We start from the raw sequence: 121,896 nt of genomic DNA, 5'->3' as shown, positions 1-121,896 counted from the left end.
TAATCGTCTTAAATACCTATGCACAAGTTTAAATGTCATTAAGCTGTTTCCTTATTGATCTTATGGTCTGTTTGGAGGAAGAATAAGAGGATCCAGGACCAAAGCAAACTTTATTATTCCCGTTTTTTTGGCCTTTCATAGTACCAAGTTATGGAAAGGATCATCCTATAAATTCGAATCACACTAGGGGTCTCCAAACAGGTAATATTTAGTGTATTACCTTCAGTAAAAACAGCATGACTAAAGATTTTTAATTATTCCCTCTGCCTCAGCACGCTGTGGAACACATTATAACCAATAACCGTGTATTATGTGAAAACTGCCATCTTTATTCAGCAAACCAATCTTTTAAAGCACATGCATCTGTACTGCAGGAATGTGCAGGGAAAAACACCCTAGATCTTCATTTAAAAAAAAGGGATGCAAATTTTAAATTTGCAGCTGCATCTCCCCTGTCAGAAAATGATCCCCTACAATTTCCTAATAGCAGCTAAAATGCCAAGAGGAAAATACTTGCCAACCTTTGGGTGTGCTTGTTCTCCAGTGACAGAGTCCGGATTTGCAGACTTGCAGACAGGGACCTTGGATACGAGGGGAAAAAAGTTTGTGGGTAGGGTTCAGCCTACAATGCGGTTTGTGTTGCGTGCAGGAGGTTTCTTGCAATATCAGTATCACAAACTGAAATTGCTTACAACTTCCCCTGCCTTTCCAACTTTGATGTTTTGGGGTTTTTCCCTTGGACATCGTTTTAGCTGTGTATATCCCACATCTCGTTGTGGCCGTCACTCGGAGAGAAGAATGCTGGGTCTTTATTGTACCACTTACAGTACCGCCTTCGCTGTGGGAACTGTCATTGCAACAAAAGGTCTGAAGGATTGGAAAGGAAACATGCAGTCATTCTGCCCAGTTATGAAAATTGCTATGAATGCAAATTACCTCTAGCTTTGTAGAAAGCATTTTCTGTTGAACACCAATAGTGCCTTCAGTAGTGAAAGGCGTATCAAGTTATTCGCATGGGAAAGCTGGTATAAGGGGAGGTCTTGATTTATTACGTTCAGTATCGCTTTTGGGTTTTAACCTTAAACTAAGAAAGAAATCCATGGAAATATGTTCGAAACTTTAAGTGACCTACTCACAACATGCTTTAGATTTGTTAAAAGATTTGCAAACCTTTTGATGAGTTTCATCTACTTTCCAGATGTCATCGTAGAAACAAATGTAATATTACCATTTGCTATAAAAACTTCCTGCAGCTCTATTAACAAGTTTCCCATGATGTAATTAGAAAGAAGGTGCACTGTTTTCTTTGGCATCCATGGATACAATGCTGTGCATACTTATACCGCTCTAAACCCAGGGCAACTCAGTTCATTTTAATGAAGTTATTTTGGATTTAGTTCATATGAAATTTGGCTATACCTTTATCTATGGCTGGATATCTCCCCTGAGGGGCAAATACAACAGAAGTTGTACATTTTCTTTAGATTTCGTGGAGGAAGACACTATTCTCAATATCAAGGGGAGTTGCTAGGATTCTGACCAAGGTAAATGCTGTAAAATCTTTTAGGTCCAGATTTGGGTAGGTTTTCAGATGTGTCCATAACTTGCTTGAATAAGCAAGTGCTGAAGTCAGGGCCTTCAAGCCTCTCCTCTACGCCTCTTATTTCTCTCTGTTTGCTAATCTGTTATGAGAGGTTTTCATGGTTGAGCACTATTTTGGAGTCTGATGCCACATTTCTATCATAAAACAATTATCTCCTTCTCATTTGAGCCTTCCAAATTGTCTGGTAGTAACGAGGTTGGTGCTAGTGCCAGTTTCTCTGTACCATTGCTGCAGGTGGATGACTTTGGACTGTGATACCAAACACAGGCACGTTCATTACTGTTTCTCACAAAACACAAAAACTGCTTTGGACTTGGAATTTGCATATCATTTCTCATCCAGAGAAGCCTGCACACAAATGTCCTTCCCATAAGGCATTGTTGCCTTCTTTCTTTTTCTCCATATGAATAACAAACAAGAAGAAAGGGAACTAGAAGGGGGGGGAAATTAAATTTTAATGGAAACACATTTCATCGTTTGTTTTCTGCTTGCCATAAAACATTAACATAGTAAACAAATTGATCTTTGCTCTTAAATTCTTTAATAACATACAGTATTTTGAGTTTTGTCATGGCTAAGGTATGGTTAAACCACGTAGTCTTGCTGGTCGCATTCAAACCTCTATTGTCACAGTTCTTTGACATCAAACTACATTTTTAAAAAGGAAAGTTGTGTGTAACCCACTTCTGTTCATCGACACCTTCGTTAAAAGGTTGCCCTATTTTGGGGATGTTTCAGTAAATTAGTGGTAATGGCGTTTTCTGACAAAAACTGCTTTTTCCTGGGACATAGTTCAAAGTCCATGCATTTCTGTGGTCAGCCCCTGCTTTGTGCCGTACAGTACCTTTCTGAATGCTGCACCCCCACACGAGCAAAGCTTTTATAGGATGCTCTGAAATGTTATATTCTAGACAGCTCATCCAATAGTCGGACTGTTACCATGGTGTTACTTACAATAGCTGACAGAGCTATTTGAAATAGGAGTATGAAAAAAAAAAAAAAAGAGAAAGTGTCACTTTGGTCCACTTTTCAGAGTGGTTGGTGTTATAATATATAACCCTTTTTTTTTCTTTCTTAACGCAGTGTAGTTCACAATAATTTAAAATACTCTATAGACATTTAAACGATATACAATAATATAACTTAATTGGATTCCTCAATTGTACTTAACAAATACTATTCTAATATATTTACAGTATCTAGTACCATAAGACTGTGCATTACCGTGCTTGGGAGCTTTATTTGCTTCCTGTCAAGAATGTAGTGAAAGTACAGTATATCACTATTATTCAACAATACCCATGAATCAAAGGGACTTTAAATTACATGGAGCGACTCAAGCATTTCTGGGGGCCCCTGTTGACTTCTGTGGAGTTGCGCTCGTTCACGCCAAGGCTGAGTTTGAATTTCTAGCTGGTAGTTAGAAACCAACAGCAGCAATGAAAAAAATATGAGCTTTTCGATTTTGGATCGCTCTGTGGGAGACTCATCAAAGGGGTCTGATTTTCAGAGAGTAAGTGCTTGGGGTCAGAGAGGCAGGTCCTCGCGACTGTTCAAACGAAGGTCCCCAGGTGATTAGTTACTTTTGATAATACAGGTCCATAAATTACAGAGGTAATCCTGGCTCATTCACGTATTCAGCCATGAGAGCTGGCGGAGCAGTACCTCCACCAGCCCCTTGCCCCAGGAGCACTGTGCGGTGTGGGAAGTGCTCCATGTCTGGTGGGGAGGGCTCATGGCTGTGCAACCGCTCAAGAGAAGTAATAAAATGAAACAAAAGCTAGAAATGCAAATAAGCAGGCGTTAGGAAATTTTTAATCCAAGTTTTCGGAAAATCAGGTAGGGACCCTTGCTGCAAGCAAACATTTATGTGATTAAATGTGCGGTGTTAAAAGTGAGCATGTATCTTAGGGTTAAAATCACTGGATTTTACAGTAGAAAAATATATGAGGATTTTTAAAAAATCTCTCGTAGGGAAAAGGTGTGTGAATTAGACTTGTGTGCTGGTGTAAAAAGTCTTTCTTCTTTCTTAACATTCATGTATTTACCAGGGGGTACGTTATTGCCAACCTTAGAATAACAACGACGCATACTAACCCGAATTTTAGCTTTTTTATGCTCATGAAGCCACCACAGCTCTCAGGTTGCAGCAGCCTAGAGCTCAGCTAACGTATTTTCATTAACTTCTCAGTTCATACTGAGAAGTTACATAAAACTATTGGTAATAGCAACTTTCAACCGTTAAAGGCAAAATGCAATGCTTGGAAGATCCTGCCAGTGCATCTGACGGCAAAGCAAAACCTTTGATATTTGTCGAAGCGTGTCTTTGTGTCCTAAAACTCCCTACGAGGAGCTGAGGGCAGGTGCTCCACACCTTAAGCCTGAGTCTAAAAAGAGTCATTCTTATTCAGGAGGCAAGTGGGAAAAGTCTTTATCAAGCATTTGTAACCACAGTTTCGCGTGATCTTTTTGTTCAGTTCTGGTAATTGCTTAAGGCCTACAGTAATTGAACTCTCTAATAGTGGAGTGACAACAGATCAGTAGCATTGAAGAACTTAGGGAGAACCAAATACAAAAATCATAACGTCAGAGTTCCAATAAGTTTACATTTAGTACAGAATTAAGACATAGCTACCCGTTAGTGCTTAGAATTTTTTGATACTATTAAAAACATAAATAATTATTTTTAATGTTCATTCAAAGAGTTCCAGTGTCACTGGCAGCTGATGTACTTTTGCGAACTTTATTTTTTCCAAACTGATAGTGGAGTATTTCCGCCACAGATTTTGTCTCCCTACCAGTTGTTTTCTCTCTACCTGCTTTCTTAGAAATTTAGGTTTTTGCAGCCAGACTGCTGTGTTCTAGTCAGTGAAGGTTTCACTTCCTTCAAAAAAAAAAAGTCTTGGTTTGCACAGGGCTTGGTGGTTTTGTTGTTGTATAATAAGAGAAAGTGTCTTTTTCTTTTAAATTTCATGGGAGCTGCAATGCAATCAGCTTCTCTGATATGTATAACTTAAAACACTTACGAGGAGAACTCTGCAACACCCAGATTGTAGTTTAAAAAAAAAAAAAAAAAAAAGAGAGAGAGGGAAAGTTTCATGTGGTTGTCAACATCACCTTAATCCTGTTGCCCTTGTTTCCAAAGCAGTTACAACAGCCAGCCAGCCAAAATGCACCATCCTTAGAAGTGTAAGTAGTGGGGAGGGAGTGGTTGTCGTGGTGTTGGTTGGGGTATTTTTTCCAAAGAAGATTAGATGTGCAAAATGATGCTGTCGTCGTTTGTTGTACTCCACTGTCTTCACTCGTGGTGATTTGTTCTGTTCATTTGCACGTGATGCCGTTATTTGCAGGTGAACACCTCTGTCCTCTCGCTACACGTGTTGCACTTCACAAAGCAGCACCAGTGGAATTTGCAATTACACTGCCACACCTTGGTGTACTGGTGCGTGTTGTACCCTCTTCCACAGCACATCATGTCGCACCCATCCGCATTGGGAGAGGTGCGGTTGCAGAGTCGTCCCTGGGTACCGACGCTCCCCGTGGAAGCATCTTCCTCACAGTAGTTGGGTGACTTTTCGATATACACTAAATCCGTTTCCATGGGTTTCTGGTAACTCTTAATCTGCTTGATCTTCAGGAAGGTTGGCTGTCTTAGTCTACTGGCTCGTACCACCTCCACTTGCACTGCAGCGTTGTATTTCTCTTTCAAAATATATCCAATCTCTCTGAATTTAGGCAGCGTGGTCCAGCAGGTCTTAGTTGTACAGGAACCTGAAACTCCGTGACACTTGCACTCCAATTTCATTCTCTCTTCGAGAACCTATGTGTACAGACATTTGCATATTGTTACTGCGGGAAAACGGTATTGCAAACTGGCCTAAATCTCAGTCTGTTTAGTTCATACGCACGTTCATTACTACTGGTTGAAATTTTTCAAAGGCATGCTTATAAATCTTCTCACCTGCCAGCGGAATGCTCAGAACATATTTTGTTTTACATGGCGCCTGGTCAGTAGCGCAGTGTTTGCAATTTAATAGAAAAGATTTGCATTCTGTTTCCAAATATTGGAGAACATTTACTGAAATTTCAGAAGACGTGTCTTTAGAGACAAGGTAATCCATGGGATTCCAGTGACTTAAAAAAAATAATTCGAGCCATTGTCGTTTTGAAAACAGGAAAAAAAAAAGTTTTAAAAAAATTTTTTAAGATTCAGCATATTTAAGCTTAATTGCCTCAAGTAACGTTCAAGGAATGTTTAAAAAATTTTCACCGGCTTTAATATCACAGAACTATATGTACTGTGTGGCTGAATAGGCATTCGTGTTCACTGCATAATTAAAAATTTTGCCGGTACCGGCAGTGGCAATACCAGCATAACTCTTCACTATTTGGCTCACAGAGCATACGATCCCCTTTAGAAGCAGCACTCTGCAGCATCTAGCCCAAATATCAAGCAAACGTTCGTTCAGCCACATATACCTTTTTTGCACCAAAGCAACGATTGCGCAACACTAGAGGATTATAAAACCCAGTGAAGGGTCCTGCTCAGCTGCCAGCCAGAGAGAAGTGAGAGTATTTATTATTGCTATTGCTAAAGGAGATTAATCTAGAGGAGGTTAATCCAGTGTCAGATGGTCCCTAGAAGGGACCCAAGCACTGGCGGGTGCTTGGGCTCACGCTCCACTCCCGACCTCCCGCCTCCGCTGCAGCCAAGATGCTCGACTGCTGGCACATCCCTCCTTCCCCGGACGCGGGGCTACGCCCGGGGGAACGGCAAGCAGATGCCCGTGTGCACGGCAGAGGGGAAACCGGTCTCACGGAAGCGCCTCTGTTTTTCTGCCCTCGTGCTACCACTTAAGCCTGACCACAATTACACCCACAGTCACCATTAGCTTAAGAAAATCAAGCCTTAAGAACAAAGCAAAGCGATCTTTCCCCTTCGCAATGGGATGCTAACAAAGAAATACGAGCTACCGAGCTTGTCCTAAAGCATTACTGATGCTGCAGACCATCTCCTGTAGTGGTTTCATTGCAGATCCCAGAACATGACTGAAATGGGCAAAGGATAAAAGGGCCGAAATCTGAGTACAATGGCATAATGAAGTAGAAGGGAAGTAAAAAATGCTTACTGCTTAAGAAACTGGCCTTAAAATAAAAGCTGTACAGATCTGGTTATCCCTGCAAATAGAGGGCACCCTCCTGAGTTGTTTGAGTTTCACTTAAATTGTATGTTTTGTTTTTTCCCAGATTTCTGGGGTTTCAATATTAAAGAGAATATTTGGTTTTGATTCTCCCTTGCCAACATACAGTAGCAAGTACAAGTTAGCTGAGCATCCTAGTCAAAAATACCTTAGACCTTCTGGAAACACAGGCTTTTCCCAGGTCAAGGTCAAGTTAGCCTTTCAGAGGCAGAAAGGGTGATTTCCAGGAAGGTTTACTGGGTTAGGCAAGAAGCTCCTATAGCTGCAACTACTCTAAAAAGAACAGCAGCAAGGCTGTGATGAGCACTGGAACAGCCTCTGCTCTCCAACAAGCTGTATCACTTTCCTACCTTCCCTACGGAAAAAAGAGAAGCCAGAAAACTTGCCACCTTCTGCTGCAGCAGCAGCAGCAGCATCTCAGTGGCAGTGAGTAGAGGAATGCCGTGGGAAATATTCCAGGGCCTTTCAGGATTCCTCTGTCTCTACTTCGTGCCTGTGCAGAAGGATGGGATTTTTGAAAGACCCCCAAACAAGATTCAAATCCTATTCCACAAATCTGGGTTGAAATAATCTATTGGTATTTAGATGTGCATGTAGATATGTAGAAAAGTGCTAATAAATTTTGCTTGATATTGCTGAAGTGTGGGGTGGGGTTTTTTAAACCACCCTGTTTCTACATCTCTCAACAATGCATCAACAAGCAGTTGCAGCCACAAGGACTGTAGCAAAATCCGTGACAAAAGGTGGCTGGAGACAACCTCTTCTATGCCTTCACCAAAGAGCACTACGATCCAAGGACTTCCAGGAAAGCGTTACCAAATGGGATGGGTCTGCCACACCTGATTGATTCGTGCTCCTTTTTCTCCCTAAGTAGTAAACCTTGGCGAAGCGCAGGTTTGTGGTTTAATACGTGTTTTGTCAGGTTCTGCACGTGTTTGTGGTGCCGGTTTTTCAGTTTGAAAAGGCCACGTCAGTAACTTGCTCAGAGAGCGGGAGGGGGTGAAGCTTGTGAGGCACCTTTGCCTTGTGTGGGGGCTCGACACTCTGGACACCGTCCCAAGGATCCTCCATCTCTCTGATGGACGTGCTTCCCTGATACAACTAAAAGTGTCATTATTCCTGAAAAAAACCAAGATGTCACCCATTCTGGTGTTCTAGGTGGTACCTTTGTATATGTATATGTATATTTATATATGGATGTGTGTGCCTATCTATGTTTGCCTGGGTGTGTTTGCCTTTGGGTGAGACGCTGCCATTTAAATACAGCACTGCCTGACACCCTCTGTAGTGCAATCTCCAGCAACTTTATCTCAGGTCTCGATTTCTTTTTTTGTTGTTGTCTTCATGAAGGTCCAGTTTTTGTGAGTCATTTTGCTGTACAGAAATCTGACTTCACTGCTATACTTTTTCAGAGGTTCCCACTGTTTATGATCGTGGAAGAACTTGCAAATGAAAGCCACGCAGGCTCAAAAAAGCAGAAGTTTCGAAAAGTATTAATTCCTGATCCTGAAGCCAACCTCTCAGGTTTTTTTATTTTTTTGGAGGCTTCTCTCATGAATGTGGAATGCTTGGGGTTACAACACTGAGCACAGGCCCAATCATCAGGTAGTTAAATTCCTGAATGCTATAATTTGTGTGCCCACAGTCAGCTGTGGGTATAAAATTGTGCCCAAAAACTTGGAGGTCAGGGAATACAAGGCCCAAACTAAGCAGATTCTAAGCAAGATTTTTTTTTTTTTTTCCTTCTTTCCACCCAGATGCTGCGGAGCTTTCCTCTTTGCTGACAAGCCGGCACGCTCCGGCTTTCCCAGAGGTATGTCTATCTGCGTGGTACATCTCGAGCAGCTTCCCACTTGCCAGCAAGGTGCCACTGGACCTGGCAAAGTTTACAGGATTTGACCCTGTTCGCCCAATGCTGTGAATGAAGAGCGACTCACGTTTTTCTTCCTAAGTGTCCCTCCAGCTCACTTTTCCTCGGCAAAATTCCCGTCAAAGCTTTGACCCTGAGCCTTAAAGGTACTTATTTACTCAGTCTAATACACTGTGCCAAGCTAGGTGCCTGATTAAAGATTGAAAATCATTAGCTTGTACGACCCACTCTCTCAGCAGTTTCATTTGTCATGTATGTCAGTGCCTCCTATCTAATCTTGAATGGTTTACAGCAAGATCTACCTCTGAGAGCAAATTCCCATCGTTGGACTGCGCTGCCTCAGACTAATCGTAGGAACATTCCTTAGGTCCCTTTTCCACATACAGGCCCACTCCCACCCCGGTATGGTCTTGCCAAGTAAAATCTTCTAACTACTGCTACTTTGTTAAATGAATTGTGAAATATAATGTTAAAGCTTTCTTATCCCACATATTTTTATACCTATATAAATCATACACTGAAAATGCAATTTGAGGGTTGTCCGTTGCCAGTTAAGTAGAAAAAGACTTGCGAAGACTGAAATAAAACAAAATGATACGCATGAAAAGAAATTAATCTTTTCAAGTTCCATATCTAGACCCAACTGCATAGCATCAGATACAGTTTCTGTACATATTAAAAATCCTATCTGGATAAAATATGTAAAAACAATAGTAACATTTTGTGTGTGTTTGTTTTGGCTTGCCTTTTCTGGTTTGTGTTTTCCTTAGTGGAAATGCACATTTTTGGACCAGATGTTGAATGTAACAAAATCCCTATTACTTTTCGAGTGCAGTATCAAAAAGAAATAGAAGACTTTAGGAGTTTCCCCCCATCAAATATGCAAGTGATCAACTTTTTGGGGGGGTAATACCAGTTCCAAAAGAGGTGGATTCTGGTCATAAGATGTCACCACCCCTTTGATACTTGAGCAGCTGCAGCCACGAGAGCTGATGGCTTGCCGACGACGCGCGGACAATGCCGAACCTAAGTCTGAGTGCAGCCTGGGGTCCACCACTGCTGTCAAAATGCTGATCCCATGCACCCATCTGGGAAACAAAGTTGGGTTTGCTTGGGTTTGGCTTTTTAACTTAGCTAGCCAGGGGTGTAACTAACATTAGTAGGGTGCAATGCTACTCCTCTAATACGAGTGTCCTGGAAATATTCTTCACTAATAGCAGATCATGAAGGCCAAAATTGAGCACTTCATGTCATGTCTCCTCAGGTTGTGCCCAGCACCGTGAAGAGAAGACAGGGAGCCAGCAGGAGAGGAATGTGGGTGCTTCAGACGCATACTTTTCTTTCTGCTCCTCCGTGAGGCTGCTCCATCGAGCATCAAAACAGGGTTTATACCCTGTGGGATGGGAGATGAGGAACTGGATTACTCTGCTTACTCCTTTTCTTGTCACATCCCTTTTTTTCTTATTGTTTAGTTTGATGGGAGCAGGGAGCCTCTGCTTTGCAGCGGGTACTATCCAGCCACGGCGCGAGATGGCTTTTCCGTGGCACTGGCCGATGCTCAGCAGGACTGGGGACCCTCTGACGTACCAAGAGGCATCGATTCACCTCCTCCTACCCTTCACCTGTCTCTCTAGGCAAGGCACCCACCCTTGTAGTATACCCACTGAATGCACTAAAAAAACTGAAGGAGGCCCACTGCTCTCTTTACCTAAATTCTCCTCTTGGCTAGCAGGAAAATAAGCTTGGGATTTGGAGACCTGCTGCTCATCAGATGAAAGTCCCTACCACTGTGGGGATGGGCTATAGACCCTTACCCATCTGTGCCTCTTCCCTACCTTCTAGAAAAACAGAGAATAACTTCTAAGTTTGAGCAATAAACTGCTGCAATTGGTTAAAACTTTCTGAAATTTATTTTTACAGTGTAGTGTTGCAAAAAGAAAAAAAAAAACTTGAGAAGCACCTTTTAAATCATTCCCAAAATGAGTGCAATTGCAGTATTTTACTGTCATTTCTATGGAATTTGCTATCAAGCTTGAAGGTAAAATTTTAAATATCATCTTAAAGGGGTGAAAACATTACATTACTGTTTTTATTCTGTCAAGCAATATAGAGATGTCAGGGCGGGTTTTTTTTTTTGGGGGGGTGGGGGGACAGGGTGCAGTAACATTTTACCAGATGGATGATACGTGTCTTGCATACATTGCAAGGTATGCATGGGCATGCACATTTCTAGAATAAAACCATTTAGCAAGTCCTAAAATATTTGGCTATTTCCCCCTCTAATTTTAAAGCAAAATGTTCAAAAAGTAAGATAGTACCAGATGTAGCTTCTGGCAGTCAATATTAAGGGTGTGTTTCTGGAAGAAAAAAATAGGCTAGTAAATCCAGCCCAACTGGAAGCAGGAGAACTATCCTCATGAGATTTCGAGCCAAAGCTTGCATATTCAGGACATATGGATAAGCACTAGTTATCCATCCAACCCACCCAAGCTGTAACACCAAACTTTTTGAAATTGGATTTATATCTGTCTGCAAATCAATTTAAGTGGGAAAGCGGAAAGTACGCCGTCAAGCACAACTATCAAACGCTTTTCTTTCAGTGTTCTCTCAAGGGATGTGCAGTGAAATAGGTTGTCTCTTTCAGAGAAAGAAACTTTCAGCAAATGATGGACTCAGGGCTGTAAAACCTGGAAAGTCACATTCTTTAAATTGCTGAAATGACTTAGGACACAAAGTGGCATTTTGAAAAATATTTTAGGCTTATAGGAGCATCAAATTAGTCGGCTTTCACTTTTGAAACTGGGATTCAGCCTCCACTACGACTTTGGAACATTTCGTCCAGAGTCTTTTTCTGGGGTTTTTCTTCTAACCTTTATGTCCTGTTAGGTGACAGTGAAGGCAGTTTGCAACATATTAGGGCATGCTGTGTGTCTTGCAGAAGTGAGCTTATTAGTTTAAATATTTCATGTGAAGTGAGCTAACACTTTCTTACACATTTTATGCACAGACAACACATAAATATCTATAAATATACATAATTATGTACACACTTGGCCCGCCTACATATACATATATGTGTGTGTACGTGTGTATAAATATACATATATATATATATAATGTGAATGGTGACCAACCAATCACCTCATTAGCTGTTCTACCGCCAAAGCATGTCAGCAAAAATCCCTTCCCAGTACCACAGTCCTGTGGCGCCAGGAACTGTGAGAACGAGCCACGGCTTAGATGGAAATGTTGTCCCAAGTAATTGACTAATCTCTCCTGAAGAGAGTCTGAATTTTTTTTTTTTTTTTTGTCCCCATACTCTTATTGTTTGAAATGTAAAATAAGATGTTGTCATCTTCCAGGCATTCCAAAAAAACAACAAGAAAACCCCATCGACATTACAAAGGCCTAAATATTGGGCTGGTACCAGGCTGAATTGCTGGCAGCCAGTGTGATGGGCGTGTTTCTGGAAGGGAAAGAAATAGGCCAGCTTTTTCTCCACATAACCACAGTCATTGTCTATCGTAAGAGCCTAATTGATTGATAAACTGTTAGAAACATTTCTTTTCTTCTTTTTGGTAAAAGCTGTGATCTGCTACCAATTTGTCAGCTTGTTCTTTTAACTCCCCCCCTTGAAAACAAACAAACAGAAAAACCCATTTTTGTAATTGAGATTCCCCATGAGAGCCGGTCATTGTTTTGAAGCTTTCAACAAAAAGTTAAGATTAATGGCGTGCGTTCCCAGATGTTACGCTTTCTAAGTTCATTTATCCCAGAATAAAGATACTTGTTTCTAAAAATACATGGTAGAAAGCTGTCTCATAAAACAGCATCAAAGCTTACTTGGTTTTACTGGTATTTAATTTTTCATTGCTCTATCAAAATTTTGCCCACAGGTCTCTCTGTAATCATTCAGATTTGCAACAAACCATTCTTTCGGTAAGATTTGCATTAGACTTACACTAGTCTTCCTTTGGGGGCTTGTTTTCATTTATCAAACTTGTACTTTCCATCCTGAGTCATAGCGGCCATCTAAAACATGGTGGTGAAGTTAGCTACTTCGCTCTTTTACACAGCACGATGCTGTTTTGCCGCAAAGCATAAATCTTCCATCGGTAGCGTCTCATGTCACTGGGAATCGCTAAGCATTTATTTCTTCCTAATGGCACCAATGGCAAGCTTATTATTTTGTCACTGGTGCTATTTGTTACAGATTTACTAGAAACTTCACAAATTTGACATTAGCTGAAATAGTTCTTAGAAATGCAATGCAGAGCAATTAAGGGATGCAATGTGGGGCAACTGGGGGCTTCATTCTTTCTGGAGTCATCAGAAATTCCCTGAAAAGCCTAAATATCGTCTGTTTTCAAGGAGGTACCAAAGTGTTGCGCTGAGCATCTCAGCTGTGCCCCCAGAACTATTTCCCGCCATCTGTTTGCAAATTTTGTGCAATTATTTATAGACCGTGCTGTTTTTTCCTTAAAGAGAAATCCCTCAGGACTCTATTTTTAACAACAGTGAAATACCAGCGGGCTGGCTTTTGAGAACATCCCTGTGAGAGCAAAACATCGTCGTCACTGCTATAGTTACAAACGCCTCTAACTCTCAGGCGTGTCTGGGACAAGTGCTGGGAGAGATTAAGGATGGGCAAAATTCCTGCCCCAGGACATGAAAAATTCCATGCGATGGTATAAAAGAGCACCCAAATAATTGCTCTGGGGGCAAAACTGCTGGTCAGAGTCCTGGATAATGGTCCTAGCAATGATCTTCTGGGCACCTGGTAGAGGTCTAGTGAGGTCATCAGAGGTCTTCCACTGACTTCACAGCAAGTTGGAAATAACAGTAGGGGGGAGTGGGAGTTCTTTGCATCCTTTTTTCCTCATCTCTTAGGAGGCTCTGGGATTTAAAGAGAAGACTAAAATGAAGATAGCAGATTTATTGGCTAAATATTGTTGTTACCTAACTCAAAAAGCCGATTCAGTGTGAACTAAGCCAGTACTCAATAAGAATTGTGAGCCTTACCATTATAGATTTAAACGTGAGAGGGGTTTTAATAGTGAAAGCTCCATGAAATATAAGACCTTGGGAAATGGACCAATGTTCACATAATCAAGTTGTTGGATTTTTTTCCCTGCACCAGTTTGGATAAGATTGAACTGGAACTAAGAAATATTTTAGTGGTTGGCAGAATCTCTGTAGGAAGCTACAAAAACATGTAATTCCTTTACTGTCTCAGCATTCCCACCCCACAGTTGTAAAGATTATTTGAGAACTTCTGAAGCAGCAGGGAGGTAAAAAATAAAAATAACCTGAGTTGCCTATGGTCTCCTTCTTACCTTTTATTCCTGTTCAAAAAGAGGGGAAAATACCCTTAGTTTGGTCCTTAATAACAGTAGTCATGAACCAGAAGCTTGGCTCCAAACTGTTTCCAAATTTTAAGACATGTCAGATTCACATCAGCAGGATGGTAGTGACAGAGTCTTACTCAGAAATGTACGAGCTTTTCCCAGTTGTGTCGTGAGATGTTGGAAGGGGAAAGGAGGAAGATGAAGGTTCAGTGTTGTGCTTCAACCAGTGCCAAGACATGAATGCAGTGTGAGACATAACTTGATTGTGAATAAGGACCCTGTGGAGTATGTCAGAATAACACCCACACATAAGCAAAATCTTCTTGTTTTCAGATTTTGTGTTAGGCTAAAAATCCAATCCAGGTTTACCCAGGACCCCTAAAACTGCCAAATTTCAGGTGGGTGTAGGTCAGATTTCAAATTTGTGTGGATTCTCAGGAGGGACTTGTGATTTCATGTTGAAATTGCACAAAACTCTGTGGCTGCTTTCGTAAAGGTCCAACCCAAAAAACAAAGCAAGTATATCCTAGTTTCCAGAGTTTTGTTCTAACCTAAAGTTTCAGTCAGTCTCAAATTCATAATGTCTAATTTATACAAATAGCAGATGATCTCAGATGAACCAAAATCACTAAGTATTACATACTGTCCAACTTTGCATATTCATTTCATGGGAATGTATGTCATAACACCAACATTATTTCTAAACATGGCCCCCAAACCATCTTTTATATGAGCACATTCCTCAGGATTTGATGGATTGTACTTAAAAACAAAAAGCTGCACCAAATCCTTAGCTTTTGAAAGCAATATGATGCATTAATGATTACAATGAAAATATATGGGTATAAATAACTACTGAAAACTGCCAACAACAAAAACGTGTGGGAATTCCAAAATACTATTTATGAAAAAGGGTACTTGGGGAAAAAAACCCTATATTGTCGGTATTTACATGCCTTTTTACTCCTATCTCAAAAGAACAAAAGTGAGCGTTATCATTTGTTTTGCAAGAACATTTGCAGAAAATTATGTTTTTAGAAATGTTAAAAGAAATACATTTGCACGAATGCTGCTAGCAGAAATATTTATAAAAACACACACTTCTTTGGTTTGCTTATGTCCCCCTGCCTATGAAATTCTGATGAAGAGTAAAAATATAATTTGCTTAATAAGAATCAGCAATGTGGTCTAGTGGTTACTGGACTATATTTAGAAGTGGGGGACCTGGGATCAGTGCCTGCCTCAGATATGGAGCCGCCTTCTGTCCTTGGGCAAGGGACTTTGCTCTTCTCCATCTATGCACCCGCTTTTGCTCTTTTGTCCCTCTTTCACATCTAGTCTGTAACATGTTCAAAACAGGACATGCATCAACATCTCCATGGGGGTGGCACAGTGCCCCCTACAGAGGGTCGCCAGTTTAATCAGGGATCATAATGCATCTAGCGGTAATAAATGCTCCCTTGCAAGTCTAACATGTGGCTTCCATCTTCTTCTGCATCCAAATGCAATGCATGACACCAAGGTGAAATGCCCAAAGAAGTGATCAGACCTGGATCTTCCAGGCTGCAATACAGCAGTGTGAGGTATTCTGACCCCCTAACCGAGTAAGCTTTGGGAAAAAAAGATTGTGCTGCTCTTAGGGATGCCTTTCTACCTGGCTCTTCAGTCAGCTGCCTCCTTCACATCTGGAGAGCTCAGTATAAAGTATCAATCTAGTATTGTGCATTAATCCAGTATCAAGCCTCTCTGTACACTTGAGATTATGCCCCATAACTGGTCTCTTTTACCAATTTGAATTTATGCAATACTTTCATCCCAATGGATAACTGTTCGTACACCACCTTCAGTTTCAGTGCGCAACCAACTGCAATACCCAGGAGGTTTTCTTGCATGGCCTGGGTATGTCATGGTTTCAGCTGGGATAGAGTTAACTTTCTTACTAGCAGCTGTTATAGAGCTATATTTTGGACTAGGGATGGGAATAGTGTGATAGTGCACTGGTGGTTTTGGTTGTTGCTAAGCAGCCAAGGGCTTTTCTGCTCCTCACACTACACCACCAGCAAGTAGGCTGTGGGGGGGCACAGGAAGTTGGGAGCCCAACTGACCAAGGTGATATTCCATGCCATATGACATCATGCTCAGTATATAAAGCTGGGAGAAGAAGAAGGAAGAGGGGAATGTCGCAATTATGGCATTTGTCTTCCCAAGTAACCATTACACATGATGGAGCCCTGCTTTCCTGGAGATGGCTGAACACCTGCCTGCCCATGGGAAGCGGCGAAAGAATTTCTTATTTTGCTTTGCTTGTGTGCATGGCTTTTGCTCTACCTATTAAACTGTCTTTATCTCAACCCTTGAGTTTTCCCTCCCTTTTACTCTTCTGATTCTCTCCCCCATCACAACTGGGGGGAGTGAGCAAGTGGCTCTGTGGTTCTAGCTGCCAGCTGGGGTTAAAGCACAACAGTGCTAATAAGCATCCTCCAAAACACAGGTAGTGAGAAAATAGTACTGCTTCTGTCACCACCAACTTAACCATCTCTGCCCAGCTCAGCAGCCAGTGTTTGGTGTAGGACTGAAAGCGCACACAAAGTAAGGGAGAAAATTTCAGTCTAACCTTGGGGTCTAGATGGGGAGGAGTGATATATTGGAGTCTTCTGCAACACTGGAGGGTAGAACCAGCAATTTTTTTACCTGGGTGAAAATACTTTGAAGCATATAGTAAAATCTTTCCTGAGGTAGGTACGTATTATGCAGAAAGATTTATTATACTTTTTAAAGGGCGACCTTTGAGAGCTATGAGGAATATTATTCAATGGACATAGCTCCATGATGTGTATTGTTTCCATTGCAAACAACTACTCAGTCATGGTTGTAGACATGAAACTCTTTCTTCTTCCAAAGTGATGTTTATGCAGCCATTTGTAGCCCACCAGTGCGAAATGGACAATTGTGCCTTTGCTATGAAGTGTGTATTTCATTACAGCTGTGGTCAAAGAGGTGTTTTGATTTTGGATGGAGTAAATAGCTGCAAGTGCTGTGGGAGTTCAGCAGTGCAGACACTCAGTCCTGTCCCATCACAAGCCTCGACATCTCTTGCTAGGTTTTTGCAAAGGAGATGAAAAATGCCAAACATGTTATGCCAAACAGCTCCAACAAAGTCCTCTCTGTTATCAGTGGGACTGGAAAGAAGGCTTAGGAAGCAGAAGCATTTAGGGGAGCATCTATAGTACGTGGCCAGCTCTGAATAAAAAGAAACAGCAACAAAATGTAAACATTAGATGCCATCAGGTAACTGGATGTGGGTGTGGGATAACAGCAGAGGGGTAAGTTCTCGGGGTATGCCTCCTGCCACCAAGCCAGCCTCCCCCCGTCCTCCAGCACACACGTTACCCCATCCCTCGTCCTTTCTGGAATACCTTTCTTCCAGCCTCATTGTTGTGCAAGTTCATCAGCCTCCGTGCATTCTTTTTGATTTCTCGGGCATCAACAAACCTCCGGGAGAACTCAATGCCGTATCTGATATCCGCAGAGCAGCCTCCCCACTTCCAGCCCTCCTCCTGGTTGTAGTAGCCCTGTTTCTCTCGGTCACAGCCACAATTGCTGAGGTTGCCCTGGCTGCAGGCGGCCGTGACAGCGTGTGCAACCCCGGCAGCAGTAATGGCATAGGTGAACGCAGCTTCCCTGCTTCCTGTGGAGAGAAGCCAAAAGCTGGTGGGTTGGCAGAAAGGCAGCGCTTACTAAAGAAAGTACAGACATTATCTACAGCAACGGTGTCAGGCAGGAATGCGAGGAGGGCGTTACTTCTGGTGGGTAATTCTCATTCTTACAGAATTACATACATGTTTAAAATGCTTGGCTCAACTGGGGCATATTACCCCAGGTAAGCACCGGCCATATGACAGTCCATCTAACCCCCTTTGCCAAAGGGCAATTTGGCAATGAGTCTGGACAGTGGTGAGGTGAGGCAATACGATTGTTTTCACACTGTCTAGTCAGGTTTGCAAGCTGAATTTTATCTATATCAGATGGTTAATAAGTGAGTCACTGGCGGCAGTGCTCCCTGGAAAACATTGGTTACCTCTAACCATTGGCACTGCATAGAAACAGAAAAGCATTCAGGCAACTTAAGAAATACCAGACCCTTTCGGATGTGCAAGAGTGCTAGGACACAAATGGGGAAGATTATTAATCCACCTTTATAAACACTCCAGTAGCACCCATTAGTGATGCTGGATGTAAAGTATTGGAAGAGAGACCTGTAGAGACAAGAGCCAGGAAGGCTTTGCTTTCTTTCAAGGTAAGGTAGAGACTACCCCTTTCCTTTGCTGACTTCTCTTGCGTATTAGTTTTGCTGTAACTACTCTCTTCCGCTCTCACTCTGACTCAAACCTCTGCATTACCTCAGCTATTGAGCATACGACGGGTATGGAAGTGCTGTGGGAGCATTGTTTCCCCTCCAGAACAAGTGAGATACTGTCATAGAAGCACAGTCTTCTTTAGAAAAAAAGTCCTTTTAGAAAAAAAGCTTTTTTGTTTTTCTACGATGACACTAGTTGACAAGGTTCCTCATTCCCGGTTCCCTGTTATAGCTGAGGATATGGAGAGAGACAAATAGACCCCCCTTTCTTCACTAGGCACTGTTTGGCTGAGTTGCCTGTGGGATGCACATACGCAAGGAGATACAGAGGCAGAACGACCGAAAGGGATGCTACAGCCCATTCATGCTCTCACGTGATATCACACTCTGTCACTGACTTAAGGTAGGGCTGAATCATGGCCCATGGTGTTTTGCAGTTCTTATTTATAATGTTTCCCTACAAGTTCCCTTCTCAGCACTATCCTTATTTTCTTCTGTGTGTTTATCTGGTGATAAACAGACAATCTTGTACTACCACAGCCAAAGAATAACTGTAAAGAATTTGCAGAAAGTTGTTGAAATGCTTTAATGACCACACACAGAGCTTTAACATCGTTAATGGATTTGGGAAGGAAAAAAAAAGAAGAAATTTTCCAGAGGAGAAAAAAACAAAACAAAGACAAAACAAAACAAAACAAAGACAAAAAAACCCAAACCAAAACAAAACAATACAAAACAAAAACTTAGGAGCTATTTTAATTTTTTTTTTTTATTTTAGGATTCACAGATATGGTAACTATTCTGGAATTATCAGTGCACAGTGTGGGGGGTTTTATGGTTTTTATTTCTTATTTTCATAGATAGCTTCCTGAAAAGTTACACCGCTGCCGGATATGAGAAAGATCCTACAAGAAACAATCGTAAACTGGTTTTTGGCACCATTTACTGGTTTCTCCAAAGCAATAAAAAAAGAGAATTAAGGTAAGAGAAAAATAAAAGGGTACTGTGTTCTTCAGGTACCAACAAGGTTAAACTGACTTGTGTATTATTTGAGTAAATTGTGCAACAGAAGGACTGACTTTGCTTTCAGACACAGAAGTGTTTTGTAGGGATGTACTATGTGTGCAGTCTGGTTCGGTGGTTCCCAAACCGTGGTCCGCAGAACACTGGTGGTCCAGGAGGCCACGGCAAAGGGTTCACAGCTAATCCACAGAGCCATATTAAACACTGTTTTTAATAGTGTTTTCAATTAAAAGTTTGATGATAATGATGCCTGGTGGTCCGCAAGAAATTCTGAGGGTTGATAGCAATCCAAAAAAGTTTGGGAACCTCTGTTCTAGTTCCTAGTGTGTTCTCTAAAAACGCATATCGACATTCACTCTCTTCTTCACCCGTCTGCTGAAGTCAAAGCCAAGACCTGTGTTTTCAAAGGTATCCTGTTGACTGTCAGGATTTCTTTCTTCGTCCGCTTTCAAAGAAAAAAATAATAATCTGTTCTTACTGTATAGATTGAAAGATTGTAAATATGACATGTAATCGAAACTACATATTCCTTCCTTTTCAGGGTGAGAGTAAATGAGAATGCAAAACCAGACCCAGGAAATTTTTTGAGCTCAGACACCTTTGAAACACATGTAGAAACACTTATAAACAAGCAGAAACATATTCCAGTCAGGGAGCAGACCAGCTGTGAGCTACAGCTTAGTAGATTTACTCAGAGATTAACCAGAGAGAGGTTGCTTATGTTTTATTTTTAAGCTCAATGTATTCCACGTGTATCCAGAGTAGAAAGTAAGCCATTTTACCATGGCCACTTGTGTCTGTGACCTGTCCGTGAGTTTTCACACGGCGCTTCCCTTGATCAGTCTTGTAAAACTAAAGAATATCCTGTCTTTATCTGCATTTCGCTTTCCCTGATTCCCATTCCACCCTGATTACCTTCAGGAACAGAGGAAAACATCCTTCCTTCACCCACTTGAGAACTATAGCAGTGACAGAATTATCTCAAGTCATGGGATAATACCAAATGGAAAACATATTGACTCTCTGAAGAGATTACTCTTCTGTTTCAATGCTGTTCTAAAATAAGAAGGGCTCAGAAATAAGATCCGGCTTGAAAATCAGATTCCTTTTGCAAGTTAAGTTGTCCTGCTAAGAATTAAAGCTTTTGACTTTAGTTTTTTTTGACTAGAGGATGTTCCAAAACTTTCCTTGAACTTCAGCATAAGCATTACCTCAGCAGTTCTCTAAAGTCCTAGGATCAGTAGAGTCTATCAGAAAATGCTGATGGGGGAGGGAGGGGAACCTCTGCGCTCAAATAGTGCCTCTGCTGTACACAAAGCTTTCCATTAGCATGTCATCGCTTGGAATCTGTTCTAAGCAAGTCTTTGTTAGGCAGCTAAAAATATTTAAGTAATGATTGCTGTGATACCTGAATGGAGAACAATAATCTCATTTTATGGAATTTTCTGAGATTTCAAAAATATTCTTGTTCGGCAATGAAACAGAGACAAGTCTTTCCAGCGATATTCATGAAACGGAGAAAGATTATAAATAGCAGAAGATTTGGGATTTGACCCAACTTTGAAGCTAGATTCTTCTTTTTCCAGTGAATATCCTGGTCACCTAGTTATTTGGCACCATATATGCTCACGATCTGTGTCTCAGAAGAAAAATTCTTGTTCGACTTTTTAGTGTTTTCTGTCATGTAGACCTGTATAATCGTTTTGAGGCTTTATTTTGGCGGAAAAGACACTTTTTTGTGCAACCCTTGGATTCACCCATTTTCCCCTTAGAAATGCCTGCGTCAATGATGGCAGTTTTCTGATTTAATTCCCAAAACACAGAACGAATGGTTTCATGAGTAACGTGAATGTCACTCTGTCTGATCTGATAACTGCCTGATCTAATAACCCCAATAAGAGACCACCATCAGTACTAACTGAAATGAAGCTTATGTCTTTGGTGAAGGTGCTGAAGGTCACTTCTCACAATCTGCCAGGCCGTGAGAGAAGTCTTCCTTGTGGTCTGCTGGTCTGAGTTACTGCCATTTGCTTCAGTTCATTTGCATTCTAACTGAGGGCTGTATTTTAAAAGCGCTCTAGTACCCAGCAATGCAGGCAGTTGCTGCTCAGACGGACAGATACTGGAACATTGCTTCCTAAAAGGCGTGATTTCTGGCAGATAGGGTGAGAGGAGCCTATTTATCTGTTGTTGGAGTTGTGGAGCAGCCTATACTTTACCCCTAACTTAGATGTCATCTCTGTCTAAGTTTTAGACTGCGAACTAAGCACTAAACTTAGTACAGTCTGATGTGAAAATTATTGCAAGTTCCATAATTTCTGTAGGTTACTACATTCGAGCATGCACACATTCAGCAGCGTATTTTCAGCATGTACCCACAATCAGCTGAAAATCATATATGCTAAATATATTTTTTGGTCATTCAGCTGTGAGTGCAGGGTTAATGATTGAAGTATTTCATAGTTATTAGCAAGGCATCTATTTTTATGGGTAGCTAGATGAGAATATTACTAGTCTACACATCATTCTGAAATGTCTAATGTCAGCAGCTAGATGAATAAGAGTGCCACTGAATGTCAGCCGCTAGAACTGTAATGTAACTTGAAGTATTAAGTTGTAGAATCTACACTGTTTAGCCAGTAATTTGCTAAATCTTGGATCAACAATGATAGAGAAAAAATACTACACGCTGCTGTTAAACAAAACAAATTCCTCATGTACTTACACCATCTGTAGACACCAGATTGATTATACGACACAATACAATATATATCAGTGGTGAGAAGAAATGAACCACAGCAGAAGTTTGATTTTTTTTGCCAAAATTATTCTTTTCAACAAGTCTTCTTTCGCATGGGCAAAAGACAATAGATACATCTAGATGAGTAAACAAAATCTCAGACAACAGTACCCCAAGTAGGGCTGGATGAAGACTTTCACAGACAAGTTTAGTTCCTTTGTAATTTTGTATTTTATTCAGCACTCTCATTAGCAATTCTCAAAGAGAATAGTACAGGCTCTTCTCTTTGGGTTCGATCCAAAGGTAGTACAAGTCAGTGAGAGTTTTCTCACTGTCTGGAGCAGATCCTTTCTCTATTTGCATTTTCAGTGTAACTAATGTGGGGCTTCTTCGTTTATAATCTATAAGCAGGGATAGGTTTAATTTCTCTATCCCTCTAATTTAGTGTAGTGGTGCTGCATATCAGAGCTATCATAGAATCACAGAATCATTATGGTTGGAAGAGACCTTTAAGATCATTGAGTCAAGCAGTTAACCTAATACTGCCAAGTCCACCACTAAGCCATGTCCCTAAGGACTACATCTACACTGTCTTTTAAATACCACCAGGGATGGTGCCTCAACCACTTCCCTGGGCAGCCTGTTCCTATGCTTGATAACCCTTTCTGTGAAACTTTTTTTCCTAATATCCATCCTAAACCTCCCTTGGCACAACTTGAGGCCATTTCCTATTGTCCTACTGCCTGTTACTTGGGAGAAGAGACTGACCCCATCTCTCTACAACCTCCTTTCAGGTAGCTGTAGAGAGCGATAAGGTCTCCCCTCAGCCTCCTTTCCTCCAGATTAAACAACCCGGGTTCTCTCAGCCGATCCTCATAAGACTTGTTCTCCAGACCCCTCACCAGCTTTGTTGCCCTTCTCTGAACACACTCCAGTACCTCAAAGTCTCTCCTGTAGTGAGGGGTCCTAAACTGAACACAGTACTCGAGGTGCAGGCTCACAGTGCTGAGGGGGATGATCACTTCCCTAGTCCTGCTGGCCACACTATTTCTGATACAGGCCAGGATGCTATTGGCGTTCTTTGGCTACTTGGGCACGCTGCCGGCTCATATTCAGCCAGCTGTCGACCAACACCCCCAGGAGCTTTTCCACCAGGCAGCTTTCCAGCCACTCTTCCCCAGGCCTGTAGTGTTGCTATTGACCACTGAAATCAGACTGTACAAGCAGAAAAAACACCACAGAAAAGCAGGGCTGGCAGGAACCTCAGGAGGGTCTCTAGTCCTTCCCTCAACCCTAACATAGGCTAGTAACACAGGTGTCCTTCACAACAGCTTTTTATTTATCCTGTCCTTAAAGATCTTCAGGGGTGGGCATTCCACAGTGTATTCTAGTGCCTCAGGACCCCTTTTGGTACACGTTTTACTAATAGTAGCCTGAAACTATTTTTCTGAACTCAAACCCACTGCTTCTTTCTGTACAGATGCTAAGGACCGATTGCTCCCTTCTAGCAGCAGTCTTTAAATATTTAAAGACTTCCACGCCTTTCCAGATGTGTTCCATTGTCAGTCCTTGCAGAGCAATTTCAGGAGCTGTGATCATTCCCTGTGCTCTCCTCCAGATCTCCCAACGGACTGGCCTTGTGGTGTGGTGCCGGCGATGCGATAGGGAGCCGCAGCTGAGGCCTTGCCTGCTGGGGGCTAGAGCAGAAGGAGCACTTCATATGTCTCACATGCTACACTCCTGTTTACTCATGCCAGCATGGTGTTTTCACAGCAGCAGGACATTTTTGACTCTTACTCAGTTTGCAGCTGAGTCTTCTCTGCAGCTGCTATCACACCAGATGTTTCCCATCTTGCATTTGTGTAGCTGATTATTCCCATGTATAGAACCCCATGTATTTGCCTTTCTGATTTGCCTCCTCTTTCTTCATTTTATTTTCCTTTTTCTTCTTTTCTGGACCATTTCTCCACGATCATTTTCAATTTTGACCCAAACTTCCTCTGGCATCCTTACAGTCCCTCCCAGCCTGACATCATTTTTAAATTCAACATGCACAGCTTATTCCCTTTGTCAAGTCAAGAGTGTAATACTGACTGGTACCAGATCCAGCACAGATCACAAAGGAAACCCAGTTAGTACATCCTTCCATTTTTATAGCTACCCTCCACGTACCATTTCCAGAAGTATGTAACCATTTGGTTAGCTTTTCCTTAGTTTTTCTATGAGAATGTCTTCTAAAACAGTGTCAAAAGCTTCACTTAAGTCCAAGATATATGGTATAAACTGCTGCTTCTCTGCCTCTGAGGCCCTGGGTGGCAAAATAAGGAAATTAGATTGGTTTAACATGATTTGTTCTTGACAGATCCTTGTTGACTGTTACTCATCTCCTTGTTCTCAGTTATGAGCTTACAAATGGGGTTTTGTTCCCATATTTTTTCATTTACTGAAGTTAAGCTGATTGGTCCTGTAATTCCTTTCTTTTTTTCTTTCAGACAAAGGAAATACATTTGTCTTTTCAACTCTTAATTGGAGTTCTCCACAACTTTTCAGCACTAGTGGATGTCAGGACTAATGGGTCTAACATGACGTCATTAAATGTTCTGAGATGAGGGACAGCTAACTGGAAAGCATTCAACCTGGACAATCCAATGCTGAGATGGTATTCCTCTGTCGATGATATTAGTTCTGTAACCATCTGCTTGCTCACCATTGACCTTTTTAGTGAAAGCTGAAGTGAGAACTGCTTGGCCTTCTTGACGTTATTCTTGGCTTACACTCTCCTCAGGGGTCCACTCAACTGAGTAGTGGACTGGGTTTTTTCCTTCATCTTCCACTCATTGACAAAGTACTGACTGAATGATTAGTGTGTAGCCTGTTGTCAAAAAACAGATATAGTCATCTGTGGTCATGAGGTTCTTCTTGTAGCACCTGTGCTCAGAAAGGCTCCAGAGTGATGAACCTGGTGCAGGTCGAATATCTGTTACTTTCTGGTCAAATCTGATGGAGTCTTCCAGTAGTCACATTGGGTAATGTTCTCTTTACACTATGTATTTGTTTCCCATTTCCTCTCTAAAATCTTTTTTTTCCTGCCACAGTCTGATCAAAATAGCCTTAATTTTGCTTTATCTAGATAAAGCTAGAGCAGGAGTTGCACGTGGTTTCAACACCTTCTTCCTAGACTGCTCATGATGTCTATTTCCGATTACACACGGTTGGGATGGAGAACATTGCAGATTTCAAAGCCGAGAATGTGTAGTGCTATGACATAATGGTTTATTTACCGATTCTTCTCTTATTCAGCGTTTTTCATCTCTAGACTCCCACTAAGTTTTTGTAGTTGGAGATGCCAGAAATTTGGCCATCAGTCTGGAATCACTCTGTCAACTGGATTGTTTTCTGTTGCTCATGCGGGTTTGTCAAATTTTCTTTTAGAATGGGCTGTGCATGAGCCAGACTTATTTCACACTTGCCTTTTTGCAGCTCCTTGCTGTCACTGTTTATATACTTTTGAAAGCATGTCTATTAAAAAGCTATTTGCTATGCCTCTGCTTTTCACATTTTTTCAAGCATTTTTCCAATTTCATGGTTATTTTCTAAAGACTTGGTGGTAATTTTCACAGTGGTTTCTGTAATGAGGCTTCTAACAATTTACAGGGCTTTTTTATTTAATTTAGCCCCTAAAGATATTCAGTTAACTACTGGCAACCGTTAACAATAGTCAGCATTTCTCTTCCAAAGTGAGCATAATTCTGTTGTGTTTTTGACTGTCTTTTGGCAGCATGTCCCTTGGTGGAATTTTCTGGGACAGCTCCTGTCAGGTTAGTAAGTTGGCTGTGACCTTTGAGTGGACGTTTAGAGATGCCCACAGAAATATGACATTTTTGGTGTCTCCCCTGTAAAACTGTATTTGTTGTAGCAAGTATTTCTTACTAACTCGGCCCTAACAAACAATCTGTATCTCATTCTGACAGCAAATGGGGAAATTAAGTTTTGATCCCAAAGCCCCACTGCTTGATTTTGTCAGGGTTTAATCAGAACATGGTGCTAAGCACTCAGTTAAAGAATGCACAAGAGCATGGCTTGAGAAATACACAGTGCACAAAGCATGAGGGGGTAGTTCCCAGATACAGTGTACCATTGAGAAAAGCCTGTGCAGTGTCACAGACGGCTGTGTTTTCACAATGCTACTGCTCATACTGTCAAAGTAGTATGTGGGAAGCAATAGCTGGAGCAGAGAGATCGTCTCCTGCCTGTGCTCTCTTCTGGACCTACTGACGTCCCATTGTGGGGACTTAATGATTCCCTGCTGAATGTTTGGCGCTTTTTCTTTTCAATGATGACTAGTGGTTTGATATATTGTAATATGTGAAAGCTCAGACGGAGCCATCTTGCAGCATACTGGGATTTTTTAAAAGTTCTTTGCACCCCTTGTTGGAAAGCATGGACTCCTGAAGGCATCTCAGAGAGACTAAGTCCTAAAGTATGCTAACGTCCTTAAATTAAATGGGGCTATAAGGAACCAGATGTCGTATTCTATTCTATTCTATTCTATTCTATTCTATTCTATTCTATTCTATTCTATTCTAATCTAATTCAACCGCGTCAATCTATTAACAATAACAGTTCTTATGTGTAGGATCTGCCAATACATTATGGTCTCTTTTATTTAAGGTCATTTCACAGGGAAAAATAAAAACAATATTTAAGAAAAAGGGAAGGGAAGCTACAGTATGTGGGCACATATTTTTCTTATTTTAGATTTGCTCTTGATAGTGCTCTTGCACTGCAGTATGGCCTGTTAAAGGTTTCTGAGATACCTATGTGGTGCTCACCGAGGGAAATGTCCTGTACCAATATAAGAAATAGAAAATATGCTTACTATATCATAAAAAAAAAAACAACAACCAAAACCCCCCAAAAAACCCAAAACAGCAGAAAACAAACCTCCACTCTGAACCTGTCAGGGAAATGTAGGACAATATTACCACATTTTTAAAGTAAATTTGTTTTCAAGTCAACTTGATGCTCAATTTAGTAGGATACAACAGCAGGGTAGGTTGCTACCAAATCGTTTTAGTCACTAAGATTTTCACGTATGTGGATTGTATAGGCTTGAGCCTTTAGTGAGTGAATCAGGTAAGAATGGTTATTCTCCTGGGCTGTCAATAGAGAATCCTTCCAACCTAAATTATTCTATGATTCTGCGATTATGTTTGACTTTGCTATGGACCCAGTTTCACAAATACTCTGTCATCCCTACTACCACGCTCAGGAATATTAAGAAGTAATCACCTTGCCGAATCAGACCTTCTCAGTGGACTCTCTGCTGGATCAGTATTTTAATTAACTTGTTTCAATCATTTCAGTGGCCTCACGCAAATATACTGTGTTGAAGAACACCTCTTTAGAAATAAATCTGCACTTCCATTTGCATGAAGTCATCTTTTCCTGTATTATCTTATGTCACTTCTAACCTAGATAACAAATCCCTGAGGGCAGTGGTCATGTCTGTATTCTTTTATAAATCACTGTGCACACCTGTGCTTTGCTGTAGAAACATGTTAAATAATAACACCTTTTAAAGGGTTCACTGAATTATGAGTAGTTGTAAGCACTAAGCTCCTATACCTGGGCATGCCAGAGTGTCTGAGGGTGGGTATCTGTGGGTGCGAACGTCTGTGTATGTTGCAGATGAAATTTCAGCTCTTGCTTCAGAATTTCTTGAGGCGAGTTAGTTAAATCATGAACGTTCCCTCAATATATTGTGCAGAGCTTATTAGTGGGCCAGGGCCACTTTGCCATAATTATCAAATTACAGATATACTACGTGATACACACCTGAAATTGGTGTTACACACAAATCTTTGTGTCTGTGCACAAAGGTAGTCCTTGCCTGAAGAAGCTGTGTCTTTCAGCTGGAGAGGGCAACAGAAGAGAGACACTATTATCTTTCTTGCACAAGGCACGAGGAGATTAAGGCATTTATCCCTAAGGGAGAAGGACCTATAAGAGAACAAGCTGTCATCTTCTTGGATTCTCTTTGTGGGGAGGCCACAGAGGAATTTACATGTAGACTTCTCAACTGACAACTGAAACACAAACTCAACCCTGTTTTCAGGGAGGATGTCTGTGCAGCTGCACGGTGGGACAGGAGAGCTCCAGGAAAGAAGCAGCAGCCCCTGGGACTGGGGCTTCTTTGCTCTGCACTTCCACATACTGATGTAGCATAGTATTGAACTGGTTGTGGCTACTGCCAGAGCCATAAAGGGATTTGGACAAAGAATTGTTCAGCATCACCCCACCTGCCAGTACACGGCACTTAGAGTCCTCTCCTAACATTCTGCGCTCACACCTCCTCACACGCCATACCTGCATAGCATTAGATCCACATCCTTCCTTTACTTTTGATTTGAAAAAAACAAACTAATTTAAGCGTCTTGCCAGAATTTTTGCTGAGATTGCATTTGCTTCTGTTTCAGAGAGATGCTAAATATTTTCATGTCCCCATTTGGAGTCGATAACATTTCTTGATACTAGTAAAACATGTGCAACTTTAAGCAGGGCCTTAACAGCTGGCTTCTTCTGTTTGTCAGCATAGACTTTTTTTCTTGTACTCGCTTCTTACGTTAGCCAACACAGTTGTTTGATATACATACGTATTAATCTAGAAATCCCCTTTTGGAAACACATAGAAAGCAAGAGCAGTAGCAAGCAAGCCTAGCCCAAGACATTTTGCAGGTACGAGGCACTGTATTCAGATTAGATGCCAATGTTTACAGTATACAAAATTAATTAAATCTATAGGGCAATAGCTAGACACTTAGAGCTAAATCTGCAAAGGGATTTTGGCTCTAAAGCCTGTCTTTAAGATGTTCCGCCACCGAGTATTTTCCATGTGGCCGGGATAGGAATCCAGCCTTACCGAGCACTGAGAGAGTTAGACACCAAAAAAGCAAGAGTTCCAGAAGCTATCAAGCTGCATGGGGAAGCCCCAAAACTGAGAGTAGAACATGCAAAGAAAGGGAGAGAGTCTAAACTTATCCCATCAGAGAGTTAAGCCAGATTTCCCTGCACAGTGAGCCTTTCCAAATCTGCTGGCAGCAGGCATCTAAGTGTAATTGCTGAGGGTATACGGTGGTTTTAGTAAAGGAGACCCCACCCTTAAACCATTCTACTATCAGTCCTTATCCTGTTTTATATTCTGACTGGGGAAAAAGATTTCATTACATTAAAAGCCAGAAGATTATTTTGTTTGTTTCACTGATTAGGATAAAGATATTTTACTGAACACAATATAACTTCTAGTGTATTTTTCTAATTTTTTTTTTCAGAGTATCATTTAATTTGATTCTATCAGGTACAGAATTAGGATGATTTTATATAAAATAAAGTACTAATTCTGCTTACTCATGACATATGTAAAATAAGGTTTATGAGGAGCAGCAGTATCTTTAATTAAACTGAATTGCATGCACTAGGCGTCTTACTTGGTATAGACAGGAGGTAATAAATAAATATTTATTTAAAGTATTTGTCAGATTTCCAACCTGAATCCAGAGAAATATCATAAAATGGCATAATGATCTGTCACATTGTATTTTTCACTGCAACAGCAATGGAAGAGGAGTATTAAGTCAAATAACTACGAAATAATGACAACTAGAAATACCTCGATTTACACACCCTTTTGTGGTAACAGCAATGAATATGGAGGAAGTACTGCCCAACCTCAGAAACGATGACAGCCAGGCTGGGGTCTCTGAAAAGCATTTTAGACTGCTGGTCATGGAGAAACAGCTCCTGTGTGCCTGGGATAACACTTTCCAGGCACAGAATTTGTTATGCTTTCAGCCTGTCCAGAGAATCTGCTCTTCAAGGTGGCCTCAAGATATTCTTCAAAACAGTATAGACATAGACAAAAGACTATTTCCTATGCTTGACAAAAAAGGAAAAATAATTTGTATCAAATAGTGTACTAGAATGTTGCCTTTTTCTGTAAAATCCTGCACAGGGACATAGCAGAGAGGTTCTCTTTGCATTTGCTGGGAAATGCTGTTGGATTGTCTCCTGGAGGGTAATTCTGAACATTGTTCACTAAGATTGTCCTACAAATCTATGACTCACATAAATTCCTGGCATGGTTTCTGATGCCTGGAAGGACACCTTAGAGGACCAACTCCATATGTCAAATTTCACAAGCAAGTCTATAAGGTGAGCGCTATCGCTGGTGACTCACCACTCATCCTTTAGGTGTGAGGGCTTTAATGAGTTTCTCTGGTACGTTCTTGACAAGGTGGGGTTTGATAGGTGAGATGCAATGGCTCTTGATGTGGCTGTTTAGGATGTTACCACTCCCTTGATATCTCCCATGGTAGCAGAAGGACTGTGCATCATTGGCTTTAACTTACAGTCCAGCCCAAACCAGCCCTTCCTTGGCAGCTGCAGCGGAGAGGCTGGGTTTGCAGATCATCAGTAAGAGCCTGTGTTCTGCTTTCCTAATTCCACTGCAGAGATCACATCTTCCAGACATAGGGCAAACAGCCGGGCAGTAACCCTGTAAGTCACTGGCATCCCCTGTCAGAGCTCAGATTTTGTGGAAAGCAAATGAGAAAGTTATGGTGAAAGGGCTGGGTTGAAAGTTGCTTTCGAGTTTGCTTAAATATTTTCCAAATGCTCTTGCACGTCTTGTGTGGCTGCATTCACATTTCTGATGCATTTTTCTTGCCTTACAGTCTTTCTGGGAGGAGAGCTAGGTTCAAGTAATGATGTCTACCCTTCTTGGTGTTTAAAGGGTCTTTGCCTGGTAGTCAAGTTTGTAACCCCAGTGAACAAGACACAGCACAAATCACACATATGAAAGAGATTTAAAAGAGTAAAGAGCTCAGAGGGTTTTGGATAAATACACAAAGTTTAGATTCTGGTCCAAACCTCTCTGGTTTGCAAAATGAGTCTGGAAGCATCACAAGAGCAAAGTCTTTTTTTTCAGCTCCGGAGTTTCTGGTCCTGATAGGAGTTGGGAAGTGACAAGATTCACATAAACAAGGAAGAATTATATGAGTCTTCTCAGGACTCATGAAAGTTACTGAATCGCTGCGTAATCTGAACCTGTCCAGCTAACCCTACCAGTCAGATTGCCTTATCTAGTAGGCTAGTGGTTGTTATTTATTTGTGTTTTGCCAAGCTTGTGTTTTGCCAGGTACTGAGCAAGCTCACCCTAGGATGCTGATCCAAACCTGCAAGAGTTTGATGAAAGGGTGGATGCCAGCCCTGTGAGTTAGCTGCCCTTTCAGCTGAAAAAACTAAGTGTTATGAGGATAAAAAGATCAAATTTCTAGCCCACAAAGAGCTTCCATTTTTTTAAGTGCGATACCCTAGAGCTAAAGGATGAGTTTAAAACAAAGACCAGAAGCAAAATCTGTAGGTTTCTAAGGTACTCCAGCTTCAGACCAGGATCCAGGCTTTGGGACCAGGAAAGGAGGGACAAGTCTCTTTCTGCAGTACAAATACAAGAGCATTTGTATGGGTATTATTTGAGATGGGTATTAACACCAGTCTTCAAGACGCTGCTTACGTAAACTTACATTTAAAAAAAGCTAGCAAGTGTCTCTACTGCAAATCCACCATTAAAATGAGATATGGGTCTCATCAAATAATCTCTTGAGCCCCCTGCTTTGTAGCAGCCCATTTCCAGATCTGAACTTTGAAGCTGACCCCTGTCTTTGCGATGGGCCAAACCAAAAGCCAGATCTGAACACCACTGAACTCTGGGAAAGTTCAAATCTATCGTTTGTGGTTCAGGTTGAGCTCTAATTAAAACAGACCAGTTAGAAAGGCAAATGTCTTGAAACCAAAACAAAACAACTGTTTCACGTGAAAAGCCTTGGATTAGGCTATATGGTACCAAGTAGTGTTTTTGTCTGTCACATGATGTCATGCTCCTCTGGCTAACACAAACTGACAACACACACATGCTGCTGTATGTGATATTCCATGCACATGCTTTGAATTTAATTTTGAGCAGGACACAGTATTCACGGAAACACTTCACGCTGTGCAAAAACCCATCAGCAATCTTACTGCCGCTCAGATTTGACAGTACTTTGCCACCTTTCAAACTTTCCATGTCTATCCCTGGTAGCACAGTAGTCCAGTGTCTTTTAAAAATCAGTTTCTTGCCTTCTTTGAGCGAAGCTTATGCCTCATTATGTCAGCAGTATGTGGAATATTTCCACTAATCCCTGAAAACAAACAAGAAAGTGGCGCTGCAGAAACTTTGGTTGTGTAAGAGGGCAGGGAAATCCCAGCTAACTCTCCTGCTAAGAGCTTCTGTTTATACTGTAGTTAATACTACAGTGTCTGTAATAAAGCAACATGGTTGATCAATGGACAAGGGAAAAGAAAACAAAAGGGAAGGGAACTTGGTTTCAGCATTACCGAACTGCCAAAGTAAAAGAAAAAGGGGCTCAGCAAGGAGAAAAAGAAAGGGAAGGAGGGAAAAAGTGTTGAAGCCCCACCGTGGGTGTCAGGATGTCACTGTGCACCAGTAGCTAGAAAAAGAGGGCCTTGGACAGGAAGATTTACTCAAAGAATCACAGAACACATACAGTAGGCATACAGTAAGTAGCTCTCCCTGTGGGCTTTATTCTGTCTCTTTTATGTTACATGTAAGTTCTGAACATGTAAGTATGTTCTCTTTGAGAAATTTGAGTTTGGGCTCTTTGTAGACAACTGCCTAAAGTTTCCAAACTTCCCTCTTATGCGAAGTCATCTAATAACCTTACCAGACCTATTCTACTGAGATTTTTCAGTATGGTCTTTTTTTCAGGCCTGGACTCACTTTCTAGTAGAACAAATCCCTCTATGACATTTCTGTCCTTTGCTTCCTGTTTGGTTAAGACGACCTTAATGGCAACCATTCTTGTTTGAGGATCCCAGAGTACTTCACAAATGTTTAAGTGGATGTTAGTCCACATTAATTAAGCCTTTCAGTTCCCCACTGAAATTAGTCATCTTTATTCTCCAGACAGTGAGGTATGAAGTGACTTGCCCAAGGTCACAAGAAAAGTATATGGCACAGCTGGGAACAGAATCCAAATGCGTTATCTCCTGGTCCATGCTTTAACCATAAAATGATAGTTCTCACATTGAACTAGGAGCCACAGGGTATGTGAAAAATGACAGGAAGGGAATTGTATTGAGCTTTTTGAGGTGACACCATCCTCTCAGCTTGGACAAAGAGAACGAAAAATTATTTTATCTATTCAGAATGCGTACTTCCCAGGTTAAAGAATATGCAAATATTTTCACTCATTGCTCAGAGGAAATTTTTAGTTCAGATATTCCTTTACTAGTCAAGTTGTAATTAGAAGAACAACCTTTCTAATTAATCATTCTGTAGCAATATATTAAATTCTATTTACAGCATCCTTTAAAATATACCAAAAAAATAAAAACAGTAAAAGACACATCAATGCAAACGAATGACTCACAATATTTTCTTCTGCATCAATTTTGTAATGTTCATGAAAGAGTCTTGCCAGGAAGCTACATATTACTTTAGAATATTCTTTAAAGCAAGAAGAGTAGAATGGGAAGAGAGAACTATTCGTGTCCTACACTTGGTAATGTATTGTTTTACAGAAAATCTAGTAAAGAATCCCATGGTCTTGTGACATTCTGAGAAATATGGCAGAAAATATATGCTTCTCAACTTGTGCTAATCTCTCTGAGTGTGGAGTACCACAAGTGCTTAGGAATGAGAAGCAGTTAGAGAATAAAACCCACTTCTCTCTTTAGGAAAGTTCACCACCTTTGCTATGCAGTTAATAAAATACCCCATGTGTTTTCTCCTGGGATACTGGCATTGGCAGCTTTCCAAAGTACTGACTTAGACATCAAGACTGTCCTTCAGAAAGGCCCTGACCTGAACCTTCTCCCAGCTACCTACCATTAACAGCCAGAACTAGCCCAACTTAATGAAACAGCAACACACAGATTCTCTGTGCTGACCATTTCTGATTTTGGAGCCACTCATTGGCATTTGCCATTACCAATTTTTCCGGCCCCTGGCCCATCTCTTTCTTTTCTTCTCCCTTTACATGCATTTGTAGATCTGCTACGCACTTTCCCACTTCCCCACATCCCTAGCCAAGCAGTTGAAAGGCTTCCATCACAGAGATTGAAAACATACTCCATATTAAATGTAACAGAATAGCGTGACCAGCAGGTCCATGTTTCAAACACATTCATTTCAATCACAGCTGAGAATAAACAGCAGGGGAAGCAACTTGATGGGTTGCTGGAGGCTGTGGCTACCCTTTCTTGTGGAACATGTCTCTGTCACTTGCTAAATAGGTGCACCATCTGGTGGCAATTTTGGACTCCCACTTGTTCTTAAATTTCCAAATAGCAGTGGCGGAGTTACGCCTGTGGTTGCAGCATCTTTTTTTGCCAGTATCTGTCTGAAAGTCATCAGCTAAGACAACTTTTCACGTCTGCTATGTGGGGCAAGCAGGTAAATTAGAGGATCACACGGTCCCCTAAGAAACATACATGGAGAGGAGGAAAAAATTCACAGACAAGTCAAAATTAGACATTAACAGGCTTGATACCTAATACCTAAGTCTACGCTCCCAGGATAGTCAACAGGGACCTCCAGACAGTCATACAGTCAAATTAAAATCCAAATCGCCCTCTGGAAGTGCTTGTCTCTTCTTTGACCATACAAGGAATACAGGCTGACTAGGTTCCTATCTTAGATATCTCATGCAAATGCCTGGAGCTATGCAGTATGAAACTGGGCCAAACGGAAGAAGTGAGGAAGGGTCTCCCCATTTTTCTGCCTTTGTTTTCCGAAGCCCTCTAGTTCAGCAACAGAGACAGAAACCACAGCTACCTCTTGTGCCATTCCCCTCAGGAACTGCAAGGTTGCATTGACCATGTCAGATGGGACATTGCGTGGACACCTCTTCTGAACAAGGATGGGTGGAGGCTGAATCAGACAAAAAACAGGTTTCCATGTTGTCCTTAAGAAATGAGTGAACATGTATAAATAAATCATGATCCATGAGTAAACTTTGTTCGTTTTAGCAACTTGAATAGAGCTTTCCAGCATGCAGCAGTTCAGTCGATGTCTGTTGAGCTTCTAGAGATAGAAATGTGTTCTCCCAGTGCACCAGTGAGCTTTCTGGGGTGAGAGCAATATACTTAAAGACTCCTCAGCCATCCGAGCCCACCTTTTACACTGACACTGGTTAAGTGTTGGGAATCATCTTTTTGTCACAGTCCCAGAAATCAGAGGTTGAACCTCTACAGTGGAGAGAGCATTATAGATTGCAATAGATTACACTTGTGGATAAAAGTCCTCTGCTGGATCCACTTAAATCCTAAGGCCAAATCTGATCAAAATTAGATAGGTGTGACACTTTTTACTAGCTGAAGGACCCATTGTCAGCTTGATCTTGCATGCTGGCTTCCACAAGTACTTCTGTATTCTGCAAACCACTTGGGCATGCATTTAAAGTGAAACACTTTCGAACCCTCGTTTACTTTAATAGGACTTAAGCAGTGGATTTAAAGTTAAGCACATACTGGGTAAACAGAGTACAACTAAAGTTGTTAGACAATTTTAATCTGAAAGAATAGCTATCCAAGCACTACTGTGCTAGATTCGTTTTTTCAAGCATCCAAATATAGATACTACAGTCCTCTTTCTTGCTTGCTTTCATTTTAATTTGACTCTTCTATCAGCAACAGTAATATTAAACTTCACAGTTATGGACATATAATATGTCAGTAAGAAATAAACTACAGTCACGGATAATTTAATCCAATGCTAAAAAGTCATGCATGATACTCAAGAAGGAAATTTTATCAATTAGATAATAAGATATTTGTCAGACATAATATTTTGGAATATGCCAGGCACTTCATTAGAAAAAGAAATTGCTTGTGACTAGAGGCAGGACAGCAAATTGCATGGATCTGCGATCTAAGCCTGAATACTAAAACATTTGTTTGCAAACCAAAATGTACACATCGACAAATGCTGTGTTTTTTGTGATGTTTGTAAATGCCCCTCTGTGCACTTCAGGCTTTCCAATTTAGAAACAGATGGTTTACCAAACAGGACGTATCCCAAAGAACAGAGGAGAAAAGGGAGGGATGCTGCTACATATGTAACTCTGAAGCCTAATGTTATGTTTAGCCTGTCCTGCCTGATGTAGAGGTTGAACGAGATGACCAAACCTATCATCTGTAATTCTAGGGAAGAGATTTTGACAACATAGTTAACCGCAGTAGTAAAGCTCAAGGAATCTCCAAAGTCATTAGAACCCCAAGTTATTACAGCGTCGCATACCGGCAGGTTAGCTGCTGTCCCGCGCTACCTGTCGTCTTACGTAAAGAACTTTCCTTGCCGCGGCAAGATTTGACAGTACTTGCCTGTTTGCAAAGTTGCTCGGCACTTTAAAATTCAGATGTTGTATAGTTGATTTCCATTTAACTAATGAGGTTTTAGCTGAATCCCTGCTATGAAATTCAGCTCCAATTTAAACTTCTGCTTGTACCCAAAACCCAGGAGCCTTTTAGTGGCTGTAAAATCCTGGCTCTGGTGAAAGCAGTGGCAAAATTTCTACTGACGGCAATAGGAGCAGAATTTGGCCCCTATCATTTTGAATTAAGCCCAGCACTACTTTATTTAACTTTAAATGCTATTTGCCTTCCTGTTTTAAGCATGCATTACGTTGTAAGCCATTGACCAATAGGACTGGGACACTGGAAGTAACTAATTGAGTCAGCATGCTATGAATCATTTGCAGCCAGCAATTTTATTCCAAACTGACATGAAAAAATGACATTAAAGGAACATTAACGTTCCAAGTGAGGCACTTGGAAGTAAGGACATGCCAAACTTAATGTTGCTATGCAAAGTTAGCCCTGTTGTGTCCAAATTATGGTACAGTATTCAATTAAAAAATAGCCTAGAATTTGCACGTTATCTTTTCCACAGGACCTCTGACTCACTCATCCCAAGGGAGACCAGTAAAGTAACATGGAAAATTTTATCCTGAGTAGCTAAAGACAGAGTTAAAAGCAAGAGAAAAGGAGGATTTTTGTTCTGGCCAATGCTGAGCAAGAGATGAAGAGTTACAGGTCATTACAGGCTCTGCCTGTAAAGCCACATTATACATAATAGTACCCTTTTCCACTACTGCTAATTACATATTTATTAAAGTGATCGCATAATGCCAAAAACCATAAGTACCCGCCCCTTACCCATAGGTGTCCATACCCACACCTAAATGGAGCTATTCCATTTAATAAAAAACAGGTCCATTTAGGTTTGAACCATTGAAACAAAGTATTAAACTGCATCCCCTCATCAGTCTGTTGTTTTCTGAGAGCGTAATGGCCTTTTTTTAACCTGAGGCATAAGGTCACAGGAAGGCAGTGTGTCATGCTACTTGATGTCTCCAGTTGAGCTGTGTGATGTGTTAGGGAGCCATATAGCTTAGAACGCAAACGGAAGCACGTGAGAGCAGAGCTCATGCGCTACAGAGACTTGAGTCTCCCCAGTTACAGTTCCCTGCATCAATTTGCATCAATGCGCTTAACCAATTTAAAACTAAGTGCACCAGCAAACCAAAATGGAGTTGTTCAGAGTCAGGCATATCAGTGTATTCGCCTTTGAAAACGTCTACAGAAAAACATCTGTTCCAAGAAAATCTTAATTTTTCTATGTAAAAATGGAATGAAACATAAGTTTAAAAACTTAGCACTTCTCTCAGGATGGAAATTCCAGATTTCATTTGGGTCAACATCTACCATTTCTCATCCAGCTGCAGGCCATGCAGGGTTCATGAAGTAATTGTATTAACATATTAGCGCTATGTTTAGAATAAGGATGTCTGCCTTTTAAAGCAAGCGTGCTGCCAAAGAGGTAAATATTTAAATGGCAACATTAACATTTTGATTTAAGAACATTATACTTTTCTTCAAAATCATGACCCTTGAAGGAGAAAAAAAACCCACACGATTGAGCTATACTTGAACTAGACAGTAGTACATTACAAAAAGACCAGGGTGTAGAGAATACAAATTGGGGAATATAAAAATCTGTCTGTTCATGGTTGGAAATGATTATATATGTTACAGCTTATATATGCTAGGCATTTCTTTTGTAGGAACACAAAGAAAAAAGAGGTGCGGATGATAAAATTAATGTAGCAAAGCAGTCAAACAAAATTTATTACTGTCAACTCAAAATTTACAAATGGTACTGTCCATTCACATTTATCTTTTCATCTATGATTTGCAGTGTGTTTTGAAAACATTAATTAAGCCTCACCAGATCATTATGAGGCTCTGGCATCTAAAGAAATTTTTAAAGCACGGAGAAATTATCGCACAGAAACTTTCGAACTAATTCACTAACCTGGAAATCCTCCACCCTCTCAAAATAGGCTGTTTCTTTAATACAACAGTACTTCCTTAGCATAGAAAGATACCTTTATTTTTCTAAAAACCTCCAAGTGACAGAAACCTACTAAAACGAAGAAGAGTCTGAACATACCACTCTCACAATAGGCTGTCTCCTCAGTTAAAATAATATAAATTCTTAGCACAGTAGTTGTTTCATAACTTTTTTACCAGTTCTTCCCAACCTCAGCTGCTGCCAGCTGGGAGGTTTATTTTCTTATTCTGGTTTGGGTTACTCTCTTGCTTTGCTACTTGTGATAGTAAAAAGCTTATCCACCCTTCTACAGCCAGAAAGTATGAACTGTTTGAATCATTTCTTTAATTTCCTCCAAAGATAATAATGCAAACTAAAATAGACCTCTCACTTACTTTACCTTATAACAACTAGATTATCACAGCTTTTTCCCCACTGTTAAGCTTTCCATCAAAATGAATTGGACTGGAAAAACTGTCCTTGCAGGGTGGTTTGCGTACCTTGTGGTACTTACCTTACTACTTGCAGAGTAACTAATAGAAGTGCAAGGGTCCTTAGGTGGAGTAGCCCAGTTTTCCTGCAGCATGACCTTTCTACCTTTGTCAGGCAACTTGTGGGATAGTCACTGACATAATCTTTCTGCAATAATATATATTTAAGAAGCTAGAATAAATATACTGGATATCCTTAAGGTTAAGGATATTTTTGTTTCTCCTTCCAGCAACAACACTTCTAGTTGTGAAAAGAAATGCGCTGTTTGAGACATTTTAAGAGAAGGCTTTGCAATGAGAGTTTGCAGTTTGATAAATCTGTCCTGCAAAATCAGCACATTGAGGACATCCTCAGATTTCGGGTTTTTTTCTCTCTTTACCAGCTGGCTCTGCCTGCCTGCCTATCATTTATCCAGCTGGTATGGGTACGCTATGCATGTCTTGTTGTGTTTGTTGTTTTTTTTTTAATTCAGCTTAATAATGAGAAAATTCTCTCTCTAAATAAGCCAAGAATTATAAATCTTGTTATACATCATGGTGCTTAAAAACTATCGTTGCATAAGCCACAGCTCATTAAATTTGCCATGGTATTTATAGCATCTACTTGTTTTGCTAAATCACACTTGCAAATGCAACGGCTCCACATGACATTTTGTGAAATGGACATCAGCAGTCACTCCAAGGTAGCCATGTGAGTGATAAAGTCCTGGTTTGTATTGCTCCTATGTGTTCTTCCGGAAGTCGCACACAGTCCTGGTACAGATTTCAGATGATTGAATGCATCCTGTGCACCTCTCTCCTGGCATCCCAGGCAGCCTGCTGCACTAGGAGTTGAAAGCTGATGCCAACCCCTGAGAAGCCACCTCTCACACTAGAGTGCTTTTTACCATATCCTAGCACCAACGCAGACATCCAGCTCAAATTACTGAAAGCAAGTTTCTTTCTAATCAGTTGCTTGAATGCTCAAAGGACACTGTTGTCTGGGACCATGCCATATGACAGCAACAAAAAACCAGAAATTTTTCCACGTTAGGTCCAAAAGCCACTGTGCAATTGAGGTTCACAATAACTGACAAATGCCTAAACCAATCATTGCACCTACTGCTATGACAAAGATAATTACTGCCTTTCTGTCGGTGAAGTGTGTACCCTGCTCTGTATCATATTTAAAATAATCTAATTCCAACTCATTTTCCCCCTCCAAATTGTTTCCAGCTGTACGATTCCTTTCTTTCCCCCATATTGTTTTTATTGGATATAACGCAAGTCGGTAAAGATAGATTTTCCCATAATAAACACACAGATGTTAGAATAATAAACATACAGTCAACCTGATATATGAATATTACTAAGCATTAATAAATATATAACTAACAACATAAATTGATTAAAAAATTGGAAAATGAGAACATAAAGTAACAGAGAAAGAAATGGCAGGAGGAAAGAAAGGGAAAAAGTGAGATAGAAATGTACTTTAGGCAAACTATCTGGATTCATTTATGGTTCCCTTTATTGATTTGCTGATAGCATTAAAGCACAAGTATGGTTGTAAAGCATTCCTAAGAATGCCGCCTGTCTTCATGTATTGGAAGTTTTCTGCTCATACTGAAAGTCAGGCTTTCCAAGTTGGCCAACTCATACCATACTAGACATTACTGTGCTAGATTAATGTATCTGCTTGGACGCAAATTTCCATTTTTGGAGAATAATGAGCCTCTCTACTCCTCCCATTTTTGGTAGGAAGTTTTTATGAACATTTGGCATCTCGGTTAAACCACCATCATACCCCAGAATAAAAATGACTGGATTCATATGTGAGTCTGAATCCAAATTTAATTAAGTCTATATATGGCCTGAATCAAGAATAATTTACTGACTGACACCCCCTCAGCATGTATGATAAGATGCCAACCATTTCTCCATGACGCCATCACTTACATATCTTTCATGCCCGATTCCTACTTTCTTTCAGGCCTGCAGCTAAAACGCTGGGATCCAATGTGGACTTAGTTACCTGTTTTCGGTGCAAATACAGAAAGAATCACTTTTTTTATAAGTATCTTTCCTTCAGAAGGTGTTCTCCTCCCTTTCTTAATCTTCTGTTTGAAATTATGCAGTCTTCTTAAGCAGTTTAGGTGTGCAAATGTATGAGTGCGTGCTTGTATATAACAGCGACATTCAACTTTATTTTCTGACCGTGTTTCTCAAAATAAATTGTAAAGTCTTCTTCACCTGTGAGTTAATAAAATCCATGCACAGATCTTGGTAGTCTTTAAAACTGTAGCTTCTCACCTATCCCTCCCCCTTTCTGCCTGGAGAGTGGACCAAAAGTTGAGTGAATGCATGGCAACAGAAAGCTTCTTAAGAAGGTGTTCTTCTCCTAAACTTCCCGCAGCAAACAGGGCTTTAACCTCACTTCAGATGCACCCTTTCAACATGCCAGAAATCTACAGATCAATACAAAAGGTCAGAGATCTTTTTAAAAAACTTCAGAACTCCTCTGGGGTTTGCCCATTTATCGATTCTTCCCTGCCAGGTGGCCAGTTCAATGATTTGCCAAATCACTGTATCGATGACACAGCCAAATGAATACTACCACATCATGAGTCTGACAAAGGAGACATCTACAGATGTAACTTATAGAGGTACCCACATGATAGATTGCTCCAACCACCATTTGGGGTAATAGAGACCAGTCCTTACTGCTGGAGCTCTTTTGCATCAATAACCTGATAGACTATACTTTTCCAGATCAGGGTCTTTGCCCTCAAAAAATTCAAAGGACAATTATCTTTCATCAGTGGTTATCCATAATGAACACTGGTATATCATTGACCAATTAATTTGTGAATCCATTTGTTAAAGAGATAATCTTTAAGGAGGTAGTTTGTTAAAGAGGCTTACAGCAAGAGGAATAAGTGGAGAGTGCAAAAGACGACTTCATGTGAGAAGCTGGGGATGGGTGCAGGAAGGTGACAAATACAAGTATGTAGAGGGACAGGATGAGTAAAATGAGTGTAGTAGTGACTTTTCTTTGGGGATGGCATGACTATGGAAAAGTTCCCAGTTATAAATACACCCAAAAAAAAATCTATACACAATGCTTGGCTAATTCATCCCATGCTACATCCTTTGTTCATGCTACTAATTTGGATCCCTCTGTCGCTTTTTATCTCTAGCTGCTATAAATCTTTCACACCAACATGAATGCCCCATGCCTAATATAATTTCTACAGTTGTTATTCTGTCCCCATGCCTAATATAATTTCTACAGTTGTTATTCTGTCCTCTGAACTATTTCAATTGTCTTTAATACAGACTCCCATGTATTATATAGGTAGTACAGACCTCAGTCACTGAAGTACCTCTTTGAAAAAAATAGCTCAGCATTGATGCAGCTTAGCTAACTTACTGGCGATTCCCCTGGCATAGTATAATTCCCAGAAGTCACCAGAGTGGACATTTGCTCCTGTGTCATGCCTTCTGGATGCTGCTTGGTTGTGGCTGGAAGGCATGCATAGTTGGAGCGTAATGGCACCCAAGAGGTGGTGTTGTCCACAGTTGCACAGCTGTTGGAGAAACCTCATGTTGGGTGAGTCTGGGGGTTTGCTTTGAATGGAGGGAGGGAAGTGTCACATCAGGATACGAGTGAGAATAACCATAAATCTGCACTCGTCAATGCTAGTGGTATAGCCTTGGTCCAGCGGCTAAAGATCAGGCCCTCTCTTTCCCATGCAGATAGAGAGCGCTTAATATCACGCTATCATAGCTTACTCGCCCTCTCCACCCTATGACCTGAATAACTTGCCTTGATTGTTCATCTCCCTAGGCAGTTCTGGGAGGAAGCTAGATGGGTTTTCCTTTGAGGTGAAGTGAAAAACATGCCTGTCTTTTTTAGTCTTAATCCTTTCTTCAGTCTGTTCAGGCAGAACCAAATGTCTGGTTTAGTGTTTCTGTATGTGTCAGACAGGGACGTGTTTTGTTACACACGTGAATATTTATGCTTACAAGTGTTTTGTACCTTTAAGTGGTTTTCTTTTTCAAGTTTTGTCCTTTTTTGACATTTTTCCCCCCTCACTAGTGTAATAACACCACTTCCTAAACCCTGTCCTTTTCCTAGATACTGACCACATCATCTCTGGGTGCTACTTCACTAATAAAACAAATAAAGACCTGTGGATTATGAGATCCTTTATAGACCTGCATGGAACTCATCTGGCTGAGCTGGCAGGGGTCATGTAAACCTTCTCCATCCGTTACAGTTTGTGTGGTTTCACACCCAACAAATGTCAAAGCAGAACTCAGCTGCGACTGCCAAGTTTCATCTGTGTTTAGGTTAAGCCATAAAAGAACCCACCAAATTCCACATCAGCCATTTCAGAGTTGCAGGAAACCACCCAGGTTCGGTGAAGAGGTCAAGAATCTGGTGAATATTTTGGCAAATACGGCCTGAACAGTGGCTCAAGAAAATCCTGGTTTTTTCAAACTTTGTGTAGTCTGACCAACCTGGTAGCTGGTCCATCCTGTTGCTAACAATTTTTGTTCCCTGTAGCTCTTATTTTCTATAGAAACCTTCAGAATGAAAGCACAGGCCCAACTTGTAGTCCTCTTTATGCATTTGGACTGCACTCACTTGCAAGTTTTGTGAGGATGAAAGGAGTCTCTCTGGTGAAGAGGATTATTACTCAAGAGTACAAGGACAGAGCTGATGAGGTGCCACAAGATTCTCAGCTTGAAGAGGCGAGCAGAAGTGGTGAAAGCCTTTTCACCAGGAAGCTTAGTGATGACACCAACTCTGCTACTACCCTCCCGACTGTCCTCTTCAAGGACGTAAGTGATCTCACGGAAGTTAAGAGGACTTACTTGTCTAAGGGTCAGAGCATGGCTGCAGGATTTGGCAGATCAAGACAACGTAGCATGGAGAAGTACAAGGGTGGCATGCTTGGCAGCTGTATATCTTCTGGCAGTAACATCATTTTGGAAATAAACTTAAGACAAAAAAGCATAAGACTAACCAAGGAGGACCAGACCTGTGCTTCTAATAGTCAAGACAAGCGACCAGATGTTTTTCTGGTTCATTTGAAGTTGATGGTTGGTAAAAGTCAAATGTTAGGTTATCTCCTGTGTATGTTGTCTTGAGAATGTTTAATCCCTTCCACTTAACAATCTTTTTAGGAAAGAGAAGTTAGACGAGCAGTGTTATCTGAACAGAATTAGAAATATCTCAGGACAAATGTGGGAAGAGACACTGATGAGCAAATTCCTCACTACCAACTTTTCAGTATATGTTCAGCTCACAGAATATAGCAGATTCTCTGTGGGTGTAAGTCAGTTCCCCTGATGCCAATGGATTTATTCAATTACAACATTTTACAGCTGGACCACAGTGCCCTCAAAAAGCCCAGACCTAAGCCAGACTCTCAGACTTGCATGTTCTTTAAAAAAATAGTCAGTTCCATCGCTGACTTAAGCGTAGCTCAGGTTTTGGCATTCATTTCAGAATGGTGTTGGAAAAAAAAAGCAAAGCCTTGATCTCCAGTAACAGCCAAAGCACCATGTAAGTCATTTCCTTTTTGCACAGATGGGATGAAATGTTATGCCTTTTTTTTAACATAGTTTTAATGAGATCTTATGTCTGTCCACACTCAGTTGTGTTGGAGGCACAAGACTCACCCGAACCACTGAAATAAAGAAAGAGGTATCACCAAAAGAAGAATTGGAAACAAGAAGAACAGGGTACAACCCCACTGAGAAACTGGATGGTATCACTCTGAATGCCCTTGTGAGAGCCACACATTACAAAACGTTATCCCAACACTTAGTAAACAGTATGGAGGATGGTAAGTGGGCAGCCCTTGGGGGAGAGAGGAAAGGTCAAGAACAGGCTAAGGATACTCAGCTGGGTGATGAGGAAAATAATGATCTCAGTGCTGGAAAAAAATTGCATAACCTCTCCTATGAAATAATATCAAACACAGGGTAAATGGAAAGTGATCAATTTAACTTTTGCCAGCTAACAGTTTGTCAGGCCAAGGTCTTGTATTATTTTCTTTGAACAGGTTTCCTGCCTCAAATCACTTGCAGTATTTTCTTTACAGTATGATAGCAACACTAAAATGGATACGTATCACTGCCATATATTGGAAGGGCAGTGTCATATGCACTGTACTTCCATCAGTTAATTGGGATTCTCCCATTACTTAAGCTTTTGGAAGTCTGCAGAGGGATTTTTTTGGAGATGATTTTAGTTCCCTTTTGATTGGCCGTAATATGCACCACAGTTATCACGGAAACCTCTAACAGGACAACAATCAAAAATATTTTTTCACAGGGTGTGATAACTGTGTCCTTGGATGCCTGTGCAGGCATCTGGGTCCTTGGTGGGTATGAAGTTGCACAGATATGAATGACTTCATCTAGAGATCACTAGAGATCTCCTGTCTCTTGACAGTTACTTTTCAATGAGTGAAAACACACAGACCACAGTTGTTCTGGGAGCATCGCTGCTGTGCTCCGGCAGGCAAATACCAGAGGCAAAATCCTTTGCAGGACTGCAGTCAGAAAGCTAAAAGAAAACCAGCCCCAACATAACACTTCAGCACCATATTAGAGACACCCTTACCTACTCGAAGCTCTTGTCCAAAGACTGTTTTCTCTCCCAGTGCGGAGCAGTTCCACCTCCCGTACCGAAACTGGTACTGGCACTCATTGATTCCCATTTGTGCCCCTTCCCCGATCACAATGATGGCATCAGGGCGGCTCTGGCAGATTGCTCGCTGCCGAGGGGCCAGGCCTGGGATTTTGTTGCAGATGATATTAGCTCCTAAAGCCACCACGGATGACAAAGCTCTGAAGAAAAAAAGCAGAAAGACAGGTTATAACCAATGTGAGGTCATTGATGGTTTTTGCCATGTGCTGCCGTGTAGTAGGCAAGGTGCTGGGCAAAAGGGGAAGGGTTGGAAGTTGGGTTCCTATAATTATGCCAACTTATCCCAACCTCTCTGGTCTGGCAAAAGAGGTTGGAAATCTTGCGGTAATTCCTGATCTGATTTGTGACAGAAACAACAAAGAAATGGAATTTTGGCACTTTTGCTTTCAGTCCTACACAAAGCCATCAACCAATGAGATGTGTAAAGCAAGACATATTTAAAAGCAAAAAATAGTGCTAATTGATTGTCCGTGAATCTCTGAAACTCATGTCTGCCTTGAATGGCTTACGTAGAGTTAGGTTCAGCGTTTTAGTTACTGCAGCCGGTTCATCCATCCCTCATTTGAAACTGTTAAGCACAATTTAGAGAATGACTTGACTCCACCAACCCTCTTGCCCATAATAACACACAGGGTATTGAGTGATTAATGAAAGTTCACCAGCATAACTGTGCTTTTAGACCTGGCAAATATCATGGAGCACATAGGAGTGATCCTTAATATGTGTCACCCAGACTAGAAACATTTGTAGTTCTCTTTCTTCAAGTATATTTTCAGAATTCATTATAAAGTTTGCGTATAACTTGCACCTGCCATATGTTTTCACTTTAGAGTATTTATTTTTCATTTTTCAGCTCACTTTTCAACATCTTTACAGGCTCATTTTTCAACCTCTTTACAGGCTACATTCTAGGTGGTAATATTTTGAAAAAAATAAGACAACATGTGTACACCTTCAGTCATACCTCAGGTCGCATCTACCAAGTACCATCCAGTCCCATGCCAGGATGCTTCACCTGGCTCTGGACAAGTCAGCAGGAGCAAAGAGAGCAGTATAGCTACGTTAGCAAAACAGGCCTGGCTCAGCAGGGTGTGATGGACCCTGAGACAGCTATGCAACCAAAGCCTGGAAAAGCCCCTGCCACGCTGCCCATGCGGCTGTCCTGCTCCTCCGCTCTCCTCTCCCTCTCCCCTCTTTCGCTTGTCCCAGCCTGGTATTGGATCATGCGGGTAATTTCATTTTCCTATCAAATGCAGTTGTTGACCGCCTCTGTAACGTAAAGATGCTTGCCCAGATCATGCTGCAGCACCTTGGGTTTAAGTGGAGCTTCACAGTAACAGAAGTCATGATATATAAACAGGTTAGTAACAGAATACAGACTAACTTCCCCGTTACCTTCCTTTCCATCCTGAACGCTGAGTTAAGCCTTTCTTCTTAGCGCTAAAAATTTCCCGCTGGAAATGCTCTTTTTGGAAAATGCTGACTAAACAAAGTAGCAGAATTTTATAGGAATTTATCAACTTGATCTCAAAGGTAACTGCAAAATTACATAAATGTTGCATTTCAACGAAATCAGAGTGTTTCATTTTGCCATTTCAATAAACTACAGTAAAGCCAGAGCAAAAAGGGTGAAACGGAGAACTCTTCCCTGGCCAAAATGAAATACCACTTTTACTATGGAATGGAAATTCCGTGATGATTCACTCCGCCTTTAATAGGTATTTGTGCATCTTTTCCAAAGTTAACAATCCATGAGAAATTCGCCAATTGTGTTTTTTTATTTACGGCTTGGTGGGGGGGAGGTGTTATGGATATAGTTTGTATGGCAGTACAAACACAGAGCATGCATGCCATGTGGCGCTGCCTATTAAACAAAAATAAGAACAAAATGTAGTTGCAGCTCTGACCACTCACGGTGTTTGGAGCAGGAGCACTCGGACCTGTAGCTTTAATTCGTGTTCCTCTGGGTACTGAGCAACAAAGCTGGAGCATCAGCTGGAACCAGTGAGTCCCCAAGAGTCATGAAGGTTTTGAGCTAAGGTTTTTGTTTCTGGCCGACTTCTACTTAAGCAACTGAATAAAAAATTTAAATTAAGATATCTTTAAATCAGCACTTTCCAGGAGATATGATAATCTTCAAATAAAACATTATGAGTTTGATGTAGAGATAGCAAGATTCGCTGACCTTTACAATGGTGCTTTATATATTAACTTACAGTTTCAAGCGTTAATGACAATCACAGGGGAAAGTATCAATATTTAATTTTTTGAAAATCATAGTACAGAAAAGAAAAAGTGTTTAGTTTCATAGCTCATGGAGCTTTTATCTCTCTGATTTCAGCGACTTTTCACATCAAGTAGGGTGTACATCCTGAAAATGTTGCAGTAAAACACAAAGAAAACTATTTTTCCTTTATAGCTGAAGTGTTGTATTCAGAACCATACTCTTTGATGACCATAAAACGCCAGGACCCTTTCCCAAATCATATTAGGATCCAGGTCTGGCCCTTCCATGCTTTCAAAGTTACAACAAGGGACAGGTATCTTGTACAATGTGTGTAACCTGAAGATGCCGGGGGGGCAGGGGGCTCTGCTTTTACAGCTTAGTCCCAGTTCTTCTCCCCAAGGGAGGCTGAAGGCAACCCAGGTTGGCGACTCGCTCTCTGCCATGGCTCACAGGCAGCAGGTCATCTGAGGAAAGGGTGAACTTCTGCAGCTGTTCTTGAGAGCAGAGCAACAGCCAGGGCTCCCTGGCAGCAACAGCTGCCCAGCTGAGCATACGCAGTGGTTCTCCGGGTGCCTCTCAGGCTGTGTCCCGTCTTTACCCCATCCCTTCCACCCGGCTTTCACAGTTCTCTGGGACAGAGCAGATGCCCAAGCACCCTTGCCCAAGCATCCTGCAAGACCTCCCTGTCTGGTAACCCATTTCCCTTGCAGCAGGAGCTGCTTCAGACACTGACCCTTCTAGGAAAACCTAGTCCTGAAGGAATCTGGGGCTGGGTCCTAAGAAACAGACAAGCATTCAAAATTTAAATTGATGCTCAACACACGTGCACAGGACGTGCAGCTCTGGTCCCCTGGCTGCCCAACGGTCATTGTCTTACTGAGGCGACCAACTTACTGACAAAAATTATATATGAAAATTATTTGTATATGATACAAATTTTTTTTACAATTAAAAAATGAAAAATACTGATAAAAGCTGAGAGATAACTTTCTGACGTAATTCTTTTAAGAGTACTGAGCACCCACAGTTTCCACTGTTTTCCCAAGTTGAGCAGCAAAAACTTATGACTTTTAAAACAAAGGAAAGCAAGGAAGAGTTGGCTACGGTATCTACCCCACGTATAATTTTTAGTTTATTTGCTTCCTCCGTACACATTGCTACTGTCTCACAATTAGATTAAAGAGTGTATTCGTTGGACTCCCATTGGTTTTGGAGAAGGCCTTGGTCAAAGTATTTTAATACAGTGCATCAGTTTATTCATCCAGAAAATAAGAATGATCATATCTGCCTCAGAAGGTATTGTGAGGATACGATTATTATCACGTGTTTGTAAAGTGCTTTAAGATATTCCTCATTAAAAGAATTAAACTGCAATTATTGGGGGTGGATGGGTCTTAGTTTTTTTATTATTACTTCCAGGGACTTCCCCCTCTCTGGCCTGAACTTACCAGCATATTCCCTCAGACTTGTTTAGCCTACTTTTAAATTGTTGCTCTAATTTCAGTGCCAAAAGAAATGCTGAATCATGAAACTGAGGTTTTGGAAAACTTTATTTATATTAAAGAAATGCACCGAACAGCATTTCAAGATTCCTCTCCGCCCTTTCTTGCAGTGTCCCTCAGTTTGTGCGTCCATCACACATTTAGGAGGGTTGTGCCGTGCTCCTGCCCCTTGGCAGGTTGAAGGCTACATTTTTATTTTTTTTCTAGATGGAGAATGTCTTGCTTTATAACTGTCAAAAGGCAGATCCCCCCCTGCCACATTTTGGCATCTTCTCCCATCTAGTCTTTCTCTGCGGTGCAAACCCCCTTGAGTCTTATCAGAAGGAAATCCTGAGTGCAGCATTTTGTTAAGATTCCTGGTGCAGTTTACAGTAATTGTAACCACCCCACACCACCACAGCCGCACACGCTTTGGAGTTTTATGTTGGGTCATCCACATGGGTTATCCAATTAAACATCATTCACATGGGCTATCCAACTAAACGGTGTTACTGGAATAATGTCATATTTCCTAAGAAATTAATGGTAGTGGCTGGCATATGGAGAGTCTTTACCTTTCGTCATCACTTAGTCATTAATCCAAGGGAACACCAGCACTGAAATAAGCAGTAGTTACAAAGAGTTACATCCAAAGATTAAAAAAAAAAAAGGTTATCTGAATCTGGGCTTGGATAGGACCTTGCAGTTCAAATTTACATCAAACTAAACCTGAGGAGCGACGTTTTGGAGGGCTTGGTTTCTGCATCAGAGTCCTGAAATGTCAAGTTTCTCATTCTTTGAAAGAATAACTGTGACTGCAGTCATAGCAAGCAACAGTTCATGGCAGTGGGAGACAAGTTTCAGATGCTTTTCTGAAATACTGCTTGTTTAATTATGCAGAGACAGATAACTACTGTCGCAAAAAAATGAAAATTCTGCCTCAAAATGTATTTCCTATTATGGCTGCGTCTGGTACCTAAACAACTACAGCTTTCCTTTTCACAGAGGTACGTGGAAAAATTGAAAGATCACAACCATGAAAATTATTATATATTCCAAGCAATTCATAAAAGTAAAGGTCTTTGGAAACACTTCAGAAATTAAACACTGAGGCCTAAAATCATGTGAGTTTTAAGAACATAAAATTTAGTGCAGTGTTGCTTGTCAGAAGAAAAATTTACTCCTCATTCATAATTTGCTTTCCTGAGTCTGTATTTTAGATTTGTAAATGTAGGTATTTGCTTAACTTGAGCACATCAGTCATTTCATTGATTTCAAATGTTATTATGTTCTTGCAACTTGAGATGAGTTTCACGTATAGGAAGGTCATCGCTTGAACTGTAGTTTATAGAGAGTCTTAGAGTCTTCCCACAAGTGGAAAACATATAAATATAATATAAATCCACATAAAGGATAGTTGTACAACCACATGTGTTACATGAGGAAAATCCTAATTTTTACTATTGTTAGAAGAATCTGAATTTTTACCAAAATGATGAAATAGAACTGGCTATGTATAGATAAACAGCAGTAACTAACCAGTCTTCAGAGTTGTTCCCCAGCTACAAGCACAGATGCCTACTGAGGTTTCTCCAAAGAGTTTAAAATTCGGTTCCGACAAATATATAACAAAAGGAGATGTAAGACAGAGGGATTAAACCAACAACACATTTCATACAGATAAAGCACTTAACCAAGTTGATTTTAATCTTTTTGATTTAAAAAAAAAAAAAAAATATTTGCCCTAAAAATTCTTCTCTGTCAATCCTTTCTCCCTGGGCAAATAACGTTTTGTTGCAGGCCAAGGGTGGTTTCGGGAGCTATACCTTCTCCTCTGACACCCTCCCTCATTTGTATTCCTGGCTGCACAGCAGCACAGCGCACATTTCCTCCCGAGCTGCCAAGCCAGCCTCACTGCAACCCCTCTGAATAGGCGCCCGGAGGGTCACCGTGAGCTCACCCCTATTCCTGCTGCTCGATATTCACCTGAAGCTGCTGTTGGGCAGGGGGTTCATTTTCAGCAGGGAATGAGGGGATTTAGCCACGCGAATCCCATTAACAGCAGAGGAGCCGCACGGCTTAAACCTCGGCGCACTGTACCGAAAACTTACCCTACCATCTCTGATAAAAATCCCCATAATGGATTCTTTGTTTAGAAGGAACCACCGAGATATTTTGTGGTGACACTGCGACTCATCTGAAACACTACACCACTACTGAATGGTTTACTTAATTAAGAATTCCTAAGTAAATATTTTGAGTGTGCATCAGTTGCCGAAATTGGCAGGAGCGTCCCGGGCTCTGAATGCCATCTGCATATGTTTAGGCTTTCAATTTTGTTTTCCACCGCTGGCTTTGGGAAATCATTGTTCGGCGCATGTGTTATTGAAATGGAAATCAAAGAGGGCTGTGTGGTACGCTCATCTCTGCTGGAGCTCCAAGCTGAGCCTTCGGACGTGGGGGCCAGGGACAGCAACACGTTTACTCCCAAAAAACAAAAGGCATAGATTTCTCTGAGGAGGTCACCCCAAAAAAAACAAAGCCGGCTAGATTATATAGTGTGATTGCTGGCATGGTCAAGAATGAAAGTGGTGGGATATCTAAGCTTCAGGGATGACTCACGCAAGGGCAGAGCGTGCCTCAGGCTAAACGCCTGCTTTAGAGAGGAATCGATGGGGGAAACATCAGCAAAGCCTTGGATTCACACCCTCCCCTTCCTGCCAGCTGGGAGGCACAGGACAGCTGCTATGAAGCTGGCAGCAAATGATTAGGCTTCAGGAGGAAGCAGGGGAGACCTTGCCTTGCGGAGAGATGTCCCCAGGTCACAGCGCCTGTGTGGCAGTGTCCTGCATGCTGCCCCTAGGACCCACACTCACGGGCTGCACCACAGCAGCAAGCACGGGCTCTGACCAAGGGGTCTCCTCAGGGCCCACGGGGTTTTGTGTCCGTGCAGATGACTCTTTTATGCAATCTCTGTTGTTGTGGCATTTACCCCACTAGTTCTGTAGGGCATACCAAAGAAAAGCTTACACCGAGTACCAGAAGCAGCAGTGCAGGCGTGAATGTTATGAGCCAAAATGGAGATGGTAAAAGCCCCGTGAGTCAGCAGAGCACCCCTCTCTACAAGAAGGGTTTGTACCTTGCACTGTCCTTTTGGTTGCTGCACAAAACCATAGGATTAACAGTGGTCCTGAGCCCAAATTGTAGGATAGCTGGGGAGTGGTACTCGCTTTGGCCTACAGGAGAGATGGGGAGGGACTCGTAAAATAAGGGAGTGTAGCGATAGGACAAGGGGTAATGGTTTTAAACTGAAAGAGGGGAGATTTTGATTAGATATCAGGAAGAAATTCTTTACTGTGTGGATAGTGAGACACTGGAACAGGTTGCCCAGAGAAGCTGTGGATGCCCCATCCCTGGAAGTGTTCAAGGCCAGGCTGGATGGGGCTTTGAGCAGCCTGGTCTAGTGGGAGGTGTCCCTGCCCATGGCAGGGGGCTTGGAACCAGGTGATCTTTAAGGTCCCTTCCAACCCAAACCATTCTGTGATTCTTAATGCAAGAAGCTCCATCTGAAGGCCCAGGAGCATCATTTAAATATCATTACAGCAGGGTGGGAGGACTGGGAGAGGTTCGAGACAAAATTTTACTCTCCTACTCACCAGCTGTCAATCACCATCAGTGCTTGGTATCGGCCTTGAGCTAATCCTTGCTGCTCATGCCAGAGCAAGAGAAAGCAAAAGCATCTATGACTCAGGAGTATTTCTGGCATGATGTCTCCTGAGAATTATCCCCAAAAATGGCAATCCAATATGATTGTAAGTTGATCCATATCTTATTTAGTGTATGACTGATCCACTGCAATAATTTTTATTAATATTTAAGTGAGGCAACACTTGGTATGTAACAGCAGGATATCTTGAAGACCTGTTAAATCTCTAGTTTACCTTTACTGAAATTTTTCACACCAAGGGAAGACTCGTGGAAAACAGAAATGCCTCACACGCCTCATATGTCCTATTGTATAAAGCACACTGGCAAATTGGACATTTAAATTTACATTGCACACTTACTTTCTTGCAGCAGGCATTCTGAATTTACATGTCAAAGTACTATATAACAAGCCTTTTCTTTCTTGTCTCCACTCACATTATTCTAAGGGCATCTTGCTATATGGTGGAAAACATTCACGTCTTGTACATATAAAAATCAATAAAAGTAAAATAGGATGTTAAAATATCTGAAGTGTGGGAAATGTCAATTCCAAAGCAATTTGGGTTTCAAGAAGCGTTTGGTTTGCTAAACCAGAGTAAAGTGATAGGCTTTAGCAAGCTGTGGCCTGTGTTGGAAGCTGCAGGAAGGCGACAGCTCTCCTGGCATGCATGGGGCAATTTGTGAAAGGCTGGAATATTCCTGCTTTGGGCTTGCCAGTGATGAAGGTGGTGACACGTGGCATAACTGAACTTAGCTGAGTAAGTTTAATGAAAAATGGTGTTGATATAAAATAATTCGATTCTTTTGAAAACCCAGGACTATATCAAATTTAGAAATCAAACTGAAACACTTGTGTTTCATACAATTTTTTTCTTATAGCTATATAAACACTGTTAACAGGACCTACCATTTCAGTTCTGCAAGCATACTTCTGTTATGCCCTGCAAAGTACCGAGCAACTTCTACCATCAGTAACAAAAATGTCCGTTCCTGAATGCCAAGACACTTGGTGAGCACTTGCAGTTGGTATTGATGTCCAGCACTATTATTTGTCTTCGACCTCATTTCTGTTTTCCCTTAGCACTAGAAAGAGTCATGCTGATATCTGACAGAAAGTTAGAGAGTTGTTTGCTGAAGAGCGATCCACCACAGTGGAAAGCAAAATGACCTTGCAGAATAACTGTGGTGGGATATTGCAGTTCCCCTGTGGGGGAATACAACTTTGAAATACCAAAATAGCTGGAAGAGATAAGCCGCAGATTTTTGATGTCTACACAAAAACAATTCAATGTTACGGAGAAATAAATATTTCACACTTAAAGTTGTAAAATGCATGCTTTTGTTATGTTTTTCATATATCAAATAAGAATGAATAAATTCTCTCCATAACATATGCATAGATGCACCAAGTGCAAGGTCCTGCACCTGGGTCACGGCAATCCCAGGCACAAATACAGGCTGGGCGGAGAATGGATTGATCGCAGCCCTGAAGAGAAGAACTTGGGGGTGTTGGTGGATGAGAAGTTTAACATGAGCTGGTAATGTGTGCACTTGTAGCCCAGAAAGCCAACCACATTCTGGGCTGCATCAAAAGAAGCACGGCCAGCCGGTCAAGGGAGGTGATTCTGCCCCTCTGCTCTGCTCTGGTGAGACCCCACCTGGAGTACTGCATCCAGCTCTGGGGAAACCAACATAAGAAGGACATGGACCTGTTGGAACAGGTCCAGAGGAGGGCCACAAAGATGATCAGAGGGCTGGAGCACCTCTCCTATGAAGACAGACTTACAGAGTTGGGGTTGTTCAGCCTGGAGAAGAGAAGACTCCAGGGAGACCTTATAGCGGCCTTCCAGTACCTAAAGGGGGCCTACAGGAAAGATGGGGAGGAACTCTATCAGGGAATGGAGCGATAGGATGAGGGGTAACAGTTTTAAACTGAAAGAGGGGAAATCTAGATTAGATATTAGGAAGAAATTCTTTACTGTGAGGGTGGTGAGGCACTGGAACAAGTTGCCCAGAGGAGTTGTGGATGCCACTTCCCTGGAAGTGTTCAAGGTCAGGTTGGATGGGGCTTCGAGTAATCTGGTCTAGTGGGAGGTGTCCCTGCCCATGGCAGGGGGGATTGGAACTAGATGACTTCCAAAATCCCTTCCAACTCTAACCATTCTACGATTCTGTGTGGGCATTTTCCAAACTTTATTCCAAGCCTTAATAGCCATAACTGGAGTGACATTTTGGCTTCGTCCAAAGTTTAGCAGACTGCTCTCCCCTGTGAAAAGGTTAAAAGGGGAAGAGGAAGATTAAGTCCTTCAGGCAAAGTCTAAGATTTGGGAAGACCTGCTAAATTTGTGAGATCTGATGGAAGTGTGTCACAGTCATGGTGTGGCCCTGAAACTATGGTAGAACAGTTCTTGTGCACAGAAGCATATATTCCTTGGTTAGCTTGCTGTACAATGTCTTTCAGTTAATAGCAAGTATGCATTTGTGGGTTTAAAAACTTAAAGATGGACTGTTGGTGGAATCTATTTTAAAATACATCCTTTGTTATATTTTTCATTTAAGTATATGATATATGTTAATCTTTTGGCTTTGCTTGGACGGGACTTCCATGGATGTGGTACAAAAATTGAAAGAGGAAAGCATGTAATAGTGGGCCCACGGGAAAGGAAGATACCTGCTTCCCAAAAGGAAATCATCTGGATTTATTGCTGTGGTGGTTCAGGTAGGAACTCATTTTTGTTAGCTAATATCTGGGCAGTCAATGAGAAAAAATTCAGAAAACTTACTAATGAGCCATTCTGTTGTAAAATTTAATCTTCTGTGTTAATTTTAAGACTACACTGCAATGGCTGCTAATCATGAGGATGAAAGCATGTATGTGGCTTTAAGCTACACCTGAAAACTGATAAAAAACAGTCTCAGAGGTCCTTTTAAGTGAAGAAGGTGGAAAGACCATATTGACCCCACACACAATGTGCAATTTGGACTAAATGACCACTGGAGGTTGCTATTTGTGCACAGATATATGACCACAAATCAAGCTGTCTGACTGGTCTTGGCTTAGCAGTAGAAGAAAAAAAAAATAAATTTACTTTGTCGGTGACATTGCATTTTTATATACTGAATCCACCAATATACTCTGAGTCATGATTTATTTTTTCTTTTCTCATCGCATTTTTCATGGTGGTAAATCTGCTAAGGCCATGAGATATCAGGATGTGAAATTAAATAACATAGAATCATCATGGAATCATAGAATACCAGGTTGGAAGGAACCTCAAGGGTCATCTGGTCCAACCTTTCTTGGCAAAAAAAAATTTGCATCTGCAAACAGAATTAAAACCATAAAAAACATAGGCTTGATGCTGTCAGGGTTACTTACTGGCTTGTTTCTACACCTGGAATGGGTGCATTGCTCAAACCAGTGGCAGCGTTTGTTGTTCCCATCTGTTCTAATTGTCCCGCTTAAGGCAAGACTGCTGTCTGCCAACACAGAGGATGAAGAGCGTAAGGTCTTCTCTTGATTTTTCTCTACAATTGATGAAGCTTTGGGATGACACACCACCAGGGGAAGGACAGCCTCTCCTGAGCAGGTATGCAGGAGGTAAGGAAGTGAGTGTGACAACTGGGCGCATACTTGGCACTGCCCAAGTGTACCAGGCAGTTCATTGGCTCCTTGACATACTCCCAAATTGGTTGCAGAGCCTTGAGCCCTAGATGTTTTCCTCCTCAATGGCCTGCTTTCACCTTTCCCTCAAATTACACGAGTTGGTGTACACTCATTTATAGTGACCTCACTTGCATTGTTTCCAAGACGTGGGAAAAACTGGGAAAGAAACACAAAGTCCCAGAAGCAGAAACCACTGACCTCTCCAGGTCTGGCGTGAAGGCAGCTATTCTTTGCCCTTTTTTGGAGCAACTAATTACATCACAGTTTGTCCCACGTGCTCTACTTTTGGAATCAAGATATTTTGCCTTTTCTAATATTTTTCTATTGATTTAGAGACTCGCATCCATTCTGTGGGTAGTACTATCATGTTGCTACCAGTGTGCAGAATGCCATGTCACATTACTCAGTGGCAGGTCGGCACATCCAGAAAGAAAGTCCACAGAAAATTACACAGGCACAAGCTACTGGAAGCAGCAGAGCAACACCTGTTCAGTTTTAGGTGACCTGGCAGATACAGCCTCCCTCCTGGCCTTGGTGTTGGAGATGGAGTTGCACAGCCAGCCCGCCTTGCAGACCAAGGGTACTTCTGCACCATCACCCGGTGGCAAGCTCAGCCTCATGCAGACACATCCAGACCAGCTTTGGGTGACCTGTTAGAAGTTGCAGTGTAACCACCGTAGACCTGAGACGAGCAAGGGCTGATTGCCTGGGTGCTTGTCCGGTTCCTGGGACAGGTTTGGCAACCAGGAGGTTGTGCTATAGCTAGACTAGTAGCTTTAAATGAGCTCACTAGGCTGTCTGCGACGTGGGCATGCTCCTCAAACAGAGATGCCCTGAAAGTTCCCTTCAGCCTGCACAGCTCAGGTGAGATTTTGCAAAGCCTTGATTTAAGGACCGGCGTATTAAATACCAGAGATCTATCACAGATTTCAATATGCTAGATACATAGTTGACACCCTTCGTGCTTTCCTAGTCATGTAGTCCTATTTGCTTCAGCAGGAAAATTTGCTATTAAGCTGCAAATCACACTAAGGAAATGTATCAGAATACATCCCTGCATAAAGACTTCATAGTAAACACCAGAGCCCAAAATTAATCGAAGATGTAGAAGCCTTGCACTGAGGTAGATACTTAAGAAATACAGATTGCAGAAACCCTGCAGTTGGTAGATTTTAATACTTCTAATAAATATTTGTCTAAAAATAAAATAAATTAAAAATGCAGCCTATTTTTAAACAAATACCTGAATTGCCCTTGTAAAAATATTTTTTTTAATAGCCTATTAGTGCATTAACTAATCTTGCATTTCCCCTTCTGAGTCTATTTGGCGACATTTATTTCCCAGTAACAAAATTATTTGCAGCCTTTCTGCACCATCACAACTAACTGTAAGCAAAACTGCTTGCCATTTTTACGGAGCGGGTCTGTATTCCTTGCACCCAGCAAAACTCCCATTGGCTCTTGATAATCATGCAAAGAGAAATTCTGATCCGTCAGATAGATAACTTATGCTTAACTTCCTTACATGAATTATCTCATTCAAGTTGCAAGGCAGTTTGTGTACATGAGGTTATTCAGGTTAGTAAGAGAACAAAAGAGGGTTCGGTTGCGAATACCCTACGAGACGCATCAGATCTTCGGATCTGTTCCCAGAACTTGAGCAACACGATAAAATAGCTGCAATCTGAGAAGGCCTTGAAGGTAAAAAAAAAAAAAGGAGGGAACCCCCCAGAAACTGTAGAATATAAAAAATATATCTCCTATGCAGATTTCCAAATGTTCAAAATGTTATTGTATTCAGCGTGTGGGCTTTCTGTGAACAGAAACACTGTGTTTTATAATCTGAACTGTCAACACTGGTGCAAAACAATGTAACACCCAACAGAGCTATCCATGACTTTCTAAGGTTTCTTTCATCTGCTTATTTCAAAATTTTAATTTCGAGTGATGTAAGAGCCATGGTAAACCACACAGTAACTTTTCTAGTTCCCCAGCTTGTTGAGCTTATTCCAGGTGCTCAGAAGGATTAGCAAAAGCCATTTTGAGTTGTTTTTCCAGAGGGAGTTTCTAAATTTGGTAGGCAGCCATAAAAATCATGCATCTGTGTTATTATCCCAGTAGCCCGTGTTGGGTGTGTCCCTGGCTTTTTGCAAATCGCTATAAGCTTGTGAAAGCAGCTGGATGAAATACTTGTCCTTCTAAAATCTTCTCTCAAAAGATCACACACACACACTGGCAATCATACCTATGCAAGCATTTACCTGCATTTTTGTTATGGTGTATATTGACCCCAATTAAGCTTCTTCCTGCCTTCAAACTGAAGATGCTGTTGGCTATGGGCATCTTGCATGCTTTCCCCCTCCTGTTCTCTTTCTAAATCTAGTAATTCGAAGACGTCCCTTTATGGCCATGTAATCCAAAGAATGAGCATATTTAAAGAGGTAAGCAATAATAAACGTTTGGGATTCACAGCTGAGCCAGCAGAGGTGGTACTAAAACAGCTACATAAAAATGAAGTATAGGAAATCTATAGGGTATATAGGCAGATGGTCAGCACACGGAGCGTCAGTCAGCGAGCACCCAGCACAGGTTAAGCGTGGCTTAACAGCTACATCTGACTCACACCCTAGTTTTCATCTTCTGCCAGCCTCACATGCTTAGATAAATCTTCCTTCACTGCTAACAAATACTTACTCTGTTTTTTTTCCCAATTCTGTCACTCTTGCCACTGTTTTTTTTAACTTTTACCCTTAAGCACACTAGAAATTGATAGAGAAGTGTAACTTTTCTGTCTGAATTACATTTAACCATTCCAGAGGAGAAAAACTTAAACTAACGATATCATCATGGACTATAATTCAGTCTTGAAACTATTAAATTTTCCTAAAAGCCTACAAATTAAATATCATTAAGCCCTATGGCACTTACCCACTACTCAGAAAGTGAGCTTAGTTAAAAAGGGTTGTGATTGTAGCCAAGAATAGTCATGGGCGTGCTCTAAGATGTGAAATCTGCAACCTGCATTCTTAGTTTCTCCCAGTGGGTACCCAAATGATGCGATACGCCTTTGCATATGGTGTTAAGCCAGCCCTGGCAAAACAAAGCACACGCTTATCTTTAAGTGTACCAGCAGAACACATGCATCTAAGGATCTATAAGCACATGCCAAAGCACTCTGTTGGACGCACAGCAGTGTGCAGAGCTGGCCTCTGGATGCTTACATTGAAAGGCTCCCGTTAGGATATTACAAGACCACAAACGCTGGTTTGAGACTGAATGAGCTGCATTCCCCAGAGAGGGTCTTGCGAGGAAGCACTGTGGTAACCACTTTTGTCTGAATGGGGATGGGAAGTCACAGTATTAACAGCAGAAGGGAATAAATAGGACAGAAAGCAACCTTAAGGAGACAGTAGTCCACCCACCTTCCCTAAGGCAGGATCAGCTATGCACTTCTCACCCCTGACAGATACTTAGTACTATTTATAAAAACACTCTAACTTAATTTTCCCTAAATTCCAACTCTTCAGTGCTCCTTCTTTAATGCCCTATGGAAACAGAATATTTTGTCCCCAGAGGTCTTGCACCATCTTTTACATTTTTTATAAATCTTCTGCAGCGCAAAACAGTCCTTATCCAACTTTTCCTCTCAGGCATGACACCTCGGATCATTTCTATTGCTCTCTTCAATGCCCCCTCCCACTGGTCCATGTTTTTCTGCACAAGAAGCTGCTAAACTGAATATGGCTAGCACTGAAGGAAATACACTCCCCTCTCCTCCTCACAGGGATACAGTAAAAAGATAACTGGTTTTGCTGTCCCACACATTAAGTGCCATTCTGGATGCTGCCTGCTACCCACTGATCCTGGGCTTAGCTCTAATTCGGGAGATACCCCAGCGCAGCTGTCATCAGTGGGTATCTTCTATATCATGCTCTTACCCTTCCTTGCTCACCAACATTACGTCCCAAAACAAACCCCACAAGTGTCCCTCCTTCCTTCATACCACAGTCTGAAAAGGCACGTAGCAGCAAAGGCAGGACTGCTGCTCCTCTCGGGTTTGGTCCAGCGGAGAGATGCCCTATACAGGGGGGATGACCGACTCTACTGACTTAATTAAGGACCAGAGACCTCAGGCCATCTGCAATACTGAGGCTCCCTGACAGCCTGTGTTAGATCAACCACCACGCTCTGGGATAGCTGTAGGCGAAGGGGAATGAGCTGATCTGAGAAATCATTGGTTTCATATTGAGAGTGAAACTTAATATATAGAGGATATCAAAACCAATACTGGCTCAACACTGAGGCCTTCCTTTGTATCCTTCATAGCAGTATAGGAGCAAAAGGAAGCAAAACACTGTAAATCTGAAAATAGGTACACATGGAGGGAGGAGAGAAACAGAGTTGAGACCTGAAGTAAAGTGACTATTTAGTCCTCATTTTAGAGTGAGTTTCCATTGCTTCTGACTTCTTCAGTTCCTGCATGGATTCAGCGTTAAGACTGTCTTGGCCTGCAAAAATATTTTGACTCCTTGAACTTGTGTCTCACCCCATCATTAGTAGAACAGGAGCAGTTGTGCAATTAGCGTCCAGTTATCAGTACTCCTTTGATTTGTAAATAAGGGGAGATGCAGCATCTGACTTGGAAAACACGGGGCAGATGGAGGGAAAGTACGGTAAAAAGTGTAGAAACAGAGTTTAAATAGATTATGCTTGATATTTACATTAAAGCTTTTAGTATCTGAGACAGGGTAAACTCTGCAAGTAAAAGTATCCTCACTAAATTCTTAAAATACAAGAAGGTCACGTTTTAAAAGCATATATTTAAGCAGTGTTAGAAATATTGCATGTATTGGCTCCCACAGATACACAGTCTGAACAAATCTAAACCAAGTTTTGGTGCAGTATTGAGTAGAATTACAGCAGAGAAAACTAGTTTCCCAGTAAGCGATAGTATGCTTGAGGTGTTTTGGTTTCATTGCATTTCTGAGAATCGGAACAACTGCGCAGGAGAATTTCTCTAACCAGAGGTCTGTGAACTGGTTAAGAGAAATTTGGTGGTGTCAAGCTTTAGGCTGGTCTGGCCACTAAACGAATGACAAATGTTCTCTACTAATCCCTCCCTCCCCAGAAGGGGAAGGGAGAGAGAATAAGGGAGGGAGACTTAACAGGTTGAAAGAAAGACTAAAACAGCTTTAATGAAATATTAGCAATAATAAGAAAATATAATAATATTAATAAGAAAATAATGAACTATATAAAAAAAAGATATATAAAATCAATATCAAGCTCCCAGGATGATGATCATGTCAGTGGCAAGCACTGAGAAAGTCCCAGACTGGACTCGGCAGCAGACAGGAACTGGATTCAGGAACGTGTGGGTTGGGATCAAAGGCAGAAGAACAGGGTCCTCCTCAGACACTGGCCATTGAAGACAAAGACGCTGACCCCTTTGATCCATCAGCTTTTATACTGACCATGATGCAGATGGAATGGAACACCCTCTTGGTCAGTTTTGGGTCACCTGTCCTGCCCGCTCCTCCCTGCAGGTGCGACCCCTCTACGCTCCTCCGCTTCTGACCCACCAACGGGGCACATAAAGTGAGCTGACCCTGGGTGTTATAGGAATAGTGCAGCCAGTTGGAATAGGCTTAACTGAAAAGTAAAATTACTGGAAAGGAAAACTGGATTTATTCTATCTCAAACCAGGACAGGTGGCATCACTTCCAGCCCTTCGGGGTCATCCTCTCACATCTCAAAACAAAGTCAAAGAAGTTTTTGTTGTAAGGACTGGAATGTGTTGGTGAAGTGTCTTTCAGTTGCAGGCTGAAATGCAGTCTCTCTTTGTTACATTTCTAGGCCAGTCTGTATGTCAAGGGGCCCTAGGAACTAAGATTAAGAGTCCAAATCATTATATGCTTTTGAATTTGCTATAACTCATGGATTTTCTATGGAATGTAGTATAAAACTTTCTGTCCAATACTACTTTACATAAACAGCTCTAGAATTGAGCCAGCATTTACATTTTTTTATTCAACTTCTGAGCATTTCATCCTAGTAAAAATCAAAGAGCTGAATTTTATTGGATTACTATTGCGTTATTCCATCAAAGTGAATCCTTAAACTCCAGTTTCTCTAGCTCACACACAACGGACTTGTACCATATCCCAGCTTGGCCTATACGATCCAGGATGAAAGTTTACTGCCATGGCAGAACAAACGTGTAGCATGGGAAAGACACCACTGTAATAAAAAATTACATGGAAGCTGAAAGCCCAAAGTAACTTTGAGAGCTGAGGTTTGGTTTCTTTGGATCTCTAATCCCCAGAATGGCTCAATTTTTTTGTCCAAATTGTTCACCCAGGTCTAATGACCATTGAACAGTCTAGCAGGCACTACACATGAGATAGGATTAGGAGGTCATGGGTTCAGTCTGTAAGTAGGACCACTCACCCCTGTCACAAATCTACTCAGTTGACAGACAATTCTCTGTGATGAGTTGGCCACCCATTTGGAGGGTCAACAGAAATCTCGCTTATTTTGAAAATTTGACCATGAGACACAAACTGCCTTTCTGTGTGGGGAAGCCCACCCCACAGATGCCCAGAAAAAAAAAAAAAATCACAGTTCATGCTGTTAAAAATCCATCCTCCCAAGGCTCTTCCTGTGGTGGCTAGTGTTTTCCAAGCTGAGTGCTTTTAATCTGACTTCTGGTGTGTTCTAAAAAATACTTACAGAATGCTGTAATAATCTCTATTTTAAGGGAACAACTAGTTGCAGTAGGTGAACACCATACATATTTGTTCAGTAACTTTAATAAAGAGAATGTTTTGAATGCTTTCACAAAAAAAAAAGGTATTATAAAATAATATTTCAATGACATGTCTTAAAGTGTACTTTAGACCTCTCTTAAGCATCTTGTTTGTTAAGCTTCAAAACATCCTGTCACCCAGAAACAAAAAAAAAAACCACAGCATTCTTCTGTCTTACAGAAGTACAAGGGTAAGAAAATCGACCCTTTGGGGTTTTTTGTTTAGTGTTTGGAAAACTATAGCTTCATGAAGGATCTGATAACTAGCCCAGATGGTGCATGATCCTGATAATACAATCCAAACATCACAAACCAACTCCCCAAAGCTAACAAGAATCAGCAACTTTGTTGTAGAATAAAACAATGCAATCTCATGCTAGCCCAAAATCCAGTTCCTCTGGAGATACCCAATGCCTAATTCACAGTGAAAATAGCTGGTGATAGATGGTGACGCATGTCCTACAGCTTGATGTTGCCTCCCAGAGATGAAACAGAGGGCTTGGTCTCTTGTGGTGTTAAAAATCCTCTGGCATTTTTTGGAGTCAGAGCACTGATGGAAAATCACGTAATTATACTTGCCTGTGTAAAATTCCTATAAGTATTAACTATATATTGTATTCTCCTCTTTCTGTTTAAACAGTCCTTCTGCATTTGGTCTGCACAACAACTATCCTAGCTCTTTTCTGGTAAAGCTGGGGGCAAGAAAGCTGCTGATTACTTGAGTAAATGTGATACCATTTCCTGCTGAATGGCTGATACCTTCCAGTTCTGAACTGAATGACTCTACCTCGGAATTTAGTCTTGGTTTGCTATTTAACTCTACGGCTCAGTGGGACAATCCCGTGAATGTAGAATTGAACACAGGTGTCAGAGGCCTCCAACCATTTGGGGGCTCCTTCAGAAAGGACAGATGTGTCATATATTCATGACTTAGTTACATATAATACATAAAAAGCGCAGGTAGGTGTGTCTCTATCTCAAAAAGAAAAGGGGTATGAATTTGTGTGTTTGTTAGGATGCTTTCTGGGGAGATGAAGTGATGTCAGGATGGATTTTGGCCATAACTTACCACAGGGGAACTGTGGGTGGCAAAAGAGCTGGCTTACAGTATGGCCAGTCTTATGAAATAGGCTTACAACTTTTGAACATAAAATCATGTGCTTTGAGGATCTGAGGGCTATCTAGAAATGGCAATGAATGAATCCATACTGCACAGAAGAGGATGATCACTCTTCTTGTTTTGCTAGTAGAGGAAAACGTGATTCACAGAACTGGGGACTTCAAACAGGAAGCTTGAGATTATAATAATTTTTATACCATAGACACTTTTTGAACCATAAATGTCATGATTGGTCCTCTAGCCAGTTTGGTTACTTAACTCAAAACCACCCTTGTGCTCTTTCAGTGAAACACATAAGCAGTCACTTTCTTGGTGAAGGGGTTATTCTCAGTTCTGCCAAATGTTCAGCACAGTGTATCCTCCAACTCTACACAATGTCACTACGCAAAACTCTAACATAGAGAAAAGTTCATCAAGAATAAGAAATGTTTCCCATGACAAAAAACTCAGTCACTCAGAAGGAAAAGGTAAACCCAAAAGAGAAATAAAATGGTTTGTGGTACAAGGTCTTAACATATTGCAGCCCACTTTTACTCACCTAAGTCTACAGCAAGACCTGTCTGAAGCACTAATAACTTCCAGGAATGAGATAGGAAAGACCTGAGAAAACTGGAAATCTTGGGAGAAAGAGACCTCATAGATCAAGGCCTGCTGGCTTCAATTGTTAGCATGTCACTTATGTCACAGCTGTGACAGCAGCATGGGAAGGTCTATGCAAGACAGCAAGCAATGTAAAGAAGGCCGAAGGGAACGCAGCCTGGTCTGAAGAAGCTGAGCTTGGTAGGGCCACTGGTCCATGCCAAGCACCACACTGCGCTGCCAGTGGTACCCAAGCTAAGGAGGGTCTGGTGGTACCAACTGCTGCGATATGCAAACATGGCAATAGTGATCCCAGAAAAGACGTGCACTATGGCAGAGATGGTTGAGCTGCTCAACCTTAGATGACTCAGGGTGACAAATACAGGGACTGCAAAGGGAAATAAAATCCTATGTAGCCAAGATAAAAAAAAAAGTGGCAATTAAACAGTGGGTGTTTGCCTGATGGTATTTTTCCAGTTATAGAAGAAATTCTCCTCCAGCTCTCACCAGATATAGTGTGTGTGTTTTTTAATTTAAGAATGAGAGGCCGAAAAGAAATTTTGCCACATTTCTTGTGGTAAGTTTCTAGAAACTGATGTTCTCCCTTCCTTATTTCCCTCTCCACACCCAGCGACTGCAGAATTCAGTGCTGAACCTGAAAAATCTTGTCTGAGGGTGAAAATGTAGTTCTTTTTCTATTACTATTCAGACCTTGAATTCTGTGTAAAAACTGCCAATGAGGCAATGGCAGATAATGGCAGCTGTGGTGTTCTGGGCTGCAGAAATTATCCCAAGGCTGGTCAAACTCACATCATTCAAAACTACTGGTTTTGTCATGATCTGAATCAATGGTGTGAAAATAAAAAGCTGTATTATATTGGCCTACACCAACTTTTTATTTTCTTGGTCACTGATTCTTTGCAATGCCTTTGTATCTTTATGGGTTTAAAATTCTGAACCAAATGCTGCAGATTCCACCAATATCACCTGCGCTCCACTTAATTCTGTGAACTCACACGGCAGTAAGCTAATATTTTCAACCTGTGGTTACTTCAAGCTAGAGGGGATGGAATTAAATATCCCTTACTCCAAAGCATGGTGAACTGTCAGGTAGCTTTTATTTTTGTCTTATTGACAGATTGTCTTCCTAGTGGCTGAGATCGTTGGGTTTGATTGAAAGCTGTTGACTCACAAGCTTACAGCTGTCCTGGCCTGCGTGAAGTCATAAGGAAAGCTGAGTAAAATGCAGCCAAATCGTAACCTGACGCTGTAGAGATGCCTAAAAAGAAAACATGAAGAAGTTAGGTCCCTGTGAAGATCTTGTGAGTTACTGTAGACAGGAATCAAAGCTGGACTTCTGACATTTCTGTACAGCAACTTTATCAAGGAATTAAGCATTGCTGCAGCAACCTTACGCTTATCCTTGCTGCAATGAGCTAGTTTCTATTACTTTTTTATTAATTGGCATCAGCTGTTGGTGGGATCCAACACATTCTGAAGCTTCCTCTGAACATGCTGGCACGCTGTACAAGCAAATCAAATGATTTTTGAACCTGTCCTATGTGAAATAAAACCTAGGGTCTTAAAAAATCACGTATTGAAAATTCCTAGCAATAGCAACAAATGAGAAGCGGTACTGTTAGAAATGTGAATAATGAGGCACAGAACTATGCGAAAAACTGTTTTGAATTTGAATGTGGCAATTAATCCAAAACATCTTTTGCTTCACAAAGCTTTTAATGAACTTTAATGGAAAAGCCTTTTCCTGTCACTGGAGCAGAATGTCTTAAATGGCTCCCTACCATCTTAACCTAGTGAAATTTTTCACATGCAATATCTTTGCCAAGCAAACTCTTACTCAACTCTTCAGTGCTTATTGAAACTTGCAGAATTACCCATTCCCTTTCGGGGTTGAGTGATTCCAACTATTATAGTACAATGTAAAAGGAGGGGATCAAAACCCCACATGGGAGTTGGTAGAAAACAATTAGCTATAGTTTCCAATAGATGTACACCTTCAGATAGGATAAAAACCAAGCAGTTGCTGGACACAAGATTAAGTTTTACTGGGTTTAGTTGTCTGCCTCAATATCATCCACACTTTAGGGGCTTACAGCTTCTAAATGGCATGGGAAGCCTCCCTGGCATATACTTAGTGTGGTATTTTACCACGTGTACCTTCCCATTGTCTTTCTGAATAAGGGATCTTAGCGCTATAATGTCCAATCAGGGAGATGATAGGCCAGATCATCCCACGTGTTTTGGTTTTGAAATGGAAATCTAGGCTCATAGAAAATCAGGCAACCTGACTCAGGTCTCATGCTGCTCCATTCACATCTAGGGTATCAGCTCACTTCCCATGTTCACTACCTGAGTCAGGTTGTGTGAGGGATGCATCAGATAGATGCAGGATATCGATAGTCTCCTGGTCCTGAAGACCAGCCTACACTTGCTCTCCTGGCTTATCCATTCTTCCAGGAGGTCAACAGACAAGAGGTGGAGAGGCACTTCTCCAGTGGCTCAGATACTGGATCAAAACAACAAGATCTGGTCCTAGTCTTGGCTCCGATTTGCTGTGTATCTTTGGGCAAGCCATTTCACTGCCTTATGCTTCTTTCCTGCTCCCTTGCATTCACCTGTTTTCCCTTCCTAGACAGTATGTGGGCCAGGACAGTGACTTGCCTGTTCTTGTAATCTCTTCCAGTGTAAGGACTCAGTGCTAGGCATTAATTTAGCTGGAAAATTAATTAGAGGGCAAATACCAACTGACTCCCACATAGGTACCACCAGTAACAAACAAGATAACAGCAAAGAAGGGAGGCAATAAAAAAGCAGAGTACCATCATTTTAATGTCCCCCTCTGCCATCCAAATTAACCTTTTCAAACTCTTTTAAAAATCCTGATCCTTTTTGCTGTAGTTGCTATTATTCATTTGCATGGAAGAAAGATAGCTGGTTGGGATTTTGTTTTGTTTTCCTAGCTGCCCATATCTTTTTTTTTACTAGCTAATCTGATGTTTTTGCCAAAGTAGTAATTCTAAAACAAACCATCTTCTTCACTTTTGCCAAACATATGTCAGTGTTTGCCAGCTCCAGAGAAGGTACAAGAGTGTAGGTATAGCAAATGTCTTCTTCATGTGGCTCAGCAGTACCATCTTAAGGACCATTTTCAAATTCAGGTATATGTTGAACAGACTAACATTAACTAACATGTTAGTTACCTGTCTAAGATGCTAATGTTAGTTTGTGTATCAGTTAGCTCCTACTAAAGACAAGGAGGACATACTGAATATACTATATCTCAAATTCTTATCATAGAGGCAGCCCAAGCATAAATAAAGCAGTTTTATGACTTTATAGATGCTGACAATAAGACACCTCTTCTCTGCTTCACTGTCCTTTCCTTCCTTGCTTGCTGCACATCCCCCTTGGTTTGGAGGAGCCGAGCCCCCACCAAAAAACTGAAGCTACCGCACTGTGCCTTGGCTAGTGCTACCAGGGGAGGCCCACACCTGCGCCGCCTCTCACTCCTCCACCTTGGAGGAACCAAGTGGCTGCATGCTGCCATCTAAAACTTTGTAACGTCACCCAAATCCTCTTTTGACCCCTAAAAAGGTCACAAATTACTCATCTAAGAAACCCAGAACTAAAGTACATGCCGGAAAGGATCCAGACTGTACACGAGCACTTCCCAAGGTGAACAGCCCATCGGTCCCCTTAATGGTTTGCTCTAGTGACTCCTGCTGTAACGTTTGCTGTCATAAAAAACCTGAATGATTCTATTTTCAGCTTCCAGTCATTGATTCAGACACTAACGTTTATCACAGAAGAGCAAACAACAGCCAAAAAGAAACAGAAACCTCTGCAGTACAAAATTTAGTTCTGCCCTACGACGCTGACAGTAGCATCCTAAGATAGAGTTGCTTTCTCTTTTTTCACTAACCAGTCTCACTACTTTTCCTCGGGGGTAGTTAAATGGTGAGATAGTAAATTTAACCCATTGATTCCCATGGCTTATGTTCTTCCCAGCTGCCTGCTCTCTTTGGGTGTTTAAAGGCTGGAGGGTACACAGTGCTCACTCTCTGAGTTTAGCCACAACCCAGGGGCCTCTCAGAGAAAGAACTCTCACCTTTCCAAGCATGCCTCTTGGCCTTGAAGCTGATGCTGGAAATAGGGGTGTTAATTACTCCTAGTTACAGAAGTGGCTTGGTGGGACCCATGGGGGACCTGCTGTCAAGCCACAACATCTGTTTTCTCCTCAGCCACCCAGCAGCCATGGTGTGATGATGTCTTCGAACTAAGCGCTGCTCTAGACAGAATTTGGGCTGAGCACGGTGAAGCTGGGAGCTCTCTGTTCCATGAGCTTTGGTCAACCTCAGGCCATCACTCTTCTGTTCAGATATATTCCACAATATCCTGCTTCTGCTACCACCCTTCTTCATTTACCCTGGTCTAACCCAGCCAAGCTGGTTTGCAGGCTGCACCTTTTACAAGATTTCTTTCCTTTAAAAAAAAAAACAAAAAACAACAACCAAAAAACCACAAGGCAAACCCAGAAATTTCTGCGGTTGATTTTTTTCTTTCAAATAATAGTTAACTCTGCCTTTGTTACAGATACCTGCACACACACGCACACATACACACGTACCTACGCTCACACCCAGCCGTTCACCTTGCTTTCCTTCTCTTGCAAAGCGTAACCAGCTGCAGAAATTACAGTGTGTTCTAATGTCTTTATCTAAAAATACACCTTGCTTTAGTAAGACGTCCAGTTTAAGAGTTAGGACAATTTAACCAAGAGCTTACAAGCAGGGTGCAGTCTTCAGCAAACTACTGTGTGGAATTATCACTTAGCGGTTTTCCATCAGCTATGTGGCAAAGTTTTAATTTGCTCTGTGAATGCTTCTGTTTCTTTGGCAAGACACAAAGTAGTTCTTTTTTTTGCCCTGCAAAGGCATCCAAATATGTCTCTTCGTTTACTGAGTTGTTGACACAAAGGAGTCCAGTGTGCTAGGCCAAGTCGATGTATCTCTTCATTGTGAGTAAGGCTAGCAGGATTAACCTACCAAAATGAAAAGGGTGAAATAAGCCAAATACCAAAGTCATTAGAGTAATATGAGGGATGAATTTGGGCTATGGCTCTAAAATCCCAAACTGTTAAATTCTAGGATTTAACAGACTTCAATTAACTTGATAATTTAAAAGTGATGGAGCCAATATATTATGATTTGTCATAGAGGAAGCCTCAGAAAATCAAGGGTGGAAAGAACTGTTCCCTAAAACACACACAAAAAAAAGACAATTTACATCATGTACTAGTTCATTCTATCAGTCTTTCAATTTAAACCACTGTAAGCATAAATAATATTAACGGATAGAAAGCAACTCTACAATAACTTTTTAAGGTCATGAGGTCAAGCACTTGTAAGTTAGGAAATACCAGAACGAGGACTGTCAGTGAAACTTTAATACATCTGTCTTCTGCGTGTGCACAGTTGTAGAGCCTGCAGTTCAACGGCAACACAACTTGTTCTTCCACAGGACCCCTCTCCTCCACTTAGTGCGCAGGATGGATGCACTCCTTTGAGGAGGAATTGCTCTGTCTTGCTTTCTGCTTGTTCCCTGTGCACACCCCAGGCTTTATTAGCACTTCAAACTCCCATTTTATCATGAATTCTGAGCTTGACCTTGGCTTTTGCATAGTGCTTATCAATACAATGTGTGAGAGAATCACAGAAAAATCGTCCCCTCCCTTTGAGGAGGGGAGACACGATTCTTCACACCTCAGAAATTTAGCAAGATTTAACTATGAGGCATTCACCAACCCAAGGAGTTCAGTTTGACAGCTCTTAGGACACCAGCCTTCAAAACAGCTTTTTGTCTGAAGCACTGACCCTTCTGACTTCTCCTGCAGCTGGGACTGCTCCCCGCTTCAGCAAGTCACATCCTGGGAACTCAAATCAAGCGATCAAATACAGGGAACAGCTACCACTAACTGACTACTGACGGAAGTTCGAATGACTCAGCTAGAAGTACACCAGCAGCTGGACCGGGGGAAGAAACAGGACATAGTTCCCGACAGCAACACTCAAATGCTTGACACACAGGACCGTCCTGCTCCCCCCCTAAACAGCCTGTGCTCAGTCACAGTCCCTGGAGCAAAGCCTACCAACCCAAAGTCACTCTAAGGAAATGGCCCAGAGCATGCCCTCCTGAGGCACGGATCCTGTAGAAAAACATGACCGTGAATTAAAGACCACATGCTAATGCACACTTTGGCAGGAGCCACGCTCAGGATCCTTCCGCAGTTCTCAGGAAAAAGGAAGTAACTACTAAACTCAAATTTTAACCCAAATTTGGAGCTTTCAAATGTCAAATTTGGACACAACTCTGATACCAGTTGCAAATTCCTGTTCAAGAGAACAGGAATCACTCTAGAGATTATAAGAGAAACAGACATGAAGGTCAGGGCAGTATCCTTTTCACTAGCCTCTTTCTAAGACCCTTCTGAACTGCCTTGTCTGAAATTTCTGATGCAGTGACAGAACGAGAAAAGTCTCGACACCAAACTAAATGCATAACAATCGCTCCTATAATTACAGATAAAAATTCTCCCTCTCTGCCTTGGCTTGTATGTGTAGTCCTAACTTGAATCAGCTGTGGCCCAGTTTCTCACCCTTATATCCATTCTGAATAGGGCTCTACTTAACCTGTAGATGGAACCACCTGAGAAGGTTTAGGGTCCAGCATTGACAATTATATTTGAAATTCACTACAATCTGTCCTCCAGAAAAGAGAAAAAAACCAAATCGCTTCTGCATGTTGGGAATGTCCAAAGTTTAGAGTCAAAGTCAAAGGCTTTTTAAGTCAAAGAAAACTCTATATTTTCCTGGGCGTTGTACTGCTGCCTTACCTTCAAAGATGCATTTCTATATTTTTTTCATAATGTCTTTTTTTGTTATTTAAATCAAAATGTTATACAAGAAGACTGTTATAATGCTTATCATTTCCTTCACCCTCCAGTGCGTTTTCTGAAGAAAGAAAAAAAAATGAACTATTGACAGGCTATTGTACCCCACAGGGTAGGTAGGCCCTTGTGAGAGACAGTGTTGCAAAGTAAAAGTAGTAAATGGTGATCTCTGCATTGACAGAGCTCCCCAAAAGCAACTTTCAGAGTTAAAAATATTTCTGCATAGATTGTAAGCCTCGCAGTTCAGAGCCATCTGAAAAACAAAGCAAGCAAGACATAAAACTGAAACGAAGCAGAACTTAAAAAAAAAAAAAAGTAGTTTGCAATGCTTTTTGGGCAAAACTTATGGAGTTATGGAAAGAAAAGCCACTAGAATAAGAAGGGTTTTTCTTGTATTGTTCATGCATTCTAGCACCCTTTTAATAAGAGATTGCCGGGAAAAACACTACAGCATCTTTCTGGAAAAGCTAATCATCTGATCTTGTTGTCCATGCCACATAATTGCTGCTAATCCATATTCCATTACGTCATACTCCGCAACATCCCTTCCGTTGCACTCACAGTCCTGCTATCTCTTTTTCTTCCACTCACGTCGTCTTCCCTGGTCCTGCTAACCACAGGAAACAGTCTTCATTTACTACTTTCTGAGACTCTGTGGTTGCTAAAACCTCTTTGGTATTTATGATAAGTATTAGTATCTATGGGATTCAATTGACTTACACAGCACTTACACACTCTCTACCTTCCCAGATTTGAGCTCGCTTCCCTTTCTTGCTCTCTCTGTCCCTCCCTGTGACTCACTCTGTCTGCCTGGAAGTCCCAAGCACACTTTGGCACCACTAGAGACTGTGTTACCTCTCCCCGAACTGCTGCTGAACCCCTTACCTGAATGAGAAAACAGGTTTGCTCTGCCTCCTCCTCATCTGTACATCGACCATGGCACTGATAACCGATAACAAAGGCTGAGAGGTTGTTTTTCTTCAGGAACAGTGGTGTGTTGGTGAAAGAGTGGCTGAGGGAGCTGAGGTTGTTTAATCTGGAGAAAAGGAGGCTGAGGGGAGACCTTCTTGCTCTCTACAACCACCTGAAAAGAGGCTGTAGTGAGGTGGGAGTCAGTGTCTTCTCCCAAGGAACAGGCGATAGGACAAGAGGAAATGGCCTCAAGTTGCGCTAGGGGAGGTTTAGACTGCATATTAGGAAAAAATTTTACACTGAAAGGGTTATTAAGCATTGGAACAGGCTGCCCAGGCAAGTGGTTGAGGCACCATCCCTGGAGGTATTTAAAAGATGGGTAGACATAGTGCTTAGAGATATAGTTTGATGAAGTTTTTTGTCAGAGTCAGGTTGATGGTCAGACTAGATGATCTGAAAGGTCCCTTCTAACCTAGGCAATTCTGTGATTCTATGATTCACTATCCTACCTTCAAAGAAATGTTGCTATCTATCAGTGCCATCACACTACTCAGTCCAACAGCCTAAAAAAGGATGCCACTGCTGCAACACCCCAGGACTATTTTAATTTATGAGGCGTTTTTACAGCTCCCATTCATCAATCCGAAAATCCATGCAGCACAAGGACTGCCAGTGCTGCATTTTCCTTTACACTACTTGTGACCCACACATATCATGGGATCATGAGCACAGAGCAGAATTTGATCCTCTGCCTCTTTAGCATCCATCCCATTCGCACCCTTCCAACTCTCTTGCATCGCAGCATTCAAGCAGCCAGGCTAGGTCTAATTAATTTTAATGGGAATTAAACAAAGTTGATTGGTAGCAGTCTTCACTGGGACCCATTTTCTCTCCTGTTCACAGTGCTGCCAGAGGTGCCTGGGTTAGGCAACCAGGTGCCCCAGGTGCCCTCTACCATCACGGAAAGAGCCAGCCACCTCCCAGGATGATTCAGAACGGAGGTGGATTGAATTACCCCATGGACCTGCCTGTTTCTCCATTAACTGTAGGAGGCACCCAGGATGACCAGACTCCTAACTTCAGAGCCTCTCCTCGTTGCCTAAATTTGGTTGTATGAATCCACCTCTGCGTGTTGCTGCAGATAAACATTCAAAAGGATTGCAACACGCCGCTGCCTTTCACAGCTCCTTTTGTTCTTCTCTTTGTTTACCTCTTATCATGGAGCAATTGTGTTTTCCGCATATTGAATTTTCCAAGGAAAAAATCCTACACACAAATATGTATTCCAGTTGACTTTGAAAACAACTCTGGATATTAACACCGAGGCCAATTTTCTGCCACTCTGCAGCGAGTCATCTCTGAGGACCCACTCTGGTATGACTTGGCTTAACAGGAGCTACCAAATATGAGCAGAAGCTGCAATATCTTCCCTCCTGCTGGGCCACATGTTAACGCTTGGTGTGCATTATCAGTCACCCCTGTGCTTGATGCAAAGCCTGTTGAAATCAGCAGGAGTCTTTTCACTAGATTCAGTGGACTGGGAAGTCAGTTCTTATATGAAAATTACTCTGCATGTTTGTCAGTACGTGACGGACAGGTGGGTTTTGGATGTTTCATGAGAAAGGGGTCTGAGCTACGACTGGATTGACGTATCAGTCCTCCAAAGATCAGGGCCCATTTGGATCCACTGTTACAGTTTCTAGTATCTATACTTTTTAACACTGCTGGTGGTGCACAAATCTTCATTTGTTAGGCTGGGGATGACTTGTCATAACACATGAGTGGTTTAACAAGTGAAGATAAGAGCCTTTTCTAACACTAGGCTCTTCTATATCTGCTTCATACAGCATTCTGCATTCGAATAACATTCGAGTAATCTCAGACTTGCACTACCGTTTATGGCTTAGCTTTTGACTTGTATGCAATTAGCAAAAGCGGTAGCATCTATTTGCTTTCAAAGGAGGCTATTCCCTCTTTCTCCCTCCCGCTGCAATCTCCACACCCTCCCCTTCAATCAGCTGTGTCTCAAACTGGGAGGGAACTGGAGTAATTTGACTCACCCCATTAAAGCAAATGATTGTATCAAACAAAGGTGGCCTGAGCCAAAGTCCATTTAAGCATACAGGAGTCTCTGAGGTCTCCAAAGAAATGACTGTCCTCACCGCAATAGTTGCCTGGCACTACATATATAGGACACAAAGGTCAGTATCAGCACTCATTAGTGTTGCCTTACGGTTCCTGTCCTGCTCAGGACCTTGCCTGTGCACACGTTTTTCCCTTTCCTTGCCTGCTAGACCAGGGGATGGGTGGTAGAAGATTAACTCCACTGGTGCTGGTGGTTTGCCCTCCTAGAAGCTACTTTGTATGGGCAGCTGTAGAGCAAAGGTCCAGCTTGAAAATAAATAAATAGCAGATGTTAGAATAGCAATGAACAGGAAAGGAGAATGCTGGAGGAGGAGTGACCATCCCTAGAGTACAGCTGCAGAAGACCAAAAATAAAGGGTCATGCCACGTCTCTGCGTATGGGGGAATGAGGCACCTGGAGGTGCAGCTCTGTGAGAAGAGGCACCGGGAAGGGATCCAGTGCATAGCCAGAGAATGCATGCATCTTCAGCTGTATGTACGGACAATAACACAGGCGTGTGAGTGAATGGATGTTCTCCAGGCTTTCAGGGAAGGTGATTACCTTCAATAAGCTTTTAAGCTAGCGATGACAGTGGGGACAGATAATTAAAAGGAAATCTGTCCAGTATGCAGATTTCCCAAAGAGTTAAAAGCTCAACATCCAGCAGAGGAGCAGTATGATTTCTTAAAGACCTCATATCTCCTTCAGGCATCTACGTGACATTACACATTCAGCACGTTCCATATGCGGATTTGTCCCTTTCGATTTTGATGACTGCAGGCAGCTTTCCCAAAGAGATCTGAGCTCCCGTGTTAAAGGCAGCTCTTAAAAAGCAACACAAACTGCCCAAGCAAAGGTCTGAGAGCAAAGGGACAAACTAAACAGCCCTGGTCAGGAAAAAAATGTAACTGAAAACAGTCTGGTGAAGCAACGGCCCACCCGAGGGAGCGTGCTGTGACAGAAGCACACACGTCACCGGTGGCTGCTGGTGACACTCAGCCTTTTGGTGTTCGTCCCATGGAGCACACTGGCCATGGGCTTTAGACGTGCTCTTAAGAGCGTGTGGAAAGTTTTTAAAGACGCATACGTTCCCACTGAGTTCGAACCAGAGCCAGTGGGATACTCCCAGGCTTAACTACTTTGGTGAAATTAGGCCACAAAACGTCAGCCTTTTGCTGAACTGAGCTAGGCGGGAACCCGATACAACAGATTGCTTTGTTCAGCACATACATTGATATCACTTACATTGTGGTGATATCAGCTGGTAAGCTGCGGAAATGCCTCCTACGTTACTTATCCTGCACCTCTCGTACTCTCAGTCCATTAACCCAGGCTTGCTGGAGCCACTTCTGAAGCTCCAAACCCAAGCAGCAGTTATAAAACCACTAGTGCACAAATAAACATATTTCCCCCAAGAACTGGTATTTCCTATGACGGAGATGCAACAGTCAGCCTTGGATGATTGACAGGCTTCATGTGTAATATCTTATAAAGTCATTCCCACTGGAAAGGAGCATGCTGTACCCCTGAGGAGCTAGGAATTGTCTTCTGCCCATTTCTAGGCCTTAAACAAGGTCAATACTTACTGACACTGGGCAATACACACTTTTATGTAGACAGTGGCCTCAGGATGCTGAGAAAGCGCTCCTGTTACGACATGTTCTCATTCGCCCTGTGGCCTGTAAAGTAGGAGCCTTTTTACCCTTAAAAAAACTCAATTGCATTTTCTCATGGTTGCAAACAACTACACTGGATAACAAAAGATCCCATCCAGCACTGGCTCTGAAGTGAGAGGACTTGATGCTGAACTTCGGTTTCCAGATCTACACCAATTGCCAGGTCGCCAGGGCAGCATCAGCTGAAGGGATTTTTCACAACTGGACACTTTCACAGCTCCACCATGCTGGTGCCGTGTTACAGACAAGTCCCTGAACTCTTAGTTTTAAAAACACCTGGCTTAAGAGGCAGATGGGCAGGACCAGTAGTAAAAAGAATATATTTTATAATTCTCCGGGGTATTTCCAGGATCAACCTTTTTTCTGTACAGGGCATGACACGGGAACGTAGCAGGCAGACACCAGCAGGCATCACATCACGCTGGGCACTGTCTGCCTGCAACCACATCCCCGCATACAGGAGCGCCCGCGGGGTCTGCTCGTGCCCGCGTGTGGGGCTCCAGGAAAACCATCCTTGGAATACGTGATGACAGAGGCAACAAGGCTTTGCTGGCACAAGTTTACACACACACAGCAACACTTCACACATATGCTGGCAGGCTCTCACACAGACAGCAATTGGGGCCAACTGCATTGACGTGTCCTTGCTCGTTACTTGGAAGCTGCAGCACCATTCTGATCCTGAATATTGTCTTAACTAGTTCATTAGTCCTTCAACACACAAACTACTGTGATTTGCTGTTCCCCTCAGTCTGCAAGGAGTCGGAAACAATAGCTCAGAGAGAAATGTAAGCTGCACGGTTCGTGCTACAAATCTGCTTTTCCTGAAATCTGGCATAAATGGCAATTAGTGTGCTTAATCATTTCACTCCTAGAAATTTATCCAGAAGCTTTTAGGCAATGTGCTCGTGGATCATCTTTGACTGAAGCAGCAGCTAAAAGGGATGCAGCATGGAGAAGGTTCCTCAGAGCCGTTACTCGTTCTGGGACTTATAGAAGGAATTCAAGCTCTGCACCTTTGCGTAACAGCCCTGTTCCATCTCCTGCCTAGAAGATATCCCAAGGGTTCAAGACACCAAAACTCCTTCCTGTGGAAGCTTCCCAAGCTCCAGAAGCTCCAACTCTCAGATCCTTGTGTCCGTATCTCTACTTCTCCTCTGACAACTTCTTGCATTAAGGAGGCACGGGGACAGGGTTAATGCTGCATAATTAAAATCTGGAGCAACACAAAATGCCATGTATTTTATATCAGAATATATAAATGCACAAAATAAGTCTTTTAAGAGCACAAGAGGTCATGCCCAATCAGATGTCTTCAGTGACTTCAGGGGTGTAATTTAACTGCAATATTACTGTAACATATTCTGCTGGTGCAGGTATAGGCCAGATGGGCACAACTCCATTTATTTTCTCTCTCATAAAATTCAAACCTGTTCCCAAAGTCACAATTCTAGTCAAATTGGAGATTTTGATGAAGAACAGCGTTCGACTTGCTCCTTGGAGCTAGTCCAGCTCCAGAGGTGGTGCAATACAGAGGAGGCGAGAGAACAGACTTAAAAACACTAATGAGAAGTCATGCAGGATCTTAAAGGAAGAGGTGTAGATGAGTATCTTTCTGACATTAGCTTTCCCCCTGTGCTCTGCAGGATGGTTAGCAGCAAAGCCCATCATTTTTTTATCTGGTCTGAAATGTGTCAGCGCGCTGCCAGGCAATTTTTGAGAATTTCCTGCTCCTCAGTAGTTAAATTTTGTCCTTTGCAATTTTCAGATTTCTGACAGAACTGCTGGTGACAGTTGTAATAATATTCTGCAAAATGTTGTGGTGGTGATTCTTTGAATGCCTTTGTGGTTTGCTGTCCAGAGTTATAATAACCTATGTTTGCCCAGATATGTGTTCTCAGCTTGGAGGCACTGGAGCTAGCATTCGCTCTTCTGCCTGGGTGACTGCACGTGTGTGCCAGAGGGTGTTGCTGAGCGTGTGAGTGAGTCTCTCTCCAGGTATTTGCCACGTGCTTCCTGGTCCCCGGGAAGCATATCTTTGGGTTCACATCTCAGGGAAAGTGAGTGACTAGAAGTTTATTCCGAAAAGCAGAATCCGCTAGTGGGGACCATAGGTGGTTTCTGAGCCTCCTTTTAGTTTCATGTGTTTCTTTCTCCGTTATCTCCTTCCTTAAACACTTCATTTTAGAAACAACAATGGAGGGAGTAAAACAGAGGGGAAAAAAAGAAAAATACAGCTCTGTGATTGTATGACAGGAGTCAAGATTGAAACCGGCATAGCTACACTGAGATTAGTTTTGATAAGATAGTTTACTGCAGATGACAATCTCGCTCTGTTCATCTTAAGGAGTCTAATATGAGCTCCTCAGAAGAATGAGATGCAATAGCCAGCTTACGTTAACATTTGCCTGGTCTTAGGTCTACTCATATATGTCCTAAGTGAAAACTGCTGACTGAAACTTTGAGAGTCAGGCCTGTGAAATATATATATATTAAAATCATGTATGTGTGTATGAGGTGCCAATTTCAACTAAAACTGTGGGCAACTTTGGAAAGAGAGCTCCAAACAAAGCTAAAAAGAAGATCTCAAAACCACTCATAGTAGTAAAGGACCTTTTCCTGAGTCTTTCTCTATCTTATAAACCTTTTATATATATTTGTGTTCATGAAGAAAACAACAGAAAAGAAGAGAGAGATGTGAAATATGCATGGTACTGAACTAAGCTTTGTATAAACACAGACATATCCCCAAAATACTTTACAAAGTAATAAACTAGACGCTGGTAGTGCATGTATGCTATAAAAGCCAAGGTCTCTATTCTGTGCCAAGCAATAGCTCTTATATATGTTTGTTAAAAACTGGATCTCAGTCAGAGGAAATATTGAAGAGAGTTAGTTCTAGAGATGGGAAGAAAAGAGCTGAATTTAATTTGAGAAGAAAATCCTTCATGGTTTGGCTGCACACAAACAATGCTATACCCCCTGAAAGCTTGGCTTTTGAAATGAATTCATGCTCTAGAGGAAAGAAAAGCTGAGCATCCCCTCGGCAGTGACTGTCCCATTTCGCCCTTGCACACGGGTGTTACACAGCATTTGCTGTGACTGAAGAACTGTAATATTATGTGTTGCCGTTGCGCACTGCAATTGCAGACTCTCAGGCCAAAGAGTACATTTACCCCAGAACTGACCAATTAAGTCCTGTAAGGAGAGGCTTTAATCCATGTCCTTATTAACCATTATTATTACAGCATTTCCGAATTTCTAAACTTAAAAGTGCACCCACATAAGGCTTCAGGTTTAGTGGCTGGTAGCATAATGGGATGCTAAATAGTAAATTTGTCCTTAGGAGTTTACACTCAAGGGCCTGGTCAGAGACCCCAAAATCCTGCAACTGTAGAGCTAAGCACAATTTATGTGGAGCAGCCATGCAGAAAATCTTCTTCCAAAGCCAAATTCTCTTATTGATGTAAACTGCGCTTTGTCTCTCAGCTCTTTTACATTCCCTCTCTTGCACCTCTCCCCCTGCCTCCTCCTTAAAAGGGGGATCATCCTCTGCTAGCTGAAATTAGCCAGCTACAAGTTGTGCTCTGTCCTTTGTTGTCTCTCTTCCTGACCAGTGATGGTCAGTCACATCCTTTCTGGGGACAAATAAGCCACAGCAGCCCAGCGGGGCATCTCTGGGCTGAGGTTGGTTTCCTGAGCTGTTCTGCTCGCCCTTTCTGACCATACTTCCCAACTTCGTGCCTTCCTCCTGGTTGCAGGCGATGCTCCTCTCCAGACTGTGGTCCTCATGCTGAGTTGCAAAAAAAGCTGCTCTCAGGTGATTACATTTCTGACCAACTGATGGGGTCATGACCTGGGCCAACAAGATGAGTTAAACAACGATTTGGCTAAATGCTGAATCTCCCAAGAACTGCTTCCCTCTCAGTCGCAACCATGCTAAAGCCTGTTTCGTTCTCTAGATCCATCTTTTCTGTTGTCCATGCTTCCCTGACCTCTCACTCCCTTCCTTCCTGCTGCTGGGCTCTTTCCCCTTTTCTCTTCCTAGTTCACTCACTTTCCTCCCCATTGTATTTTCCACCCTACTTCTCTTCATTCCCTTCTCCATGGGGAACGCGCAGGCTCTGCCCTTGCTGTCTCTTCCCTTGATGCCCACAGCTCCCCATTGCTTTTCCTCTCAAAACTCATGAGACGTAAGTTTGGTCCTCACGCGCGACCAAGAGGCTAAAAGGAAAAACCTAACTTATATAAACTCCTATGTCCCAAGCTGAGATTTCACTGATACTCTGACACTGCACATCTTCAGCTCACTTTTCATGGGTTTGCTAGTGAAAAAGTAAAATTGAGAGCTCTCACCTGAATTTTGAACTTTGTTTAGAAAAGAGTTGAGCAAGTGTTGGAATCCCTTTGTACTCAGGGAACATACAAGGGTGCTAGGCTGTGTACGTCCTGTGTTTTTTCAAGGTTTGGGCCATGATCTGCTTGAATATATGCATGTAACTACAAGTTGCCTTAAGCCAGCACGCTCACATTTCTCCATGTGTTTTCTTGAATTTAAGCATTGTCTGCTATTGAAAGGGAAGCTTCTATTCTGAAAAAAAACATAAAAGGGCTCCAAATAACCAGGGAAACTTTAAAAAAGAGGGCTTTGTAGCGATGCATTTGTTTTTTTAAGAATTAAAGAATTATGATTTCTATACATATCTATATGACTGCATATAATCTTGCAAACAGTCTTTTCCCTTTCTTTTTCCATCTTCTTCTATTTCTCTTAACAGAAACAATTTTTCACAGTGGAAGGATACATTGAATAAAATAGTTTTTTTGTTTAAAAATAAAAGGAAATCCAAAATATATGTTTCACAGTCTAATACCAATAAACCACTGTAAGATATCTACTGGCATGATGCTCCTGACACTTTTCTTGTGTGACAGAAAGCAGATTCTACCACAGCTTCACAATACCATCAACTCAATACTATCAGTTTTTCCTCTATCTGTTGCTTCTGACCATCCATAGCTGTAATAGATTGACTCAGAATTTCCTATCCTAACAGTCACTCCTTTGATATCACAGCATGCTTCACTTCCACGTGTAATCGAGAAGAAGGTGGTAGATGACTCACGGTTCTGAGGAACTAATGCAAGCAAAGTAGTGCCTTCATGATAGCGTAAATGTAAATTACCCTGAGGAAAGAAAAACCCAGTCACCTTTTAGGATTTACTTCAGCTTAAGGGAGAGCTGGTGGCAATATAGCGCAGCGTGTATTATTCAAGAAAGGCCAGGAAGACACTCCTTCAGTGTGCTGACAACATGCTTCTCATCCTAGGAATTTTCCAGGGTAGGGGTCTCTTCTTGGCAAGAGACACGGCCACAGGAAGCAATATTTTTCATTGCCAACTAAACCAAGAATGGCCCTAGCTCCATTCTCAGGTGTGCTGAAGAGAAGGACTGCCAGTGGTTTGGGAGCTAGGCTGAGATTGGGAAAACTCCACCCCAGTTCCCTGCCCTGCTGGGTGGTGTGATTTGAGCCAAGTAATTTAGTCCCTGCCTGCTGCAGTCCTGCAGCTTCTGCGAAATAAGTCATTTCCCGACAACACGGAGTGCTAGTGGGCATACATGAAAGTTTGTGGTGGGTTCAGCAGGGACCACTGACAATATAATTAGCTGCTGGGAGAGCTACCAGCAAAGCTGGTTGATGCCACGGATCTGACACAGATATCTAGGTATCTCTGAAAGAACAAGAGCAAAGGAAGCAATGTGATCTTCTTAAATTTAATGGTGCTTTCCCTGCTGAAGGACTGTGTGATAAGTTTAAAGGGGTAAGATCAGTTTTAGGTCCAAATACAATGGCAACTGAGGTGCCAGAGTGTGTAACCACTATCTCTGAGAGCTCATTTGGGATCACACCACATGGATCTGCCACCTGCCATCTTCCAAAATCTCTCACAACGTCTGAACCCTCTGCAATGAAGTAACGAAAATTATGCACCTTAAAAGGCCAATATGCACACCAAAAATCAGCAGATCAAAGTAGGATCTAAGACAATAAATAATGTTTTCCTTCTTTAAAAAATTATTCCGGGAAACTGTATGGCTCAGGGGATTGGTACTGGGATATGGAGCCTTTCATCGCTGATCCAAACATGACCCAAGTCAGTAGTGACCAAAAAAATGGTTACTGTTTGGCAGATGCTTTGTGGCCTAGAGTATTTGAAATGAGTTGATGGTCTTAATCCAGTTCCCAGTGGACGACTATCCACATCACAGAAACCACCACCACAATTGGCACCCTTATTGGCAGCCTTAGCAGGTTGGCCAAGGATTAAATAAGTACAGAGACTGAGCCACCCGCTTATGCCTAGCTAGAGGTTGCCCCTCTAGGTCATGGATGAGACACAAGGATGGGGTGGAGTGGGGAAGCTCACACACCCTCTGCTTGTCCTGTACTGGTTTTGTGGGTAAGGAGAGGAATTCATTTTCCAGGGCTGTGATTCAGGCACCCTTCATAAGCAGAATATTCATCTACATGTGTTTAAACATGAATTTAAAAAGGAGTCAGAAATGGAGAGAATTTCAGGATTACCTCTCAAAAAATAAGGGGCCGGATTTGTTTCTGGGGAGTTCACCAAAGTTAGGGTAGTTGCACTGGGGCTGCATTTAACAAAATGCGTACAAGCAACCAGTAAAGCAGCCCTACTTTGAGAAACATTCCTTTTGCTGTGCTATGTTGTCAGTCATCGCTTTAATTATCTCACAAGATGTCTTAGAGTGAACATAATCCGTGCCAGCTATTGTCAGAAAGCTAAAGCTGATTTCTAATTAGGTATACAATGGCAACTATCATGTAAGCAAAGATCTGATACACCTCAAAAAACATATCTGTGCAATATGAAGAAAAGGAGGACCTTTGTTAGCACTGAAAGCATTTTTCATTTTCGGAGAGGTAAAATACGTCAGTCCCTCTGATTTATCTTTACCCAACATAGGAGATCTTCCTCGGTGAGTTGATGGATTTTACCATTTCTTTCCAATTAACAGCACTGTCCTAACAAAATATTGTGAGCCAAATCCTGCAGTTATTCCGGCAATGTTTGGGTGGAGCCAAAATTCAAACTGAAACTTTAAACAAGGCAGCACCTAAGCTGGCCAGGTGAAGGGCAAATAGCACAAGTTTTGCACGTGCTTCCCTGTGCGAAGGCACGGAGAGATCTTCCCCCGCTTGCAGCCCAAGCAGGCAAAGCTGGAAGAGGAACCGCAACATACAGGCGGTAAAGGCTTCCCCAAAGTCACACCAAGACCTTGGCAGCACTTGAAGCCACTTCTGTGCTGTTTCAGTTTATTCCTCTTAGAGCATTGCAGTAGACACAGCAAGCAATGACAGCTCTGCCCAAGTGAAGACACGGGCAAGGAATTCTGCAGGCAGCTGGAAGCCCCCCCCCTTCCTATTCACCTGTGTGATAGCCAGAGCCTCATTGTCTGTTGGATGTCATTACAACAAGGCTTTAATAACAAGGTAGGACCCTGTGTATCTGTCTGATATTTTTCACTACAAGACTGACTTAACACATACCTATAGTAAGACTGAAACGCAAGCCAGCCTGTGAAAGGCAAGGCATTTTCCACCTACAAGAAGGATTTGGTCTTTGCTGCAGTACAGCCCTCATATGGTTTAGTTTTTAAAACGCTTCTTGCAAAATGGAAATCCCAGGAAGAGAAAGTGGCAAACTCTTAAAGGGTTCCTTGCCCATGACATACGAAACGAAGCGTCTTGTCCGAGGGAGCCGTTTCCATTTGGTTTTACTTGCACCTGAATTAATGCTCAGATTAGCGGGTCTTCGCGGAGGGAAGGTCCAGGTTCAGAAATAAGCAGAGTGCAAAGTGGTGAGAAGTAGGATCTCTTCTCTGCTAGTTGCAGGAACGCCACTCAGCACAGTGCATTGCCTGACCCTGGACATCCACATGCTCCTGCCTTGCCAACACATGTTAGGTGTGAAGAGCACCCTAATAGAAGTACTTGACCTAAACTGAACAAATTTCCTAATTGCACTAAGACAACACTTGAGGGTGTGGTTACCACAGAAAATCACACCCATGGACAGATTAGGAGCACCTGACTGCACCTCATGCCTCCTAATGTCCCAGGGGCATGATTATCTCATCAGGTGCCACCTGCCAAGTCTTGTTGCTGAGGAGCTGGCTTTGGCACGCTGCGTAGTGTGGGTGGGGAGAGGAGAGAAGCACACAGGGGCAGGCACACATGCTTGTCCCAAGTGCATTCCTTAAAATTGAGTATTTACACTGAGATGGTGCCTTGGTTTTGCTCAGAAGCACAGCTGCGTTTGGGGGTTACAAAGCAGCCAGCTGTTGCTTCTAACTCCTGTCCTGTACCCCCACATCCTCAGCACAGTTTGCGTTGCATGTTAGTGGTTAATGGACATCCCTGAACTTGCCACTCTCCAGCCATAGCTTTTCAAACTACTCAGTGCAGCCTACAAGAGACCCAAACAGAAGGATGAGCCTGGAGAATTGCTTGGCTGGCAATTTTCGATGTATTTTGCCCTTTTTCTCCCAAAAGAGGGCAAAGCCAAAGGAAGACAGAGGCTTTATGACTTCCAAAGTGCTCTGACCATCAAAACAGCATGCCGACTTCAAAGTAGGTAGCCTGTGTCCAGGTGAGGTTACGCTGTGCACATTGTCTCTGCATGCAAGTTCTTCTCATCTTTCCTATTCTCTTTCATCCCCAGTTCAAGGTGTGAAGCCTAACCTCCACACAGCAATTAGTGGATCGTGGCCCAGCAAGAGAAGACAGACCAAACCTCTGCCTCTGCCAAGGCTGTTGAGCTCCTCAGGAGCAAGGAAGACCATAAAACACAAGACAAAGCTCTGAGCCCAAAGGTAAGTTACTCTCGGTCGAAAGGATCTGTCTGGGGAAAAACTTTCAGAGATTAGACTAATCCAGAGTCTGATGACCTCTGGGTCATAGTGCAAGAACTTCCTCTTTGATACATCTTTTACAACATACCCAGAGCGACACTAACAACAATAACCTGACCCCATCCCTCCCCTCAGGAGCACCTACCCTGGGCAGAGCTCCCCAGAGACAGAGAAGGGAGAAGAACAAAAGACTCCAGGAAGTCTACTAGGGATGTGCCAATCTAATTATTATGGGCGGTGCTCAGATACTGTGATGAGAGGTGCCAATAAAAGAAAACAACCAAAAAACTGTAAAGCTAGGTGATGTACCCTTTAGGCCATGGGAGTGGAGAAAAAGGAATTCACTATGAATCAGATGAAGCCATATTTATTTGCACTCCCACCCTTGGCCCTTCTGATAGCATCAAAGTCCCCTGGATTTGAAGCAACCCTGACAGGCTTGGCTGTAGCCCACAGCAGTAGGGAATAGATTTAAGCCCCATCCTTTGCTCCTTGCTCACTCTGCTGTACAGCAGTGCTGTTCTCCATCCAGCAAAATCCTCCTCTCCTTTAAGGCTCAGCACAACAGGTCTGATTCAGAAATGTTCCCCTTCCTCTTCGTTCCCTTGGATTTCTCACCCTGAGTCATCGGACTACAATACAACTTTAATGTGGAAAGTTTTGTGGGTACGTTTTGTTTTCTTTTAAGTTCAGAAAAGAAAAGGTACAACCAGAGGGGGAAAAAAAAGTGTCTCATGGTTGAGAGGACTCTTTTTACCATGGAGTCACATGGCTCCCTGGCGAGCAGCCAAAGGAGTCATGAGAGATGCTGCACTCCCTTAACCATGTCCTGCCTGCTACCCAGCCTGCCACTGGCCACCTCGCACCCCGAGGCCAGCAGCTCTCCTCGGCCAAGCCTTGCCCTGCTGCGCCCATGGGTGGCTGACTGGCTCCCGTGGAAAGGGGAGGCACTGTCAGAAAGGATGCTTTGTGACTTTGGTAAGTGGCGCTTTCCCTCTGCCCTCTCCCCGAGGCCGTGCTGGACACGGTGGTGGAGTAGGTGATAGCGATGCCATGTTTCAGATGAGGGGCGCTCATGCCGTCTCCGCTGCTTGTGGTCAGAAAAGAATCACTGAAAGCAATGACGCGGCATTTACATCGCATTTTCTGTTTTCAAAGTGCTGTGGCAGCTTTCACTTTTCTGCCCCTCCCATACATCCAAGCCGTGCCAGCATTGTTATTGCCCTATTAAAGCTGTGGGAAACTGAGGCAAGCAGAAGTCAGGATACTACTATTCAGCATCTCAGGCTTCGGTCCAGTCTGGGACCTTGCCTGTCCTCACCACAGAGCAAAACCCACCATGGAAAAGCATACTCTTTGGAGGGGCTATCCCGCTGCCCTGGCCAGGGCCCAGATCAATTAGAGATGCACTTGGGCTTTTTCAGATGCTTTCTTGCCTTGCTGCCGGGGATGTTGGGACCGGTGCTGGTCCTGCATGTCCATACAACTCTGCTGGGCGCTACTTAGCAGCTGCTGCATTCCACCCCAGCAGTGAGTGAAATGATCCTTGCCCGGTTCACTTGAATACTGGGAGGATTAATTCACTTACGATCCTTGAATGAAAGAAACTATTATTAAATAGTAGTCACTTTTCATAATTATGTCTCACTTCAGCCAGATTAGGAGGGTGGATATGATACCCAATCCCAGCACTGCAGCACTTAAACAATTCTAAATTAAATACACCTCAAATTGTTTTCCAGGCCCTGCTTGCAGGCAGAGAGTGGTTTATATCTTTCTGGCTTATGCTTACTTCCAGCTTTGAAAGCTGGGCTGCCCCACAATGCCTTGCACATAACGAGCAAATGCCACAGTGCTTTTGAAGTGCTTCTCCCCTCAAAAAATAAAAAATGTTTTGTTTTTATGTCAGCTCTTACTGGCACCAGGGGCCGTAATGATTCTTTCAATAACCCATAGAACTGATTTTGGGTTTTGTCTGACATGGCCTCCTATTAATACTGCTTTTGCTGTATGTTCTTGGGAAATATGGCCACATTCCCTTTAAATTGCGTAATATGGCAGCCTGTGCCAAGGCTGTGCTCGGATGGATACTGGAAGAACAAGGCTTGTGCTGACTTTCTGTTTGGTCCTCCTCTCACTTGCACCAGAGTCACTCCGTTGACTGCGGCGGAGTCACTCCTGCTTTATTAACTTACTGAGCTGCGGACGTAAGCCCAGGGGAGAGAAGCCTGAGGCCCTCGGGGCTGAAGAGACAAGACATAAGATGTTCACAAAATGCTTCACAGATCTATAATGATGGCCACCCAGAAGCAAATATCTTTGAATACCTTTGCTCCTGCGTTCCAGGTATGGGCTAGTGGAAGAAGTAAGTCGTCAGCGTTATCTTTGCACCACAAATCTGCCAGTAAAGTCCCCGGAGTTCAATCAGTTTTGAAGGTGGTGCCACCGATTAGCAGCAGGGTGGCTCTACCTCAAATAAATGATTTGGGACACACAGTACACTAAGCGGTGGACTCCGTGCCACTTCACAGGGGAAAATTCTTCTGACACATGTAAACCATCTGAGGCTAGCTTTTGCCCTCAGCTGCACACTTGCTATACCACTGGATGTCCTTTTTTTGTTATTACTTAGGAACTCAGGGTGAAATCTGACCTTGGACAAAGGGCTAGAACAAAGACTATGTCACCATGATGATTAAGTGGGATTTTTGCATAAAAGTGAATTTTATCCTTTGTGGGTTCCTGCCACGAGGGAAATCTGATCCACACGCATAGGCTGAAAAGAAAATAAATTCAAAACTCTAACAATGATGTGGGTACAAACTCTATGCACTATTAAAATTATTTCCAGAAAAAGATACAATAACTCTCTAATTTAGCCTGTCTTCAGATTTTCTAAAGAAGGTATGATTTGCTGTAAAATAATTAATAGGTGATAATCATCTTGCTCTCGCATCCTAATGGAAGAAAGATTTTTTTATGATGAGAGCAACCACTTGGCCTTAACTATCTTAACTTTAGAAAAGCTGCCTACACTCATTAGAACTGAACGAGGCAGCTAACTTCCAGCTCCATCGCACTATCAGGAACGCCGCCTTTTAGAAAGCAAGCCCAGGAGGAAAGTGAGGAAAAGACAACTCAGCGCTTTGTCTGAAAGTTTGTCCTAAAACCATTTGGGCAGTAACAGAAGAGAGAAGTCATAGAAATATATTGCGTATGGACAGTAAAACCTACTGAGAAAATACTTTAAGTCTCTGTATCTAGAATTTCCTCACATTTGCTCCAGTTGAAGTATTTGCAATTCTCCTTATGCATGTGCTTTAGCAAAAGCAAATACATAGGAGCTGCCTTGACAAGAAGTAGCCAGCAAGTCCTATGCAGTTCTCCAGAATGGAGGGAAAATGTATCCTTTTACCTTTGGGGGAGGATTGAAGGGAGAATAAAAGAGAAGGAGAGGGTGCTAATAAACCTTGAAGGACTGAAAGACATCCTCCAGAAAACTGCTTTTCTTGTCTTTTCTTCCAGAGCACTCCTGTGCCTGAGCTCCTGGTCTTTCTTAGTCTTCCCAAGTAATTCTGGGCTTGTAAACCTGCAACTTTCGGCGACAAGTTTGTTCAGCTCATTGCCAAGGTATTCACATGTGCACGGCACCATCCCAAAACCCGAAAGTCATGGAGATTTTACTTTTGTGCGTAGATATTTTGATCATGGATCTCCTGACTAGAGGCCTGGCTGGTTCCCGTATGACTCTCTCATGCGAAGTGCTCCTGTAACACTGTATAAATTATATTTCTGCGTCAGGTTGGGCTAATGCTGCACAGGACGGCAGTGAAGCATCAAGGAAGAAAGCGCAAAAATAATGAGAAGAATCAAGCAGGCAGGAGAACCTGGGCTTGCAAAAAGCCATCTGACAGGTAGTTAGCAGGTAGAGGTGGTTTGCCAGCATGCATGAAAGACACCGATGAGAGTCCACAGCGGGTAAAACGACGTGCAAAGGTTATGGGCTGAGGAAATCAGGCTTGCAACATTAACCAGTTCTGTAACGCGTGGTGTCAGCGCGTCTGCAGAGCACCTTTGATCTGTAGCTGGTCCCAGCTTTCTGTTGCGTGTGGTAACTTGGGAGGACTAGACGGTTAAACTGTATTTTGGGGGTTAGGAATCTCTGACAATATTTCCATCCAAATTACGCAGTCCCGTGCAGAAAACACTTGGCACTGCTCTACCTTTAGCATGCCATATTGCCAGGTACACGTGGGGCATCTTTTCCATTGCATAAAATGTGTTTGTCAGTCTAAATGAATAATTGCAGCTCACTTTGTTTAGCTCTTTAACACCTCCTTTGAAAGATTGTCTTCTGAGGGATTAGCCTTGTTCTTTGTTTAATATGCAAGCATATCTGCATTTAATCTCACCTACTCATCTGAATATTTCATGTTGCTTTATACCCACTTGTTATATTATTAGTAATGCAGCCCATGTAATAATTCCACGCTGCGGTCCTACAAATTCTGTATGCTGCCACTTTTCCTTATAATTATTTTTTTTCAACTTTAAGGCATGCTAGACACCCTATTCCCAGAACCTGCTTGCCACAAAGGATCGAGAGAGGTGCCTGCATCCAAATGCATTTGGGTTCCGGGATATTCAGAACTTGGGTGCTTGGCCTAAACCATGGCAGAGAGAGGGGTGGCCAGTCACAGATTTACCAAAGATCTGCGGCTTTAGATGGGAATTTTAGTCTGGGTCTCTCAGAGCTACCAAGAAGTCATATCACAATCACACTCACATCTTTGTGTGGCAGCTTCAATACATGGAAATAGCCTGTATCAGGCAGGTAAGCCAAGCTCGCAGTGATTATGTCAGCCCAGCATGCAAATATACTTTATCTTTCTTGTTTCTGACAAGCAAAAGCATTACCTTTAGGTGATCCTGAAAACAGGTTGAAAACCTTCCTTTGGAGGTTCACATGTTCTGTCTTTAAGCCAACACATCTCTGAGGGACAGTAAAGTTGAAGTCCTGTTCCAAATCCTCTTATCGATGACTATTATTCTAGTACCATATAAAAGGCGTACCTAAGGATCTCAACAGAGCTGTCCTTGGGCACAGGACTCTTCACAAATAGAGGCTGAGAGGGCAAGCTTGCCCTAAAGAGTACACGGTCTCAGTTATGAGTAAGTAAGTGCAAAGGCAGGGAAATGACGGATTTACACCGCAGTCCAGTGACTGAGCCAGGGACAATCCTGTTCCCGTAGCAGCCAGTTTTATCACAGAGGTCAATACAGCCCTGATCTAACCGGGAAGGGAAGAGCGGGACAGATTGTGTAGCCCTGATGTGGGAGCATCAGTCACGCTGGTTGCTATTAACAGTGAAGCCGTGCCCACCGTCCCCTCCAAGGGTCTGCGCCACGGAGCAGGCTGGCTCTTCTCTGCTTGCGTAGCTCCCTCCCGCATTGCACAGACTAAGGGACAAACTTCAGGGACTGTCTCCAGCAGCCCTAATCTTTAGGGATTAGGCATGAGTATTTTCCTGTAAGCATATGAAAAATATGCGTTCCTTCTAACTCGCTTCCCACCAGTGTGGAGAAGCCCTGTTGTAAGGGATGTGGAATTGTAAGGACATGAGAGCATCAGCAGAACAGATGCAAAATGTGCAAAGGATTTTTCTTCCTCTACATTTCCTAACCAGCCAGTAATATCTATTCGCTAATATAAATTATTTGCTGTATTACACTGTTAGAATACGTAGTTGCTTTGAAGATTTATGCTGCTGTTACTACATACACACACTCTCTCTTACGAGTTATTCACAATCACTTTACAGCAAATAACTGAATTAACTCTGTCTGTGTACCAGCAGATAATCCCCGAAATAAGCTTCTTAAGAAACGACTCTCACATTGCTGGTGAGCGCATCCAACCCTAAAGATGAACAGTGAAAGGAGTACGCAAATGGAAAGTTAGATTAGCACCATCTTCTTCAGAATAAGCTAAATGTGTGTGCGTACAGACACATGCGCACTCAAACATGCACTGCAAGAAATGGTGCCAGAAAGTATTATATATAATCCTGTTTTTTAGACATTTATACTAATTACATAGATATTATTAAATGTCAGTTTTATACTTTAAATATGTAATTGGATTACCAAATTCTGTCCAGAGCATTAAAATGCATCAATCATCACACTACCAGCTATTCTAGCTGCAGTCGATTTTCTTTTTTGAAAAGTCAGTCATTACACGCTTCTGGTTGTAAAAAATGTTTACAGTGTTTCAGAGGGCCAAAGGTTAGTAGGCAAGCACGCCGAAGAAGATTACTTTATCAGACAGCATATTTACAATACAGAAATCAATTTTATAAAGGAGTAGGTTCTTTAGAGTAATTTTGGATGTATTCTACTATAAGTTCACTTTCTTCCCAGCTAGTGCACATAAAACACTGAGGCCCCCGTGCCTCTTTCATTCTGAAAATGAAATTTCATTTCATCATTGCCATTTTCATTTTGAAAATCCTGTTTCCTCATTATGGGATTTTTGCTTTACAGCTTCTCTAGCAGAATAACCGAGCGGCATCGTGCCCCCCTCCCTTCTCCTGCCCCAACTCACACGCGCCAAGAGAGAGGGAGCAGGGACACTCGGTTTAGCTCACCCACTGCTACATACTGCCAAAGGATCCTCTGTATGCCTCAAGAACCAGCAACTCCGAGCCCATGGAGTTGTTCCCATAGCCAAAGGATGATAGAGATCTCGGGCAAAATTAACATAACCATTGACAGTCCATGTAGCTCAGTAAATAGCAGCTCGGGAAGCATCCTCCCCTCCAGAGAGCAAGGGTAGCAGAAACAGACACCAGAAGATAATGCTCGAACAGGCTCTACTATGCTTTAATCTTCAAAAGCTACCATTAGTAAGCCAGAGGAGTATATTTACCCACAAGATAAACACCACAAGTTTTCTAGGCTACTATCCATTAAGCACTGAAATAACTCCTCTTTCTTTTAACTTCCAAAAGGGAGCGAGGCGAAGCATCGCAGCGTGCCCGGCTCTCCCCGCCGCTGCTCCCCGCTTGCCGGGGGCGAAGAGCCCGGGGGGGGACACTTACTGGGGACACAGCTGAGACACCCAGGGGTCGGGGGCGACCCGGGGGGCTGGCGGGGAGTCGGGGGTGGCCCAGCGGAGGGAGGGGGGGGGCAGGCAGCCTCTCCCCGCTGGCCCCGGTGGCGCTGCTCTCTCCCCGGGGAGGCAGCCGGCTCCGTCCCTCCGGAGTGATGGATGGAGGGAGGTGCGCGTTGCTTGGGGGCTCCGCTTTGTTGGGTTTCACCTCCTGATCCCTTTCCCTTCTGCTCTGCTGGACTGCAATAGCCACCTCGGCTCCGGCTCCGCGGGTCCAGCTCCGAGTGACCTGCCGCTGAGGGGATGAACTGGGGATGGCACAGGGAAAGGCGAGGGAGCATTATTTATCCGCAACAACTTCTCATTGTCGCGGGGGCAGCGCTCAAAAGATCCCCAAGCAGTTCGCTCTAAATAAAGCAGGCATTGCTTCCCTTGTATTTCCCCTCAGCAGTCGCCTTAGTATTATTATTATACTTCTATAGCTTTTGCTTTCGGACCTTATAATTATGTCACACAGCAAGGGAAACCGCTAGCATCCCAGCATCTGGTGTGCGGTTTAAAACTTTTGTTTCAAGATTTGAACTATTTATAGAAGGAAAACTTTGTAGGATAGTAATTTCCTACGGTTTTGAGAAAAATATGGCTACGCTTATATTAAAAGGGTGTATTTATTTATTTATTACGACTCCTTTCTCCCGGTTTTTTTACAAAAAAAAAAGATAGCACTGCAATTTTTTTTACAAGCTATTGGTCACCTACCAGCAGACTTATCCCGCCTGTGAAAAGAAACAGGCAGCTCTGTCTATTTGGTTTAATCAATAGCATCCAACCGAATTAAACCTAACTTGCTTCCATAAATCAAGCGCCTTTAAATATCGGTAGCCAAGGCATGTGCATTTCATTAAGAATTAAGAATGTAAAAATAGGCGTTTAGTTTCTTTTTATGGGTGTGTTTATTCCTACTTTTCTTCCATAGCGGTGGGTTATATTTTTCCATAGCCCACAGAAAATACACACACACACACACACACACACACACACACACAGAGGAACACACGCACACGTGCTCTCTTATATGCATGTGCTCCCGCGCAGGCAGACAGAGGAAAAAAAAATATTAAGAGGCATAGATACATAAATCCACATACACTTCAGGGGTAGGAGCTCAAATTTTGCACCCGCCGGGGTGCGAAAAGGTCCGAGCTTGGTACGGGGGTGGGGGAGAAGGGAAATCCGCCCGGCCCCCGCCGCCGAGGTGCATGCGAGGCCGGGGATACCGAGGCGGGTGTTCCCCATCACAGACCGAGACGAGGGGAGCCCCTCTGCCGCCGTCCCCCGGGCCGGACCCCAACCGCCGGCTGCGCTTCCCGGAGCTCCCCCGGGCCCGATCCCAGTGTCTCGGCACGGCGGGGCTGGCGGGATACTCGAGGGAGGGAGAAGGGTCCAGACTTTAAACCGGCTCCACCGGCCGGGGGACCTGCCGCCCCCAGCGCCCTCCCCTCCCCACGGCTGCCCCAAAGCGCGGTCAGGTCTCGCCCGGAGCGCGGGCGAGCAGAAGCCCTTGACAGCTTCCCAGCGGCCCCCCCGCCCCCCGGGCTCCGGCGTGCAGCCCCGACCGGGCCCGGATCCCCTCGGCACGGCGTTCGGCCGGCGCCGGGACCCCCGGCCCGCCACCCCCGGCACCCTGAAGCTGCTCCCGGCGGGGACAGAGACCTGCCGGGGGGACCTGCAGGAGCACGGCGGCGGACACTCTCTCCGCATCCCGCACGGACTAACCCAGCCGCGACTTATCCACCGCAACGTTAGATACAGATATAGATATTAAAAAAAAAGAGACCGAAACTCCTTGCAGTCCCACCCACCGACTCTCATTTCCCCCACCCCTACCTCCACCCCCTTCCTCACAAGGAAAAGGTCCTGGAGCCAGCTCTAACTGCGGGACTGGAGATCCCTCCGGAGCAAAAGCAGCCGGCTAGCAAGCGCCTCCGCCGCCGGGGGCTCGCCCCGAGCTGCGGGGCTGGGCGCTCGCCGCCGGCCGCAGCGGCCCACGGCTCCTCGGGATCTCCGCGCAGAAACAACACGCTTCCCCCGACGAGCGCGAAGCGATGCCCATCTCCGGTTTGGCAGGAGGAGGAGTCGGGGTCGGAGTCCCCAGGGGAGACGCCGGCCGCTCCGTTGCCCCGTTTGCCCCGCCGCCCTCCAAGGTGCGCCGCCCCCGCTGCGGGCACGCCGGGCCCCGGCCCCCGCCGGCGGGGCAGCCCCGGGAGTTACCTGGCGGTGTGTACCTTCCCCCGGGCAGGGTCCGAGCAGCAGCGCCAGCACCGCCACCAGCACAGCACCTCCGCCGCCGCCGCCACCACCACCGCCACCACCACCACCATCATCATCCTCACCACCACGCACTGCACGGAGCTGCCGCCCGTGCTGGCTTCTCCCGGCTCCCTCTGCTCGCTTTGCGCATTGCCCCTAGGTAGCTGCTAGCGGGGTCATTTCAAACAGTATTTTGAAAAAAAAAAAAAAAAATCTGGATCACTTACAGGTAACTCCCACTGGTAAGGATGAGGAAAATCTGAGGGTAATACACTGAGAGTAACACACTGCGAGATGAAAAAAGGATCATGGCTGAATCCCGTTTACACTCTTGGAGTTCGCTTCCTTGGTTATTCCTTCCTGGCCCCCCCTGGTCGTAATTCCCCACCCTTTTTGGTGTCAGCTGTGGCTTGAATCTGAGTTGGAATCCAGTCCCTTGGGCTTGGGGGGGCTTTGTCTGTTTGTTTGTTTGTTTGTTTGTATTGTTGTGTCTAGTATTCCCCTGGTCCTAATGCTGCTCCCTGTGCAGAGTATGTGCTGCTGCTGCTGCTCTCGCTGCTGCTGCTGCCTCTGGGCTCCTGCCTGTCATGTCTCAGTGGTTGGAAGTTGTTACAGTGGGTTCTCGTGTTGGAATGAGGATGGTTTAAGGGATTTGGATGGCAGAAAGTGCCTCTCTCTCTCTCTCTCCCCCTCTCTCTCTAACTCTCCTGAGACTCGGGGCTGCCATTGGGCAGTCAGTCACTGCAATCCGCCTACTTTTTTCTCTCTCTCTCCCTCTGTCTCTCTCTCTTTTTTTTTTTTTTTTTTTTTTTAAAGGGGAGGATGACAATGGAGAGACACTGATCTAGCCCGGGCTGCAAATGAATCCGCGCTCCCTGGCTGAGCCCTTTCCCTACGCCTGGCTCCGCCACCGCTCCTCACCCGCTCCATGGGGCATTTTTAAAGCTCTCCCTCGGCGCTCGGCGGGCTGCGGGCGGCTGGCTCCCTGCGACGGCCGTGGCACCCTTTCAGCTCGCCCTGGGAGGGATCCCGAAGGAGCTGGCAGCTCCCGGCTCCGCTCTCGGTTAATTGCTTTTATTATGGGCGGCTGCCCCAGTTCCCCCGAAGGGCTTCGCCGTCCCTCCAGCCTCGGCAGGGCTTTGGCTCTTGTTGTCCCCGGTGTTGAAAATTAAGCTCCGGTTTCAGGGGATCTTTCAAAAAAAAAAAGAACAACAACAAAAAAAAACCCCACCAAAACCCAAAAAGGCGTATATGTTGTCGTAGCTCGCCTGAGTGAGAAATAGAGACCTGCACACTCGTAGCTTCCTGGCGAGATTGGATTTCGCGCGAGAAGGGGAGGGAGAGGACTGGTGCGAAAGAGCCGGTTGTAGGGGGGCGAGCGGGGGGCGGCAGCAGCTGCCGGCGGCTCCCGGCTTGCCGCTCCCGCAGGCAGAGCTGGCGTCTCCTCTCTTCCCTCTCCCTCTCTCCTTCCTGAGAAGACGCCAGTCCGAAGGGAGGTTTCCCGGCAGGTTAGTTGCTTCTCACTTGCCTTTCCTCCGAGCCGGGCGGCTCCTGCCCCTCGGCACCGCCGCGCTCCGGGGCGAGGTGATGCTCGACCCTTCCCAGCTCCGGCGGGCGGGAGCCCTTCGTCCCGTGTAACCCCAACGGTGCAGCAGATAGTCAGTCTTCCTCTTTGCCTCGTTGGGCGTTTGTCCTTTTTTTTTTTTTCGTAGGGGGGGGAAAAAAAAAAGAATTTTTAGTGGTGGGATAGATGGTGGAAAGACGTGCGCTGCGGATGCCGAGGTCAGGGTTTCAGAACGAAGACCGAAAGAGAAACGCGCACCGCAGATAATTTAGCACAAATGCAGCCGAAACGAGAGAGAACCAGGCTCCGAAGTCTCCTCGGTCCGTAGGGTTTGCAAATGTTCGTCTCAGGTTAATTGCCTAATGACTGAAGGAGTTCTCTTGGCCAAGAGCTCTTCCAAACACCCTGGGAACACCTCCTCCAGTTAACCAGTCCCGGCACATGGGTGCAGCTGTCTCCGTGACACAACGAAATATTCCTTCAGATGGAATGGGAATTGCAGAATTGGTGTTAAAAACGTTGTCTGCCGCCCAATATGCGATAAAAATCTTCTCGGGGTTTGTTTTCATTTAACCACTTTCATCTACAAGTTCAGTCCAGACGCTGGGATAGTCAACGTCCTTTTGAGAAACACTAATCTCGATTAACAAGAGGCAGAAGATTAAGCCTTTCAACGACTATTTGCATCCCAGAATCCTCTTATTTATAATTCTTTAAGATTCCAAAATGGTCATATTTATACTTCTGTAGGTGTGTGTGTGCGCTTATGTATAGATATAGACAGACGTATAGATGTGTATCTCCTCTAGTGCCCGTTCCCTCTCTCAGACATGCAGGCTGTGGTTGGAGCAGCTGTGCTGAACACGAACTAGGGGAACGGGTAGAGACTTTTCATGTTTTATTTCTAGCACTTTTACGGCTTCGAATATATTTTTAAACGTGCATCTGCTTTTAAAGATGTGCCGGGGGGAAAGGGGGGGGAGGGGGAAAGACGAATTGTAAAAATGAAAAGTAAATGCTGGCGCTGGAAAACTTCGAACTGGTGCTGGCAGAGTTTGACCCAGTGCATGTGAAACGAAGATGGTTTACCAATCTCCACAATTTTCGGATCGAAACTGGTTTTGTCCACAGCTTAGCTGTGTAGGAGGAGGAAACTTGCATAAAAGAAACAAAACCGTGTCGTTTCTTTTCGGAAAGTTAAATTTTATTCTAAAACGGCGGGCCGGTTATTACGTCGGAAAATTAATAATGATGATGATAAGAATAACCTGCTAAATTCCCTCCAAATAGTTTCTGTACGTACGTTAGTCGGGGGTATCGAGAAGTGCACTTGTTTAGTTGATTGAAGCCGAATATATTGCCTTCAATAAACTGGTATGACACTGGAGGAGGGGGTATTGTCAGTAACACCTAATATGGGCATTTCAGGATCTGTCGTTGCTTCTTCCACAAACACGTGTATTTTGGACAAAACAGGGGCAGAACGGCACCGAAATAGTTGCCGACACCACAGCCGGGCACATGAAGCAGAGCAGGCACGAATAAAGTATTTCCTTTTTGGTTTTTCCTTTTTATCTGTCTATCCCCAGCTGCGGCTTCTTTTCTTACCCCAAACCTGGAGAGTGTCTGGCACAAGAGCACGTCGGAAGCCGGTGAGAGCTCTGAAGGTACGCCCGGTGGCCAGCACACCGGACTCCTTTCTGGTCGGAACAGCGTAATTCTTTGTAGCTCATCGAGCTTCAAGTCTAGTGCCAGGGGAAAGAAGGCGGGGGAAAAAGATGAGTCGCTTAAAATAAGCGGACGTATGGTTGGCGGGGAGGGCGAGGGGTGGCGGCGGCAGCATCAGCAGCGGCACAAACGGAGGGTGCCCGTGGAGGGGCCGGGGGAACCTGTCGTCCCGCCGCGGGGGACGGCGCCGAGCAGCCGCACCGTCCGGGTCTTCGAGCGTAAATCCCGCTCGTCTCCTCCCGGGGGCTCCCGGCGCTGCCACGTGCTGCCCGCCGTCGAGGGCAGCCCCGGGGATGGGTGAGGGGAGCGGGATTTCTTTGGCGTTTGCCGCAAAGCCAAGGCGAGCTTCGCCGACGGGGCGGGAAGCGGGGTCGGCTGGCCCGTTCCCCGCCTCAGCGTCCCCCGGGAGTCCCCAGAGGGAGCGGCGTGCTCCGGCCTCCCCGGGATTGGCCGGGGCCCCCGACGCCCGCAGCCCTGTGAGCCCCCAGCTCCGTTCGGCGTTGCCGCTGGGGCACGGAGGAAGGGTCCCCGCCACCCCCAGACGGGATGCCGGCGCCTTTCGTTGCTCCCTTGGGCAGCGCCAGCTCCCGCCGCCTGCAGCCCTCGGACCGCATCTTCCCCGCGGGGGAAGGGGGTCCTCTCCGCTCCTCTTGTCGCTGCTCCCGGCTGACCCCTTTTTTCCCCTCCAGAAAAGATAAAAAAGGGTGGGGTTTGCCCCCAGAACCCTGATGCGGGCATTGCCCGTCTTTCCGAAGGAAGGTCACATCCCCAGAGCATCCGCTGTGATTTGCATCTGGGGTACAGCTGTGATTTTTAACTTCCGACGTATTTATTAATTAAACTGGAGCCGAGTGCTCTGCGACCTTCGCAGGAAATATTTCTGTTTCAATCCTGCTGCTAGCCGGGGTCAATATTTGATGTGATCTCTTTTCGCGAGGGGATATGCGGAGTCAGCAGCAGGGCTGCAGGCGCTTTACGCTTCGGTGCCTGGACGGAAACGTCATCGACAGAAATATCAAGGGATGCTTCACCTCACGCCTCTCTCTCCGGCAAACTCGGGGATAGGAAATAGAAATGGGAACAACGGGAATTCCCTGAGAGGGAGGACTACTGGAGCGGGACCTTGCTTTCTCCTCCTGACTGGACATCGCGGCTTTTTTCTGGTACCCTGCCATGTCACCCCATGGAACGCCCCCCGCCCCGCCGGACAGCTGGGTGAATACTTCTGTATTGCTTTATTTTCTCTCCTCTCGGTCTCCTGTTTGCCACTGAGAGCGGAGCTTTTAGCACGTTTTATTAAGACATGAACACGTGCTCCACAGCAAAGAAAAAAGAAAAAAAAAAAAAGCCTGCCAAGTCTGACCTCTTTGCCATCGCTGAGACAATGGCGCTCTCCTTCGCGCTGCAAAATAAACCTAATGCACTGGAAGACAAACTACGCTTTATCTCACTTCATCTGCCCCCCCTTTTCTATGCAGAGAGCTCACTAGAAAAGGTATCATTACACTCAAAGGATATGGTTTCAACAAAATGGTAGTTCCAGTGGCTGATGAAAGAGGAAATAATTGCATCCCACATGCCTAGCCTAGAAGTAGCCCTGGATCTCGGAGCAAATTTCTCTCCTATTGTTCAGAGAAAGTGAAGTATCCTCATCGCCTTACAGGCATGGTGATGGATCTGATGGGGTTTCTGTAAGGGCTTTTACTGCTCCTGCTGACCACTCAGTTTTACTTCCAGGCTCAATCCAACAGCATTCTTGTGATTTTTGCTCTGAATCCCCTTCTAAAACAGCCCAAATCAATTTCGAAAAAAGATCTGCCTTCCCGACTGACATGTGCCCAATCTTCTGTTCCCTTTAAAAATAAAACCGCAGTGAAAGCGAATAGCAATATCATTACCCTTATTTTGCAAAGCATTTTCTTTGGGCTCGCCTGCATCTCGCTCTCTCTGTGAGGGATGTGTTGCACGAAGTCCTCCGGTTATTGAAGCAGGCGGGGTGCCCCCGCCATCGCTTCATTTATGGATACGCAGCCTCCCTAAATTCACTTTTCGTCTAAAATCCCTGTCAACCTGAGCCTGGAGGACGACAGAGCCCGTCGCTGCCGACCACAGCGACGACAAAGGGCGGCACAGGTATGTAGCCCCGCAGAGGTCAGAGCACAGAATACACCCTCCTGTCGCCAGCAGGCAGGACTTGGGGCCACCTCCGGGCATATGCGCTGGTCGGGGCAGGGGTTTGACGTGGGCTCCTCAGCGGGCCAGGGCAGGGGGTGCAGCGCAGAGGGCCTTCTCGGCGTCCGCGCATCCTCCGCGGGCCGCCCGCGGGGCAGCGGCGCGCTCCGCCGGCCCCCGCGGCGGCACCTGCGGCTGCGGGGGCGGGCCGAGAAACCGTGCCAAAAAAAATATAAAAAAATAAGCAAACGCAGGCGGAGGGACGCAATCCGGCCGGTGCCCGCCGAGCAACCTGCTGGGGACCCTCCGGAAGGCATTCGCCAGCAGCCCTGCCCTGGCTGCCCGCGGCTGGGGAGAGAGAGGGCAGGGGGAGCTCCCGGTGGGGGGCACCGACCCTGCTGGGGCAGCGCTTCCCTTCTCATCACTGAGGAGCCTAATTTAATTCTTCCCCCCCTCTCCTTCCCCTCCCCCTGTAACCTTAATCCTCAGGTCTGGCGTGCTCCCTCTGGCAGATTCCCTCCCCTCCCCTCCCCCGCCAGCCCCCTCCTCCCCGCCGCTGCCCGGGCTGCTGACAGCGGGGACGGGGCTGTCCCCGCCGCGCATCGTGCCCGGAGCAGCGCCCGCGGCGGTAGCGGCGGCGGGACGGGCGGGCGGCGGGGCCCCGGCAGGTCCCGGCGGGCGGGCAGGGCCGGGCAGCTCCCAGCTTCTCCCTGCGCCGCTGCCCTCCCGCTCCGGGACGGGACGGAACGGAACGGAACGGGACGGGGTGCTGCGCCGTGCCGCCGGCCGGCCTGCCTGCCCGGCCCTCCGGGGAATTGCCCCCGGTCTCCCGCCTTTGGGGGCTGCCCTTTGGCTCCCCACCCCCCCACCCCCCCCGCTCTTCCCTCTATTGATTTCAAGGTGGCAAGCGAGCGTTTTTGGATTGCAACTCACCTTATGCATTCTTGATCATTTAAAAAAAAAACTCCCGCAGCTATGCAAAGACAGGATCTTTAAAGAGTTTGTAGCTCGACAGGTAAGGACTCGGCTGGGGCTCAGGAATGTGGAAATTCAACTCAAGTCAGCCTACTGCGACGAGCAATATTAATAAGGGCATACAGGTACGGGGGGGAGAGGCAGAGGGAGAGAGGGAGAAACCTGGCAACTAAAATAACAGCGTGATCTCGATCGTGGTGATCAAATACCGAGGAGCAAACGGCGGGCTTCCCGGGAGCCCCCGCTGCCCGCCGGCCTACGGGCCCCCGGGGCCGGTCCCGTCGGCGGAGCCCGCCCGGCTTCCTGGGCGCTGCAGCGCGGAGGTAGCCGGACCAGTTGTCAAGTTAATTTCAACACGTCTGTGTGATGGATAGAAACGCAAATTGTGTCTAGGCCTGCATAAAACAAATCCCTGAGTGCAGGTTCAGAGCAGGGATTCCCCTCCTCCCGCCCCTTTCGCCTTTTTAATACCTAAGCTCCATTGTCCCAGCAGCAGCGGCTGAGTTAACTCTGTCAGGCTGCTTTTTTTTTTCTTTTTTTTTTTTTTTTCCTGAGGGTACTGTACGCCAGAGATAATATTTAAGTTCGCTTAAGCAGTACAAAATAAAAGGATCCGTCATCACTCGCGACCGGCTCCCTCCCGGCTGGGCGGCTCCGCAGCCGGGCATCGCCCCGCCGCGCTGCCCCGGCACCGGCACCGGCACCGGGGGAAACGCGGACGTCTTCGGGGGGCTGCCACCACTGGGACACCCCGGGGGAGCAGAGCGGGGAGACAGAGAGAAATAATCACCTCTTTTTTTTTTTCCTTTCTTTCTTTTTTTCTCTTTTTTTCCTTTTGCAACATTTTGTTCACAAGTCTGTAATAACGTGACCCAAAAGCCAAAGGAGATTTATCGTGCACAAGGACTTACCCTAATTTGACATAGATGACTCCAAAGCATAGAAACACGTAGAAAATCCACTTCCGAAAGTTTCTGTGCATGATCTAGAAAATGGACTGAGCCATAAAAATTGCACAAAAAGTCGAACTGATCTTGTCGATTAAATCCCAGTCAAGAGCATTGCCGAAGCTACCCAGGAGCAAAGCCGGCCGAAGTGTAAAAAATCAACACCGTGCAGATAAGCAGCTCTTCCCAGAGCCATGGTGACCGAAACCGGCTCCGATATTAAAGCTAAAGAGGGAGGAAAAAATAGAAAGAGCTGCTCAAAACGATAAAACAAAAATCCCAAGACAGACAGTCTGAGGGAGAAAATGAGCAAGCACTGATCTTGATCAACTGCCTCATAGAGCCCTGAAGTTCAATGTGTTTTTACTTGTTCTGACTTCCCCAGGTAACACTACGTATCTTGCAATCTATGGCTCCAGGTAGGAGGATCTCTCTCTCTCTCTCTCTCTCTCTCTCTCTCTCTCTCTCTCTCCTCTCTCTCTCTCTCTCCTGCTCTTCCCCCCACCCCGTGTGTGTCAGGATCTAATACATATCTTATCTGTCTGTGTGCATGTGCGTGTGCGAGTTATGCGTGTGTTTGCGTTTCAGAAGGCATGTCCTTAAGCCGGAGCGTTGGGGAAAACACACGAAACGTATCCAATAAGGGAAATAAAGGACTCGTCCTCTCAAACCGAAGCATTTTTTCATTTCCTCTAGTATGGTAACGCGGCTCGATTTGCAATGTATGGACTTCGCAAAAGAGATTGTTAACTCTTTTTTTTCTTCTTTTTTTTCTCCTTTCTCTTTTTTTTTCCCCCTTCCCCCTCTTCTTTCTAATCAAAAAGAGGCAGGCGTTAACCCCTGTTGGCTTACAGCTCCATATCCTAAAAGGCGATATGTGTGTGTGTCCAGACACAAACGCCTGTCACTAAATTTAATATCATTTTCCACAGTAAGAAAACACTCTTCCTCCTTTAAGAAACAGATATACTTGGCTTTTAACGCAAGTTTATTATATTCAGTTTGCTGGTCGTAGCGAGATTAATCAGTGAGGCAAAAACTCATTTTGTGTTCGGACACTAACAGAGAAGCACGGCTTCCTTTTCTTTCTGTCTTTTCTTCCTTTCCGTCTCTGTCTTTTCTTTCTTTCTCGCCGTTTTCTGAGCGTCTCAGTTTATTCCTGCATTCTGTGGCATTATCTATTCCAGTCTACTACATAATGTGCGCCTGTCTGGAGGCATATATCTGCATGCATATGCACGCTTAAATAGCACTCAAATACAAGTTTGTGGGCTGTGGTAAGTTATATAGATAGGGATAAACCCGTGCACCTATGCCCGCTTATACACATACATTTATATACATGTAGTAACAGTAAACATAGATAGCTCTAGGCATCTCTCGAAGAGAATCGGCTGAACACACACCAGTAAAGGCTGAAAGGAAAGCAGGCAGTGACAAGCAAGCAAAAGAGGCTGAACACAGAAGTTCATCGTAAAGTATCTATCCTGACGGAGAAAACAAAGGACTTTTTAAAGCCCAGCCAGGCTGCCGTGGTTGAGGAGATGCAGTGTGAAATCGCGGGTCATTTTTAGATGGCTCCCACAGCCAGCGCTGCCCGCACCTTGCCATCACCCGCCCAGCTCCCGAGAACGGGGTCTCCTTGGGTCATGGCGCGGAGATCCCGAGATCCCAAGCCTGGCCCTGGGCAGGGGAAGCAGAAGCGAAGCGGGACGGAGACGGGCCCTGCTGTGGGGTGCCTCACGCCGCGTCCCCCCTGGGACAGACGGACGGACGGCCGGCCGAGCCTGCCCACCCCACCGCCGCCCTCCGCTATCTCTCCCTGCTGATCGGTTTTGCTCTGCCTTTCCCCCCGCATTCCTCACGTTTTATTCTTTAATAATCAACGCTCCGGCTCTTGCAGACAGCCGGCCCTCCTCCAGACCGCTTCTGCTACATTTTTCCCAATACTTAATTATGACCAATTTGTCCTTTTAAAAAGTTGAGTTTTCCCTTGTATGTAGTCTTTTACTCTTTTTTCCCTGACCCAATATCACTTATTTTTGCATCCCCCTTTGTCTTTTTTTTTTTTTTTTTTTGTGAGGATTTTTAGGTAAGATGAGGCCACGCTTCCCTTTTGCAAAACCATTTCTCCGAGAGCCTCATAACCTTACCCAGACCCGCCATCCAAACCCCTCGACCAACGCCCAGAGGGAATTCAAGACGCAGCACACACCCCCTCCCCCCCGCCCACTTTCCCCCCTGTGTTTTTGCCGGTATTTGAAGCATTTTGAAGGGGAAGAGTGTCCCTTCCCCGAGAGCCCCGGACACCCGCGGGGCGCGGAGCGGGCGCCGCCCGGGGCGGGAGGAGGCGCGGTGGCCGAGGCGTGCCCGCGGGGCGGTGGCGGGGCCGAGGCGGCGGCGGCGGCAGCGGCGGGGCCGCGTCGGGGAGCTTCAGCCCCCGGCCCCACCAAGGCCGGCGCGGCTCCCTGCCGCCGAGCGCTGGGCCGGGGTGTCCCGGACGCCGGGCGCGGCCGCGTCCCGCGGGGTAACACCGCCACCCAGGGGCGGCGGGCGGCGGCGCCGGGCCGGGGCGAGGGGCGGCTGCGGGGACTCGGAAGGTAGTTCCCGCCGGGCTGCGGTGGGACGATAAGCCGTAGTTCCCCAGCCCCTGCCCTCCCGGCCGGGCCGAGCTGGCCGGCCCCGCCGCGGCCGCTGTGGGCTTTGGGAGCGCAAAATCTGGCTGTTGGCCGTGGGCTGCTTCCCCCCGTCCCCTGCGGATCCCCACCCGCGCACAAAGCCGGGCGTGGGTGTGAAAAACCAGCGTGGAGGGGCACGCTTCCGCTGGCTGTGAAGCCGTGCCGGTTTGTATACAGGAATTAGTCTTCTGCTGGTCCGGGGAGGTTAAGAGAGAGCGAGGCGCTCAGCAGTGCAACTGTTAATTGCTATGTTACTCCTCTAAAGATTGCCTATACAGGTTGGTTTGGGTTTTATCCTCACAAAACCCGTCGAAGTAGAACTGCAGTTCAGATGACCTTCATCTCCTCAATGACTATGTGCTAGCCATCAGGCTAGCTCATCCTGCTTGCTTCTTTGACCTATCAGGCCTTTTTTTGTGTTTCCATGCAAACCCAAGAACTTTCATCAACAGAAACTAAACTAGATTGTGTCTAAACTAACTTCGGAAATAGCATCATTTTCAGAGCAAAATCTGTTTGTATTTTTGACCCTTACTCCCCTGTTATCTTCAGCTAATTGATTTGCAGATGATGGACTGGGGAAAATGACAGATTTTCTTTCCTTCAAATATTGGTTTATCTATTGCTGAAAGCTTAGGCTGAGGATAAGAAGATCTCATGAAGCTTAATAATTCTGTGATTTAAGGAAAAAAATTATAGAATATTAAAATAGGTAATTCTTACATTAGCATTCAGAAATTCAGTTACTTTATAGGCAAAATATGTAAAGCTCGTTGAACTACTTTAAACAGGTACCCCTTTAGTAATGCTAGAAGACTTATAGAAAATAAAGCACTATTCATAAAGACAAAAGCATTGGTAAACGTGAGTTGAAACCATTTGCTGAATGCTCTTCTAGTGCACAATCATTATTTCTTACTCGTGCAAAATAATTGGCGTGGCAGGTGATGCAGTCAATTGAAAATTCGTTTTTCCAACCATTGACCTTCTGCTGACAAATCTTAACATTCGCCCCTCTAAACCCACAGAAGGAAAGGTCATCTGTACCCCACTGCTGCCCGGTCCCTATACTTCCCAATAGCCTTTTGATAAAATGGCTCCTGTGGTAAAATATTTCAAAGGCCCATTGGACTTCTGCTTTCACAGTCTGTCACAAGTGCATTTACCCCCACGCTTTCAACCGAGAGGCTTTTCCTGCACTGAGGGAGGAGAACCCAAGTGACCTCCAGAAGTCACCAGTCAGGCTGTGAACTTAGGTGTCAGACTCTTCAGAAGAGGGGATGACAGGCAAGAGTTTCACTGGCCGAGGCATGGGTCTCATTTTATTCCAGACTGCACATCACCCATACTGTGCAACAAAGGGCCACGGTGCTATTAGCCTGACCTGGGCTACTATGGCTTGTAGGGCCTTACTGGCAGACGACTCTGTCCCAGCAGGAGGAGCAATCTTCACAGTATGAGGAGGAGGTACGTGTAAATACTGTAAATGGAAGTGTAAGCAGCGCCGAAGGGTAAAGGAATTTTAAACTGCTGGTCACAGCTCACATCATCATCCCTAGAGCTTATTTCCAAGCGTGGGGTTCAAAATCAGAGCAAATCCCGTGAAATTTCAGGGGAATGTTGGCAACAGGGATCATTCCTCTGCGACGGGCTGCTTTACATGCCTTTCTCTTCTTTCTGTACTGGTCAAATCAATGACAGGTAACTAGCATGCTTGTTACAGGTCCCAAAGGCTTAACTACGGGGAAAATCCAGCTGCATTTATCCCAGCCAGCCACTGTCTGGCACTGTTGCTCCATGCAATTGTAGATGAAGGCTCCATCTAACACTATGAAAATAAAAGCGCAAGAATGTTCCTCAGGGAAAATATACAGAGCATATGGCATTGAAAAAGAAAGAGAGAAAAAGAACTGAAAGAAGAAAAATTAAAATAAGAAGTGTACATATCTTACACACAATTTACCGGTGTTCTTTACAAATGTCTGTTAAGTATATATACACATATATTTAGTACCAGTCTTTAATATTTTGTATTCGTGTTATCAGGCCTTTGCACATTCAGTCTTTTCTTAAATGACTCTCATTTACCCAGCTCTTTCCTAGGTCTAAGATGTCCATTCTTTCTGAGATACTACCAAACCCATTCTCTGCCTCTAGAGCTTTTCTTAAGACTCAGGATATCCTTCAGTGGGTTTCTGATGCCCAGCCTTGTTCTCAGTCACCTGGTCTTTGAGGTTTGATTCAGCAGAAGGGCATGGAACTCTTTTGATGGAAGTGGGCAAATTACAGAATCACAGAATTGTAGGGTTGGAAGGGACCTCTGGAGATCATCTTGTCCAACCCCCCTGCCAGAGCAGGGTCACCTAGAGCAGGTTGCACAGGAACGCGTCCAGGCGGGTTTTGAATGTCTCCAGAGATGGAGACTCCACCACTTCTCTGGGCAGCCTGTTTCAGTGCCCTGCCACCCTCAGGGTAGAGAAGTTCCTCCTCATGTTTAGGCGGAACTTCCTATGCTCAAGTTTGTGCCCGTTACCTCTTGTCCTGTTGCCAGGCACCACTGAAAAGAACTTGGCCCCATCCTCCTGACACCCACCTTTTAAGTATTTACAAGTGTTGATAAGACCCCCCCTCAGTCGTCCTTTTTCCAGACTGAAGAGACCCAAATCCCTCAGCCTTTCTTCATAAGAGAGGTGTTCCAGTCCCCTAATCATCTTGGTAGCCCTTTGCTGCACCCTCTCCAGCAGTTCCCTGTCCTTGAACCAGGGAGCCCAGAACTGGACACAGTACTCCAGATGTGGCCCCACCAAGGCAGAGTAGAGGTGGAGGATGACCTCCCTCGACTTGCTTGCCACACTCTTCTTGATGCATCCCAGGATGCCATTGGCCTTCTTGGCCACGAGGGCACATTGCTGGCCCATGGTCATCCTGTTGTCCACCAGGACTCCCAGGTCTCTTTCCACAGAGCTGCTCTCCAGCAGGTCAGCCCCCAACCTGCACTGGTGCATGGGGTTATTCCTCCCCAGCTGCAGCATCCTACACTTGCCCTTGTTGAATTTCATAAGGTTCCTCTCCGCCAAAACTCTCCAGCCTGTCCAGGTCTCTCTGTACAGCGGCACAGCCTTCTGGTGTGTCAGCCACCCCCCCAGCTTTGTGTCATCAGCAAACTTGCTGAGGGTGCACTCTATCCCTTCATCCAGGTCATTGATGGATATATTGAAGAGGACTGGGCCCAGTACTGACCCCTGGGGAGCACCTCTTGTCGCTGACCTCTAGCTAGACTCTGTGCCCCTAATCACGACCCTCTGAGCTCTGTCTTTCAACCAGTTATCTATCCACCCCACTGTCCATTCATCTAACCCACACTTCCTAAGCTTCCCTATGAGGATGCTGTGGGAGACCGTGTCAAACGCCTCGCTGAAGTCAAGGTAGACAACATCTACTGCCCTCCCCTCATCTATCCATCCAGTCATGCCATCATAGAAGGCTATCAGATTAGTCACGCTGTTTATGCTTTTGGGGCATACATCTGGCAAGATGTCCAGGACAGTGCCCATTCATGGCAATAGAAGGTTTGCACCAAGGTCAAGGTTTGATTTGGTCTTAGATAGTAACTAAACTTTCCGGTGCTACTCTTGGTTGTTCTCTCACTTGGTATTATGCAAAACAGCATTTGTCCACACCTTTCATTGCCACTGGCTTTCATTTGCCTTCCTTCTCTGTTTCCTGTTCCCTATTTCTTTCCCTCATCTTTCCTCTCTTTTACATCTCATTACCTGGAATATGTTCTACTTCTCAGGGTATCTGTCTTCCTGTAATTCCTAAGCCTGCTAGCATTTTGTCAGTTTAACAGACACCAAATTAGATTAATAAGTAACATAGGAGTCCATGCTCAGTTGTTTCATGTATTTCACATTTTCAGGTTAATCATGGCTTGAAAATTTTTGTTTACTTTTTGTTTCATCAAAGCTGAGAGGCATTGTTCAAACCGCAGAGGTGTATAATTAGATACATTACACAGGCCTGGAGGGCCAGCATGAAATGGAACTAACAGAGTTTCTCACTAACTCCTCGCTAAGTGGATACTTACTGGCTTTGTTGTGCTGCACTTGATACAATTTTAGGTCCTTTTTTTCTCTTCTTCATGAACTGGCTTCTTAGTCCATTGACTATGCTAGTCTGAAAGATTCTCCGCAGAAAAAGGTTCAGCAGTTAAAACGGAATGTGAGTCAGCAGTATTATATAGCTGCAAAAAAAGTTAAATACTCTGAATAAACTAGCATGTTGTATGTACCTGCTGTATGTGAACTAATCCTTTTACTCTTTGCAGCAGTAGGAAGCCTAGACTGATGGATGCACTGTGTTTTCTGGGCAGCATACTTCAAGTATGACATAGGTGGGTCACTGGAGGTGACCCAGAGGTGAACAATAGGAAGGTGTGTAGAAGACATGATCCATGAAGAAAAGTTGAATCAGCTGTGATTGTTTATTTTACAGAAATATGGACTGAGCAGAGAGAGGATAATAGTCTTCAAACGTGAAAAAAAGATGTTGCAAAGATAGCAAGGTAAGGATTTGTTGTACACAGACATAAATGTATTTGAGCAGCATTTAGGCAAAATTAGTTTAAGAATTAGGGAAGATATTCCCAAGATCTAAGATCAGGTTAAGTAAACATCTACAGAAATTTAGCAGTACAGGATCCTACCTCAGGCTAGAAGCATCAAGGTCCCTTTTAGACATGATGCCTATGATTCTGTGACTCTGCTTTCAAGCACTGTGCTGTGAAAATGCTATTGTCCTTCATGAAGCATGGGGAGATATAAATGTTCCCAACTTACTTGAAAGAGCTTCAGAAAGCGTCTAGCTTGACCAAAGGAGATATAGTTTGTATCCAGGAATTCAGAGGAATACCCAAAGCGTCTAGGTGTGTTTCATGAGGTGACCCATTTCATCACCTTGCAATAGCAAGTACTCTCACTGGTCCTCACGAAGAAAATGTCTAATAAAAGGAGTCTCTGCACATTTCTAATTAGGTAAGCAATTCAGAGACTTAAAGCTTGAAACTTTAGGTTTTGAAACTCTGTGAACAACTTTAATTCCCTACTTCAGGTAACATAGTAGAGAGAGACAATCTCACTGAACACAAGTCGCCTGTTTGCCTAAGGCAGCCCTACTAAAGCAGCTCAAATGAACGCAAACCAAATATTGAGTTCAGCCAGGTTTATAGTGGAATCACAATAAGACAAATTTAGTCCAGTAATATAATCAGTAATCAGTATAATCTTTTACTGTCATTTTTATTTTACTTAAAGAGGAATCCCTTCTCTCACCCTTTTCTAGGAGCTGTTGCAGGCCTCTAGGCCAACAACTACCTATGATGCAACAAAGGAAAAGCAGGACTCAGGAGTAACTTTTTTTTTGTAATTTATATGCTCCTGTCATGTGTTCTAATTATATTCTCAGAAATGTCTAGGTGGGCAAACACCTTTTTAGTTATCTCTGTTTTCAAATGGTGAATACAAAAGGTACTATAGTGGGTCTAGATTCCACTCACCCCTTAAAATCATCTTTTTGAAAGCTAGGTGACTGAATAGTTTTATGTGATATATTGAATTTTTTTGCCTGCGTATTGTGTGCTGGAATTTTTATAATACTAAAAGGGAAGCTACACATTGTTAAGCAGTCTATAGAAGAGTCTTTTTACCTAACTGATTTTCTTCTATTGTAACCTTACACTATCTGATGCAAAATCATTTTTGGCTTCTATGAGTTGCAAACCAAAAAGCACTGATAATCAGCCTGTGAAGACTAAGGCCGTACCTACTCTGTGGATTTGGTCTGATGTTTTGTCCCAGTGAAATTTCGTGACTGTAGATTTCAAACACAAGAACAAACCTTGAAATCTCGCTACAGCAAACAGCAGCTTTGCTTTTGTTCAGATACGGTGAGACACAGACAGTGTTTGTCACTGGGGCAGCATCCCAGTGAAGGTGAGGCCAGAGGGACCACAGTGCCAAATTATGGGATGAGGTTGTAGATAAGGAGCACGAGACTCTTCTACCAACGCTAAGGGGATATTGCTTCCTTACAGAAATATGAGACAAACATTCTTACCCTTTTAATTACCAAACAGAAGGTTCTCCCAGGCCCTACTATAGCCTTTCCACTACTGCAGCTGTCTCCTCGTTTGATGTTAGCTTCGTGCCTATAATGTGCAGTTAGATTGTGAGTCTAGAGTTGCAGGTCCTTTTGAGTCCTTCTTCAGGTAACCCTCTGCAGAGGTACTTTTCATTGTAAGAAGCTAAGGCACCTCGGTAAGAATCGTTAAAAGTATACAGTAGGCATACTCATTAAAAAAAAAAGAAGAGGGAGAAATGTAGTGGGGGAAAGCATTAGTAATAAATAAAATGGTACAATGGTTCTCTCCTCCAATCGAATCAGACATCAACATTTTGAGCTCTAAGGTCTAGTGAGGTTTCCACTTACCCTGCCTCATCTCCATCCATCCATGCCCCTGCCTCATTGCTAGACAGTGAGAGAGAATCTACTCATTTCTAATTTGAGTGTGGAGATTACTCACTTCCCATTGGCTTGACCACAACATGGATACAGCTTAATTATGTGTATCATCTTTAGCAGTTCATCTTACTGCTTTCAAAGGTGTTACTCATAGTCTCCCAGAGATCTGTCATCAGAAGGAACACATGCTTCTGTGGGATTGCCACCAGACCAGGGATATAAGCATACAAAAATCCTGTAATTTCACTAATTGCAAATACAAAAATCTTGTCGTTTCACGAATTACAAATAACCATATAAAAAATCAGCCTTTTTTCCTTTATGGTTTCTAAACTACATTTCTCAGAAATCTCAGGTCTAGAGGGAAAATGCACATCTGTCTCACGCTGTAACAGCTCTAGCTACCTGGTGCAGTCTCCTCTGTCAGGGAAACATCCTGAAAGGTGAACAGTAGGGGCAGAAAACCATATAATAGCATCTTTTTTTCCTCCCATATAAAAAAAAAAAATCAACAGATTTCAGCAATCAGTAAGAAACTTCATAACAGCAGCCATATGTTTGGGTCATATTTTATATCTTGTAATTGAGCTTTAAAACACTCATTTTTTCCTAAGAATAACTCATTGAAGGACTTGATAACCATCTCTGAATAAAAATACAGGACTTTATAGGCTTTATTCATATTGAAATTATTAATTTGTTTTATTGTATACTGCTTACTATTTTGGGATAAATCTGTATGAATGTATGCCCGCCTGTTTGGAGTAAAAGTATCATCTCTCAATTTTGTGCATGTTGTTTTTAAAAATTACTCTGATGATCCATATTTATATACACTTGACAGTATATCATCACTGCCAGATTTCAAAAGCTAATCGCATGCCTTCCAATGCTTCATGTTTTTAAACAGATGAGATGAGAACCTCTGGATTTTTTTTGCCATGCATGTGAGATGCCAAGAAAAACTCCTAAAAGTGATTTTATTTCCCCTCCTCCCAGAAACTATGGCCTTCTAAGAAAAGAAAACACATCTAGATTTGCTATTTTTAAAATTATCCTGATTTGTTAAATAAATCTAATAATGGGTATGTGGGGGAGGGAGAGTCCAGGCATTAGTTTTGAAAGCACAGGATTGATCATACTGACGCTGCCAACCTAAACATGAGGACATTGGTGTGTTTAGCTTCCTGTCTCTTCCACCCAGCCATCATCAAGGACCATCTACTGCTCTTACCTAGGAGGGAATGCATTTCATTTAAGGCTATAGTAATGACAGTGCTGAGATATATGTCCATTCATTAGCTTACTTCTTAAGAGTTCAATCTATTGCCAGTGTCTTAAATCTAAAAAAAACCTGCCCCCTTAAAGAGGTTTTCAAGTGAAGATGATGCCTAGTGAGTAGTTTCATAAGGCTGTGTCCAATGGAGTTTACCCTTCATCCACCCTTCATCCATTTTCCAAAACATTTGTCTCTTTTACACGGGTATTTAAATCTTTGCCTCTGTGCTGTCGCACTGTAGTTCTATGATATAATTGCATTGAATATATTAATTTAGTTATACAGAAATGGCCAGACTTTGGAAATAATGTAGAAAGGTTTGCCACTCTTCTCTTTACAGTTTTCAACGATTCATCAAATAATGTTGTTTGTGTCATGTCCTCCCCCAGGTCACTAAATTATAATGATCACTTATCTACAAATCTTTCCTACATTTTCTTTCTATTACAATAAGCCTCTCTTTCATCAGGATTATCAGCAAAAGCTGCAGGATATTTTATCTGGCTGCAATTCAGCTCCGTGTGGGGGTGCTCACATGCACCCTGCGGTATTTTGTGCAGTTATAAGCAATTTATGAGATGTTTGAAAGTGCATACTTTACTTTTCAGATTTAACTCTTTGCTTGAATCCAGTGTCTGATTAATCTCAGTACAAGATTTCTGTAGAGACGAGGGTCTGAATCTTAAGTGGTGTTGACAGCCTCCACTCTTTCATCACCTTCGTTGGAGCTGAAGGTTCCCAGCGTTTTTTTGGATGCAGCCCTAATGTACCCTTACCTGCATTATAAAAGATGTTAAAAAAATTCTTCCCAAACCAAGCACAGCCCTACTGAGCAAGGGCCCAAAAGGGCAGTAGCTTCCCCATTTTGCCTTCCTGGCTTGACACCTGCAATCCTGCACCGGGGGTTGGACTAAATGACCTTTAAAGGCCTCTTCCAATCCAAACCATTCTATGATTATTTGAAAACATCGTGTGGCTGCCATAGCTCCCATCTCTCCCCCCATAGAGTGTGCTCCCTGAAAGCTGCAAAGCGTGAGGACAGGTTACCTAAGAAAGGATGTAAAACAAATCCTGTAAGATGCTGTAAGATCCTGTAAGGTGCTGGGCTCCTGTCATACCTACCATCCATGGTGGCAATACAGGTAAAGCATGGAGCAGAAATCAGTTATTTAATGATTTTGGCAAATGAAGTCTCCATGACCCTGCCTCAGCACAGAGTCTTTAATTCTCTGTGGCTTCTCAAATCAATTTCTCTTCTTTTTTGAAAGAAAGGGGGAAATGTCTAAGTGCCACTGTGCTTCCACCTGTGCACACAGAAAAGTGAAGAACTGGGACATCTTTGGAGAAAGTATAAACAGTTCCTGAAGGATGGACAGATTTCAAACCAGGGTATAAATGAAATTCTTTCAGTCCTCTTTGGGTACAGACAATGGCTTTTTTCTACACCTTCCTACAAGAGTTGGCAAATTGGAGACTAACTTTGTGACCTTTACATGATACTATTACATAAACATTAATAATGAATGCTACTGGTGTTAGTAAGAAATGGTGAGGCAATGTCATCTGTCCATGGAGATTTTTTATACAAAAAAGAGTAGCTGTATGTAGCTATGTTCACTCATAGGGTCCTAAGAAGGAAAATGCTTCAATACAAATGTAATGTAATTCACACCAGGAAATGTCTTGATATGGTCTCTGTATATATGACAATGCACGAAAGCCAACAATAATTCTCCCTATTTGTAATGGCTGTCTATTGTCTGGTCTAGCTAGAGAACAAACGCCGTCAAGAACCTAGGAATCCTGACCGCTAGACTGTCTCCTGTTTCCTCCATTATCTATTAGTCGTTCTCCTCCTCCGGAGGCTGGCATCACAACGCAAAATTGCTGACTACCAGCCTTAAATGATTAGTCCCCAACATCCTTCCAAATCCAGAGTATAGCCCTGAAATCTAGTACCACTCTGTTGGACATTCCTCACCACATTTTGTCTGCAGGGTCTCTGGTTGAAGGAGACTTTTATGCTGAGTAAATTATTCCCTCTAAAGTGATAGAAAGCTTTATTCACAGAATCATTATGGGCTTGTTTATGTGTGTGCCGGAGCTAATACGGTCTTCTGCCTTTGACTCTTTGATTGGTATAACAGAGATCTATCATACAACAGTTAATTGTTAACGCTATTGTCTACCGAGTCTCCATGAGCCGTAAACTGAGAACGTATTTATTGCTATTACCAAACACAGGCTCTTGGCTAAATGCTTCCTTATTATATTTTTTCACTCCCTTTTTTCTCCTTTTAGAAAGTCATAACTTGGTTTGATTCTACAGGCAATGTCCTGCTTTGTCTACAATGTCTCTCACAATCAATGGGGCATAAAAGTAAGGGGGAACCCCCTCTGTTAGCTGACAGCTGTAGGTGTCCATTTACTTTTGGCAATCAAAAAAAAAAAAAAAAGACATGCAATTTTCTAGACATTTCTTTGCAACTTTCCTATTGTTGTATGGGTATTTTTCCTTTGTAATGTGGAAACCAAATGTTAATTGTCTGTCATTCCTTAGAACTGCATTCTTGCAGAGACTGCCCTCTAAATCTTACTTTTTGATCTCATAATACAGAGCAATCTGTTTTCTGTATGTAGGATAAGTGCGTGCTTTGGAAGAGTTCAATACGGGATAATAAGTATTGAAAGGCCGTTAAGGGTGACTATTATACCTACTTACACATTGACAAAAAAAGACTGTAAGAGAACAGAAAAGGTAAGGTAGCAATTTCCAGAGAAATTGGGAAAGAACAGTGATATAAGAGAAACATGTTGCACAGAAGAGAGTCAGCAGACAGCGATAAGAGAAGAGATGTGTTAATCAGAATAGGAGTGAAGGAAAGAAAGATTCTGGAACCAAATGGAAGAAAAGTACCTTGGTAAAAGGAACAATTGTATCAAAAACATACAAGAAACACAGCATTTCTTTGGTATTTCTAAGAATTTATTTGTAACAACTATATTTTGAAAATAAAAATGAAAGCTAGGTTCAAGAGCATAATCCTACAGCATATGTAGTATTTCTGGAATCCACAAGACCTTGTTTCCACTAATAATTTCCATGGCAATAGCTCCCTTTTTGAATTTAGACCCTGTTACCGCTCTCCTTCAGACTAGCATGGCTTTTCTGAATGGTCTTCCTTGTAGATGCTGACAGACCAACTCAGTTCCAGTTGTTTTAAGTGTATTACATTATTTGTCTGTCAAGGCATCCTGCTGATAATGTAGTGAAATAATGCAAACCTTACCCATAGAAATCTAACAATTGGTAAGTGGGCGCCTTCTGCCTTTTAGTTCTTTGTCACAGGTTACTTCAGCTAGTCATTGTTTGTGTAGTTTGTCAGAACATTAAGGAAATTTGAGTATAATGGATTTTATGTGACTAGTCTTACTGAATCACTGGCCTACAGAATGACTTTATGTGAGTCATTTCCACCCCTGTGCCTCCTGCCTCAGCGAGAAGATGGGGACATTCGTGCTAGTTCCTTCTCTGTGTGCTTTGCTATCTGCTCATTGTGCTATGAAAGACCGCAGTGGTATTATTAATGATGCAAAACCTAAAATTATGGCAGTAGCTTTGGGTGATACAAAAGAAGCAATAACAAAGCCAAAGGATATAAATATACCACTTTCTTCGGATGTTTCCACCAGTTTTGCTGAATGGGAAATGCCAGAACTGTGAGCTAGACCTTGCTCTTCGTGGCTTGCAAAAAGCAACAGGGTGGTTTTAAGGTTATTACTGACAAGATTGTTAATACTTTCTGACATAAAGGGTGGATACTGGCCACTTGCACAATTTGTAATGAAGGCACTTCTGAAGGTGTCATCTGTATGTGCTAGTGACTGCATCAGTTGTTGCTTCTCACAGGCAATACTGCTGGTGGTGTTCTCACCACCTTCTTTTCTTTATCTGTCTATATGCGTGAAACAAGGAAAAATTACCCAGGGACAGAAACAAGTACGGAGATCAGGCTTACCTTTTGCAGACACCATATGTATCTTGTGAGATATACTGATATTCCCTGAATCACTCTTGGCTGGTTCAGGGAATTTTGTGGAAGTACAAGGCCTCTGCTTTCAGTGGCCATTTCTACTCCCTTCATAAACACTGGATACAAAAATGATAATTTGCATATCTTTCCTAAGAGCACTGAAGTTTCCAGAAACACTGGAACAGGTTTCCTAGAGAAGTGGTTGATGCCTCAAGCCTGTCAGTGTTTAGGAGGCATTTGGCATGCTTTAACTTCTGGTCAGCCCTGAAGTGGTCAGGCAGTTGGGCTAGATGATCATTTAAGGTCACTTCCAATGGAAATATTCTATGCTATTCCATTTTATTCTATTTCTCAGTATGCAAACAGTCAGTCTGAAAAAATACTTTCTTTTTCCAGTTACTTAGAGAAAATGGAACAGTAGACTGAGTCACGGTCAATTCAGTCAAGATAATGGTTATACTGGTATGCAGATATATCTAAGAGGAAACAATTGAGGATGATAAAGGCGTACCATTTATGCAGAAACAATTTTCACACAGTGTGTTTGTTGCAGCAAGTACAAAATATTAAAAAGACATATATACTAAACAAGTTTCCTTGGACTTTAAGATATAGAGAGAATCCCTCATTTTACTCAGGGATCAACTCCAAATCACTGCTTTAAGAGTAAACCATTACTCAGAGGTAAGAGTGTGAGAATGGACAGAGTGTCAAGACACACTCGGGTTTATGCACCATTCTGGGTTTTGGTGTTGTTTTTTATTTTTTATTCATTTAAGCAAGATTCATTGAATACAAACTTCACACACAGAACTCTCATGGCATAAGACAAATCTCCAGCTATGTAAACCTCAAGTACTCATTTAAAGGAGCTCTCCTGTATTTCTTTTGATAGGTTTACAACTTCCCATTTATCTTTCTCCAGTTGTTACTGTTTTACCACTCTCTCTGTTCTGCATCTGGATTTACAAGATGCTACTGACCACACAAAACAAATTCAATAACCTCTATTTTGGATTCCTAGCAAACCACACGACCATATATTCTATTATTTTTTTGCTATTTTTTTCTGTCTCTCATTTTTTCTTTTATGTAATTCTCAGTCTCACAAGACCAAGCCCAACTCTTTCTGTGGTGCTGCACTAATGCAACTGAAACTCAGATTTACCCCTTAGAAATTGAAACTCAGTTTCTTCTGTTGATACCAATAATAATTTTTCCATAGACTTCCTCATTCTCCCAGTATTGTTTTATGTTACAGCAGAATATTATTCTAATTCAATCATTTTTCAACCAATCTAATATAGCCCAAAAGTGGATTAGCCAGCAGGCACTGGTAGACTGCACATCCATCAGTTGACAGCTACAAAATCACTGGATAATTAAATCCAGAGAGAGATCCAGAAAGGGAAGGAACAATTCATTTGTTTCCTACTCCTCCATCTGTTGCTGTTCACTCCATACAATTGAAGATCAGCTCCTCAGCCTTTCGTCTTCCAGCCACCCAAAGCTGGAAGTGGCTTCCACGCCTGGGGCAGGAGAAACAATGCTTTGAGAAACTGAATGCAACATAAGGGAGAAGAGGAGATGTCTGATTCCCCCACCCCTTTTGTCCCTAGGCAGGAAGTTTCTTCAGAAGTCACACCAGTACTACAGTATCTACAAAGGATTTGCACCGTGATGGCTATGTTGATGTAACTACAGCACAGCAGGCAACCCTATGGCTTGCATGCCCTGAGTGTGGGCATTCTATAAACCATCTGTAAACTGTCCTAAAAGCAGGACAATATATGATACCTTATTGTTACAGTGAAGTAAATAAAATGTCTTAATCCCATTACTAAGTGCTGATAGTTTTCTCCTTTGTGTGCATTCTTACGATAGGCTTTTTTTCCTTCTTCACATTCATCACGTCTTGAAAAAATAAGGGGGTGAATCAGATTTTTTGGTGAGCTTAATTTGTCTCTCTCTCCTCTTCTTTCCTATCTCAAGTAAATGTCACCAGAAGATGCACGCATGCAGGTTCTCTAGTCATGATTTCTTTTAATCATCTTCCTTTTCTAAGCAGCTTTTCTTATATTGCACAAGTTATCTTCAGAACAAAGTATGAACTTGAACTTGTAGGTTTTGTTCATAACAGGATGTCTTCCTTCAAGCTGGCTGAAAACCACTATGCTAATACTAATGCTAATACTGATTAGTACGAGCGTTACTATTTCTATTCTTTGAGAAGGCTACTTACTGTTTCTAAGTAGTAAATTTATATTTACTATAAATATTTTCTGTATCACTTTCTACATAATTAATTGTAGCATGATGTTCATCTAACTGAATGTGGCTGGTTACAAAATGCATAGACTTTTCCCCTGCTGTACTGGTATCCCCCACACTGTCTTTTCCTTCTAACATTGTCAGAACTGCCATGCTGTAAATGCTGCTTAATTACCACCCTCGTCATGGAGTTAAAAAAATTAAACGCCAATGAAAGTAAGAGGTCCATTTCTCCTTTTGGATATCCGCCAGCAGATCAGTTGGTGGGTGAAAGGTGGGTAGGGTTTGGGTTTTCCTTTTCCTGCTTTAAGGAGCGGCTGTTGAGGGAGGCCTGAGGAAGTTACTTTGGCAGGGAGAAGCTACGAGGTTTTGTTAGTTGCTGTGTGTGCATGAGACAGATGCTGTAGTGCATTTTTGCCAGCCTGAAAAAAAACAGCTTTTTTTAATGGTTTGGACCCCTCCCTGCTGCCCAGAGGGTGCCTCGAACAATTGGAGTGGAACGGGAATTCTGGGGTGGGGGAGAAAGATGAAAGAGTCACGAGGCCTCCAAAGGACTCGGGCTGCCCATTCCACGGACCTCTAAATCTTGTCCTAACATTTTAAAATAATCCTCTGGCATTTAAAATTAACCAAATTTTCTTCTCCTTGGACCATGAATAAAGTAACAGAGGCATACAACAACTCCCTTTCTCCAACTCCAAAAGAGCCTTTCGTAGGGTACGGCTTTATTTCTTCAACTGATGGAAGTGACTGATCGTGATTAAGCAGCATCCAAAACAGGCCAATCCACAAATCTTGACTTTCAAACTCACTGGTATCTCGAAGTGATCGACAGCTCATAAGCGACCCTTGAAACAGGTGCCGGCCACCTTCCCCCCAGCCGCCTCACGCAAGATGGCGCCGTGGAAGGCCCTGGGCAGGATGGCGTCAGCCTGGCAGGGCCTCAGCCTCGCTATTTTCGGGGACTTACGCTCTGCATTAAAATAGATTAGTCTGAAGGGTCAGGAGAAAGTCTTTTGTAACAAATTAGAGTTCTACTGGAATTAGTCGTACTAATAGTTGCACTAAAAAGACACAACAGCACTTGCGTATCTGGAAAGTACAGCAGTATAACTGCCAGCTTTGAACGAGGGATTGCTAATTGAAGTATCTAAGTGTGATTGCAGGTGCAAAAATTTTTAGAGGTGTAAAAGGTGCTCACTCTTGGTGTTATTTAGCAGTACTTCTGACAGCACCATCTATTAAATGGTAGTAAGCAGCGTTTCTGCACAGAAGTTGAGCTTCTCCGTGTTAGGGCCTGCCACCGCTAGATTTGTGTGCTTTGGCACCCAAACCAAGACACTCAACGCCATGTCGGTGTCCAAGCACCAGGCAGGTAAGTGGGAACGGGGCAGCGAAATAAAGCACCACGAAGCTGTGTAATGAAGGCAGCACTTTCCTGGAGGGGACAGACCACCAAAGGCAGCAGGTGGCACCCCTGAGTGGGGCCAGCTCAGCTGTACAAAATGGTAAAATTAAGGGTCTTCCTCCTGCCTCTTGCTCCGAGCTCACTCATCCCAATCCCAGACTCTGACCTCCCTGCTTCTTCACAGCACAGGCTGTGGGACCCCGTTTTGTGCAAATCACTGGAAAAGAAAGGGAGAAGAGAAGAGAAGAGAAGAGAAGAGAAGAGAAGAGAAGAGAAGAGAAGAGAAGAGAAGAGAAGAGAAGAGAAGAGAAGAGAAGAGAAGAGAAGAGAAGAGAAGAGAAGAGAAGAGAAGAGAAGAGAAGAGAAGAGAAGAGAAGAATCTTTTTAGTTGGAAGAGACGTTTGAGATATCAAGTCCAACCATTAACCTAGCACTGCCAAGTTACCACTAAACCATGTCCCTCAGCACTACACCTACATATCTCTTAAATACCTCCAGGGATGGTGACTCAACCCCCCGGGCAGCCTGTTCCAATGCTTGATAACCCTTTCTGCGAAGAAATTTTTCCTAATATCCAACCTAAACCTCCCCTGGTGCAACCTGAAGCCATTTCCTCTTGTCCTATCGCCTCTTACTTGGGAGAAGGGACTGACCCTTAGGAGACTGGAACATCTCTCTTATGAAGAAAGGCTGAAGGATTTGGGTCTCTTCAGTCTGGAAAAAAAGATGACTGAATGGGGACCTTATCAACACTTATAAATATTTAAAAGGTGGGTGTCAGGAGGATGGGGCCAGGCTCTTTTCAGTGGTGCCTGGCAACAGGACAAGAGGTAATGGGCACAAACTTGAACATACGAAGTTCCGCCTAAACATGAGGAGGAACTTCTCTAC

The 121,896-nt window shown here is 43.4% G+C and overlaps 1 protein-coding gene across 2 annotated transcripts; it reads right to left on the bottom strand.

Annotated features, from left to right (window-relative positions):
* Positions 1–4,156: 4,156 nt before the first annotated feature.
* On the bottom strand, positions 4,157–102,930 carry WNT7B (Wnt family member 7B). Of its 2 annotated transcripts, none has more exons than XM_074590384.1 (4): positions 102,781–102,930; positions 45,709–45,935; positions 17,439–17,710; positions 4,157–5,423 (listed from the first exon to the last, which is right to left on the bottom strand). In XM_074590384.1, the coding sequence occupies exons 1-4, from the start codon at positions 102,849–102,851 to the stop codon at positions 4,944–4,946; spliced, it is 1,050 nt and encodes a 349-aa protein (XP_074446485.1). In that variant the 5' UTR covers positions 102,852–102,930; the 3' UTR covers positions 4,157–4,943. The 2 variants fall into 2 exon arrangements, with proteins under 2 accessions (XP_074446485.1, XP_074446478.1); XM_074590377.1 differs by lacking the exon at positions 102,781–102,930 and adding an exon at positions 95,658–97,124.
* Between the last annotated feature and the right edge of the window lie 18,966 nt (positions 102,931–121,896).

The sequence above is a fragment of the Larus michahellis genome, chromosome 1, assembly GCF_964199755.1.
Source record: "Larus michahellis chromosome 1, bLarMic1.1, whole genome shotgun sequence".
NCBI classification, from domain to species: domain Eukaryota; kingdom Metazoa; phylum Chordata; class Aves; order Charadriiformes; family Laridae; genus Larus; species Larus michahellis.
This window is presented reverse-complemented; position numbering and strand designations above follow the sequence as displayed.

Coding starts and splice junctions, on each gene's coding strand:
- WNT7B (XM_074590377.1), bottom strand. CDS start 95,740: ATGATCCTTTTTTCATCTCGCAGTGTGTTACTCTCAGTGTATTACCCT. Junction 17,711..45,708: donor TGGACAAGAGCTTCGAGTAG/GTAAGGGTGTCT, acceptor TTCTCTCCACAG/GAAGCAGGGAAGCTGCGTTC. Junction 5,424..17,438: donor ACAATGAGGCTGGAAGAAAG/GTATTCCAGAAA, acceptor CTGTACACATAG/GTTCTCGAAGAGAGAATGAA.